The 144,179-nt window shown below is 41.3% G+C and overlaps 6 protein-coding genes across 10 annotated transcripts; 3 read left to right on the top strand and 3 right to left on the bottom strand.

Annotated features, from left to right (window-relative positions):
* Positions 1–49,500: 49,500 nt before the first annotated feature.
* Positions 49,501–69,023, bottom strand: cdca8 (cell division cycle associated 8). Of its 2 annotated transcripts, none has more exons than XM_034215138.1 (11): positions 68,775–69,023; positions 68,323–68,421; positions 67,537–67,665; positions 67,316–67,347; positions 67,132–67,207; positions 66,966–67,027; positions 66,743–66,804; positions 65,668–65,763; positions 62,716–62,848; positions 50,065–50,151; positions 49,501–49,958 (listed from the first exon to the last, which is right to left on the bottom strand). In XM_034215138.1, the coding sequence occupies exons 2-11, from the start codon at positions 68,417–68,419 to the stop codon at positions 49,926–49,928; spliced, it is 807 nt and encodes a 268-aa protein (XP_034071029.1). In that variant the 5' UTR covers positions 68,420–68,421; positions 68,775–69,023; the 3' UTR covers positions 49,501–49,925. The 2 variants fall into 2 exon arrangements, with proteins under 2 accessions (XP_034071029.1, XP_034071030.1); XM_034215139.1 differs by having other exon boundaries at positions 68,653–68,823.
* A 9-nt stretch (positions 69,024–69,032) lies between these two features.
* c19h1orf109 (c19h1orf109 homolog (H. sapiens)) lies at positions 69,033–80,422 on the top strand. The gene is made up of 4 exons (XM_034215141.1): positions 69,033–69,407; positions 79,160–79,339; positions 79,422–79,540; positions 79,967–80,422. The coding sequence occupies exons 1-4, from the start codon at positions 69,139–69,141 to the stop codon at positions 80,005–80,007; spliced, it is 609 nt and encodes a 202-aa protein (XP_034071032.1). The 5' UTR covers positions 69,033–69,138; the 3' UTR covers positions 80,008–80,422.
* Positions 80,423–80,589: 167 nt separating this feature from the next.
* Positions 80,590–82,720, bottom strand: LOC117545389 (claudin-4). The gene has a single exon (XM_034215140.1). The coding sequence runs from the start codon at positions 81,426–81,428 to the stop codon at positions 80,739–80,741; it is 690 nt and encodes a 229-aa protein (XP_034071031.1). The 5' UTR covers positions 81,429–82,720; the 3' UTR covers positions 80,590–80,738.
* Positions 82,721–84,855: 2,135 nt separating this feature from the next.
* Positions 84,856–113,829, bottom strand: ago4 (argonaute RISC component 4). Of its 2 annotated transcripts, none has more exons than XM_034215128.1 (19): positions 113,634–113,829; positions 106,604–106,778; positions 106,221–106,341; positions 105,308–105,486; positions 104,918–105,054; positions 98,597–98,731; positions 97,480–97,567; positions 97,188–97,335; positions 96,668–96,787; positions 96,380–96,541; positions 94,141–94,289; positions 93,604–93,788; positions 93,290–93,449; positions 92,457–92,637; positions 92,163–92,330; positions 91,670–91,804; positions 91,463–91,564; positions 90,302–90,501; positions 84,856–88,887 (listed from the first exon to the last, which is right to left on the bottom strand). In XM_034215128.1, the coding sequence occupies exons 1-19, from the start codon at positions 113,650–113,652 to the stop codon at positions 88,779–88,781; spliced, it is 2,673 nt and encodes an 890-aa protein (XP_034071019.1). In that variant the 5' UTR covers positions 113,653–113,829; the 3' UTR covers positions 84,856–88,778. The 2 variants fall into 2 exon arrangements, with proteins under 2 accessions (XP_034071019.1, XP_034071020.1); XM_034215129.1 differs by having other exon boundaries at positions 94,141–94,274; positions 113,634–113,652.
* A 3,079-nt stretch (positions 113,830–116,908) lies between these two features.
* LOC117545400 (claspin) lies at positions 116,909–129,821 on the top strand. 2 transcript variants are annotated; one of them, XM_034215154.1, is made up of 24 exons: positions 116,909–117,198; positions 118,057–118,174; positions 118,662–119,095; positions 119,293–119,439; positions 120,077–120,139; positions 120,222–120,294; positions 120,396–120,498; positions 120,679–121,241; positions 121,386–121,574; positions 121,707–121,873; positions 121,967–122,160; positions 123,107–123,162; positions 123,288–123,481; positions 123,591–124,089; positions 124,624–124,657; positions 124,843–124,930; positions 125,029–125,177; positions 125,291–125,452; positions 126,356–126,477; positions 126,581–126,711; positions 126,923–127,046; positions 127,309–127,388; positions 127,592–127,753; positions 129,254–129,821. In XM_034215154.1, the coding sequence occupies exons 1-24, from the start codon at positions 117,172–117,174 to the stop codon at positions 129,377–129,379; spliced, it is 4,005 nt and encodes a 1,334-aa protein (XP_034071045.1). In that variant the 5' UTR covers positions 116,909–117,171; the 3' UTR covers positions 129,380–129,821. The 2 variants fall into 2 exon arrangements, with proteins under 2 accessions (XP_034071045.1, XP_034071044.1); XM_034215153.1 differs by having other exon boundaries at positions 125,026–125,177.
* Positions 129,822–136,054: 6,233 nt separating this feature from the next.
* On the top strand, positions 136,055–139,395 carry LOC117545379 (UPF0500 protein C1orf216 homolog). 2 transcript variants are annotated; one of them, XM_034215124.1, is made up of 2 exons: positions 136,055–136,212; positions 137,824–139,395. In XM_034215124.1, exon 2 carries the CDS (start codon positions 137,846–137,848, stop codon positions 138,932–138,934), a length of 1,089 nt encoding a protein of 362 aa, XP_034071015.1. In that variant the 5' UTR covers positions 136,055–136,212; positions 137,824–137,845; the 3' UTR covers positions 138,935–139,395. The 2 variants fall into 2 exon arrangements, with proteins under 2 accessions (XP_034071015.1, XP_034071014.1); XM_034215123.1 differs by lacking the exon at positions 136,055–136,212 and adding an exon at positions 136,230–136,328.
* Positions 139,396–144,179: the final 4,784 nt, after the last annotated feature.

Genomic DNA, 144,179 nt, shown 5'->3' with positions numbered 1-144,179 from the left:
GATTGAAATCTCATAAATATGTCAAAGGGTTAGAGGGCAGTATGGAGAAGGTAGTTTGTAGACTTTACTTTCTAAACACGACTGATACACTCGACGCGGGGCTAAACATTTCCTCATGTGACTGAAAACCACATTTAGTTTGGTAAAAACATTTCTGAATATGTACAGCTGTATCTTGTTCTATTTCACTGTACATTGTCTCCATTTCCCTGCATACTTGCACAATTGTGTCACTTGCATTATACTTTTCTTTTATGTCTTGATTATATAGATTATACAGCACTGTTGGAAGAGCCCGGAACTTTCATTGCCAACAATTACGCTGTAGCTAAAGAGCATATGACAATAAAGCCTTTGAACCTTGATTAATTAAGGTCAAGGTACATGGATTTTAGATGAACAAAGGATTGCCTTGGCTGAAAATGAAATGTACAATCCTAACAGTCCCTGATTGACTTTGTAACATATGGAGTTGTGGCCTTGAACAATGAGATAAGTCAGCAATGCTTTCTTTTTCTAAATGCCTACAGACTTTGACATGAACATCACATCACATCCAGGACATGCAAGTCTTAGTTTCTGTGGATTTTTGTTGCATTTGTGTGCATTTAAAATGCCATGAATAAAAGGCAGATAACAGTCAAAGAACTATTCAAAGAGGCAATTATAGAATGCAAGTACATGGAATGGCTAAAAAAAGTGGGATGAAATATCACTGTAGGTTAAAAGCTACTGTACTTCTGAGAATACGTAATGAGCAATAATGACCACAGGAAAAAAAAATCACTTCCCGAGCATCAGGTTGTGAGAGAGAGAGAATATGGCCGCTTCGGAGCTCAGCGCAGCAGTGTGGAAAGATTGAAGCAAGTAACTACAATGGCCATTTGATTGGACCTCTCATTTGTTTAATGTGGTGCAGAGCAATAATGGACCATCATTGAAGTCCTAAGCGGGCGCACTTTAAGGAGATTCTTCCAGTTCATATTTCAGAGGTTCTTTGATTTCACGCCTTTTCCCATTACCTTCAATCATCTGCGTTATTAATACAAATAGGTGGTTTCTTTTGTTGCTAATCTATCTTATTTGCTATTCAGCCACTTAAGGCCATTCCAGCAGAGCTCGTATTAGAATACTGGGCCCAGTGGGCATTAATATTGAATGAAGTGGGAATATAATAATGTGCGCTCCCCTAACTGGAGGCAAAACCTCTCAGTGGCTTTCTCTCAGGCGCTGCGGGAATATCCATGGAGGAATATTAATTACTGTCGGAGCATTATGGTTATTATTATGATTTCGCATTATGCAGCTTCCAGGGGCAATCGGTGGTGGGATGCTAAACAGGTACGAGACACTTAGGAGGATGAGGTGTTTGGGAAGAGGGTAAAATAAGGAACATATTGTTCTCTTGTCTTTCCCTTTTAATAATATTCTTTGAATTTCTTCGCAATGGTAAAAAAAAATACATGTTATTACCATAATATCCTTTTCCCCCTCCCAACCATTGGCTCCACTTCTTCTTCTTCTCCTCCTCCATCACTTTTATTCCCCTGCTTTTTGGTAACTTTCTCTTTCCTCCTCAACCTCTGAGCCTCCCTTTCAGTCTACCTCTCTCCCCCCCCCTTCCTCCATCCCTCCCACAGGCCCAGTGGATCAGAGGGTTTTAGGTGATAAATACCCCGGACCAAGGGCTCGCCAGCCACCGATTCCTGCCACTTTACTGTGTCACATTGTGGCCGAGGCCTCATTAAAAAGGCATTAGCCTCCTCTTGGTCCCATGATGGAGGCTGTGTGAGGCTCAGCCACTGCCGCGGGGATCTATTTAAAAAGTGGCGGCAGGAATGGATAAGGAAGAGGGAGATAGGGGAAACAGAGGGAGATACAGAGAGGAAGAGAAGACCATGTAATGAAGGGGAACATTTGGCTTGAGAGAGGAAGTGAGAGGCATCAGTTTCATGTCTGAGGTCCAGGAGGAGGAGGAGGAGGTGGAGGAGGAGGAAGCAGAGATAACTAGCTCCAGCGAAGTCCACTTACTTGTCCCCCGTGAGTTCATGGACTCTCAGAATTTAATTGATGCCAGCCAATTAAAGCCACTCACCTTGAGGGGGTCAGGAGAGGTGGAGTCAGGGGTGGGGAACATGAGGGGGCGGCTGGGGGATGAGGACGTGGAGAGGGGCAAGGTGGAGAGTGTAGCATGAAAACACAAGAGTAAGCATTTGCAGCACATCATTAGTAAATAAGTAGTAGGAAAAGAGGAAGCAAGGAGGAAGGAAGGAAGGAGAGGATGATGAAGGAGTTGACATAACAGGAATGTTGTTTGGGGTTTGGGAGAAGAAAGTTTGAGCAACTGTTACAGCCACATTTGAGTCTTATAGAAGAGATGAAATGTGAAGAGTGTGGGTTGAATCTATACGACTTCCTGCATCGCAAGAAAAGGCTCCTACAGGGAAAATATTAGTATTGGAAAAGAGATCAATATTGGGCAATTTGTCAGCGCTCTTTAGTGTCAAGTAAAATTGATGGTGCATCAAAAAATACACATAGCAATAATCTAATGTTCCAGCTAAAGTTCAATAAACCACAGGAGGTGGCGTGCCCCTTGTGTAGGACAAGTGTGGTCCCACCTCATTAACATGGATTTACACTAGTACTTCGACTTGCCTTAACTTAACCATAAACTACGCCATTATTTTCATACCAGTACATTTGGGCAGGAACTGACTCCTTTTATAATACATATTATTTTCTATTACTATTTGTTTACATTTTATTTATTTTGATTGTTTATTTAGAATTGGCCATTTACGGTCCTAGACATAACACACAGAGTTGGCTAGAGTCTAGTGAAAATCCACAGCAAAAACTCAGGTTGGGGATGAAGCACAGAGAGGAAATATTCCTGTCGGTTTTGAACTTGTGACTACTCAGGTGTTACCAAATGCCCCAGACATTTAGCAAGAAAAAGGTATTCGCCGATGATCCCAAGAACCACTTTGGTCTGTAACGTTGGATGGCTGTATCACCAAGCTCTACAGTTGGGCTTTTACAGATTTCAACCCTTTTGCATCATTTTTGCAATGGATTTGATAATAAATTGGTTACTTTGACACCACATCATGACTCCAAGCTCTGTCATGCTACTAGCAATGCTGACACGCTTTACAAATCAGAGTAACTTTGTGGCTATTGTTCACATGGTGGTTCCAATTTATTTTCAGCTGTGTGAGACTGACCGTTGAGCGGCCCGACCAAGCAAGGAGGCAGAGGCAGAGAGTTCACATATATCCCGGTGTGGGCATTTATTTAAACATAGACACAGCCTCAATCTGACTTTCCATGTGAACACCATCACCAACCACAAGGATCTCACCCACACTGACAAAAAATAGACCCAGACCAATCAAACCAACAAGACACAGGGGGAAGGAGACAACACAGGGCACCAGGTGCACACAATCAGCAGCAACAGACATGGGGGAGTGATATGTCAACTTTACACAGTGGTAACTTGTACAATTAATGCAACTTAACGTCATCATTTATACACCCTCAACATATTATTTGCACCCTGATCATTCTCAACCGCTGTCATTCTTACACCAGCATATACTTTCTGCGCTCTCGCTAACTCCCCTATCTTTTCAGGCGGCGCCGAGGACCCGACCAGCACCTGCCAGACGACATTCCAATCAATACGGTTTAATCAGTTAAAAAATACTACCTCAATAATTAGTATAAATTATGTGCAAATATGTAATGCCAAACTGTACTGTGCAATCACGCTAATAAAGTGCAAACTGTTCACTAAAGTGCTGAGTTACAAGGCCCGAAGCCGTCAGTCCACAGTGACGAAGTTACCTTCGTCACAAGCTGGTTTTAGTGTACAGCACTCCTTGTCCTAAGACCATAGGCGGATTTTGCGGGGGGGCAGGGGGGGGGGCATTGCCTAAAACTGTTCCAATACAAATATTTCGTATATCAATATTTTAATAGATGTAATATAATGATTGTTACAATACAAATCTGAATAATATCATGTTTTGTTTGAAATAATTTCATTTTTGAGCAGTCGCATGTTGTGACGTGTGTGTGTGTGATGTGTGTGTAACGTATGAGGTTAAGAACACAAGTTCCCTCGCTTTTTTTTTTTACATACAAGTGATTCAGCTATTGTATTACAATAAGATATGCAGAGATTTTTACAACGTCCAATTTCTGGGACGTTTAAGGCGTCTACTTCTGCACTAAGTAGGACACTGGTTCATAATATTGTAGCGTGTTCAAGTAACCAAGGGATATAGTAGTTATCAAATAAGTATAAGATGTGCACAGTTATGATACGTTTTACAGTTATGTAATGCACTCTTGTTGGGGGGAGAGACCGCCCCTTCCATATGAGTGTGTGTGTACGGCGGGCATAAGGCGTGCATGACGAGACGAGTTGTGTTCGTATGTGGAAAAGTCATACTCAGTGCGGTGAACGCTGATTTTATTGCTTCTGTATCCGTAGCACCCCACGCAATAGTTGGGACTGTGTACTGACGTCAGTAAAAAAGGTTTGCCCCCCCAAGCGCAAATGTCAAACTCCGCCTATGCCTAAGACCCTTGCAGTGGACAAGGCAAAACTCCCAAAGAAACCGCACAATTAAAGAGGAAACCTCGGGGAGAGCAACAGAGAAAAGATCCCTCTCCCAGGACGGTCAGACGTGCAAAGTGTGCTGTGTTTAGATTTAAAGATACTGAAATTAAAACATAGACAATTCAAATGTTTGTTTTTGACAAACCACAATACTGAAAAATGGTGATCCAGGAGGATGTCAACAATCTTCCAAGTACTACTATGAATGTATGAAGCTTTTAACAGTCGATATACACAATTGAAAACAACGGCTGTATAGAAGATATAAAGTGAAGTGAAGAAAATCATTTAATATATTGACAGCCAGCTAAGTTACAAATATAAACTCAGGAGTGATTTGAAGGAGACTGACAGAAAGACAAGCAGACAGACAAATGCGATGCAGCTGCCCTCTGCCCTCCTTGCTGTGGTGGCAGGATGGAGAATAAACAAGTGGATAGCTGTCACCTCCACCTCCTGCGTGTCCGTCAAGCCTCTGACAGGCTCAGGAAGGAAGTGTGCAGACAGCTCGGTATAAGAGGACAGAGGTTGCGCAGGTAAGTGTTACTCAGGTGCAGAGGCAGATGTGTTAGCTAATAAAGATTTCTGGGTAAAATAGCTACTGACAGGTTTTTCAGTCAAGGCACTGCAGAGGAAAAGGGAAAGCTATCGCACGATGCAGATCAAAAGGTCAGACAGGCAGGACTCAGGTGGAAGGAAGTGGATTAGCTATTATGATTTGCTTTCACTACAGGTTCTCCTTTTTGGACAGACACAAAGAGATTGATACTGTCAGAGGTTATATCACAGGAAATAAAGTCTTTGTTCAGGTGAAGACGGAGAAGTATTTTGCCTGTGCTAGCTTAAGACCTGCAGTTTAACCGATGAGCGGTATGCTTTAAATATCTAAGAAGACAGACACGCAGCAGAGTGAAAGGAATCATAAAACACTGCAGTCAGACAGACAGATAGAGAGCTGTTTCGTAATGATGCAAATCAATACTTTGAGTAGACAGAACTTTTTTTTCCTCTAAGGCCTTTTTGTTCTGTTTGGCACTTTGTGTAGCTTTTTCTTATCCTGGTATATTTTATCTTGTGTTCGTGCCAATTAATTAGACTTCAAACATTTTGTTGCCTATTGTTTTTTCCTGATATGGGCATAAAAGAGGCAAAATCAGAGATGAGACACTTTCTTCTTCTGTGAACATTGGTAAACCCTAGAGAACACCTTTTCCAACAAATCGCTGCGAAAGACAAATGCAACTTTAGCTAGGAATGTTCACACTTAGGCTGCACATTTTCACACAACTCCCACAGTCCGTCATGGCTTCTGGAAGAAAGTTTACCCGTGTACATTGTGTCTCTAACTGACTCGTACTTTTATTTCTGACTCAAAAAATCAGGTTGTTCTGAAGGCTGAAGATTCGAGGCCACATGCAGTCTTTTGTTCATCAATTTAGTAAAAGGTTGCGGTTAAGTCTGTTGTGATGAAGTTTGCAGAGTTGTCTGCAAAATTACATTACAAAGAAGGGCAAGTGTCCAATTAAAACTCAGTGACGTAATGATCATTTAAACAAGTGTTAAACATTTGTTTATGAAAGTTGCACCATCTTAAATCAAATAAGCAGCAATGTTGTTGTTTTTATAGGTTAAAAGTGACTATTTGTAGTACTTTTTCACTCTACGGTAATACTACCCAAAAATCTTTATAAGTTGGTGTCAACTAAGCAAACTATTTACAGTATTTAAGATTCATTCTGTACACATAACAGGGTTGCCAACTCTCACGCATCTGGCGTGTGACACACGCTTTCACTCTCAATCTCACGCTGCCCAAACTATTCTCACGCCACAAACAAGATGAACCGGTGTTGTGCCGTAGATTGAAGCCTTGCCGTAGATTGAAGCCCTGTTTGCGGGGACGCGCAAACGTGACGTCATCACCTGTATTGAGCATTCGTCTAGTTTAATAAGCTTTTCTCTCTCTTTTGAATGATATATTTCCCATCAGATTAAACAGCAAACGGCTGAATAAATAATGTGCATACAATTGCGAGGAGGCTCGTTTTAAGGACACTTTTCAGATAGTCACAATCTTCGTATTGGAACAAACTTCCATTTTTGAGTGCAGTCCCACTCTGTTATATTCCTCCTTCCTACAGAACAGACAATGACAGGATAATATGTCATTTGTCAGTATAGTTCTATTTCTTAAAACCTTCTCTGTTGTTTAAGTGTCTGATAACCACGAATAGTAAGCAATTATATGACAGTAATGATATAACATATGTCAGACACTGTGTTATTTTCAAGCAAGCCTAAAAGATAATGTGTTCAAACTGGCTTCACTCACTTGAATTGCTCCTTTGAATGTAATTTTCCTCTGTGGTTTCCTACTCAACACATGTTTGTATTGTAATGCTACTCATATTTTATTTTGTATTGTATTTTAAGGTGACATTGAATGCTTTGAAAGGTGCCCTAAAATAAAGTGTATTATTGATCTTATATCTGTGCCTATATCACACTATTAATGTTCCTTATTTTAGATCTGCACTCTTCTCTATAACATGTTCAGCAGGGCAGGTATTTCTCCTGCCAGATATGGCACCCCCCCCCCCTACAACTTTGTCCAGAACAGTCACAACTTCACCACAATCACACTGGTGTTGCATGTTCCCCTCTAGTTTATGCTCACCAAAGCATTTTACTCTGGGCCCAGCAGTTGAAAAACTAAAGAGGAGGTTCCATATCCGGCAGTGCAGTTGTTAGAGCTGCCGGATTTTGAAGCGCCCCCTGTCATTTTGGCCAGGATAGTCACAATGTCACCAAAATCACACTGGTGTTTGCATGTTCCCCTCTAGTTTATGCTCACCAAAGAATTTCACTCTGGGCCCTGCAGGTGAAAAACTAAAGAGGGGCTTCAAAATCCGGCAGATCAGGTGTTGGTGCTGCCGGATTTGGAACCCCCCCTATATCTTTCTCCAGGATAGTCACAGACTCACCAAAATCACACTGGTGCTTGCTGTTCCCCTCTAGTTTGTGCTCACAAAAGCATTTTACTCTGGGCCCTGCAGGTGAAAAACTAAAGAGGGGCTTCAAAATCCGGCAGATCAGGTGTTGGTGCTGCCGGATTTGGAAGCCCCGCTTTAGTTTTGTACCTGCTCTTAACATGTTATGTAGAGAACAGTGCAGATCTTCCCTATTGACACCAGGATTAACCTAGTCTAAAATAAGGAACATTAATAGTGTGATAGAAAATGAAATGTAATGTAATAGAGGCACAGATATAAGATCAATAATACACTTTATTTTAGGGCACCTTTCAAAGCATTCAATATCACTTTAAAATACAATTTTAAAAAAATAGTGGCATTACAATACAAACATGTGTTGAGTAGGAATATATAAAAATGATATTCAAAGGAGCAATTCAAGTGAGTGAAGCCAGTTTAACACATTATCTTTTAGGCTTGATTGAAAATAACACAGTGTCTGACATGATCATATCATTGCTTACTATTCGTGGTTATCAGACACTTAAACAACAGAGAAGGTTTTAAGAAATATGACTATACTGACAAATCACATATTATCCTGTCATTGTCTGTTCTGTAGGAAGGAGGAATATAACAGAGTGGGACTATACACTCAAAAACGTAAGTTTATTCCAATACGAAGATTGTGATAGATCTGAAAAACGTGTCCTTAAAACGAGCCTCCTCGCAATGGTATGCACATTATTTATTCAGCCGTTTGCTGTTTAATCTGATATATCACTCAAAAAAGAGAAAAAAGCTTAGAAAAGGGTGAAAAAAGCTTAGAAAACGGCGAACGCTCAATACAGGCGATGACGTCACCTTTGCGCGTCCCCGCGAACAGGGCTTCAATCCACGGCATAACACCGGCGATCGTTTTTGGTTGGTTATTTACAATGTTGAGTTGACAGCTGCTCAAGCTGTCGATCCGCTCCCTCCCCGCCCCCACCAATCTTAACAACGTCAACAGACAGCAGAGCAGTGGGAGCCGACACGTATTGCGCATGCGCAGATCTAAGATCCAGTAGAAATGATAAAAAAAGTAAAAGTCTGCTGCTTATTGTTCTACTAGGCCAAAATAGAGTCAAAGACTATATGAGAGTGAGTGTGTTAATTAATATATTTGGCGGTTTGGAGTAAGTCTGTAGATTTGTTTGTGTGTGTGTTTCATGTGTAGGCCTCTCACGATAATTAATTTTGTTGGATACATTTTCCCGGAAATGATTGCGATAAACGATAATATTGTCGGCACTGTTGTATGACCATTTTAGACCACTGACATAATGATAATATATAATAATAATTCAAGTACATCCTTTCAAACTGCTAGTCACATCCTCATGTAAATGGCAATTTATCGAGGTCAGAAAAGTTATCGAGTTCATTTTTATGTATCGTACGATAATTGAATTAATTGCTTATCGCGACAGGCCTATGCACACAATAAAACAGTGGAAACAAACATGTGTTTGACTTTCATTACTGAATGAAAACGTTGTGCCCTTTATAGTCTGTGTCCAATATTGTGTATTTGTAGCCTATATATTGTATATTAGGGATCAGTATCGGCCGATACCGATCGCCGATCCGATCGAGTGGGCGGGGCCTAAATGGAAGATTTAAACATCACTTTAAATCTTCCATTTAAAGTGATGTTTAAAACTCAGTTAATGGGCTCATTCACTGGAGCTTCCACAAACAACAATCAACTTAATTATTACATTCAAATGATGTACATTATTCAAGTTTACATTCACTTTGGAGAATAACACGGGAGAAATGAGCGGAAGCGCTCTCTTTTCCTCTCTCTCTCCCCCTCTCTCTCCTGACAGCCTGTCAGTAGGCTTGTTTGAGACAAGCGAGACCTGCGCAGTTGCGATCAACGTCTTGCTAGTGCGTTGCATGATGGTTAGTCATTTTGTCCGACTTGCTCTGGAGGCTCGCCTACATGAGACGTTGAAATCTCGCGGGACAAAGACGCCCTTGAGAGCGAGGCGCGGCGAGGCGGCGCAGTTCCTCTCCATGGGCTGCCGAAGCGAAATGCTTGATGGGAAACGACTCGCTGGTATCTCGAGCTGAGCGCTCATTGGTGGTTTTTACCCCGTGCTGGTGATGAAACTCTCCAATTGGCTCGGCAAAAGTTTGTTGTTGTTTTGTGTCAGTTTTACGTCGCCACATGCATTCCCATTTTTCATCATTGTTCCACAATGTTTATCATCATGGAATTAATATCTATATATTTTATACTATACTTGCAATGCTTACCGTTTCATACTTTATATATCTTAGCATATTCATACACACTGTTCATACTGCTCACAGGCTGATATCTAGTGTATTCATACCCCTCACTGTTTATTCATCATTCAATTCATTCTATATGTTATTCTGTAGATTGTGTACATTACTTTTCACTTTACTGCTTTTTGCACACCTGGTTAGAAGCTAAACTGCATTTCGTTGTCTCAGTACCTGTAATATGTGCAATAACAATAAAGTTGAATCTAATCTTGAGCAGGAACAAATGTATTTACTTAGTACGTATCTGACATTAACGATTAAACACATGTGTGCATTCTTTATAAATGCAAACCGAGTCAAGCCGACTCCGGAGGTGGCGGTATGCACCTTAAAGTTGTTTGCAATCCGCCAAAAAACCGAGAGAAGAAGAGGACGAAGCCGACTCCGAGCTGTCCGACTTCAGGCGAGCTTTTTGAGACCTCCCCCGGCTGCGATCGGCTATTCTCGTCTACTTTCGAGGCGAGCCACAACGCGTCTCAAACAAGCCTACTGTTCATACTGCTCACAGGCTGATATCTAGTGTATTCATAGCCCTCACTGTTTATTCATCATTCAATTCATTCTATATTTTATTCTGTCTATTGTGTACATTACTTTTCACTTCACTGCTTGTTGCACTTGGTTAGAAGCTAAACTGCATTTTGTTGTCTCAGTACCTTTAATATGTGCAATAACAATAAAGTTGAATCTAATCTTGAGCAGGAACAAATGTATTTACTTAGTACATATCTGACATTAACGATTAAACACATGTGTGCATTCTTTATAAATGCAAACCGAGTCAAGCCGACTCCGGAGGTGGCGGTATGCACCTAAAGTTGTTTGCAATCCGCCAAAAAACCGAGAGAAGAAGAAGAAGACGAAGCCGACTCCGAGCTGTCCGACTTCAGGCGAGCTTTTTGAGACCTCCCCCGGCTGCGATCGGCTATTCTCGTCTACTTTCGAGGCGAGCCGCAACGCGTCTCAAACAAGCCTAGTATCTCATGCAGCTCACTGATCTAGTAATGAGTGACCCGACAGTGAAGAATACATATATTTATAATAACTAGTTTAGCTTGTTCCAGAGGTAGATAAAATAGCTAAGTGTGTTAGGTCTAACTCTTGTGTGTTACCGCTTACCGGTCCGGTGTTCCAGATTAACTTGTTTCCCGATCAACTTGTTTCCCAATCAACTCGTTTCCGTGGGGTGCGTGGCTTTCGACTGAAATACACATTTCGATCGCTTTCTTCTGTCGTTTACATACATCTTTTGGTATATTTGGCTTCTTAGGAACACATTGATGCACATCCAGTACCAGTGTGTGAGGTTGTGATTACGATGGCGATATCTGGACGCGAACAGCGAGGACTACAACAAGACAAACGAGTTGCTCGAATAAATCATTTAAACCAGCTATTGTTTCCAGACTTATTACGGAATATTGTTGTTAATGTCAAAGTCCATCTGTGTATACCTTCAGACAGCCTCCAAGTGAAGCACACGGTGTTTACTCACAGTTTGAAAGCAGCGTGGAGAAGTCTTCATCTGTGTTAAACTGTGATCCTCCCACGGAACTGGGACCCGCCCACGTTAAAATGTGACCCGCCCAGGTTAAATTCCATCCATCCATCCATCTTCTCCCGCTTATCCATGGTCTGGTCGCGGGGGTAGCAGTTCCAGCAGAGAGCCCCAAACTTTCTTTTCCCTGGCGACATCAACCAGCTCCCAGGCCAGCGAAGAGATATAATCCCTCTACCTGGTCCTAGGTCTACCCCTTGGTCTCTTCCCAGCTGGACGTGCCTGGAACACCTCCCTAGGGGGGCGCCCAGGTGGCATCCTAACTAGGTGCCCGAACCACCTCAACTGGCTCCTTTCGACGCGAAGGAGGAGCGGCTCAACTCCGAGTCCCTCCCTGATGACCGAACTTCTCACCTTATCCCTAAGGGAGACACCAGCCACCCTGCGGAGAAAACCCATCTCGGCCGCTTGTATCCGCGATCTCGTTCTTTCGGTCATGACCCATCCTTCATGACCATAGGTGAGGGTAGGAATGAAACTGGCCCGGTAGACAGAGAGCTTTGCCTTCTGGCTCAGCTCCCTTTTCGTCACAACGGTGCGGTAAATCGACTGCAGTACCGCTCCCGCTGCTCCGATTCTCCGGCCTATCTCACGCTCCATTGTTCTCTCACTCGAGAACAAGACCCCGAGATACTTGAACTCCTTCACTTGGGGTAAGGACTCATTCCCTACTTGGAGTGGACAGTCCATCGGTTTCCTGCTGAGAACCATGGCCTCAGATTTGGAGGTGCTGATCCTCATCCCAGCCGCTTCACACTCGGTTGCGAACCGATCCAGTAAGTGCTGAAGGTCGCAGACCGATGAAGCCATTAGAACCACATCATCTGCAAAAAGCAGTGGTGCAATCCTTAGTCCACCGAACTGCAGACCCCCTCCCCCATGACTACGCCTAGAAATCCGATCCATGTATATTACAAACAGGATTGGTGACAAAGCGCAGCCCTGGCGGAGGCCAACCCTCACCGGAAATGGGTCCGACTTACTGCCGAGGACCCGGACACAGCTCTCGCTTTGGTACAGTACAGAGATTGGATGGCCCTGAGTAGAGACCCCCTCACCCCATACTCCCGCAGCATCTCCCACAGTAACTCCCTGGGAACTCGGTCATACGCCTTCTCCAAGTCTACAAAACACATGTAGACCGGATAAGCGTACTCCTAGGCCCCCTCCAGGATCCTTGCGAGAGTAAAAAGATGATCCGTTGTTCCACGACCAGGACGGAATCCGCATTGTTCCTCCTCAATCTGAGGTTCGACAATCGGCCTGACCCTCCTTTCGAGTACCTTAGAGTAAACTTTCCCGGGGAGGCTGAGTAGTGTGATGCCTCTGTAATTGGCACACACCCTCTGATCCCCCTTTTTAAAAAGGGGAACCACCACCCCGGTCTGCCACTCCTTCGGTACTGTTTCCGACTTCCACGCAACGTTGATGAGACGTGTCAACCATGACAGTCCCTCAACACCCAGAGCCTTCAGCATTTCCGGGCGGATCACATCCACCCCCGGGGCTTTGCCACTGTGGAGTTGTTTGACGACCTCTGACCTCCCCCCGGGAGATTGGTGTTGATCCCCCGTCATACTCCAGCTCTGCCTCTAACATAGAGGGCGGAGTTGTCGGGTTCAGGAGTTCCTCAAAGTGTTCCTTCCAACGCCCTAACACTCCATCAGTTGAGGTCAACAACGTCCCATCCTTACTGTACAAAGCTTGGATGGTTCCCTGCTTCCCCCTCCTGAGGTGTCGGACAGTTTTCCAGAACAACTTTGGTGCCGCCCGAAAGTCCTTCTCCATGTCTTCTCCGAACTTCTCCCTCACCCGCTGCTTTGCCTCGGCCACGGATGAGGCTGCTGCTCTTCGGGCCTGTCGGTACCTTGCAACTGCCTCGGGAGTCCCCCGGGATAACAAATCCCTGAAGGCCTCCTTCTTCAGTCGGACGGCTTTCCTGACCACCGGTGTCCACCAGGAGGTTCGAGGGTTACCGCCCCTTGAGGCACCTAGGATCTTGAGACCACAGCTCCCCGCCGCGGCTTCGGCAATAGAGGCTTTGAACACCGACCACTCTGGTTCAATGTCCCCAACCTCCACAGGAATGCCCGAAAAGCTCCGCCGGAGGTGTGAGTTGAAGGCCTCCTGAACTTGGGCCTCCTCCAGACGTTCCCAGTTCACCCGAACTACACGTTTGGGCTTACCAGGTCTATCCAGAGGCTTCCCCCGCCACTCGACCCAACTCACCACCAGATGGTGATCAGTTGACAACTCTGCCCCTCTCTTTACCCGAGTGTCCAAAACATACGGCCTCAGGTCCGATGATACGATAACGAAATCGATCATGGACCTTCTGCCTAGGGTGCTCTGGTACCACGTACACTTATGAGCATCCTTATTTTCGAACATGGTGTTTGTTATGGCCAATCCATGACTAGCACAGAAGTCCAGTAACAAACCACCACTCCGGTTCAGATCAGGGGGGCCGTTCCTCCCAATCACGCCCCTCCAAGTGTCTCCATCATTGCCCACATGTGCGTTGAAGCCTCCCAGCAAGATTGAAGAGTCCCCGTCAGGAGCCCCATACAGGACTCTTTCCAGGGTCTCCAAGAAGGCCGTATACTCTGAACTGCTGTTGGGTGCATAAGCACACACAACAGTCAGAGTTTTCCCCCCCATAACCCGCAGGCGTAGGGAGGCGACCCTCTCGTCCACTGGGGTAAACTCCAACAACGAAGCACCTAACCGGGGACTTGTGAGTATCCCCACACCCGCCCGGCGCCTCACACCTTGAGCAACTCCGGAGAAGAATAGAGTCCAACCCCTATCCAGAAGTAAGATTCCAGAGCCGATGCTGTGCGTAGAGGTGAGCCCAACCAGATCCAACTGGTAATGCTCCTCCCGCACAAGCTCTGGCTCCTTCCCCCCCAGAGAGGTGACGTTCCACGTCCCCAAAGCCAGCTTCTGTCGCCCGGGTCTGGTCTGTCGAGACCCTCCGCTTTCACTGCCACCCTTCTGGCAGTGCACCCGACCCCATCGCTGTTTCCCGTAGGTGGTGGGCCCACGGGACGGAGAAGCGGAGGTGTTGCCCACGTTGCCTTTTCGGGCTGGGCCCGGCCGGGCTCCGTGGCAAGCCCGGCCACCAGACGCTCGCCGACGAGTCCTCCTTCTGGGCCTGGCTCCAGAAGGGGACCCCGGGCTTCCTCCGGGCCGGGTATCCTCACTTCTTGTGTCGTCTTTCATGAGGTCTTTTGAACCAATCTTAGTCTGGCCCCTTGCCTGAGACCAATTTGCCATGGGAGACCCTACCAGGAACACAAGGTTCCAGACAACACAGCCCCCAGGTTCATCAGGGCACACAAACCTCTCTACCACGGTAAGGTGCTGGTTCTTCAGAGAGGTTAAATTGTGAATACGAAAATTTAAATTGTGTTACGATTTCTGTGGCTATCTACCAGCGATCATGTTTAATAAGAAAGACTACCCACACATGTATCCCTTATAAAAACGGTATTGTGCAGCACTCATCCAGATAAGATGTGACTGTTACCTCGTTTTGCAAAGATAGCAGCAGAAATGTCATTGGGGATATTTAGACTTTAAAATGCTGCTTGGTCGTGAATGTTGTTGTCGGCAAACAATATTACGAATCCTCTATTCAAACAACATATTCAATGTGCATCGACATGAAAATGACAAAAAAGTTCATGCTGGACTCAAACCCGAGTCCCAACAGTAAAGATCAATCATGCCCTGCGCGTTATGAGTGCGCCACGAACCTTCACGTCCTAACAGATCACCACAGCTCATTTTGTTACATTAATATTGTCAACAAGTTCTAGAAAAATGCAATCCGACATCATATTGACAACAATAATAGTTAGTAAAGGATTTATTGATGTGAATGTTTTGAACAGTGAATACTTATTGTAAATCGCTTTGGATAAAAGCGTCAGCTAAATGCAATTTAATGTAATGTGATGTAACAGGCATCAACACAGCGACTTGATTTATTGTTCTCTGGTGATCTGTTAGGACGTGTTGAATGGAGAAGTCTTCATCTGTGTTAAACCGATCCTCCCAGGGAACTGGGACCCGCCCAGGTTAAAATGTGACCCGCCTAGATTAAACTGTGACCCGCCCAGGTTAAACTGTTACGATTTCTGTGTTCACTGTTCAAAACATTCACGTCAATAAATCCTTTACAAACTATTATTGTTGTCAGTCTTACATTTGTATCATATATTATTATCAATATGATGTCGGGTTGCATTTTTCTAGAACTTGTTGACAATATTAATGTAACAAAATGAGCTGTGGTGATCTGTTAGGACGTGAAGATTCGTGGCGCACTCATAATGCGCAGGGCATGATTGATTTTTACTGTTGGGACTCGGGTTTGAGTCCAGCATGAACTTTTTTGTTATTTTCATGTCGATGCACATTGAATATGTTGTTTGAATAGAGGATTCGTAATATTGTTTTGCCGACACCAACATTCACGACCAAGCAGCATTTTAAAGTCTAAATATCCCCAATGACATTTCTGCTGCTATCTTTGCAAAACGAGGTAACAGTCACATCTTATCTGGATGAGTGCTGCACAATACCGTTTTTATAAGGGATACGTGTGTGGGTAGTCTTTCATATTAAACATGATCGCTGGTAGATAGCCACAGAAATCGTAACACAATTTAACCTGGGCGGGTCACATTTTAACGTGGGCGGGTCCCAGTTCCGTGGGAGGATCACAGTTTAACACAGATGAAGACTTCTCCACGCTGCTTTCAAACTGTGAGTAAACACCGTGTATATGGAAGCAAACAAGAGACAGAAGTATTTGAATTGTATTAGACACCGAATTTATAGCATTGAAAATAATTACTTTGAAAATCATGTATCTAAATGTTTTTGCTCCGAATTTACCTATGTGAAATACAAATGTAAAAATTCAAGTGAAAAAAATTCGAATGTTCAAATTCATATCCCAAAAATTCGATGTCAAAAAATTCGATGTATAAAATTCGATGTCCAAAATTGCGATGAAGCATCATCCGGGCTACGCAGACAGGATAAGCAATCGAGCCCTAATGCAACTCCGACTTCTGGCCTATCAGAGCACGGCTTTGTCAGTCAGTTGAAAAATGACGGAGAACAGCGGGGCTCGCCGCTCGGGTAAGTAGTCAGTTTGTGCTCTTTATTTTACAAGCAGTGAGGGCTCGACAGCATTTGTATCTTACATTAGCTAGCTAAATGAGTGAAGTAGCCTTGTGCCTTGCTGTTAGCAAGATCCGTTACCATTAATTGAAGTGAATCACAACGTGTGTGTGTGTTTGGGTTGGTTGGTTGGGGGTGACGGTTTGCAAAGTAACGTAACGATCACTTCGGTTAGATAAGTCAAGTAGACCATGCTACACTATACGAAATACTCTCTTACAAAAGCCCTGCATTTAAACATGTTAATGTTACTTTAGTAAAAGTATGCTAGTATAATTAGGAAAGTGTTGTTAAAGTAGACACAAGTTATACTATTATATTATATCATTTGATTTATTGTTATTACCGATGCACAAGTTGACTTAACTGTTGTAGTTGGAGCTCATTTGAACAATGAGCTAACTAATTATTACTTTCATAATGGTGTAATGTGCCAACTATTTTCTACATTAATAGATGAAGGTCTGGTTTGTTCAAACTCTCAAAATAGTAGGACCAGAGCCCTAGAGACTCTAGGGCTGAGTAGGACATGCTGTCATTAGTCCGAAGTGACACCTTTACAATGTTAAAGCTGTTAGATAAATGTAGTGACGTAAAAACTAAAGTATTCAAGATAGTGTAGTGAAAAAGAGATGTTTTTTTTTTTTTAAATGTTACCAAAACAAAATCTCTTGTTTTGGACTGACAGTAATAATTCAAGAAATAGTAGATAAATAAATACACACACATCAATTTGTTGTGGATGGAACACAACAAATGGTGCTCTTACCTGTGATGCCTCCTCCACACATTATAACCAGACTGTATCATTCAAACTATAAGTAACAGTTCTAGCTACTTGACTTCAGACAAACAATTCAAAAGACAAAATCAACACAATTTATTGAAAGACCAATCTTTATTTCTCTCCTTTTGTTTGTGTTATTAAACCCTGTCAATCTAAAAAACTGAGCAACTCAACAGTTAACTTTATATTTCTTATTGTCCAAAGCATCTATTACACTATTTGTTCCCCTCTCATATTCACAGAATGGATGATTAGAGACTTTGGGGAAAACCTCAGCTTTATGAACGTCCTGTCTGTTGCGTCTTTCCCTGCGAGGAGTCCTCCTCGCAGGGAAAGACCCTGCAGGCCTGAGGGAGGAGGACCAGACCTGATGGAGGAGGACCTGCACCACCTACAGAACTTAGACCATGCTGGGCATAGCTGTTACCACCTGCACAGGCCTGTCAATTAACAGATTAACATTTAGTGTAACTTATGTATATTATTTCGTTTTCATTTTTTAAAAATGGTGATGGTTCATGCTTGATAACTTTTAGTTCACATTTCAATAAATTGTATTTGCACTCCTTTTGTCCATTATTCTTGCTGAAAATGTTAGATTACACATTCACATCTGAATGAAGATTGGCACCATTTATTTATGACGTTGCAAACTCTGCGGTACAAGGCACAAGTGATGTGAAGCTCATAAAGTGAGGCAAATGCATTTAATCAGCTGATTTTTTTTTTTTTGCCAAACTTTATAGGCCTGACAATAATCACACTGTCTCTGAGGTGCAACGTAAAACACAAAACAACACAAATGAAGTTCCTGTTAGACTACAAAACTATTCAGTGTGCAGGTCTTTGTGTTACAATACAAGTGTCTCTTAGTGAATGTCCTGTACTGCTCTTAAATCTCATAACATCAGCTTCTCCTTTCCCTCTTGGATGTTCTTCTGGACCCTCGGAGAAAGAGAACATGGTGAAGCAGTCCTGTCTCTCAGGCATGTCCTTTCCTAACAGAAATATCAAAAAACATATTATTGCAGAGCAAGTGTGTTATTTAAGAAAGAGGTGTGTTTGTTTGTTCATAAATATAATGATTTTTTTATTTGAATGTGTTTTTTTTAAATCCAACAGTGTACTGCAAAGATAATCAGATTATGAATAAACCGTTCTAAATTCCTCAACATTGAAATAAATGTATTATTAAAATAATATTTAACTGTTATCAAAACTTAGTGCAACTGTAGAAGCTTGCTCTGTCCGGTTGTCTCACTGAAAGACAAAGGATCGCAGCTCTCACTATGTTCAATAATATTTGCCTTAAATACATTGAAATGTGAAAGTTGAACAAAAAAGTGATGTTGCTTGGTAAAATGTAACCTTTTGCTAAGAAAGTCCACTCAACATCACTGATGTGTAGGTGATCTAGTATTCACTCAGTCATGTTTAATGGCATGTATATCAGTGTATTAGAGTCATTACTTTATGCATTCTTTGTAAAGCATGAAAAAGGTGTACCTTGGAATCCGTGCTGAAGTTCTCTGCTGCTAGGAGTCCAGGTCTGTCTCTCCTCCTCTGGTCCAGCCTGTCTGGATCACCTTAAGGACACTTTGAACAAACAGATGTAAAGTTACATGCGTGGGTTACAGACTTCTTTACATGCAAACTACTTTTTATCTTCTTTTAAAAACAGGTCATAATCTTATTGTTATACTTAAGAAATGGCTGGATATCACAGTCCTTATACTGTATCAGTTAGATTGAGTATTATTGTGTAGGTCCTTTTTATTTTACTGTTACTTTGGATGAGGTTTTCATGAGTCAGTCAAATGAATTTGTTTTCAAATGCCATATTTATATGTATCACACACATAGGGGTAAGACACAAACCTATTGAACAAATGCAATGCAATGGATAAGCTTAATTTCCACTGAAGTCACAGATAACGTCATATATAATATTTAAACAAATCATTTCCTTGTCACTAAAGCATTGACTACGCTATTCATCATCCTTAAATGCAGGAATTAAGTTACATGTTCCGTTGTACAGCCACGATAAGGCTGTTTCTCAAGTGTGATGATAATACAATTAAAAGAGGCATTGGTAATAATATTAAAAACAACAATGTTTGGGTCGTTCGTCGGATAGGCGGTTAGCTGCAATAAATAACTCCAGTTCAACAAACCATATTACAATATCTAAGGGAGCGTTATTATCTTGAAATGTGACGTTCATATTTTAAAGATACACATATTTCATTGTGAGGTTGATTTAATATACACTAAACCTCTCTTCAACAATACGTTGAAGTTAGCTAGTCTATTTTATGCTATAGTAGAGCAGGGTTTCCCACACATAGACTATACTTGGGCGGGCCGCCCAGGTATATTAACGGCCGCCCAAGTATATTTCGCGACCCATTTTTTTTTATTTTATTTTTTTTATAAGTTTTTTTTGTATTTTTTTTTTGTATTCGTCCGTGACCACGACGCCATCTGCGATCGATTAACTTGTGGACAATGATCCCTCGCTCCCTTGCTCTGATCTCGCCTCGTTAAGTGGCCTGCCTCACACAGGGTGACTGGCTGTCTACATGATGTGGCCTGCCAACATGGCCACTGTCATAGAGATCATAAATCAAAGCCCTTGATTGGTCTCTGTGTGTCATTCAAGCTCGGGATAACCTCAGCTCAGGTGAGGTAAAGGACTCTCTGAGTGTTTAGATAGTTAACTTAGTTTAAGTTCTCAGTGGGTCTCAAACAGTGTGGTCACCATTTATGTAAACACATATTTCCATTTGAGAGGGTAGTGATTGATCTAATGGATAGTGAGGTGGGCTGAAGATCGGAAGGCTGTGAGTTCAAATCCCGCCAGGAACACCACCACTAGTGTGCCCTTGAGTGCCATCTTTACGCAAAATGATTATACAAAATGAAAACTTTTTTTTTTTTTCGCGTCCGGATATCGCCATCGTAATCACAACCTCACACACTGGTACTGGATGTGCATCAACGTGTTCCTAAGAAGCCAAATATACCAAAATATGTATGTAAACGACAGAAGAACGCGATCGAAATGTGTATTTCAGTCGAAAGCCACGCACCCCACGGAAACGAGTTGATTGGGAAACAAGTTGATCGGGAAACAAGTTAATCCGGAACACCGGCGGGCGGACCTGCAGGATTTCTGCTTCACACACGTTGCATACCGCTATTTTACTGTCTTTTTCGGACACCTTAAAATAATGCCAGACCGGTGAAGCCATTTTGGCGAGCTTGTTTTGCCGCACACAGAGAAAAGTGTCATGTATCTTACGTCATGCGATCGGCTCTCGCGATCGGCATGTTTAGAGAGCACCGATCGATCGGTAGAGTGAGTATCGGCCGATATCGATCGGTGACCGATCGATCGGAGCATCCCTAATATATATCCTATATGCTAAGGTCCCGCTGCTGACACGATAGCAGTCATTTAGTGCGCATATGTGTAATTAAACCCATGATATCAAAATCTCACTCAGCCAGGTACCCAAAGTTGGCAACCCTGCACATAATCAGATGTTCTTTAGCAATAAACCCCAAACATGCATAGAGCACTGCAAAGCTTATACACTACACAACAGACAAGTCATAAATAAATAAAACAATGTTCACATCAAAAAGTATCACTGACCCATTACTTTTATGCAGAGCATACCATGATATCCAAACTGATCAAAGCTAACAACAAACAAACAAGGATGAAAAACTGCTCTCCAGAAATGTCAGCTGGTTACTTAACAACAAATAAAGGCAGACATTTAGATAAGATAATGTAAAACAACCTCAACAGGCCCCTGCTGACATCGTCACAACAATAGCACAACAGCTTCAGTGTTCAGGGAAAGAAGTCACAACATGTATCCTCAAATGCATGAAGCCAAAGAAGGACATTTAACCAGCGTGTAGACAGACATACAAACACAGAGACAGACAGGTGGTGCATTGCACTTACTTTGTTCGTCGTTGAAGGCAGCCCATTATCCTTTCCTTTACGAGGGTCCATGTCCATGTCGTAACCTTTATATACAGTATATGGTCGTAACTTGTCATTTGTAGCTTCATTTGTTGACAGCCCACTTCTTCAGTTGCTAGCTAGCTAATTAGCAGCAAGCACGTTAGCAGTACTGGAAAACGAATTAGCTAACTCTACAGGTGGGTACATTACATGATACTAAAATCACTTTTTATTTCAAAATAACTCTGCTGTCTCACATGTGACTTATATTATTTGTAAAGACAGTCGCCTTCACTAACTTTGTCGCATTGTAATGGCAGAAACCACATCTATTTTTTTAATCGACGTAGCTCCCCTCAATCAGGGCGAATGTGAGTGAAGAAGTGCGCAATATCGCTTTTGACCTCACAAGTTGCCGTACATGCACCTGACGTCCAGGGGGCGCTGTTACGATATTTTATTTTAAGTTTATCTCAAAAACACATATAAAAATAATAACCGTCATAGTCATTACGTTTGAACAGGACACATATGTAAGTATCAAAGTAAACATAGGCTACTTGATACATCATACTGTATCTAGATATATCACTGTTAAATATAATTAAATATCACTTCAATGTTACAGCTGGAAAAGGTGGATCTCTTTTTAGTTAGCCTACTTTATATTCTACCAGGTAGGCCTACCTTTTTCTAAAATGTTGCATCATATTGAATTAGTTGATTTAATATTGTATTCATTTTGAAAATGCAATGTAAATTACCTAATTTTATCAATTAAATGTACTAAAAGGTTAGCTGTTAAATTGTTGTAAGTAGAATAAAAAAGCATGACATGTAATTACTAGTAAGTAGAGTAAAGTAAATGTACTAAGTAATATTCCACTACGTTTGATTGAAACGTATGATTATTTCAAATGCTACAGTTTGTAGTACTTTTAGAACATTATGTACATTTTGTTACTTGTCTGAATGTTTTATATGATGACCGCAAAATATATTATTCTATAGAGTAGAAGGCTTATCAAGTGTATCATGTATTATTCAGCTTGAGGTCCCACAGGAACTGTATAAGTTTACTTGAAATAAAGTTAAAACAAGATCTTTAAAACTTTAGCATAACTTATTCCTGTTTATGTGAAACAACTTTTCAAACTTTGCACGGTAATAGAAGAGGATGGAAACTTCCCGCATCAGGAGGAAGCTGCTGAAATTGCTGGACAGTAATGAGTCGACAGGAACGCAGACATTCTGCTGACGCCCATACAATTCTCAAATCCAATTAATAATAAAATTCCCTCACATCCCTCCATATATCCCCTCTCCTTTTTATTGTGAACGTGCATTTAATTCATGCCTAGAGGGCGTTCAGTTCCCATGAGGACGCACTTACAACAACTCTCCACAAAAGGTCAAAGAAAGTTGAAAGGCCATCATTCCTCAGCCTAATTTCCTTACTGATGATTTACTTCCTGTGTTTTTATGCAGGCACTGCTCCAAGGATATGTGTGAGGGGAACTGGGACAGGAGAAAGGATGGTGACAGCAAGGTCGGGGTGGATGTTTATTAAAATAATAAATGACCTGGTGTTGGGGAAAAGGTCGCTCAAATATACATATACTTATTGGGGTTAATGATAGGAGGCATCGATATAAAATCTATATAGCAAGTGCATGCATGAATGTATGGATGTTGGCGTTTCTATACACTCCCTCATGTCGATTTTCTGAATGGGTTGATTAAATTGATTTCCTTTTATTTTAAGGGTATTAGGTGTCACTTATTTCCTACATTGTTGGTCATTGAAACGGTCTAGATGAATTCCTTTAAGGCACCCTTTGTTGGAAATAAATGCACACAAATATCTGCAATCTGTCTTTCATTTATAAGGGTGATATGGATTTTCTCATCTAATTATTAGCAAGAAAATGATATAAGTCCCTAAGTGTTGACATATTCCTTTCAAAATACATAACAAAAAGCTTGGAATGAATTTTAGTTGAATGTTTTTCAAGATTGTGCTCTTCCTTTGGCAACACCAAGAGGTTTTTCAGTTGATGGGTCTCAAAAAAGTTGTATCTACTGTATTTCTTTAATTGGCTCCTTCAATAGTTAATAAAAAAGACTTAGCTTCTGAAATAAAAGCAGTAGGGCAACCAGATCCAAATCTATTTTAAATACTAACATTTTAACACCCCAGATCAGAGGACATCCTTATTAGATGAACTCTTATTACATCATTTATTTACAATGTATAAAGACACTAAACTATAGTTGAGAGTGGTACAAAGCTATTATTTATAATTATTTGTTACTGTTTAAACAGCTGAAACTGGTATAAAAGATGCACCAGAAAGCCTTTCAAATGTTAGCCTATAAGTTCAAAAGTGGGTTTCTCCTTTTATATCTGAACATCTTACTTTGCAAGTATTCTCTGCTAACCCTATGTTGTTATTCATTCTGTTACAGACTGTCTGTAAAATTGTAAATTCATTGCCAATGTAATACTATGTTGGTTGAATAAGCAGTGAGTACATGTGTTAGTGGTTTAATGCAATTAGAAGGGCATATAGAAATAGCTGAGTGTGGCTGTAGCATCAGGGCTGAGCAGAGGTCATATAGCCTAGTGGGCAGTAGTTTTGAGTAATGTACTGTGAACTGGGTTAGGTCAAAGATCACTGGCCGTAGGCAGAGCCACCTCTAACCTGTTCTCTGACAGATGTGTGGGTTTGCAGAGCAGTAAAAAGCCCACCCCGATAAACCTTTAACACCTACTGCCTCGTAGAATCAGACGTATGATGGATTGGGACAGCGCTGAGGTGGTGACTGCCATCTGGGAATGTGTGATACAGAGGAGAGTGATTGACTGGGACTTAGTGGAAACGGCCTGGCTGTGTGGCCTGACAGGGACTGATAGCCTCGCCATCGCCATTCTGGGTCACAGACGGGCGGCCTGCACTCTGTCTAGGTAGGAGGTCAAAATGAAAGGACGGCAGCAGTGACAGCTGACTGAATACTTTTTATATACAGATTCACATCAGTTTATAGGGGAAAGCAAATTAAAATGTTGTACATCTTACTATTACTCTGTACAAAATGTATTTATATTAAGAACAACTCTTTACATGAAACGGTTAAAGCTGTTAAATCGAACATTCTTCTTTACTTAAAATAAAAAATGAAGAAGGAGGGGTTATCTTAAAATATGCTTAAAATGATATCAGTCAAGCTTTATACCTGAGCAAGCATGCAATGCTTTTACTGTTTCTGACATAAAAAAGGCCAAAGACAATGCAGTGATTCCACCTAATTATAATGATAACAAGGTTATTAAGAATATGATCCATCCTTTCCTTGATGCAACAGCATTTTAACAAACTCTTATATCCTGTTAGCATACCCTGAAAAAAAACCTGAAATGTAAACAGCCTTCTCATTAACACCTTATCTCTGACTGTGCTATCTAAACGGGGAAAAGAAACAGGCTGATAATGTTATTCATTATGACCCTATTAGTGCCTCCTAAACTAATGTGCAATTAAAACTTCAACTGTTGTTGAGAATATGACGTCCATATGGCGTTTCACCTGCAGCAATATTCGTTTACAGTTATGCCCTTTTCTTCAGTCTCAGATGATAATCATTTTACTAATAAAGCTCATCATCAACACAATAATGGATGAGTGTTTACTGTAGGGTGGATAAATACATCTAATTACCCCTCATAAGTATTTTATTTAACTATCTCTCACTAGTTGTTAGTCCCTAGTCTTTTATGACATCTTCTACGTTAATTCCTACTTTTTTCTCTATTTCTTACACACTCCTGCAAAGCCTATAAATCACCTGGTGATAGATTGGCCCCATTGGGAATGTCTCAACCCGAGGCTCGGAGCGAGGGTAGCTCTCTAGATACGGCTCCCCTTTGTTCTGAGACCCGTCACGGGGGGATATTTACATGGAGGGTGCATATCCCAGTCATCCTGGTTGGAGAAAAAAGGTAAAGAAAGTGCTATATTGACTGAAACAGTCCAAGGACAAGAAAAGGCTACAATAACGGATACTTTCAAGAGACCAAAATACCGGTTATACAGACCTCTGGTGGGACTGAATACTACGATTGTCTCTATTTATATTGCAGCTCTGTGACTCTAGAGAGGATGGGCCATCAAGGTGAAGTGTGCGTTGGAGATCAGGAGGCGTAACCCAGAAAGTGAAGCTGCAGTGAGGAAGACGCTAGAGGAACATCGGGCTTCCCGCAGCCTGACACTTTGATAAGCGGTTACATCATTGCTATGTTGACAAGAGTTCAGTTTAACTCGTGTTTCACACTAAATTAGACACTTCAAATGACCTTCATCCCAACATACTGCCTCGCCGCATCTTCCCCGCCAGTGAGCCACCATGGAAAGCCCGTGAAAAAAACACGCTGCGAGGGGCTCGCGCAATCAATCACACCTCGAAGCAAACACAGAGGTGGCTGTCGCAAACATCTAGTGGCTTTTTCACTTTTAATTTATTTATCCCTGTACAGGAATGCCAAAAGCAACAAGGTCACCTCGCATCATCACAATGTGCCAAAAGCTCCTTCTGCCGTAAATCACTCATCCCCGAATTTTAACCTCGGGCTTCTCTCACTGTAGGATTAAATATTTATGCAAAGCAGCGAGGATTCACAGTTAAAACGGCAGGAGGGGCACAGTTTATCACAATGCCAGGTGGAGTTATCACTTTATTGTTAATGACTTTAGACAGTGTACAGGCTGTAGACAGGTGCTACACACGTGTCGCCCCAGGGATATGTATACGGCCCACTTTCTTCACAAAGCTTCCAGTTTTTGTTAAAGATGTAGCCTACTTCCTGCTCTTGCTGGAGTTCATAACAGAATCAACAAATACAAAAAACAACTTTGTTGACTTTCAAAACATCACCAGTTGGAGATACTGTTAATAATTGTGTGGACCTTGAAAGTAACAACGTGTAGAATTTGAGTTGGTTCCCGCAAGTGGAAGTATCAGAAGCATCAGAACCAGGATTACCTTGCAATGTAGCTGGATTCTTGCAGTTACTTTAAGATGACGTAAGAATGGCTTGATCAAGACATCACACGGAATTCTATCTTACCCTGCTTGAAGTAATGTGAATCAGTATTCTCCTGTGAGGACCTACTGGCAGTAACATTGTGTTTTAACAGTGTGTGAGAAAACCTAAATAGGCCACTATCCTGCTCCTAAATAGACTGATGTAAAAGCTGCAACAGAATCAGTTATATGACAATAACAGAGTATTCTTTAGTGAAAGGCGATCAAAAAACGTTTCTTGATAGAAAATATCATTTGCTTTTCTCCCGACTGACTTTGTTGATTGGTTGAGGCTAGCCTGTGATTGATGGTTGTAGACAAATGGATCGTCCACTCACCTGCCAAATATTTTTGAAAAAAACCTTCCCTTTTCAGCTATTCAATTATCTGGCAATTCAAGTTAACTGCGAGGCAATGTTAGTTGATCACCACTTACAGATCAAAATGTCTCAACTATTGGATGAATTGGTCATCTCTGACCCAAACCATGTTCTGAACAGTGAATATGAACTTCTACCATCTAATCGGAAATACAGGGTCCCACGATTCAATAAGGTCAGACTGAAGCACTCCTTTGTGCATCAGTCAATCCTCACAGTAAATACGGAGCTACATTTCAGATCAAATGCACGCTAAAGGGTCATGAAAATGTTTTCTCTCAGTGATTGTGGTGTTATGTTCGTTGTTTGTGTTTCATGTATTGTGTCTGGATATATGTCTATGTTGGTGTTGGAAATGGAGCTGCTGTGATGCAAGACTTAATCTGACCAATAAAGTATTATCTATATTGTATCGTATTCTACAGACCTTCATGTTCCCCAGAGGAAGTCCACTGATTTGGGAGATTCCATGACTTTGCCGCTAACGCTACCATGGCTCTGAGGGACATACCACTTGGTATGGATTGTTATCACTTTTGGGATCCTCTGACTTTACCTTGTGCCATCATAAGGGCATAACATATCTTGGTCAATCACTACACACTTGCACAAATCAGCCTAAGCTTTACTTTGTGTTTTGTGCTAATGCAAACATGCTTTCATACTCACTATGATTGTGATTGACATAATACATGCATAACATAGCATAAAGGCATTGTGATTGGCAGCATTTTATGGTGCTAATGTTAGCATTTAGCTCAAAGGAAAAGGTTGTAAATTCAGTCTGAGAGATCTGCTAGCATTGCAATAATTGGTCTAGTCTATAATCACATTCAAAATCTGCACATAGTGGCTTTCATGTCAACATTAACAACATGTTATTATTCCCATTGCTACATTTATTAAATCAGAAAATGTAAACTAATCCGAGAGCCCAATATTACTGCATATAGAGTAGATGGTGCATATGAATGCCCTTAAACACATTACCGTCTTTGTGTTTCTCTATCTCAGAGGAAAAATCCACATCTTACAAAATCAGAAATATCATCTTTGCACAAAGATGTTTTTTGAAGACACCTAACAATGTCAGTTGAAGTGCAAAACAGAAAGCAGAGCTTAAAACTATTCTTGACAACGTGCATTAGACATCAAGGACGTTTGGGGTTCTTTGATAAATAAAAAGTAGAAAACAAACTCCCTCGCCGTGCCTGCCTGTAATTGCTTTTCATTATTAAGTGGTCAAAGGCAAGACCTGATTTAGCAACCTGAAGTTTCATTCCCCTCTTTCTCAATGCCTTCGCAGCATCCATTAGCTTCACGTGCTCATGGGAGATGATTCCTTCCAAGGAATCTGTGCGCAATAATGTACAATGCACAGTGACAAGAAATAATACTTTTTAATAAACGAAAATAAGAAGAAAATCCTACCAGGAGACAGGAGCAAGGACCTTTTGTGGGCTGCCGGTGGAAAGTGTCTCGGTCTGTATTATACGGTGCAGTTTTCTGCTTCAGATAAGGGTAAATAAAGCCTTTTATTGCTTTGATTCCTTCAAAGATAGACGCAGCTGTGTAATATAGCCACTAAGATAACAGGGGATTGGGGACAAATAAGGATAGCAGCAAAGTAAGGAATATAGCGTCAAGATTTTTATTTGTTATTATAAGCAAAGAATAGCTTATATATTCTATTTAATGGAGAAATTCAAAAATGCTTCTCCTCCTTTGACTTTCTCTTCAGGACAGAATTAAATATGAGACGTTGTATTTTTTTGTGTTTATCCCCAGGATGCTGTACTACTGTTAATGATTACACTTTAACTCATAACCTGCGGACATGTTGACCTATCTAAACTGGGCCTGGTAATAAGGTCATATCTGACAGCAAGCCGTTTCCTTTCATTACCTCCATCTGACACTTAATGTTGCCCGTTCACAGTAGGCCTGACACGTATCGATTGAGTATTAAAACTGCCATAGGGCTCAGCCTCAAATCAATACACAAATTCTTTCCCAGCTCTCAGAAAAAATCCCTTTCTGAAACATCAAGTCCTCAAGTGGTTTAAATCATTTGCGTCGGCACACATGGACGCCCCCCGAAATTACTTTCTTATTAGCAGTTATATGATAATATGGCAGTGATTTATTTTCACAACTTGGCCTTTATACTTGTTCACATTTTTCTGACGCAGTGCTTTCATGCAGCAAGTGGAACGACCTGTCATTCACGAGCAAAGTCACAGAGAAGTCAAACCCTTCAGAGATTTTTGTACTTTATTTTTCCCCCAACAACTTCTAGGACTTAGAGCTGGGGTCAGTCTTTCACACAAGAATATTAATATATATAATTTGTTTCTATGTTTAATTTAACCTTTGTTCCTTTTTGGGATTCCCTTTCTAATACATTTCTAGTGGATGATCTGATAATATACCCGATTGTCCGTATCATTGTTTTAGTAACACTGTTCCTTGCTTTTTGGACTAGAAAAGCTGCCATGTGGAACTCCAGGGGAGGCAGCTTTGATGTCAAGGTGATTTTACAAAAGCCCAAAATAAAAGGATCATGAATATCCAACCTGAAGAATATAGGACACAATGTAACCTTACACACTGCTTTGTATAAGTAAAGAAACATAGAGGAGACAGCCCTCTTCCAGATCCTACATACATGTTTTAAACAACAGTAACCTTAGAATATGGAAAAGCAGAAAGACAAGATTATGTAGACTACAAACATAAATTAAAAATATAGATTTGAGGAAAGGTCGAGTCACATCTTTGCACCTCAACTGTCTGGAGGCCTAAAGGGATTTTGCTTTGTTAAGGTAGAAATTAATTTCCCAGCACACATCAAACTTATTTTAATCTCCAATCTTGAACTCATCTGAGAAAAAAGCAAGCAGGCGGTAAGTCGCAGCTTTAATTACTGCAAAAAGCAGCTGCCCAATAAAGAATCAACATGTTTTAGAGAAGGGCGGACAGACAGAGAGGAGGGGTGTTGCACTGGGACTACTTTATTGGATAATATATCTGTGGACGGCCATATGACACTGCATATGGCTGCATCCCTCTCTTGCATTAGAGAGAAGTGAAACTGTGAGGGGGCTTTATTCGTAAAGTTTTAACCACAATGCATGAATTATATTAGATTTGAGAAACTATAAAGAATAGACAGAATGGATTCAGTATTAATTTACAGTGCTGGGGCAGGAGGAGTCTCAGAGCAGGAGACACCTGAGACTCCACACCATCCTCAGTCAATTTAAATCACATCAGTGTTCCACACATCCCGCCTTCCCAAAAGGTAAATTGAAATGAAGAAAATAAATTACTTTCACATTTTTTTCACAATGTTTTACTCTTTTGGGTACTGCAGCAAGAATAGACTATAAAACGTGTTTAACATGAAGCAGACCATGTCAACTGTCAGTTCTCGTATAAGGAGAAAAAACATGGAAAATAGAGAAAGGGTCTTTCAGCAGAATAGCAGCACTAATGTGTGTTAAACCTGCTGTAATACTGAAGCTGTTGGCAGGTGCAACCACACTGTAGCCTCGCTCAGTCAGTTCGAATAAGCCCTGCGTAGCTATGATTACCGTGAAAATTCAGATAAGCACGACTCGCACTCAGGCATGCCGGGGGAACGCTGAATCTGCTCTCTTGCCGCTGCGATGTCAAAAGAAAAACCAATCATGATGCAAATAATAAACTTGTTTTTGCAGTAGTGGAATTTGTAGCTGTATTGTTTGTGAAGCAACAGCAGGCACACGAGGGACAGGGATCTTGAAGACATAAACAAGAGCTACGCATAAATGTTTTTAGCAAATATAATAGGCTTAAAGCAGGTTTAGAATTGTTGCTTTAATTATAATCTGTACCATCAGCAGTGACTGTCCTTCTTCTTAAAGGCCACTAAACGAGAATCCTCAAATTAATGCAACAAGCCATCAGCATTAATGTGATGTAGTGATGATGCAGGAGGGAGGGGAAATCTGCAACTCAGCAAGTTACTGTAACAGGCATGATGTGTTTCTCAGGGTCCTAACTGTTTTTTCCAGGAAAACAATGGAGAAAAATGGGCACCTGCTACTAGAAGTGTTGAGGCCCGGGCACTTTTGAACACTTAGAACATTTTTGTGCCTGAGTGGACAGACACCGGGGGTCTGAAGGTCGCCAGCTCTGTGATGCATGACAGAGGAATAACGGCACCCCGGTGTTGCTTACAGCGAGGTCAGCGTTTTACTCACTTCGCTCTACACACACTGATTTCTGCTCGGAGACACATCAGGAGAGTGATGGGCCAGCAGACTGTCTTCACCTGGATGTGTTTGTGTGTTTGCATGCAGGCCTGTTATCTTTTGTGTGGCACCAGATGCATACAGTGTGCTTATGTTAACAGCATACCATGACTAAAGCTGCATTCACATGTAGCCTACTCCATTTGCTCATCGCGAGGTTAGGCACAGAGCCTTGCGGTTTAAACAGCTAGAAGTTTCACTTCTATGGTTTCCTCCCCTGCTAGCTTAAGGCGCTACATATAGCTGGCATCTGATTGGTTGCACGTCAAAGGGTCAGAAATAATTTGAACTTTTTGACGCAGTGAATGTATAGGTTAAATTGTTGCTTTTAGTGAGACACAACTACCATCCAACTCTTCAGCTCTACAAACCGTTTCAGGGTCTTTCAGCTCTTTGTTTTGGATTTCCAGCTGCAATTCCTCAATTTTTCTACCATGCGCTACACACCAACAAACTGAATAACAGTCAACAGACAGACACATTTGGTTACAAGCTGGTAAACATAGTCCTAATTTATTTTCATTTCTCTAGTGCAGGGCTCTCCAACACGTCGATCGCGAGCTACCGGTAGCTCGCGGGCAGCTTTTCAGTAGCTCTCCTATGGAGTCAGATTTGGGTCAATATTCTCGCGCGTAAAACAAGCTACTCACGAGCGGAAAATGTGCTTTTACACGCGCATAAAATGACCCTCGCGCGCAGATTAAACCCCCGCGAGCGGCTCTGCGCTCGCGAGCGGCTCTGCGCTCGCTCGCGAGAGAGACAGCCCTCTTGCTTGCTCGCGGGAGTGTCAGCCTCGCGGAGTCTGTCTACGTGCGCGTGAAAAGTTTCTGGCACTTTGGGGCGGAGCCAATGGACTTTAATTGACAGCTGCCAGGAAACCCAGGGTTGCCAGGTTTGATAAATGCCTGAACTGCCAAGAGCCGAGCAGTGACGGCAGCAAAATCAGTTGGACGAGATTGAATGGTAAAGTTGTCCATAAAAAAACATTATATTCGTAAAGTGTACAGTTAATATATATATATATATATATATATATATATATATATATATATATATATATATATATGATTCTGTTTTCTTCAAGGTTGTGTCTTCCTGGTCGAATGTACTTATTGTAAGTCGCTTTGGATACAAGCGTCAGCTAAATGCAATGTAATGTAATGTAATATACATTAATTTGATATAAAACAATATATTTTTCAGTGGGCTGTGTCCGTCGAAAACTGCTAGCGACTGTCTGCTGTACGCACCTAGATTTTGCTGCCGTCACTGCTCGGCTCTTGGTAGTTCAGGCATTTATCAAACCTGGCAACTCCGGGTTTCCTGGCAGCTGTCAATCAAAGTCCAGTGGCTCCGCCCCAAAGTGCCAGAAACTTTTCACGCGCGCGTAGACAGACTCCGCGAGGCTGACACTCCCGCGAGCAAGCAAGAGGGCTGTCTCTCTCTCTCGCCGCTCGCGGGGGGTTTTAATCTGCGCGTGAGGGTCATTTTATGCGCGTGTAAAAGCACATTTTCCGCTCGTGAGTAGCTTGTTTTAAGCGCTAGAATATTGACCCAAATCTGACTCCATACTCGCCGCTCGATTATCGATTGTCGCGTAGTAAGGTTGCTTCTTGATTTTTCGGCCAAGGCTGGACAATAACGTTTTTTGATTTTAGAATTTTTTCTGTCACACGAATATAAAATTGGTCGGTGACGCAGTGAGGAACAGACGTGACAGCGGCACGACCAGTCTGCTTTCTCCACCAACACCAGTCCAGAACCAACAGCAGAATGACCCGCTCTGAATCAGGCCGTGTCGCGGCGGCTCAGAGACACACAGGGAGGGATTTGTGTTTTTTGAAAAACACTCGTTATCATCATGTCAGGTTTTTGGTGGATTTAATCAAGTCTTGGATTGCAGAGTATGAATGTCCTCTTGCTATTTTCAGTTGATAAATACTTGTGTAAAGTTTGTGAAGGCAGGAGGAAAAAAGCTCCCGCGATCACTGTCTCCTCTCCGTTCCTCCAAACCCCGCCCCCTCCCTGAAAATAATGAGTGACAGGCTGATAGTGACCCGATAGAAACTTTATTATTCACTTAATCACTGATTGAGATATGATGAAGCTAACTTAATCTCATACATTCATTGGATTTATGTAACAATAAAACAGAGTAAGTGTGTTTTTATAATGCTGTTGTAAATACTCCCTTTTTCAACCGAAGACCGTTGCTAGAAGCTGCAGCTAGACTGCAGAAGTATTCGTTTTTGGTTTTTGAGGATGGAGCAATTTCACACACAGATATAGGGAGGTTAGACCTATACAATTAATTTATTATGGTTTATAATTTAATATCAAGACGAAGAAGAAGAAGAAAAAGATGGCTGAACTGTTCAGTGTCAATCCTGTGGAGATGGAGGTTATAAATCACCAAAATCATGTTCAGCTGAAGTCTCAGCAAAACTCACAACATTTCTGTAGCCTTGTAGACCCAGAAAACTATAAGAACATCAACAAGCAGCACTGAACATGTCTGCTTTATTTGGTTCTGTTCTACATACCTTTTTGACGCAGCTTTTTCTGACATGAATGTCATGAAATCTAAATACAGAACAAGACTGACTGATGAACATTTAAATGACTATTAGAGTGAACCTAGGTAGGTACACTTCAGCATACACCTATGGTGGACTCCATGCAGCGCCAGTCATCTCACTGACTGTAAAAAAGAGTGAATGCACTTATTTGACCATAAGTGCCATAAGATGCTTGTCAGGTGGTGATTAAGGACATTTATGTGAATTCTCAGTGATGTACTCACTATGTGGGCCATAATAATATGTGAGAAATTGTTGTTTTCTTGGACCTTGATGTGAAGTTAAGATTTGTGATAAGCTTTAGGTATTGCAATTTCACACATGTACAAAAGTATAGCTTAATTCAACTGATGAGGGCTATGTGAATAAATGTAAGCGATGTGATGCAAGTAGCTCTTGGCCACTTTCATTTTTTCAAAGTAGCTCTCAGATGAAGAAAGGTTGGAGACCCCTGCTCTAGTGTCTTCTCTCTAATAGAAAAATAACCTCCAAATAATTCAGATTTTTAGCTTGATCTGTTGGCGAAAAAGAAAATCAATTGATGCAGTTATATAGATTCAGTTAAATGAAATGATTTAGCCATTTTTTGAGCTACCTGTGTCTTGTAATATAAACCAACAGTTTAAAGGTAGCAGAAAGTGGTTGGGGAAAAAAGTATCTCTGTCTCTTTCTCTCACTCTCAGTAAAGCAACAACCGTTACGAAGGAACAGACTAAATCAATAAGTGCAGTATGTTCAGTTGAAAACTCCCAAAGTTAAAAGTCAAACATCTCCCTCTTTCATGGGGAGAGATTTATTTATTGACTTGTAGCACATATCTACTTTAGGAGTTTTTGAAGTTGCCTGATCCTTCAGCAGTACAACTGTTACAGCCACCCCTCCATCTCCTGGACTGTTAGTACACATGTGAAGTTTGAGCACTTTTTGAACATTTTCATAGGAGTTATAGCGACATCGTCTCTTATGGCGAGGGATGCGTTTCCATGGAAACAGCATATGATAAAACCCCATAATTAACGTAGAGCTGTTGAGGGCTGGACCGTTAACCATTATCTGAAGTGTGGTGCTGTTTTGCCCCTTTTCATAGGTGTTACGAAAACATCGTGTTTTATGGCGAGGGATGCGTTTCCATGGAAATGGCATATGGTGAGATGTCAGATTTGACGTAGAGTTGTTGGGGCATGGAGATGTGATATACAGGTGAAGATTGTGGGACGACCGGACCGTGTCCATTCGAGCTACAGCGACATCGTGTTTTATGGCGAGGGATGCGTTTCCATGGCAACAGCCTATGGTGAGATCTCAGATTTGGCGTAAAGCTGTTGAAGCATGGACCGGTGAGATACAAGCGAAGTTTGGGGGACGATCGGACCATGTCCATTGGAGTTACAGTGACATCGTGTTTTATGGTGAGGCATGCGTTTCCATGGAAACGGCATATGATGACACCCCATAATTGACGTAGAGCTGTTGAGGGCAGGACCATTAACCATTATCTGAAGTCTGCTGCTCTGAGCATGTCAGTTGGAGTTATGACATCATCGTGTTCCATGACACAGGTGTTTATATTTGAGCTAACGACGTGTCCAGAGATAAAAGGTTTCCATGGTGATCAAATAAATGTGGCAAAGGCTCAAATTTGTTGAACAACACATTTGTAACAGGTTTGTTAATTGACCAAAAAATATGAACAGTTGGAAGATTGAAAATGGGATTATTATTAGGATTATTTGTAGGTCATTGAAAAGTAGAATCATTTAGAAAGATGTGAACATTGAAGTTGCTATTTTAGAAAAGCTGACACTGTAGTGCATCGCTGGTTTTAAAAGTAATTTTTTAAGAGTCATGTTTAAAGATGTGCAATATTTAAAACGTTTATAAAGATCCTCTGAGTGTGTGTCATTAGTTAGCTGATAAAATGTTAGGGATAAATACCTTGACATATTGACTACAAGAGCTTGAATCAAACAAGCAACCTTGTATTTGAAAGATTAACTCACATAGTAACAGTCACACCTGGTATATAAGTGGTGTGGCTGAGTACTTTAAAGGGTTCATGAATAGAGGGGACTTGAATGTGAAATAAGAACAAAAAAATAAAAGTCTAAATGCATGAAAAGTTTGTATTTTGTTGGTCGAACGCACTTTGGATAAAAGCGTCAGCTAAATGCAATGTAATGTATGTAATGAAAAAGCAGCAGAATATTTGAACTGAAAACTTTAGAACTAAAAGCATACGTCACCAATAATGTCTCAAATATGTGGAACATGTTGAAGTCAGTATGAAGTCTCCATCAGACGGAAAAGAATAGGCTGAGACAGTCTGTTAAACTCCAGGGACCACGTCATTGGTCTGCTGCTCTAATTATGTCAATTGGAGTTATGACATCATCGTGTTCCATGACACAGGTGTTTATATTTGAGCTAACGACGTGTCCAGAGATCAAAGGTTTCCATGGTGATCAGTGAGAGGAGAGCATTTTCATTGTTCTGAATGAGAGATTAACCTGTTACATGTGAACGGTTTGTTGAAGAACCGTAACAGATATCGGTGAAATTTCAAAGCGTGAAGCATGTCAAGGAATTGAGCGTCTGAAGTGTACTTTTTGTGTACTTTCGGGTTCATAATGTGGCCTTTTTGGCAGATTAACTAAAGGTGTGGGGCTGCTGTGAGGCTGAACTTACAATGGGGTTTAATGGAGACATGTTGAAAGTTGTTGTCACTTCATGACCTCAAGAGGCATTTTGTTTAATTATTTTGCTTATTTTTTTTATCTTTCAAGCTACGAGATGTTTTCCTACATTTGTCATGAAAAATGATGTCTCAGGAATGTAGGGTTTGGGAATGATGGCAGGTTTAAAAGAAAATATGAAGGCAAAATTAAATCTGTCCTCCACTCTAACTGTGACATTACGCACTCTAAAATCTGAAGAAGGCCTCTTTACCAAGGTCTGAACAATGTTTAATATCTGTAAAAGTAAGAATCAGATTTAAAAGTTGTGTTACACGAATAATGTCAGAAAGATGTAACATTTTAATGTTGGAATGAGGTTTCTGAGTGAAAGTATGAAGGAGCAGTTAGCAGTTGAAGAAGGAGCAGTTAGTAGTTGAAGTCGCATGAAGATTGTTGAAGTCTGAAGAGTTTCTCTATTGACTTCCATGTTAAAAATGGGATGAATTATGTTATGGAATGTATCTCTGGAATTATGAAAGTTATGAATGATAAAAGTAATAGCCATAGATTCCCGACCGAGCTGAACGTTTTGATGTTTGAACGGAGTTTCTGCGATGTTCAATGTGGGAGAAGAAGTGGCGCAAAATAACCCGGCGGAATAATAAAGAATTTTGTGCGTAGCATAACAAATAGTTGGAATGCTGTGTCAGCATTCCAACTAAATACCATGAACCCTCAATTTGATGGAATTAGATCCCGGTTTATGTGGTATATGACATTAATTCCATAAAACTGGTGATTGAAGTAAGCCCAACCATCAGCAGACTATTCAAAAGCAAAGAGTTATTAGAAATGAGTCACTGCACATTCAAATGATAGGGAGGAGTATTAATTAACAACATTGTATTCAATTATTTTCTGATAAGAGAGACTATTGTTTTCTTTGCTGAAATGTGTGCATGTGTGCGTGTGTGTGTGTGTGTGTGTGTGTGTGTCTAAACGCAACCCTGTCTCCTAAAAATTACGTTCCCACAGAACTAAACTGCATTCTGAATTACGTTTAGCTTGAAACGTATTTACTCCCACGTTACGTTCGTTATGAACGTATCTCAAATACGTTTATTTTCTACATATCTTCTAGAAACATATTTTCTCCCACGTTACGTTCCTTATGAACGTATCTTAAATACGTTTATTTTCTACATATCTTTGCCATTTATTGCCTTGCTTATAATAATGATAATAGTCATTTATAAATATCATTTTAGAGCACACCTTTGAAATCGAGAATCAGGCTCGATATATGGTTAAATTAAAATCAGTAGGCGAGGCTGTAATTTCGCCAGCTGTTACTCTCATGAGCGAGGCAGAAAATAATAGTTTTAACATGACAAAAAGCTGCTGTGTCGTTTATTGCACCTCAAAGGTTAAAACAAATCCAGAGTTACTTGTTTCTGTACTTCCTCTAAGAAGAAAAGACAGTAAAAGAAGAGCTCTGTGGCTTCAGTCTCGATCGCCGTTCAAATGACAGCGTTGGTTTCCCCAAAAGTGGGCGGGGCTGTAAAGTGACGTAGATTTTACTATCATCTATTATTCAAAACCATTCTATTTATTCTAACGTAAATTACATGCCAGTGTTTTATCTTTTTATTTATTTGTTTTTATTTTAAATCGTATAAACGTCTGTGAGGAAAATAAATGGGGTTTAGAGCCTCAAAATACTGAAATCTGTATTTTTTTAAATCTTTTCCTTCTAATTTGTTATTCTTTTCTAAATAACACACTGTTATTTACTCAACAATAACACACAATTATCCTTGTTTTTAATTATTTGTTTAATTCTATAATCTTGGGCTTTTTAGCCGTAAATAAAGTCACCAGAAACAGACGGGACATTTCGAGATTTAGGATGGCCGAAGACACTACACTACCCATAATCCCCAGCTATCGTTTGGGACTACAGTCCCGTTGACTAACCCCGTGATGTTGGAGTGGCAGTGCGCCAAGGTTACGCCGAGCGTCAAGCTCTTTGAAATGGAACGAAACCACGGCAGACTATTCAAAACTGGACTCGAACGCCCCCCGAGAAATACACATGCTGGCTATTGTGTTTCGCAACATGTTCTCTATGGCACGTATCTACTGGGAATTGTAGTTTTAAAAGACGTTTTTCCCAAAATTAGAAGTTGCCAGTATTAAACTGTGTACAGCCCTGGAGGTTTAGGCGATAGGAAACACATTGGTGTGTACACATTTAAAACATGTAATTACTAAATGGGTGAAAATCGCTTATATCCATAATGGGCAGCATTAATATATACCCACACGACAGCTCATTGTTACTTTGTAATTCTACTCCACTACAATTCAGAGGTTAACCTGGTATTTTTACTCCACTACATTTAGTTTAGTTACTTTGCAGATTCTGATTAATAATGTGAAATATAAACAACCCTTAAAGCAGACTTTAGTTACACCTGAGTAAAATTCAGGGAAGGTGATTGTCAAGTGCCAACAATCAGGAGAGATATTTGATAGGTGGTGCTTGAGAAGACGAAACATTTATCTGCAGATCTCTATAAAGTATATTCATTACTCGTTATTCTCTACTAATAGTTCATTAAAAACTGTATAATGGCTATTTTGCACATCCCTTTCAAGATTTCAAGATTTTCTAAGGTTTCTTAATCATATACACAACTTGGGTCGCAGGTTCCTCAACAGCGCATTACAAGACATCTATCAATATGTGTGTACCTCCACCATTAAACTGTCATATTCTGCACATTTCTTATTCTATCTACATACATAAGAGTATAATTAATGTGTATAATATCAGTTAAAAGAAGTGCTTCAACATAGTTAACATTGCAGGAAAGCACTATATTAGACGTTAAGTACTTTGTCAGGCTTAATATTCATCGGTAGATAGATATGAGGAGGCGTGTGGCGCAGTGGATTAGTGCATTGGTGTTCGGATCAGGTGGTCACAGGTTCAAACCCCACTGCAGTCAGCATGTCGTTGTGTCCCTGGGCAAGACACTTTACCCCAAATTGCTCCTGTGGGGATTGCCCAGAGTATTGAGTATGTAAGTCGCTTTGGATAAAAGCGTCTAACAAGTAACATGTAATGTAATGTAATACCCCCAAAGCTTTTTTCTTGTTTAAAATAAGACCTAAAGTATTCTTTAATGTGTTAATAAAGGTTAATTCGTTTTTCTGTTTTGCACATCCTCCTATTAATATCTTTGTACATCCGGCACTAAACTGTTTTATTGTAGAGATCACTTATAGTATCTTCTTGACTTTTTATATTCTATATTTCTGTCATTGACCTTCTACTATCCCCCTATGAAAGTATGTACTCTTAATATTGTTTTCATCAAATAACATTATTCAACAAAAATAATTCAATAACGTGCTTTAACCACTAGGCGGTGCACACAAGGTACACACAGCATACTAATAATAACTTTGTATTATTAGTGTAGAACACTTATGTATGTATAACATCTGAAGATGTGTAGTTTTATTCATGTTTTTACATAATTTTACAGGATATTGCTATATTATTTCACATGTTTTACTTCTACACATTAATATCTGATTTGTAAAACATCACAGACAGAAAGGTATATCCGACATTTAATGGTAAGCTATTGAAATTCTGATTCCATAGATGTGTCTCCCATCACCCAAATCCCCTGACTATTCTCTCAACTCAGTATTTACATTCTTATATTCAAAGAAAATCAGTAATATCTTTAAAAACTACAAGTCCTTTTCTATCAGCTGTGCACCGTTATGGTGTAAATATAACCTATTATCTACCAATTGGATCAAATATAAAAGTCAGCCGAATTACTATTGATACTGCAAGGAGACGTATTTTGTGAAAAGAAATTGAAGATGTTGTTTAATTGTTGATATATTTATGATCCACATCAAGTATTCAGTTTTTGGCGGCAGTTCCTCATGTTTGTCTAGAAGTCTTCTCATCAGGGCTCTATAAATAAAGAACTACGGCAGATGTATAATATTTAATGCAGCCGAACCGTGTATTACAATGCCGTTATGTGATGACTTCCAAAGAGAAAAGCAAGAACACTCTGAATTAGGTATTATTTTATTTTTCGTTTTCGGATATCACAACTTATTAACACCATATACCAGCGTTTATTGCGGCTAAAATATCCAATCAACGAGCTTCAAGCTGAGGATCTTGGGTAATCAGTTCGGTGGATTTGTGGTGTGTATCGCTCGAAATGTCCCGCCTGTTTCCGGTGACTTTATTTACGGCTAAAAAGCCCAAGATTATAGAATTAAACGAATAAATAAAAACAAGGATAATTGTGTGTTATGGTTGAGTAAATAACAGTGTGTTATTTAGAAAATAATAACAAATTAGAAGGAAAAGATTTTAAAAAATACAGATTTCAGTATTTTGAGGCTCTAAACCCCATTTATTTTCCTCACAGACGGGAAAAGTCGCATTATACGATTTAAAATAAAAACAAATAAATAAAAGATAAAACACTGGCATGTAATTTACGTTAGAATAAATAGAATGGTTTTGAATAATAGATGATAGTAAAACGTCACTTTACAGCCCCGCCCACTTTTGGGGAAACCAACGCTGTCATTTTAACGGCGATCAAGCCTGAAGCCACAGAGCTCTTCTTTTACTGTCCTTTCTTCTTAGAGGAAGTACAGAAACAAGTAACTCTGGATTTGTTTTAACCTTTGAGGTGCAATAAACGACACAGCAGCTTTTTGTCATGTTAAAACTATTATTTTCTGCCTCGCTCATGAGAGTAACAGCTGCCGAAATTACAGCCTCGCCTACTGATTTTAATTTAACCATATATCGAGCCCGATTCTCGATTTCAAATGTGTGCTCTAAAATGATATTTATAAATGACTATTATCATTATTATAAGCAAGGCAATAAATGGCAAAGATATGTAGAAAATAAACGTATTTAAGATACGTTCATAACGAACGTAACGTGGGAGAAAATACGTTTCTAGAAGATATGTAGAAAATAAACGTATTTAAGATACGTTCATAACAAACGTAACGTGGGAGAAGATATGTTTCTAGAAGATATGTAGAAAATAAACGTATTTAAGATACGTTCATAACGAACGTAACGTGGGAGAAGATATGTTTCTAGAAGATATGTAGAAAATAAACGTATTTGAGATACGTTCATAACAAATGTAACGTGGGAGAAAATACGTTTCTAGCTAAACGTAATTGAGAATGCAGTTTAGTTCTGTGGGAACGTAATTTTTAGGAGACAGGGTTGCCGCTACAGGAACTGCCCAACCGAGCTATATGGCAACCCATTTTCTCATATTGTCATAGTCTTCTTTACATTTGAACTTCTTTCGCAACCAGTGAATCGCCTCCTGCTCGCCATCATAAACAATGCAGGATTATGGCACTTTAGCATTAGCCTTATTTTTCAGGCCCAGATATGTTCCCTTTGTATAAAGTTCACTATTTTCACAATCTTATGTCAGTGTTAACATGCTTACATTTACAAATGACTACAAAATTAACTAATAAAGTACAACTAAGGCTCATAAGAAAGCAGTTACTCTGGCAAATGTTGGTTCAAAACAAAAGTATTCAACTAATCTGAAATGATTACTGTATAATGGCGCCATACGAAAGGTATGAGAATCTAAGTGATTTGAATTCATCCTCTTGAGACCACCATGTCTGTAAAAAACCTCAAGGCACTCCAAACGTGTCCAGAGAGTTAACTAAACCACACGTTTCAACCTGCTTGTGGTTCTAGAGTTAAAAGTGAGAGGATCACCTTAGGCCAACTATCCAATGGGCAAGATATGTCACCCGGACCACAAAAATGTCAACATAATTGATAAAGGACATCCTCGTGGAACCATGAATATCTGTACATAATCTCCTCACAATCCAGTGGATGTTGAGCACAGGTTACTTTGACATTGAATAACTTTTTCTTGAGTTCTAACTTCTAATGAATATTTTACATTGCAGTAATGTGGTAATTTTCTGAGCCTTCAAAGCTGTCCTGTCAGCAAGGCAATATCAAGTAACTTCAGCAAAGCAGACACTCATCAGTATGGTGAACCTTACCCAGGTCATCCAGCAATTTGAGCAGCACATTGCTTTGAACTGTCCTGTGCTGACCAGCTTTTAGTGTTTGACAGAATCACATGCATTATCTGAAATGTGATATCATTTGGTAGTGTTATCCTCTTCTACTATTATGAGGATGTGTTATCATTAACAACAGAGACTCCATTAGCTTTTCTCCCATTAGTGCAACCTGTAATTCCATGCACTATTTATAACATGTGAGACATACTAAGTGCTAAAATCAGCATGCAAACACAACCTGTGGCAAGGTTAAAACTAAGGCATCTGAACTTAAAGTGGGATTTTCTCTTGGAGGACAGAAACGGAGTCTTTGTCTCCTTCCCGGTCTACTAATGAAATGGTTTTAGCCTGTTTTGGAACAAATTATCCTTCCCTCTCTTCCTAATTTTCCAATTTGCTGTGTCATTTATATCTAATTGAGGACCGCACTGGGCTGTATTACTCTCACAAATAGGGTGATATAGTTTATTGAAGGTCTGCTTTATACAGAGGGGCTGGTAAACCAAACATCAATTGTAGCCCATACAAAAGATGAGGATTTTTCCCAGAGGCTGGGGAGCATTGCAAAGAGGCTTTATTTATTTCTCAATGGCAATCCTGGCCATTGCTCCACCGCTCATTTTATGGTCACTTTGCTTTTTCTGTCTCTGATGGAGGTAATGAATGGGGTGATAATTCACTTAATTTTATTCCTGCTCTGTTGCCCTACCTGATATTTGCATCTCATATTCTTTAACCAAATAACAATAACTTGTTTCAGGCCTTCCTGGACCATGACCATGTCTGGTGTTAAATTACAGGCTGTTTTTAACATTATTCAGACTCAGCTCGCTGAGCTTAAGCTTCTTTTAAATGTTGATAAAACCAAGGTAATGCTCTTTTCTAAAGCTAAAAAGAATACAGACACTGCTTTGGATATTGTTACTATGCAAGGACAAGTACTCAAAGTGGTTACTAGTTATAAATACCTAGGTATCTGGCTTGATGATTGTCTTACTTTTAAACTTCATGTCAATAACCTGCTTAAAAAGCTGAGGGTTAGGCTAGGTTTCTTTTTCAGAAACAAGTCCTGTTTCTCTTTTGAAGCCAGGAAAAGGCTAGTCACTGTGACCTTTTTACCTGTGCTGGACTATGGTGATTTGATCTATATGAATGTACCTGCCCATTGCCTGGAAAAGTTAGATGCCGCCTATCACAGTGCCCTGAGATTTGTTACTAACTGTAAAGCACTTACTCATCACTGTACCCTGTATGCCAAGGCAGGTCTGCCTTCACTAACTGTACGGAGGCTCAGTCATTGGTACATTTTCATTTACAAAGCCATGTTGGGTAAACTACCTTTTTATATCTGCTCTCTGATCTCTCGACGAATTGAAAGTACATATTGCCTGAGATCTCATGATGTGGTTTTATTAAATGTGCCAAGTGCTAGGACTGTCTTAGGGAAGAAAGCTTTTAGTTGTGCAGCTCCACTAAATTGGAACAGTCTGCAAACATGTTTAAAACTGAGCACTTTGGTTCCCCTGCATCATTTTAAAACTCGGCTGGGTGACATGCTGTTTGATACTCATGGTACCTGTCTCTGTAAATAGAGTTTGTAAACTGTACCCTGTACATTATGTTGTATGTCATCCTTATTGTTGTTCTGTTGTTTTTATGTTACATGTGTAACTAATGTCCTGCAGGTCACCCTTGAAAAAGAGATCTTTTGATCTCAAGGGGCTTCACCTGGTTAAATAAAGGCTACAAATGTCTAGCATAGGAATGAATGACAGCACATAGATCAAATAAGTCCTTTCTACATTAAAACCCTCTGCATGCAGGCTCGTTCGCTTTGTTAAGAAAGTGTAAGTTTGTGCCCTTGACTTTCAAATAGTAAGTAAGTATATTCATTCACAAAAACAGAATGATGGAACACAAAGAGGAAACGACAGATCAATAAATCTGATGCTTGATCGTAATTCTTAATGTCCAATAAAGTTCAGGAAAACAACAATAAAGAATTTGATGAATTTGATACAAACCGACAGATTAACTGCTTTCGGTGCTTACACTTTAACCACAATTTCAACTGTTGTCAATTCTTATATTGGGCACCGACTGACACATCTGGGACTGTAAAGAGTCACCAAATGCCAACCCGTGATAACAGTGTGGTTATGGCGTAGTAGTACATCCCCTAGCTCAGAGGCAATTTATAACATAACACCACTTTAAGAGCATCGCATTTCCCCTCCTAAGGGCTCATTCTAATGTTACGAAAACACACCAGTCCTTCAGGTGATTATACACTGAAACATAGCTATGAATAATATATTCAATTTTTGCTCATGGGCCCCACAAACCCTACCCACTAAAGTAACTAGCCCTTTAAAGCTTTGATCATGTTTTAATCGTAAAACATTTTGTAACTTTGTTTTTGAAAGGTTATATAGAAAACAAATTATGATGGCACTCACATACAGACATTCCAAGAATAACCCTCATTGCACCTCCAATTTTCAGCATACGCAAGAGCTTTTTGCTAGATTTTCTAAAAAATAACTTTCTTGGACCAAAGGTTCGATTTCTGTCTTGCTTCTTGTGATTCCCAGTGCAAACAAAATCTGCCATAGACAAAGGTTTGAATTTCAGAGCCGACAAGGGGCCCTGCGAAGGAAAACTCTGTCTCTGTGCAATCAGCAAATGGCATTAAGTTTCTCCTCAGTGTAGTTTGTTCTTTTCTAGGACTACATTTCAAACGTTTTTTTTTTTGGCAGCAGATGTTCCTATCCGCCCGCCCATCGTCAGGGGTGCCTGAACGCCATCAGGACCCTGCTGGCCACCAGACGAAAACATGCCCAGAATGCATCATGTGGGGGCCGTTCAGTCCCATTTAACTGTTCCTCCCGTCTGCCACTTCCCTTTACCATCAGCTTGTGTCTTCCTTACTCTCCATCTCCAGAGCACACAGAACAAAGCATCCAGTGAGCTCTTTTCTAGTTTGCTCTGACAAACCAACTTAGTGCAAGATGAGTCTTGACCGTGGATGGCTCTGTGAGAATTGAGTGAGAGGCAGTGGCAGACGAAGGTGTGGGCACATGAATAAATCGATTAGTGGGGCACTTGACGGATGGGATTTATAGAAGGCATGGACGCACCAAAGAATTAATTTCGCTTGGAGAACATTCCTCTGCCAGGTTCATTCATCTTGGCAGCAAATTTGGCACTTCCCCCAAGTCTGGAGGCTCAATTAACCAACGGCTCCAGCAGTTAGGGGAGGGAACAGCTTTGTTGAGAAATACGCCACAATCATGTGTCAGACACATGTGTTAATGATAACAGATTTCAGGAATACAAAATGAGAGTCTGAGGTAGTATGAGGTTAGCACGGGTAATGGTGGGAGGAGTCGACTTATTGTGGAATAAGGGGACAATAAGGTTGGTAAAGAAAAGGTAAAAGGAACTTGAATGCAGCTTTAAGCAGTGTTATCTGATTGTTTTGGCATCATACTGTAAACAGAACTTCAGCCTTTTAACACTAGAACCGCCAACGGGTACATTTTACCCGCAGCTGTTTCTTGATTGTATGTAACTTTTTTTCAATAAAATATTCAAGTCTCCCAGTCCGTGACTTTTCCTGAAAGTGTGTTATGTAGCACCCTCTGTTGTTAAAAATGGTCAACATGAAGTTAAATTGAAAAAATTGCCAAATAAATGGCCATGTATAAGCGCTAGCGGGTAAAATGTAGGCTACCTTATAGAAAATGCAGTGATTTTCGCACTACTGATTTTGCGCGTAAACATAAACATGACGTGTTGATAGATAGAGAGATAGATAGATATGGATAGATGGATAGAGAGAGAGATATATATATATAGAGAGAGAGATATAGATAGATAGATAGATAGGTCGATAGATAGATAGTTATAGATAGATAGAGAGACACTTTGCACATTTCTCACGGTAGCGATATTTTATACTTCATGCTATCTGCACAAAGCACTAGATAGCATATGAAAGCTGAGAGTCCACAGATTATATTGGTATAAATGTCATCACTGTGCGATCAAAACTCACTGTCAACCCTGTGTTCTAATATGATAAATAAAAGAACATTGTACCTTGAAAATCAATGCATTCTAATAGCGGGTACATTTGACCCGTTGGCGGTTTTACGTATACAGTGACCCCTGGCGGTTCTAGTGTTAAACATATTATTGGAATATAAAGTTCACAATGTCATCTAGATACATACATGCCCCTTAAAGGTCACCTATTATGCAAAATCCACTTTCTCATGTGTTTTATACATAATTATGTGTGTGTCCCTGCGTTAAGAGATTCTGAAAGTTTCAGGACAAAATAATCCGCCTCTTTTGGTCCTGATCCATCTATATAAAAATCTGTCTGAAAATAAGCTGATCAGATTTTGGCCACTTAGTGATGTCACAATGTTTTTGGGGCTGTGCAACCATTAGCCACTAACCAACCAATGAAACACCATTTTATCACCTGAATCTCCTCCTAGAGCACCATTGTGGTTTTTAAAACCAAACACCTCGTAGAGGGGCGTGGCCAGCAGCAGCTCATTAGCATTTAAAGCTACAGAATCAGCACTTTTTAAACAGGGCTGAAACAAAGAGATATATGGCATGCTAGAATGCACGATCTGTTTGGTTTTTCGAGCCAAACACTTCAGAGACATGGTTTGAATATATATGAGACCTATTATATATTGTTGTAAAAGAGTATAATAGGGGACTTTAATTAGCTTCCCTTTTGTCTTGCCAAAGGATGCAAGAGACAAACTGACTTTAGGTTAGGGTTGGCTTGTTTAAATTAGCTATATAGATTTGGATTATATTTATAAATGGTTTGCCACCATTTTGACAGTGGTTAGTTGATACTGCTGTACCTCAGTTTAAAAAGGGATATATTACAGCAGTCAGAAATACAAAAATATTGATTAGTCACTTTAAAGACTGCTTAACGAAACCAATTTAACAAAATTGCTGCTTTAAAGTGTATTATTCCTTGAACTGGTTTAGACATACCTACACCGATACGGGTTGCTAAAACAGAGTTGCTTTTTATTGAAGCGTTGCTATTCTGTGTCTCCCTTCCACTATCAGCTTCCGGTCCCTCATCCTGAACATCTCAGCGGATGATTTATGTAGCAGTGTTGCTCTGTGACCTCAGAATCCGCCCCATCCATACCGCACCTGTCACTGCGCCACTGCCTGCGTGCTTACTGAAAACCGAGCCATCCGTGCAAAATGGCAATTTTCCACCCACCTAGAGAAAGGGAGAAAAAACAAGGATCCAATCCATTTAGAAGCAAAAGTAGGAAAATTCTATGATATGTAGAGCAGGTGCGCGAGGGCTCGCTGCTCCGCTAACGAGGGAGCTGAACTGCACGCACCGCTGACCACAACATCTGTCGTTTGTAGGGATGCAGAGTTTGGTTTGTACCTCTGCAACACAGTTTGCACAGCGAGAGACAGGCGATGATAGAGCGCCAAAGATGGACACATATGGAAGGGACCGGGGCCCGTTTTCAGCTGGGGGCACAGAGGTCCCATGCAGGGGCCCGGTAGCATATGATGCATGAGGATCCAGCGGGGATAGCAAAGAGTTATACTTGTCTGGTTTGGCCCAAGGTGAGGCCAGACTGACCCAGTTTATCCCAGGTGGAAACCCTAACGAGCTCATCAGGCCTAACGAAGCTAAACGGGATTCTAATTGGCTGCGGTATGATGTCCCGAAGGTCAGAGTGCAGGTACATGTGCCAAGCTGCCACTTCCTGCCAACAGCAGGTCACATGACCAAACTAAAGTCCCTCCGTGTAAACAAAGTAGTGAAAGGACAATAGGAACTTCTTGCATTAGCTAAGCCAGAGTTTGTTATGCTCAGAGGTGAGATGAAACTACCTTTTTACTCAGGACAGATGTGGAAGAAGTACTCTGATTTCCTAAAACCAACCAAAGAAGTAAAAGTAGAAATGTTTAATTGACGACAAATATCCGGTTACAAAAAACTCCAGCATTGAAAATCTTTAGTGTAAAAAAATTAATATTTTGCATCAAAATAGACCAACATTACAAGAAGTAATATGTTATGGGCAATGGTTCATTTTTGAGACAAATACATTATATTACTGGATTATTCATTTGTTACAAAGTGTCTATCAAAGCTGGTAAATTCTGAGCCTCTTTACTTTGTATGCTGTTGCTGGACATTTCAACCTATCAATATAAAAACAATGTTGTCAATGTTTATTTATGTGATGTATTAGCAAAATAATCTGAGTCCATAAAGGAATTGTAAAGGTGTCAAATAAATGTAGTAAAGGTCAAATATAAGTAGTTCAATCATAGATGTGAGGTTAAGTAAAGGTACCTCAAATGTTTACTTGTGTACAATACTTCTGTAACAATCTTAATGTTGGAAAGTTGTAGGCTCTATTCAGATTTTAAACTGGCTCCACATTGACAAGCTACATTGTATTTGTTTGTGATTGAAACTAAGTTATATTCTGTATTAATGTATGTGTTACAATAGCCATTCTGCCAAATGGGTTACTAACACTTGATAATAGTTCTGTACAATCCGAACGGCTGCTCTGTTTATTCAAGACTACACACTGGTGTGGTGATCTGCTGCCACCTCCCGGTCACCATGCAGCGGTACAGCTTGGTGAACAGAATTGTCGAAAAAACAAAACCTGTCCAGTAAATTCTACATAAACATAATTAAAGTATCTTTTGAAATGACAAATACAGAATTATTTGGAACAAGCTCCACATCCACACTCATCTCATCAACCAACACATTCTACCCTAAATAAAACACACCACACATCAGTTTTTGCAAACAATCTGTGATATGTACATGGAGGATTGTTTATTTCTCAATGACGGAATGAAACAACATGTAGGATTCAAATGTACTGACAATCAAAGAATGAATAGCTATTCATATTTGCAGTACATGAGTACAGACCTGTCAGGTCTTTCAAGGTTTATAATTAAAAGAACAAACCTTAATAGACTGCCAACATGAGTAAAAGTCTGGGGAAAGCACCAGAATGACAGACAGTTGTGCAGTATTCCACAAAGGCGGTTAAACCCAAATAAAAAGTCAAAGGCAACAGTATGATCCTTAGAATATCTATCAAAGGAAAACAATAAAATATAAATGGTAAAAACCCACGTATCTCCTCTATAAGAATAAAGATACTCATTGTTTTTTTTTTAAAGTAATGTACAAGACGAGAGCAGGCGGTAGCGTTACTCCGTTCCACACAGGACGGTGAGGCGATTCTGTCAAGAGGGGAAATAAACAATGATGAGAATCAAAAGCATGTGCATCCACTTCTCCCCTCATACATTGAATGTTGAGGTGAAATTACACAAGGGATGAATATACCTTCAGCTGACGAATGCTCCTCAGAGCAGTTTCATCCAGCAGAGACAGATCCACAGAGTCCATCTGGCTGGCCAATAGCTGAACACTCTGCAGAGACACATCACATTACAGATCAGAAGTCATATATACAAAGAAAAACATTGGGTTGTACGATTTGGAACAAATAACTGATTATGATTATTTAGTGGGAATGCTGACACAGCATTCCCACTAACTGTTCTTCTACGCACGAAATTTGTATTATTATTCCGCCGACTTATTTTGGCCCTCTTCTTCTCCCGCATTGAACATCGCAGAAACTCCGTTCAAACATCAAAACGTTCAGCTCGGTCGGGAATCGATGGCTATTACTTTTCTCATTCATAACCTTCATAATTCCAGAGATACATCCCATAATACATCACATTTTTAACATTGAAGTCAATGGAGAAATTCTTCAAACTTCAACAAATCTTCATGCGACTTCAACTGCTAACTGTTCATTCATACTTTCACTCAGAAACCTCATTCTAACTTTAAAATGTTACAAATCTTTCTGACATTATTCGTGTTAAACAACTTTTAAATCTGATTCTTACTTTTACAGATATTAACATTTGTTCAGACCTTGTTTTAGAGGTTTTCTTCACATTTTAACATTAACTAGAGTGCGTGATGTCACAGCTAGAGGGTAAGAAATCTTGAAATGTGCCTTCATATATTTTTTTAAAACTGCCATAATTCCCAAACCCTACATTCCTGAGACATAATTGTTCATGATAAACGTAGGAAAACATCTTGTAACTTGAAAAATTAAGCAAAAATAATTCAACAAAATGCCTCTTGAGGGCATGAAGTGACAAAAACGTTCAACATTCCTCCATTGAAGCCCATTGTAATTTCAGGCAGATATTTCCTCACGGTAGCAGCCACACACCTTTAGTTAAACTGCCAAAAAGGCCACATTATTAACCCGAAAGTACACAAAAATTACACTTCAGATACTCAACTTCCTTGACATGCTTCACGTTTTGAAATTTCACAGATATCTGTTACGGTTCTTCCACAAAACGTTCACATGTAAGAGGTTCATCTCTCATTCAGAACAAAAGGCGCATTCACACCGCAGTACTTTTCCCACAAAGGTTCATGAGAACTTAGTTCATGAGAACTCTTTTGTCGCGTTCACACCAAAAAGAGCCGGTACTAAAATTAGTTCATGAGAACCTTTTTACCCCCACGAAAGTCCCTGCTAGAGAGCAGGGACTTTCGTGCGGCTCTCTTGTGAGAAAAGAGCTATATTTCTGATTGGCTGGGCGGATTGCAAACCACGCCCCGTAAAACTCCCAAAAAGTTTTGTGAAGCCGCCATTTTATTATCCTCTCATTAGTATTATTAGCATTAGCATTGGCCCAGCGCAGAAACGCAGAGAGACTAACTTATGGCAACACAAAATAAAACATGGGAGCGGTGGAGATGAGGAGGTGTCGGCGTTCTGGCGATTTACTCGGAAGGCTTCAGTAGAAGCTGCTGGGACTCCCAGCAGCTTCTACTGAAGCCTTCCCCAACTCCGGGGACTTTGGGCGGCAGTATACGCCATGAAGTGGTTTGCGGCCTGCCAGTAAACCCAAAGCAGAAGAAGAAGAAGTGACGTCAGTGGCTTCATTTGCCTAATCCACCCCCAGGGACTTATTCCGGTGTGAACGCGATCTGTACTTAGTTCATGAGAACTAAAGAGTTCTCATGAACTAAGTTCTCATGAACCTTTGTGGGAAAAGTACTGCGGTGTGAATGCGCCTAATGAAGCCTTTGAAGTCTAGGCACCTCATTAGCTCAACTATAAACACCTGTGCAATGGAACACGATGATGTCATCACTCCAACTGACATGCTCAGAGCAGCAGACTTCAACAGTCCAGCCGTGAAGACATCTTTGGGACAGTTTTGAGATTTCTTCAAATGCCGTTGTCATGGCAACACAATGCTCGCCTTGAAACATGGTTTTCTCATAACTTCAGTGAAAATACTCCAAACAGCCCAGAACTTCACAGGTTTGATAACGATGCAGCCATCAATGCATCTAAGCGTAGTATGGAGTGTCATGAAATGCCGTTGCCATGGCGACAGACCACTCGCCATGAAACATGATGTGGCTGTAAGTCCAATGGACACGGTCCAATCGTCCCCCAATCTTCACTTGTATATCACCGGTCCATGCCTCAACAGCTCTACGCCAAATCTGAGATCTCACCATATGCCGTTTCCATGGAAACGCATCCCTCGCCATAAAACATGATGTCGTTATAGGTCCAATAGACACGGTCCAATCGTCCCCCAATCTTCACTTGTATATCACCGGTCCATGCCTCAACAGCTCTACGCCAAATCTGAAATCTCACCATATGCCGTTTCCATGGAAACACATCCTCGCCATAAAACATGATGTCGCTATAACTCCTATGAAAATGTTCAAAAAGTGCTCTCAAGTGTGCTAACAGTCCAGCCTTGAAGACATTTACGGGACAGTTTTGAGATTTCTTCAAATGACGTTGCCATGGCAACACAATGCTCGCCTTGAAACACAGTTTTCTCATAACTTCAGTGAAAATACTCCAAACAGCCCAAAACTTCACAGGTTTGGTAACGATGCAGCCATCAACGCATCTAAGTGTATTATGGGATGTCATCAAATGCCGTTGCCATGGCGACAGATCATTCGCCATCAAGTTAGTTCAGACATTTGCAGTTCAAATATTCTGCTGCTTTTCCAAGCCTTTTTACTTTCTTTTCTTCTCTCATCACACATTCAAGCCCCCTGTGTTCATGTATCATTTCAATCTAAATTCTTCACTTTCTTCTTACACATTTCATTTTAATCTAAATTCTTCACTTTCTTCTTACACATTTCATTTTAATCTAAATTCTTCACTTTCTTCTTACACATTTCATTTTAATCTAAATTCTTCACTTTCTTCTTACACATTTCATTTTAATCTAAATTCTTCACTTTCTTCTTACACATTACATTTCAGCATAGCAGTTTAGTGTCAGCTTTTCAACATAAAGCATTCCCACAAGCAATTTCTTCAGGAATTGCATTCTCTAGTTTTGACTGATATTGCAGTTATGATTCACGACAGAGAGGATTAATCATTTTCATCATTATTCTCATCAATCAGTGTTTCCGCCAGACCAGGGCTGAGAGGGCGTCCACCCCGAGAACGGGGGGATGTTTTGAATTTTGACTTGAGCCGTCCCTTATAGATACTGTCTTTTTACGTTAGTTAGCCGGATCATTTGGCTCGGCTCTCTTAAATCAGATTAATCACATCTTAAAAATGTATTAATCATGATTAATCACCATTCGAACTATGTCCAAAATATGCCATTTCTTTATGTATATTGTTGTGGGAATGGAAAGATAAATGAAAGAAGGCGGATATATCCATTTAACATACAGTATGTATGTTTATTATAAAAAATGTCTGTGTCAAAATGAAAGACAGCTCACACACCTATCAATCATCAAACCGTGGGGTCTTAATTCATTACGTGTTGATTTCTATCAACGGGGGAGTACTTCAGGAAAGTAGAAGGGGGGGGGGCTAGTGGAGTACTTCGTGACCAAAGAGTGTGAACGTTGTGATCAGCTGTTTTAGCGCAGTTCTCCAGTGAAGGTTGGCGTAGTTTTTTGGCACAATTCCGTTGTACAGACTGACGTTAACAGCCGCCCTGTCTGTGCACACGGAGACCAACTCTGTCGTCCGGTGATCTAACCGCCTTCTGGAAAAGCTTCACCTGTACGTCGGTACGCAAATGCGCTTTGTGACACAAGTGCTGGTACGCATTTCAGATTACGCACATAACCTGCGTACCAGTTATGTGCACCCCTGTACTACAGCAAAAGTATTCTCCGTCAGGACTTCCTGCAACAACACCACGCCGTTATCTTGATTCTGATTCTGATTCTTAGACACCCTCTAAGGATAGAGGGTGTTGTTTTTCTCATACTGATATTCTGAACAATCTGTGCTGTTGTATTTGCTGTAAAGTGTCTCTACTGTAGGCTATTTTTATTATATGTACAGTACTTTGGCTCGACCAAAAATCGTTTATAAATGTGCTATATAAATAAAACTTGATTTGATTTGATTGGCCAGAAGACATCAAAGATGTTCTATTGAGAAGACGATCACTACGTGACAAAAGTTTTCAAAACCGTTTCTGGTCTTCGGTATTTCCAGACAAGTGGCTGCTGAAATCAATCTTACTAACTGCCCTCTGTGCAATTCTCGGTGCGAGTTGGCGGACTTTATTTTGCTTACTTTAACATCATTTTTCATGGTGGGGCTAAGCCATTTCTTGATATGGGTGTAGCCAGTGGCGGCCGGCCCCCCACCTCTTCCCACATACAAAAACAAATATTAAAGTAAAATAAAAAAAAATAAAAAAGAATATTTAAAATATATATATATTTTATATTTTTATTTTTAATGAACAAGGTAAATATCATACAATTGGTATCAGTAAAATGTATAATCCACAATAAAATCTCGTTTAAAATTGTGTTACGATGTCTAAAGTTACTGATAAGTCACATGTTTCCTGCCTGGCCTTGCCCATGGCATTAGTTTATCATTACCGGGCGGAGCCCCCGAGACAAACAGCAGCAACCAGCACGTTGCAAAAGTCTCAATAGTAAACTGTGCCGCCGAAACATAATTTCAGCCAATCAGCGGCGTCAAATATTTATTAATAAATTGTATTTATTTATTTCACGTTGGCGCCCACGTTGCTTACGTGCGTTGACGTGAGTTGTTTTTTAGACTCGTGAGTGACCAAGGTGACGCAGTATTTGGATGAGAATGGTGTGCAGGTGGAGTCGCCGGACCTCGGTCCGCACCCAATTCCGTGCAAGAGCTACTCTCCAATCCTTTCGAAAGGAGAAGTTTGGGAGATAAATTGATACTTAAAGACCTTGGACCGGACCAACCCGATTTGTATATATCACAGCAAGCTCGTGAAAAAGACAAAACGTATCAACGAGGCTTCTCACGGAGCTGGTACACCAGAAAGGCTATCTTTTGTTTCCCATGCTTGCTCTTCAAACAGATACGATCTGTTCAGAAACTAGACAAAAGTTAAACAAGTACAAACCACAGACTGTCTGTGTCATGGAGAATACAGTCGCTGGTTTATTTATGTCTGTATAGGCCGTTGTTGTGAGTGTGGACGGTCGGAGCATATATAACGTTAGCTTAGCCAAGCTCCATTCAGAAAACAAGCATTCTAAAAGGTTTTTCGCCTGCCGTCTGTCTGCAGACTTGTCAAAGCGATAGGCGCATTCACACTGCGGTACTTTTCCCACAAAGGTTCATGTGAACTTAGTTCATGTGAACTCTTTAGTTCGCATGAACTAAGTACAGATCGCGTTCACACTGGAAAAAGTCCCTGGGGGTGGATTAGGCAAATGAAGCCGCTGACGTCACTTGTTCTTCTTCTGCTTTGGGCTTACTGGCAGGCCGCAAACCACTTCACGGCGTATACTGCCGCCCAAAGTCCCCGGCCGGAAGTCGCCGGAGTTGGGGACTGGCTTCAGTAGAAGCTGCTGGGACTCCCAGCAGCTTCTACTGAAGCCTTCCGAGTAAATCGCCAGAACGCCGACACCTCCTCATCTCCACCGCTCCCATGTTTTATTTTGTGTTGCCATAAGTTAGTCTCTCTGCGTTTCTGCGCTGGGCTAATGCTAATAATGCTAATGCGAGGATAATAAAATGGCGGCTTCACAAAACTTTTTGGGAGTTTTACGGGGCGTGGTTTGCAATCCGCCCAGCCAATCAGAAATATAGCTCTTTTCTCACAAGAGAGCCGCACGAAAGTCCCTGCTCTCTAGCAGGGACTTTCGTGGGGGTAAAAAGGTTCACATGAACTAATTTTAGTACTGGCTCTTTTTGGTGTGAACCAAGCGGCAAACTGTGGGGTAGAGCCGGGAAGCCAATACGGAAGTGCCACACACTGCAGTTCATATATTGGCCGATAGGCAATGGCTGCAGAAAGGAGCAATTTCCATAGACCCCCATGTTAAAATGCCCGATTTTACAGCAGAAAAAAACATGTTTCTACCCCTGGCTCCATACATTTTATTATCGATATAGTTAGATTCCACCTTCATGATTATGGATCTGTGAGTGAATTGTTTTCTAACGCGACCCTTTATATTTATATTAGGTCTTAAAGTTTGTGCATACATTAGGGCGTGGTCAATTTGATTGACAGATACGTGCCTCACTGTCAGCTAACAGCAACTTGTCCAATCTGCTAGGCTACAACCATAGAGGCTACAACGTTAGTTAGTTGTAGTTACTGTACTTGATCCTTTAGCTGTGTTCGTGGTGATCGTGCCTGTTAGGGAATATTGTTACAAATACCAGATAATTAAAATGTCGTGCTGTGCTTCCAAGAAGTCTACTTTCAGCTTTTTTCGGTGAGTAAAATGATAATATTATACATGTTAACCCCGTTAGCAGGTGTTTGTGTGCTTGTTAGCTTAGCCTGTTATGTAGCTTATTAGCCAGCTAAGGACGTAACCCTTTATACATATATACAGTTTAGTTTATGATTCAGCCTTGGGTAAGACTTTTATATTATATGGCTATGACGCCCATAATGCTAAACGGGAGCAAATGTTAAAAGGGGTGGGCCGCCGGAGTCCACGCCGCCGAAGCTAACGGGGCTGCAGGGTGCTAGCTCGCTAGCGCGTCCCGGCGGCCGTAGCTAGCACCCTGGGGCTCCGTTAGCTTCGGCCAGCGGCGGAGTCCGGCGTTATAACTGGAGATCAAGGAATGCATCGTAACGCGGACTTGGTTCGCCTGCAGCCCGCTGTAGTATTAGCTAAATAAATGATGTTGAGCAAGGTTTATTAAGCTGAGCACCGCCACAATTATTCTGCTATGTATCAGTACTTATTTTATTTTATTAACGTGTGAATGACAAGCATTAAGAATAATACCAAATAGCTAATTATCTTGCAGATTGTCTCGTTTGATTATGAATGTAACGTTTATATAGTGGAACTACACTGTTTTATCAAAACCAAAGTGCCACGCAGTGACTTGGTATGCATGTATTTCAGCAGGAAATGTGCAACCTAGATGACATTTACCAACACAGACTATATAGAAATATTTGTAAAAGTTGTTCATGCGTTACTAAGTGAATATGGCATTAACCCTCCTGTTGTCTTCGGGTCAAATCTGACCGATTTACTACTTTCATCAATCATGTTTTACATTCGATTGATACTGAGAGCATGTTAGCTTAGCTTCTTAGCCTGAGCTAGGACTTGAACGTCACGCTCGTTGGCAGCAGGTCCCGCCCTGTCCCGCCTCAGCTCCGCCTCTTTGCCCTTATTTGGAGAAGGCGGGAGTTAGACTCTGACGACACCGTCGAGCCGTTAGTGGCCGACTCCGCCTACTAAGGGCTTCACGGCAACTCTGCAGAATCCTATGGGTGACGTCACGGACCCTACGTCCATTTATATATAGAGTCTATGGTGTGAACGCGATAAAAGAGTTCACATGAACTAAGTTCACATGAACCTTTGTGGGAAAAGTACCGCAGTGTGAATGCGCCTATTAATTCATGGTTTTTACTAACCGGTATCAGTATGTTGTTACGTCGGCATCATTTAGAAACATGTATTACAATTTAATCACGGTAAAATATGTTCATTTTGTTGTAGTTGTAGCTCCCGAGCCAGCGCGTCTTGTTTGAATGATGCGAGTAAACACAGCTGGCAGCCGCGGTGAAACTCGAGCGACTAGAGCGATGCGATAGGAGCGTTTAGAGCGAAGCGAATATTCGCATCGCGTCCGGTCTGAACACAGCATTAAAGCGAGCTCCGCGCTGCACTGGAAACGTGCCATTACATCACCAGAAGTCCTAATTAAAGGGGTCATTTCTCCACAAAAAATTTGTTTTACTCACTATATCAACAGCCCCACCAAAAATATTTTCCACCAGCCGCCACTGGGTGTAGCCTACCCCAGCCATACCCTGGCGCTGCCACTGGTGGGATGTATGGGGCGGGCCATTCTGCACATGCGTTAAATGCGTTAAATATTTTAACGTAATTAATTCAAAAAATTAATTACTGCCGTTAACGCGATAATTTTGACAGCATTACTAAAAATACATGTTGTTCCTCAGTGTTGTATTGTCATGGAGTGTGTCATTTCCTTGTAATTATGACTGCGAAAGACAAAATAAACTAATATTTTCGACAAGTTTGATTATTATATATAAATAAACATTAACAAACTTTAATCGACAATGTTAACCCTCCGGTATCATTCGATTGGACTACGCAAATTCGTCATTCGAGACAAAAATGTCCACTGCAAAAGACTTTGATAAAAACATTATATTAAAAGGTTTTTTTCACAACTTTTTTGGGTTCAATCTTTAAAGCAACTTCCGCCCTAATAGAAAATACCAAAAATGTAATCATTTTCAGGATTTTAACCCTTTAAATGCCATTTTGAATACATGAAACCGCTGGGTCTTTTCATGATGAAAACAGAGAAAATTAGTTATTTTCCAAAAAAATACATATCTGGGGACTGGCTCATTTTTTTTTATAACAGTCTTGGATATGTCAAAGATTAGCATCAACATTTATTTTTTTGCATTATTAGTTTTTGCACAAAATCAGATTGAACAAAAAAGTCACACATTAGTCATTCGGGACAAAAATGTCCACTTCCAAAAACTGCTCTAAAATGACAACAGATTAATATTTTTTTTCAACTTCAGTCCTGATCAAAAATACCAAATGTTAACTTATGTTCAGGATTCAAACCCTTGAACTGCCAGTTTGAAAACATGAATTTGTGTTTTCTATGAAAAACATGCACAAAAAGGCAGTTATTTTCCATATAATGAATGTTGGAGGGGGGGAATACATGTATGCAACTAATATGATGTAGGTGTGTTGGTATGGATGTGGAAGAGTGGTATCAGCTGAGAAATGTGTGTGTCTGGATGTACAGTGTGTGTACAGAGACAACAATATACAGTAGATTTGGTTTACAGCAAGTCGCAGTTTACACCTCATCTTTCTTTCTCTCTCTTTTTCTCTCACTCCCTCATTCCCAAACTCATACACACTCTTACATATTAAACCTCCTTATACCTTGTATGTGTGTGAGTGATTGTGTGTGAGAATGAGACAGGACTAAGTGTGCTCTCATGGCGTTTTGTTTTTCATTTGTGCCGTTTCATGTGTCTTTGAGGTAAACAGATGTATGATCTTGACCCAGCTTGACCTCGATGTTTTGAATTGTTTGGAACTTCAAAGTCCTTTGATAATGTCAAACAGACATACACAGCGATACATACACTCCTTGAAGTAAATACAAACACCTGGCTGCAAAGCCAAAGCTTCAAATATGTGTAGTTTGGCTGGCTGGTCATTTCATTCCTGTGATACGCAACAAGCAGTAAGATGAAGAGGAGCTTCTCTGTGGGACAAGAGGTATCATGCAGCCCGTAACTTCAGCTGCAGGACTCATCCTCTGAAACAGAAACACCCTGAGAAGGAGAATCTGGTGTGGATCTGAACTGTGCTTGAAAGGAGTCAGCACAAAGATAAAACACTTTTTTGCCAAACAGTTTGACGAACAGTTCATTTATCGGATGGGGGCAGAGAAGAAGGAACAATTCTGCCCCGAATCCCACGTTGATACAGAGGAATCGATGAGGTCCTTTGCTGAGGAGGTTGAGGAGCTGCAGAGGAGCTGCTGAGGAACAACACGATGGTGATGAGGTTGAGATGTATGAAGGACTACAAAACCATTTAGATGGAAAAAGCTTGATGTTCACTAAAGTGCTTAGTGATCTCCTCCTCAATCACACCACAAAGGGGATAATAGCACCAGAGATTACCCCAGGAGTAACAAGAATATTTGTTGCGCCACCACGTGAAGCCATGCTTAGAGAAATGATCAGATGTTTGTGGTGGAGTCTGATCGTTCTTCGTCTGACCCTTCCCCTGAAAGTGGAGAAGACACAGAGGATCCCATCCCGTAGTTGCGCTACATTCCTCTGCACTATCCTATCCGGAGGATCGTGTCCATCGTGGCAGACATAAAAAAAAAATTAAAATCTGGTTTCCCTCTCACGAGGAAACGCCGCGCTACATTCCTGCTGCCAGAGGTTTGGTTTCAGGGCCCACGCGTTATGCCATTACGAGTGGCATAAATAACAATTCATGACGTGGAATCCTTCTTTGATTTATTCTTTACCCCTGAGATCATCAGCAGTATTGTCGACATGACACACCTGCATGGGGGACGTTCGATGGCAAACTGGAGGGATGTTGATGCCACAGATGTTTGAGCAAACATTGGATAGGATAGTGCAGAGGAATGTAGCGCAGCTACGGGATGGGATCCTCTGTGTCCTCTCCACTTTCAGGGGAAGGGTCAGACGAAGAACGATCAGACTCCACCACAAATATCTGATCATTTCTCTAAGCATGGCTTCACGTGGTGGCGCAACAAATATTCTTGTTACTCCTGGGGTAATCTCTGGTGCTATCATCCCCTTTGTGGTGTGATTGAGGAGGAGATCACTAAGCACTTTAGTGAACATCAGGCTTTTTCCATCTAAATGGTTTTGTAGTCCTTCATACATCTCAACCTCATCACCATCGTGTTGTGATGACAGGCAAAGAAACCAAGAAATGACAAGCATGTAATTTAATGGTAAAATGTCACATCTGGTGATATACAATAAAAAGGACAAATTGAACTATTTTCCTCCAATATAAAACCCTGACATTACAAAATACATGATTTTATACCAGTATGGCGGAGAGATCAAAAGATGTGGTTATAATGGGAGTGGATGGGACATTTTTGTCCGCGAGTGGCTAATGTGTGAGTTTTTTGTTTAATCTGATTCTGTGCAAAAACTAATAATCCACCAAAAATAAATGTTGTTGCTAATCTTTGACATATCCAAGACTGTGATAATTTAAAAAAAAGCCGACCCCCCCCCCAACATTCATTATATGGAAAATAACTGCCTTTTTGTGCATGTTTTTCATAGAAAACGCAAATTCATGTTTTCAAACTGGCAGTTCAAGGGTTAAAATCCTGAACATAAATTAACATTTGGTATTTTTGATCAGGACTGAAGTTGATTGTTTTTAAAAATATTAATCTGTTGTCATTTTAGAGCAGTTTTTGGAAGTAGACATTTTTGTTCAATCTGATTTTGTGCAAAAAGTAATAATGCAAAAAAATTAATTTTGTTGCTAATCTTTGACAGCGGTTTCACGTATTCAAATTGGCATTTAAAGGGTTAAAATCCTGAAAATGATTACATTTTTGGTATTTTCTATTACGGTGTGTCCACACAGCAGCTTTGATCAAATCTTGAAAATCCTGGAGCTGGGCGTGTCTGACAGCTTGGGGATTTCGCGACCAACAACCAATCACATGAATATCACATGAATATCCCGCCCCCGACATACAAAGCAAAAAAAAACGGTTCTTCTACACTATTGTCAAATAGGAAGGGCTATGATGAACATTTATTTTTTTAACATTTTGAACATTTATGAGATTAATGTTTATGGTGCTATTTTATGCTACATTCCATGCTGGCTAATGATACTGTCTATGCTTGCTAGCAACGAAGTAAACTAGCAACGAAGTAAACTGGATATAAAATCCCCAAACAAGCGAAAACCTACCAGTTTCACCCACTGCCTCTGCCACCTCCCCCCATGCCTGGTTCCTCCGGTTTGTATCCCGGTAAGTAAATAGGGACTGGTCATAAAGAACCGGGTGATTTGCTACCGCAATAACTAACTTCTCCTCCATTTTTGTGGAATATAGAAATGAACTGCGGGTCTCGTTCTCCCAGCTTGCACGCGGTTTGATTGGCTAGCGCTTGAACTGTCAGATTTGCATAAACGGATCTGATTGGCTGTCACTTCCAGCTCAGCCTCAAAAGTTGAACATTGTTCAACTTTGGAATCCTCAACATCCTGGAAATCCTGGAAATCTTCGCCTCGCCCCCCCACAATGCAATTCGGCGACAAGCGAGGGAAAGTGACGTCATCCCCATTCAAAGTCAATGGGCGGAGACGCGCTGGAAGCGGTGGACAAATCGCCAAAAGCTGCTGTGTGGACGGGCCGTTAGGGCGGAAGTTGCTTTAAAGATTGAACCCAAAAAAGTTGTGAAAAAAACCTTTTAATATAATGTTTTTATCAAAGTATTTTGCAGTGGACATTTTTTTTTGTCTCGAATGACTAATTTGCGTAGTCAATTTGTTACACAGTGAATTAAAGACCGATTTTAGATCGAGAAAATAGCCTTGTTACAAAAAATCAGGCCATTTGCACCAACACAACCAAAGTTATTGCAAAATGAAAAGTGAAAAATGACCCATATGGACAAAAACGTCCACAGTGATACCGGAGGGTTAAAGTTCTGACAACTGTTAGTAAGCAGTTGTCTTGATGCCTGAACATCTAGACCGTATGGACCCAGTGAGAGAGGAGAAAGGCTTCCCTCTGTTCTTCACAGCAGGTGGCCAGGGATTAGACAGCACACTTGGAAGTATAATAATGTCCTTTAGTATCCAAAAGTCTAAGCTCACCTCTCCGTTGCCGATGGGGACGTTGATGACGATGTCTTCATTAATTCCTGCTGCGATGGGAGAGCCGTTGACTGAGATGCTGTAAACCCTCTCTTTGTGGTGGGGATTCCTCACAGCGGGGGTCTTGGGAAGTCTGAGCAAATAAGGAATTAATGGTGAGCATTTTGGAAGCCTGTGTGTAATCTCTCCGAGTTAAAAGTAGATCCTAGAGAGTAAAAATTGCACTAGTTGCACCATTACAGCGGCAAATTATGAGAAATTAGTCTAATAAAGTCCATAGTATCGAGAACCGTTTAAACTAGTAATTTTGTTCTACGTTTAAGTGTGCAGAATCTGTATGAAAGTGGGGTGTTTTTGAGCTCTGTTCAAATGGATTTCCCATGCATTCCTATGGGGCAAATTATCGCAGTTTTCTGCGATTTGTGTGTTTCGTGTCAACGCTGCCGGACGAGTAGCATGACAATATTTGTGGCGGAAGAAGGAGAATAAGATGAGATAAGTATGTCGAATACTATACTGTGTGTGGCTTCACCAGTCAAACAGAATTAGCAACATTGCTAGGAGAACAAGTCTCTCATGCCCACATAATGTAACACATCGAAAGATGCTTAATCTACCTGCAGATAAGAACTACAGGGTATATGCAGGAATCCTGAAGTCAAATTTAATACCTTTTAAGACCTTTTTTAAGACCCTTCCCATACATTTTAAAGGGCCCATTGCATGCTTTTCCGGTTATTACCCGTCTCCTTGTGTGTTATGAAGGTGTCCATGCATGTAAACAGTCTGCAAAGTCAAAACCCCTCAAAGTACACCCTGTAGGGAGTAAAACTCTAACACAGAAAAGACCTCCCCCAAAAGCCTCGTTGGAGATTTCTCAGTTTCCATTGTTTACTTCCTGCCCCGCGTGACGTAGCTGCACCGCGTGACGTCACTTCCTCTGCCAGCCGACCATATTAAGTGTCGTAAAACCTGCTTCTTTTCAAAGCTCTATCCAGTCATGTCGCGGAGGGTCTGTTACTTTACAGATCAGGATGAATGATGTGAAATCTAATCAAGTGTTAAATCTTTAGTTCCACCTGGAGTAAATCCACAAGCTACCCTGCAGTATACAAAGTCATTCAAACTAGCTGCACCTTTACCAGCTTTGAGAACACTTTCATGATCAATCATTATAAAACATATCCTATATATTATTCTGAAATGGACCAATCTGCACAACGACTACTTTTACTGTTGCTACTTTAACTATATTTGGATGAAAATACTTTTCTACTTTCACTTGAGGAATATTTTTGAATGCAGGACTTTTACTGTGACAGAGTATTCCTACACTCTGGTACTTCTACTTTTGCTAAGTACAAGATCTGAGTACTTATAATTTCACTACAAGATCTGAGTACTTATACTGTTACTCAAGTACAATACCTGAGTACTTATTCCACCTCTAGTAGCGTATTAGTCTGAATTGTAGCCACAAAATCACACAGAGCTGCATAAAAATAGACTCACAATGGTAACAAGTGGAAAATAATATTTACAAATGTGTACAATGATTTGTAGGTAATGCTACTCAAGACACCTGACTTATACATCTTCAAAGGAAGACTGTGTTCATTCTACAATTACATGGGATTAAAGCAACATGTAGTTTTACTTGTATAATACTTCAATTTTATATAAAGACAGTTTGTTTTCATCTGTTTTCAAATAAACAAAGTCTTGGCTTTCAGAATATTAAACTTGTTTCGGCAAATTCAGATGATAAATACAACTTTGAAGCTTCGGCATAATTACAAGCGGAGAACTGAGTAACTTAACGTCACAGCAAGCATAACAACAGCTGGTGTTTCTTGTGAGTGTTTTCCCCGGGAAACAAACACAATACACAAAAATACACAAACACACTCGCGAGCTTCCCCCAGACCAGTAATACAAACGAAAATGTGTCTTCGGGTCAATGTGACTGATTTCGATAGAGCAAGTCACATTTGGTTTTAGGCACGAAACATACTACCAGTAGAAATACATTGCTTTCAAAATCGCTCGGTGTCGAATCAATAGATTATATTTCGTGACTATAACACGAAATGCCGTGAGTGCTTCATCCTCTGAACACCACGATGGCGACTGTAACGCACATAACATAGGTACGCTCCTCTGAAATGATTGTCCCCTGCAATTAATATTATCCGTCAATCGAGTTCGCTATTCAGCTAGCTAACGTTAGCTTAAACAAACATAACATGCAACGTTAGCCTGATCTAAAATGCTCTACTACGGCGTACCTTTCATGTGGCTCGTTAGCGCAGACTCTCGCATCGTTATTTGTTGCAAACTTTGCAGGAGGCTACTTGTGGGCTTGACCCTCGTCTTAGCCATGGCTTGTATTTGTCTTCTGCTAGCCAACGCTCGTTGAAACTGCAACTTCCTGGCACACAGTCATCTATCACTCATCAGAATGCCCAGGTCACACGTAACACAAACACTTGCAGGTCGCGCGCATAGCGCGGGAAGGCCGCAGCGGAGCTGTTTTATGTAGAAGTGAAGCAATTATTTTCTTTTAATCTAAAAAGCGAACTATTCAGTCAGACAGCAATTTATTGTAAAAGTAAAGCATTTACATTTTCAAGCACTTTATCTCAATTTCAAGCACCATTCCCAAAATTCAAGCACTTTCCCAACCTTGAAAACACCACGTCAAATTTCAAGCATTTTCAAGGATTTCAAGCACCCGTACGAACCCTGAGTAATATAGAAAATTGAGGATGCAACACATTGGTATGAATCGTGATATCGAATTGAATCGAATCGTTGACAGGATAATCGAATCGAATCGTGAGACCAGTGAAGATGCACAGCCCTAGTAACGAGACAGCCTTTAATGCAGAAACAGGGACAACATTATTATGCATTTTTAAAAATGCAGCTTTAACTATGAAGCCTGCTTACCTGGGATCAAAGCGTGGGGTAATGAGGGGAGTGGCTCCCATCATCAGAGAATAGTCCATATTCCTTGCAGGAGTGACAATTGGCTTCCTGCTCAATCTGAAACCAGACAGAGACAACTTAGTATGACATAATTGCCAACCAGATGTGCAAAAGGTTAAAGAGATAAGGGCTGGACCATATGTGAAAATAATCAGAGGTTTTTTGAGACCAATATTGCTATTCAGTATAAAAGAAATTCAGATAATCTGTATTATTCACTACACACAAGCATTACATACTTATATATTTTGACCAACACAAAGATGATGAACATATACATTTGTTTAAAATATTTTACGAAACAATTTGGGGGGGAAAGAAAAAAAATTGCGTTCTTTACAAAGCACTGTATTTTTAAATGATATTAGCCGCTTTCACACCAAGTACTTTGCCGTACTTAGTGTCAGTACTTATAACCCCAGGGCACTGAATACCAATCGCGTTCACACCGGAGTACTTTTCCCTGAGGGAAGATTATGCAAATGAGCCGCTGACGTCACTTCGTCTTCTGCTTTGGGTTTACTGGCAGGCCGCAAACCACTTCACGGCGTATACTGCCACCCGAAGTCCCCGGCCGGAAGTCCCCGGAGTTGGGGACTGGCTTCAGTAGAAGCTGCTGGGACTCCCAGCAGCTTCTACTGAAGCCTTCCGAGTAAATCGCCAGAATGCCGACACCTCCTCATCTCCACCGCTCCCATGTTTTTTTTTGTGTTGCCATAAGTTAGTCTCTCTCCGTTGGTGCGCGGGGCTAATGCTAATAATGCTAATGCCAGCAAATACAATGGCGGCTTAGAGTTTTACGGGGCGTGGTTTGCAATTCGCCCAGCCAATAGAAATTGGTACTTTTTTTGTACCACCTCTCTAGCAGGCACTAAAAATGGGGGTAAAAGTTCCCGGCACTAAGTACTCTTTTTGGTGTGAACGCGACATAAGGGGTACTAACGGAACTAAACGGGAAAAGTACGGGGTAAAAGTACTCCGGTGTGAACGCACCCATTGATCATTTTGCCCTAAAAGAGATTATGAACCACTTTACCGTCTGGCCGACAGGGCCTTTGCTCTCTTTGATGTGGTTGGAGGTTTCCTTGTTGCTTTCTCCTGAATTAGGAACAAGCCGTTAAACACCAGTGACTGAACATTGCACACAAAGGACATTCCATAGCAACCACCCACTCTCCATATTTATATTAATGATGTTCTCAAACACTTAGCTGGGTTTTCCTCTTTGTATGCTTGCTTAAATCAAAATCATCCATTACCTTCCGTGTTGTGCCCGAGGTGTTTTCATCTTCCGAAGTGGATTTAGTTGATTTCTTTGTTGCTGTGGGTTGAAGACAAAATAGATGGGATCAAATCAACTTCATACATTTATTTATTGAATTAGAAATACTTCAAATGTAAACCAAACTTTTTTTTTTTACATGCCTTTTTTGACTGATTTGAAAAGGGCTGGATTGTTCTCGGCCACAATGCTCTCAACAATAGCAGCTTCCTCTTCTCTCTGTTGGAGACATTTATTAAGAACTGAATGAGTGTTTAATAGAGACAGAGGTGAGTCTAAACATGCCAAAGAGAATATATGATATAATAAGTAAAACAATCAACTTACACTAACATTCGCCACTTCTGGTTTCTCAGATTCTGCAGAGGAGGAAACATGTATTTAATAAAGTTGCAATGATAAAACAATTAAATGTAACACCAGTGCATATCATACGATCGTTTAACATGTTCAAGGAGTGAAAAACACCAGATCAGCAGTATTCCACATTTCGTGAATTGGGATTTTGGTTTGGTTGGACTAAAATCCAACTGTTTTTGTAAACTCACTGAATTGTTCCATCCAGGGCATTTGGCGGAGAGTCTTTGGGAGCTTAATGAGTGCCATGTTGTAGCCGTTGTCCACATCTTTCAGTAGATGGTTGAGCTTCTCTTTCATCTGTTCCACTCTGGTCTTCACTGTGAAAAATATCAAAATAGTTTTAGCTTACTCCACTAGTTTATAAAGAAGCTAACATTGTCTCAACATTGACAAACTACAACTTTAAAATGCACAGTCTTAAATGAAAATTAACCAGTAAAGATAGTCTTATACTATCCTGATTGATCAATAATATAAGCAGATTTCATTTATATTTATATATATATATTTTATATTTCATTCATTTCATTTATATGTTAACCAAAGATTTAAAAAGGTATTGCTTTACAGCAAGGTCTGAGGTATAGATAAGAAAGGAGAGAAGACTACTGCTTTCTTTATTTTTCAACTTTGCAGTGTCAGGGCAAGTACAAAGCATGACCTACATTTTTTGTAATGACTTAATAATAACATTGGTATTTTTTGTATATAGATTCAGAAAATAATTATTATCCAATATTCATCCATTGTTTCGTGTCAATATTTGAGTCTCCCTCTTAATGGAAAAGGGGGGTTCAAACACATGTACAAAAGCATTTAACGAATCTTAGTATTAGGAGCATTTAAATCTGCGAGGTTAAAATATAAAATAACATTTTGAAAGTAGATGTACTCCGCAACATACAGCAAGCCTGTCAGGGATTGCCATGAAACACTATTGAAATTGCAGTGTAAAATACGTGAAATATAATCACCCTCGCTGTCGAAGTCCTCCAGGAAGGCTTCTAGCTTAGCCGTCTTGGGGCTATTTTTCTTTGCCTTGGCCGTCGTTCTTGTTTTCCTGGGAGCCATGTCTGCATCGATAGGTAGCGGAAACAAAGTAAATGAAACCACGCTTGACAACACGAGACAGTACTAAATATTACTGAGTAAAAAAGTGTGGCTTTACTATATCAGTCACGTCAAATTATTATAACTACAACGAGCGTTTTGCAAAGAAACCGCCGACATGACGCTAACATTAGCAAGCTAACAGTACATGCTAACGTTACTTGTTGTGTTAGTTAGCGAGGTTACTCGTTTACCTTGCAATTTGGCTGACTTCCTTAATTGTCAGCTTCTTTCCCACGCACAAACATTTAATAACACCCCTCTTAATAATCCGTTTTGGTTATGGCGACCTCGTTTTTTAATTATTTTCTCTCACCTTCTTCGTCTCTCTTCTTCCTTCTTTACAAAGCCGTTTTCAAATGTCCGCGCGAGGAGGGGCCAGGCGTCAAGTCAGCCAATTAAAATTCGTGTATGCTTTGCGTCATGAAAAATGGTTATCGACCAATCACAGCAGCATACGTCAGTGTTTACATCAGCAGGACGGAAATGGATACAGGCATGGTAGAAACATGGGTGGAAATGTGATTTGACCTAGCAGCTAATATTGCCTTCATTTTTAAGGGTTATACATATCATATTCAAGGAGCACGTCAATCCGAAACGGACTAACATCATTTTAGGATCTGTTCATTTTACATTTAAATGTTGTGGTCAACTGTCGTCTTAAATCAACACCTGACATGTCCAAACCTGCGCTACTTTCACTCCATCAAGCCTTGAGGAAATGCTTCCAGAATCTTGAAAACAACCAGAAAGTATGGGAGAGTATGTTGACCGAATGCAGCCCCCTGATGGTGTCTCTAGGTAACTTGGCGGAGCAGTCTCGAGCGCTTTCAAACATCCAAATCTCCAACACACCGCTCAAAGACTTTCCTGATCTGGAGGAGCGGCTGCGTTTCAAGCTCCAACTATCCACGGATACAGTGCTGGGAAAACTCAACGAGAATATGTAAGTGACTGGGTAAATTGTGCAACACAAATAAAGACTGTAAGACCGTAGTCAGCAAGGACCTCCAAGTCAGAGATGCTGAAACGTAGCTTATGGCAATGCATGCCACTCATTTTATGTGATGCTTACCTATTCTGAGGGATGTCACTCATAGTACAGGTTATCTATTGGTACCTGTAGGTAGATTTATGTTGCAGATATAAAGACAACAGGTCCATCCTGACTAGGGATGGGTATCGTTATGATTTGATCGATACCGATACCGGTACTGCTTATCGGTATCGGTATTTTTCGATACTCTTATCGATACTTTTCAATAATTTGGTGCTCAAAATTATAGACATGAATATAAGATGTGAAGATTAAACAGTCATTTTATAGTAATTTTCTTGCAGAAATAACTGTATAACTTATACTTTAGCTTCTCAGAAGCAGACAAAAATAAATAAAATAACTTAAAGGGGCCTGGCTCGCCCAATCATGCTTTTTGGGGTTTTCCCTCAGAGGATGAAAAGAGGCATTTTTTAACATTTGTAGATCAGTTACATCTTCATCCAGACATTTCAAACTGACAACCAAGCTCGACAAGATATCCTTAAAACCTTGTCCTACAGAGACATCATGCAAAACTGTGATATGAAGAAATTGGTAAAAAAGGCTAAGATGGCAAAAAGATAAAGGCGAGTATGTATTATTATTCTGGATTGTACTTTTAAATCATCACAAAATAAATGATTTGCTGAACTGAAACACGTCAAAATGTGTCTGAAGGTTTAAACATAGAACAAAGTATTTGAGCTTAAAATATGTCAATTCCTAGTAAACGACCAACAATTGCTGAACCATACATTGAAACGTTGACCTTTAACAACATTTAAATTCAGTTTTCCAATTCACAATGACATCTGTACGTTTAACTGGTTTATAAAGCATTCAATGAAAGGCCAAATTATTATAGGTGTAGGAGCTCACATTAATACACTGTCAGTGTTAATAAACAAAAAAAAGACAAGGCGATGTGCCTGCAAGACTTCACTCAGGTAAACAAAACATATTACCCGTGCGCAGCAGCTAACCTGCCTGCGAGCCTTCGCTCAGGTCACCTTTACACACGGCGCGGCAGCCACATTCTTTAGTTTAGGCTATCAAATACATAGGGCCCTTCTCACTTCTCTTATTTTTCATTTCCTCGCTCCTCGGTCTCGGTCTCACCGGAAGTTGATTTGTCTGCGCCATCTTGAGTAGCGTCCCAATGTATGGAGTCAGATTTGGGTCAATATTCTAGCGCGTAAAACAAGCTACTCACGAGCGGAAAATGTGCTTTTACACGCGCATAAAATGACCCTCGCGCGCAGATTAAACCCCCGCGAGCGGCTCTGCGCCCGCGAGCGGCTCTACGCTCGCTCGCGAGAGAGACAGCCCTCTTGCTTATGGCGTTATATTTGTGCCTCTATCCTGAGCACGCAATGAAACATGTTGAGCATAGAAATGCTATTGAGCGCGCACTTGAACATTTTTGAGCACAGAGAAATATATTTTCTCTCATAAAACTCCTGCTCCGTGCGCAAGCAGACCGCTGCACGCGCTCTCTCTCCCCCGCTCGCTCGACCTCTCCAGCCTGTGCGCGCTCAGCTTTGCCTGCGCTCGCTCAAGTTGTCACAGCGTTACAAATGTGCCACAAAACCAACCAATCGGTGAACTCGAGAAGGTCAATTCTGATTGGCTGGTCCAGCGCCATGGAGAGAGAAGAGTTGCGACAGCGGAAGTCCAAAATGCTTGATCGTCACGTGGTTCCGAGAGACTCAGAAAGTTCCCGGAAATTCGTGGCGGGCCATTTGAATCACGATTTGAATGCATTAATAATAGGATAGAAATGCAATTTTTGCTAATTAGTGGTCAATAAAGGTTTTGATTTGCAATATTTATACAACATATCGATATGTGTATGTAGTTACATCAATGTGTTTTTTTTTTTTTTTAAAGTAAAATGTGCTAATATTTGAGGATTAAGATAAAATAAGAAGTACTTTATTGATACCAATTGGGGAAATGTTTACGCTGCAGCAGCAAAAGACAAGGCATTGTACATTAGACAGTTAAAAGACTAGAATTAAACAATCGAAAATGTAAACATCTTAAATAGAAATAACATAGCATTACAAAAAGTAGAACATATACATAGTGTGAACAGCTATCTTACCTGTTAACATATACATGTTAGGCTAACGTTGCCTTTGTTACAGAGCCTGTTGCTGTTGTTTATTGCTTTGAATTCTTTAAAACAAATATTATCTTCTTAAACTTATATGGTAGTCAGGAGCATCACATCCTAATGTGTATTGATATATTTAGAGGGAGGGGATGGGAAGGAAGGTTTCAAAATTCAGATTAGAATAATTTCTACCATTTCTTTAATTCATGGTGGTTTCAGTAATCCCCTGGTAATTGAGGACATAAGTAATCTAAATGAGTAATGTAATCTTTATGACTTTCAGAAAGGACAGGAGACCCACAGGTGCCTATCAATGATTGTCAACTGACAGCACAATGAGTCAAAGGACTAGCAGCAGCAGCATGATGATGATGTTACATGTGTTGTTTTAGGAACATCCATTGTAAATAAATGGAATTCAATACACATTGAATAGCATATCATGCCGTTTGTCTGTGCCTTTTCCTCTGTTGTCTTGGCATATAGTCTCCCCCATGGTTTGCTGTGCTGCCTGGGGATGCTCCAAGCGCTCAGAGAAAGGAGTATGAATGTAAGGTTTCCCAACTGACAGAGAGGAGGAAAGAATGTCTGGCTCAAGTCAGCAGGAGCAATTTAACTATCACAAAAGACAACAACAGCAACAACATGTGAGGTAATCATATTTTTCACTAAACAAAGACCACACCATTGGGAAGCTTAATGTCTGTTTAATCAAAAATAAGGAACAGGGAGAGGCTTGCAAAGCTCTGAGAGCTGAGACTCAGGGTCAGGGTGAGGGTCTCGGTGGGTATTCAGGCTCCATTGAATCCCCCTGGGGTTCTTGTGCTGAAAGAGGGAGACAAAGACAGGAGAAAGGGTTATATACATCTAGCAACCTATAGGATGGGAAATTGCTGACCTATTTTAAACTTACCTTGTGTTTTCACTCTCACTTAAGTCCCTCTCCCTTTGCCATCAATCCAAAATCAGCTGAGCTTCAACATAATACAGACAGGTAATAATCAACAGAATCACAAGGACAATATGGCTGTGATAAAAACACTCACCCATAAGTTACGTTGTTGTTTACTGTTTAGAAGTCTCAAATATCCACTCTAAATCCATATCAATCACACGCCCCAATGTTATATTTAACTAATATGTAACTCCCTCCACCCCGGATAAAAGCACGTTAAGAAGCCCCTTTTCTCTAATTCCACAACGTTGGATTAATAGGCTGTTCATGGATAACGTGTGTTGCTAACTTTTCCGGTATTCTAGCCTAATCTGTTTAGTTGTCCGGTTGAAAATTAACGCAAGCTCTATGCCCATTGTAGAACAGGAAACACAAGTTGGTCCAGGTTCTGGTCAACCCAAAATTGTGATAGAGAGAAAAACATGTTTTGTCATTCTGCCACCTCTAATGCTTACAGCAAGTAATCAATACCTCAGAAGGGTTCATGTACATGTAGGCTACGGTTTGTTAGCTGTTTGTTTAAACTACCCCTATAGCTATGTTGCCGGCTAGCAAACTCAGGCATTGCAAACAATAACGTGATATCAGAAAACTAGAAATGTATAACTCACCTGACACTGTGGCGTACTATTCTCTTCATTCGAGTCTGTCATGTCCTGTAAATCTTCTTCTTATCGTGTCCACAAGGCAGTCAGTTACAGGGCTTGATTAGATGTGGTTCAGCCACAGCTGATCTCCAGGCATGGTGTTTTCTCTTGGTGTTCTGTGGCTTACTTACAGCTTTCAGCGTAGCTTGTAGCGTAGCTTGTGCAGACTAGCTTGCGGCTAGCGTAGCTTGTGGCTTGTAGCGTAGCTTGTAACTGTTGCTTGTAGTGGTGATAGGATTAGCAGTATCTAGTCGATCTAGTTCAGGGGTGGCCAACCAGTCAGAGGTTAAGAGCCACATTTTTTCTATGTTACTGCAAAGAGCCACATCAAACACACAGTCACTGATACCGCTTGTTTCAGTTTTTTGTTTTCTGGAGACAAGATTTCAACCACGTCACTGATGCATTTTTGTGGCATTGGGATATATATTTTTTAAATCCTCTGGAGCAGAGAGAGGAGCTGTGGATTATTGTTATTGATTATTGCATCAGTGTTTCTTAGGGTCAAAAACACTAAACTCACAACTTCAAATGAAAGCGTTTAGTTTATTTAATAAAAGAGCACATGTTCAATGTGAAAAGTGACAGTAGTTATAGATTATTTGGTACTATATATATATTTAAAAAAAAAAAAATTATATATATTTTTTAAACACCTTGAATTTCAGGGGGGGGGGCGCGGGACTCCGTTGGCGGGGCGCAGCGCCCCTCCAACACAATGGTAGGGGTAACACTGGATAGTGTTTAATCAACTATAGGTTTCCCCCCCCCCTCAAAGGTGATTGGTTCACTGCATCGCAGGTATTATTGTGATTGGCTCTTGGGCCACATACAAATTAGAAGCGCTGTCATCCTCTCATACTGACGCCTGACACCACACATACACACGTAGGGAGAGCCGGGACGAAAGTAACGGAGCGATTTTATCCGAGCCCAAACAACTTTGACCGGCCAAATTACGTCAGAATTATCAGCATTCAATACTTAACCGACCTACTAAATATCAGGTTTAACTGTCAGGAGTAGCTGGTGTTGTCACGGTACCAACATTTTGGTTTCGATACCAAGTCAAGAATTGCGATTCCGATTATTTTTCAATACTTTTCTTAAAAAAAGGGAAACAGTCTTAAATGTAATTATTGTGCTTTATTTCACACCAGAACCATAACACAAACTTTTAAACAATGAGAACAATAAATAAAATAAATGACAATAATTCGTATTCAATAAAATTAATACATTTCTCACAGACAGGCCTCGTGGTGTCCGTAGGCTTGCCCTCACTGTCAGAGATATAGCTCAAATACTTCCAAATTTAGCTTCTGGCGTCTTTTTTGTCAACAAGCCGAGGCTCAGCGGCAGTTGCACTCCCACTTGCAGCCATGCTTCTCGTTTTCTCACATGCTCTGGCAGCTAGCGCGTGCACGAGAGAGGGGAGGCACTTAGAGCGTGCTTGAGAGGGGAGGGACTTAGAGCGTGCTTGAGAGGGAGGGACTGCAGGCACGGCTGCAGTGCAGGGAGTGGAAGCAGAGCGCTGAACACACACGGCTCTTATTAAAACGGCGCTTTCTCACCGGAGTACTTTTCCCCGTCATTCTTAAAGTACCGATACTAATGAAACGGAGGAATCGTAACGTTTTTAACGGCAGGGTATCGCTGTACCTTTCAAGTATCGGTACACCGTGGTACACCGTGCAACACTAGTCGTGCAACACTCTCTCCCCCAAACTCACACATATACAATTCGATATGAACTGAAGAGCCGCATGAAACTAGGCAAAGAGCCGCATGCGGCTCGAGAGCCGCAGGTTGGCCACCCCTGATCTAGTTGATCTTGTCGATCTTATCGATCTCGTCAATACTCCTGTAAATGTCAACGATGGATGTGTAATAAGAACGTCTCATCTCAGATAGAAGATATGATTGGAGACGACCAGCCAATCAGAATTGACCTTCTCGAGTTCTCCGATTGGTTGGTTTTGTGGCACATTTGTAACGCTGTGACAACTTGAGCGAGCGCAGGCAAAGCTGAGCGCGCACAGGCTGAAGAGATCGAGCGAGCGGGGGAGAGAGAGCGCGTGCAGCGGTCTGCTTGCGCACGGAGCAGGAGTTTTATGAGAGAAAATATATTTCTCTGTGCTCAAAAATGTTCAAGTGCGCGCTCAATAGCATTTTCTATGCTCAACATGTTTCATTGCGTGCTCAGGATAGAGGCACAAATATAACGCCATACTTGCTCGCTCGCGGGAGTATCAGCCTCGCGGAGTCTGTCTACGCGCGCGTGAAAAGTTTCTGGCACTTTGGGGCGGAGCCACTGGACTTTGATTGACAGCTGCCAGGAAACCCGGAGTTGCCAGGTTTGATAAATGCCTGAACTACCAAGAGCCGAGGAGTGACGGCAGCAAAATCAGTTGGACGAGATTGAATGGTAAAGTTGTCCATAAAAAACTATTATATTCGTAAAGTGTACAGCTAATATATATATATATATAAATTAATTTTATATAAAACAATATATTTTTGAGTGGGCTGTATCTGTCGAAAATTGCATATATATATATATATATATATAAATTAATTTTTATATAAAACAATATATCTTTGAGTGGGCTGTATCTGTCGAAAATTGCTAGCTACTGTCTGCTATACACTCTTAGAAGGGATGTGTCAAAAATGACACAACACGTGTTGAATTTCAACACACCTACAGAGTGTGCTCAGGGACAACACGTGTTGTGTTTATTTATGTGTAAATCATTTGTACACACAAAATGTGTTACATGCCCCTAACACACAATGTGCACATTTTACACATTGTGTGTCATAAATGTGTAACCAAGATGAACACACTCATTTGTTATATCTGCACATTGTGTGTCAATGACGATTACTGGAAATACCAGGTGGTGGATATGGTTTTTATTCAAAAAATCGAATGCAAGAATACATTCATTGGACATTTATTTACAAGGATTTCATTAGCACAATATGTCATTAAGAAAATAATTGTTAACATTTAAAAATATTAATATTTTTCTAATTCATCAAATGTTGACAGAATAGATAATTCATAAAATCACACCTAAAAAAACCTTATACCTTGGTTAAAACAAACTTAATCTTCAGCAAACTATTGTTGTAAATGACTTTCAGCTGAGGGAATATAGTGATGAGATTCTTCACAAGGACCACCTTTTCAGTGTTGGATGGATAATTAAGGATACAAATGAATGACAAGTGAGCTATTTATTTATTTTTTTTCAAAAAGAATACAACAGTTCTAGCATACAAATATTACAAATGCGTGATAATAAAGCAATTGGTTATAAAGAATGTCCTTTTTGTATCAAGCAAATAAAAAAACAATTTTTACAACCAATTATATTTATATATATATATATATATATATATGCAATTTTCGACAGATACATCCCACTCAAAAATATATTGTTTTATATAAAATTAATTTATATATATATATATATAGGTATATATAAAGCTGTACACTTTACGAATATAATAGTTTTTTATGGACAACTTTACCATTCAATCTCGTCCAACTGATTTTGCTGCCGTCACTCCTCGGCTCTTGGTAGTTCAGGCATTTATCAAACCTGGCAACTCCGGGTTTCCTGGCAGCTGTCAATCAAAGTCCAGTGGCTCCGCCCCAAAGTGCCAGAAACTTTTCACGCGCGCGTAGACAGACCCGCGAGGCTACTCCCGCGAGCGAGCAAGAGGGCTGTCTCTCTCGCGAGCGAGCGCAGAGCCGCTCGCGGGGGTTTAATCTGCGCGCAAGGGTCATTTTATGCGCGTGTAAAAGCACATTTTCCGCTCGTGAGTAGCTTGTTTTACGCGCTAGAATATTGACCCAAATCTGACTCCATACAATGGCCTTATTTTTGCCGGAGGAGCGAGGAGCGATAATAGAGGAGATATAATCGAGGAACCACCAGACCATCCTTCGATGAAATCCTCAGCCACTCGCCCCGCCCCCTTACTGTGTATCGCTCACTGATTGGACGATGCAGTGCATGCACTGATCTGATGCTTCTTGACATGAGAGCAGTTTCCCAGCGGAGTGAAGAAAATACATGAACCTCACGGGAGTCACTCCTCAGTTTATACCGTGTTTTGTTTCAATTAATATATCATTTAGTTACAAATATGTGATATATCTGAACAACAAAGTGGTCAAAAATCATTTAATTTGCTACATATCCACACAAACAAACAAAGTGTGCAAGCCAATGAATGTTAATCTAACTGGGTTTTGATAGATAATATATCTCTTTTTCGTCTCTCAATTATTTTATTTCTATTGTACACTCTAATCAATATTAATCCAACTAATGTTCGTTTATACATTTTAAGAATGGCGTTTATCTTTTTTGAGAATTAGTTCTTACTTTATTTTATTTATTTGGGTCTACAACAGATGATACAAATGTTTGTGTCAGTAAATGTGTACTAACAGAGGCGGGGGTGTGTGTGGAAATAACGGGGACAGAGCTGCTGTCAGACGATCAGCTGTGCAGCATCATCACAAACGGACGTCGCTTCACGTGACGCTCCGGAGGAAAGGACGTCCCATTGCTCTTAAAACTAATTTCCCTGCTTCTCGTGGTTTCCTTGCCTCTCTCCATGCTTCCCTGGTGGGAGGGACTAGTCGCAGGGAAACGACGCAAGTGAGGGACGCAAGGAATCCATTTAACCGAAGTGAGAAGGGCCCATGTTTACAGTGGCCAATCAGAGGGGTCTCAAACCGGATACATCACACGGGATGAGGGTTCCCAACCAACCAGAATGGTTTAAAGTTAAACTAAGGAAGTAGACGTAACACATATACCGATAGCAGCACCGTTTGTCCAGCGGCTTAACGGTATACCGATACTGTCCAATCAGGTACCGGTATTGACTTAGTACCGGTTCTCGATACCCATCCCTAATCCTGACACATATTCTAAAAACAACACAGAAAACAGACATATCTCTAGTAAAAGTACACCCTGTTCTGTCACGTCTAAAAACAAAGATCAGTAGTAAAAACATTGGCATTATAAGTTAATAAATTAATAAATAGGCATCTGTGTGACACTGCTACGACTTATTCCTTTGTGCGATGGCTGCCGGAATAAAGCTGTTTTATACCGATTTGTTCTACACTTTGGGACAACTAACCTCTGACCCGAAGGAGGAAGCTTAAATTCTGAGTGCAGAGGGTGGGAGTCATCATTCAATATAGAGCTGGACCACCGCCAGAGGGGTAGAAGTACTACTCAGATCTTGTACTTGAGTAAAAGTAGAAGTACCAGAGTGTAGTAGCCTGTTACAAGTAAAAGTCCTACATTCAAAATGTTACTCAAGTTAAAGTACAAAAGTACAGCATCTAAATATACGTAAAGTACCAAAGGTAAAAGTACTCATTATGCAGATCTGCCTCTTTCAGAATAGTATGTATTATATGTTTTGATTATAATGATTGATCATTAAAGTGTTATCAAAGCTGGTAAAGGAGCAGCTAGTTGTAATGACTTTGTATACTGCAGGGTAGCTTGTGGATTTACTCCAGGTGGAACTAAAGTCTGATTTAAGTGTTGATTATATTTCACATCATTAATCCAAATCTGTAAAGTAAGGTATTAAATAAATGTAGTGGTGTCAAAGTATACGATTCACCTTAGAATTGTAGTGGAGTAGAATTAATGTTACACAAGTACAGTACTTGAGTTAATCTACTAGTTACTTTACACCACTGACTTTAAAGGCAGGTATTCCTCCCAGATTCCCATAAAAACACAGTACTACTGTTGCATATTTACTTATAATAAAAGATGAAATGCAGTATAACACCTAAAAAGTAATAAGGGGTTTAAAACCAGGTTTGGGGTTGTGACACATGTAACCCGAGAATAATAATGATCCATCCCTTTTCTCACAGGTCTTCTCTACAGTCTGTCAGAGATTCCATCAGTAACCAGGTCTCCGCGGTGGTCCATCTTTACGAGCAGAACGCAGACATTCTGGATCTGCTCACTGTGACGGAGCGATCTGCCACCGGACCCTCAGTGTCCGACATGATGGGGTGGCTGCACGATGCTGAGCGTCACTTTCGGCAACAGTATCCTTTATGTTATTGTTCATTGTTTGAATTGGATTTGCAATATGTTTTGGGGTCTTTTTTCTCCTTAACTCTTGTTCAGATTTCTGAGGAGGAAGACTGTGCTGCAGTCTCTGAGGCCAGATGATCTCTCCCTTTTAGAATCTGCCCCCAAAAGATGGAAATCTTTGGAGTCTCCCAGTGCAGGAGATCATATCAGAGGTAAATTGCTTTATATTGAATGTTGCTCTGTTCGGATAATAACTAATAGTTAGTTTATGATTGCATTCTCATAAAAATAAACAGTTAATCCAAATGTAATTTACTACTTAAATGTAATTTACTTTTGTACCCTAGATAAAAGGCCAAACTATGTGAAGTACTGTTAAGATTTTAGAGCTTAAAAAGTTTGACAGCAATATCATTTAATAGAATCCTCTTTCTTAAAAGGCTGATTTTAACTATATCACTTACCCTATTTGAAACTATTTGCTGTAATGTCAGTGTATATAACTTGTGTTTTAATGCAAGCTGACCAGAGAGCAACACAAAGCCAAAAAGTGGCTGTTGTTTAATTAGCTGTTTGTATTAGCAGTGTGTGTGACAAAGATTGCGATGTGAACTCACTACTTGTCTGATTTCTTGCAGATACACTTTGCAAAGTGCACTTCTTTATTGAGTCCCAATGAGGAGAGGAAAAGCGACAGAAGTGCAACTCTGACCAGATTTAAATATGACTGCATTTCTATGAAGAAGAGAAGAGCATCAATTGTAAAGATGGACGATTTTTCTGGCGATGAAATGGAAAATACTCTTTGAAATAAATGTCCCTGCACACGTTCATAGATTGGAATTTTGCGCATGGACCAGACATTTTATGGTAATTGAAGATGAAGAGGAAATTATAAAAATGTTCTAAAGAAATAACCCAGTTGCGAAATGTCATACTTGACAACATTGTTGACTGTGATGTGTTTTTGTCAAACAACTAGCAACAATAACAATTGTAAGTGAGACACGCTCTAACAAACTTATTTTATTTCACACTTTCAATGTAGGCACACGCAGTCAAGGCTTTATGTGACAAATAAAGAGGTAATGACATTGTGAGAGAATACCTGCTCAAGAAATCACTGCAATCTTCACAAAACGAGCCCTCATTAAAGCCATCATAACAGTCACAAACTGACAATTTCGGCAATAGGCTTTCTTCAGGCACTACTTTAAATCACAGTGCAGTAAAATTCAAACAAACGTCAGGTCTCAACAATTTCAGACAGGTTCAACATTACAAAGAGTTATACAAAATATAGGATGAATATATTAATAAATATATGTACTTCGATGTATAGTTTGAGACATTTAGGAAAGAGGCACACTAACTTCCTCCCTCTTCACTTGCTGTTCCCTCCTCCCCCACCTATACATACTCCTTCAATGGTACACTATTAGACGTGATGGGTTTCGGAGGATCTAGTGCTGAAGCTGGTGAATTAGCGAAGCTTCGTCCGATGTAGCCCCTCCGGTACCTGCCACTCCTCTCCATGAGGGGGCAGGTGCTGCTCAACACAGCTCCACTGATCATGAGGATAACGGCAGACGCCCATCCCAGATAAATGGCCTGGCCCAGCTCCCTTTTGTGCATCAGAGGCACGTTGGGATTGTAGAAATCCTGGATGACGGTGTTGGCGGTCCAGGAGACGGGAATCAGCACACAGAGGCCGGTGAGGATGAAGAGAACCCCGCCTGCGAGCGCGATGCCCGCCTTGGCCCTGCGGTCGTCCCCGGCGCAGGTGGTGCACTTCATGCCGCAGCAGGACACGGTGCAGGAGAGCCATCCCATAAAGATGGCCAGACACATGAGGGCCCGGGCCGCCTGGATGTCGGGGGGCAGGGCCAGCATGGAGTCGTACGTCTTGCACTGCATGTGGCCCGTGGTCTGGTAGATGCAGTTCATCCAGATGCCCTCCCACTTGATCTCCGAGGTCAGGATGTTGCTGCCGATAAAGGCTGAGACCTTCCACTGAGGCAGGGCCGTGACGGCGATGGCCATGATCCAGCCGGTCACCGCGCACGTGAAGCTGATCAGCTGCATGCCAGTGTTCACCATGACGACAAATGTTTGTTAGACCAGTCTCTGAAGAATCACAAGTTTCCCTTTAGTCTACTACAGTTTCCTCTTATTTGTTTATCCTCTTTTGTGGTCCTTAAAGTAAAGTACTCCCTTTTTTTTTTTTACTGTTCCTGTTGACGTTGCCAAGTGTTTTTACGGTCTTTGCCCCAATGCTACTTTGTCAGCAGCCATTTTCTTCCCTTTTTCTTTTCCTCTTCAACATCTGCTCCCTTTTTTAACTGAGTCCTGAATTCACTGTGAAGTTATCGTTTGCTTTCTCTCTACAATCAACCACCTTTTTCAGTATGAGTAGCACTTTCTCCTCCTTTTCATTCCTCAATACATTATTGAGTAGCCAATAGCTGTGCAGCCATCTGTGGCAGTCCTCCGTAGCGGGATCGATTGGGCTTCACGGTCCAGGTCTTGTGGATGAAATTGATCCCAGCCAGGCTTTTTTTTGTGGAAGTGTTTCTTTGCCTTCAGCTCTGGTTCAAATCCAGGAGGCCAATTGTTGAGCTGCAGTATGTTTCAGTGTCACACTCCTGGTACGGTGTAGCCTTACCTAGATGGATCACATTGATATAACCTGATACTCGGATTGAAAGGCCACTGATGCCACTGTGCGTGTATCCTGTCACAGCGAGGTCTCGAAGGGTGATGTCTAATTATACAGAATAAAAATCGGCGTTGCCTTTTTTACCTCTTCTTCAAAAGTAATCCAATGTTAAGTCCATGCGGAATAAATGAAACAAACATCCTGTCAAGATGAACCAAGAGTCAATCCAAAGAGTCAGGTTTCTCCAAGAATCCGTCTCAAATTTCTCAAGAAAAAAGGCTTTAAAATCTGTGTCTGATTTTAAAATAAAGCCCAGGTTTCCAGAGAAAAAGGTTTTGTCCTTAGACGCTGCTGCTGTTGCCCGTTGAAGTATCTCCTTGTTGACAATAAACAGCGCGGAGGTCCAAGCCTGGACGATGCCACTTCACTGTTCCGCTTCACCCTGCCCCCAACGGCTTCTTCCGGTAGAAACGTAGCCCAAATGGGTCCGTCTGGTTCCTAACAAGGATATAAATAACAAATCAGGGCCAAACAGTGAGACTTCTGGGTACGTAGACCATCTGTTCGCTTCTTCCAACCTTCACTGTTGACAGTCAAACCTTGCGGGAGCAACACTGAACCCTAGGAAAAGAGATGGGAGGGAGGGGGCAAAAGAGGGTGAGACAACAAAAGGAGGGAGGGATGGACGAGGATGGAGAGCAGTCTGTAGGTGGATCAGTTAACACAAAGACAACACAGGTGGGGGGGGGGGCTCTTCAATGAGGATTACATACTTTGTATTGCTTTGTATCTCACAAACTCATACGTATTCTAGGGGAGCTTTCACAAATATGAGCTGCTATTTGTCCGCAATAAGAGGGAGAAACCACTTTACAAAAGGAGGCATAGGTTTTTTTTCTTTTAACAATAACTAGGGTTGAAATGCCAGAGGAGAAATACACAGGTCAAAGGTTAAAAACAAAAAGTATTGTATGATTGTTATACCAATACAAAAGAAAAAATAACAAAACCCTGAATTTCTGAGACTTTACTTGATTTTTTGGGGGTTTCATTTACATTTAGCAAAATTGTGGCTGAAATGTCAACAGGTTATCAGTATATTTTTAAATAAACTGCTCAAGGTGGGAAAAGTAGACCCTGGCTGTAACAGAAGGATCTGACAGCACCTTTTTGTCTTATATATTTAGAAATGTCCCTTCTCTTGCTCCCTCAGCGTTACACCAAACCTTGGTGTGCCGGCGTGTCGATGAATTAAATATCATGGCATCAAGATCTGTGGTTCAGGTTTCCTTTCTTGTGTAGCCTCCACTCTCCTTGGTAACAGTGGTCATGACAACCAGCCAGGACACAGGAAACGGGATGATACACAAATGGAAGCAGAGGAAGGTGACACATACCAATGATGGCTACCCGGCTGAATGAATAAACACAGATAAGGTGCGTGCCTGTTGTAGTGAAATCACACTAAAGCCATGCAGCCTCATTTTCATCGTAATTAGGAGAAATAACTAGATTATGTACGTTCTTGTTTTACATACAGTAAAACGATACTGATAATGGAAAGTATTGTAATTTGTATGAATGCCCTTGTTCCAAAGTTCATACCAGCTGACTGTGTGACCTCTTTTAACTGAGGCCCTAGGAGCAGAGGGGGTGCAGGGGGTTGGAACATAACGGGGCTAAATTGAAAACTGAGTAAGAAATAGGTTTTTTGAATAACTTGGTAACTTGACATTAACATCGTTAACTAATTAGGATAAAAATAATAGCGACACATATTTGTCAACCAAGGCAAGATGAAAGATTGGCTTTTTTATTTTGTTTTGATCCATTGCTTTAATAAATTGAGCCACCAACCAATAAATGTTCCCAACCTTAGAATAAATAATGTTGACAATTAATCAAAACTATGTTTGAAAGGTTATTTTAAGTTGATTGCTTCTTTTAATTTACCTGAAAATAATTGTTATCTCTGATTTATTTAATTTGTGTTTGAACCACTGCTTCTCTTTCATCATATTATAGTAGTAAAAGCACTTCAACTTATCATGCTTTATAAATGTTACTGGACTTCTTGTAATGAGCTAATAAAAAGAAAATTTAGTATGATAATATGTGAGGTCTGTAAGGAAATAAGAGATCTTCATGTCACTTCATCTCTAAGATGACCATCGAGCTGAGGAAATGGATAGATCATTAATGTTTTACTGTTCCCAGTAATCATGGGAACCTGTTTACGGGTAAAGACTGCCATCTAGTGACAAAGTACATGCACAGAGAGACATTGTGTATATAGTCAACTACTGGACTCAAACAGTTGCCTTATTGCTGCTTTTTTTTTTGGGCGATGTTTTAACATAAGGAAAATTAACATATTAGGGGGAACACATGTCTATAAATGTAATCCATTGTACCCCGAATTGGACACATAAGCGTTACCTTTTTCGTTGATATTTACTTTGAGAGGTGTTTGTGTTGTCAAACATACACTTCAAATTCCGTTGAGTTGTGCTTGATATCATTCTTATCAAAAAACAGTATTAGCTTTATCCATCGGTCCTTTAATATGGTTCATTTCAATTACATTTTCTAAGGAAAGTACCATTTGTAATGATGACGGAATATATTTTGAGGTGGTGAAGACATTTCTATTGGAACTAAGCATGCAAGAGAAATGTATCCCAACAGGGTTGTAAATTAGGAGATGGTTTTGTTTGGCCTGAGTCTTTTAATATTTCAAACTGCATTTTGCTGAGTGTGTCTGGGGTTTTCCAGAGCATTTTCAATGGAACGCCACTAAGATCGGATGTTGGGAATCCCACAGTGGCATAATATATGCATCTGTCATCAATCACGAGAACACACCAGCTCTGTTATAGGCATAAAATACCAATTTATTACTTTGCACATTAACACAAGAACTCCCTGCAGGCTAAAAAAACAAAAAACAAGGTAATTGAACATGTCACAAAATAGCAATAACAGCGATGAATGGCCCTTTGCTCGGGAGGGCGGAGCTAGAACATGCCCCGCCCTCTTACTATCGGTCAGAAAGGGATCCGTTCATTCACAAAATCGGCGCGTTCCATTCACTGAATTGGAATGATCCAATTCTATTGCCATCAGACAATCACACACAGCTTCAGAAGACCACTAGCCAAAAAAAAAAGTAAAAGAGCAGAGCTATAACAAACCCCCCCAAAAAAGGAACCGATAAGGGAAAACAAAATAAAATTTTAATATACAATACACAATGTCAAATTACAAATCCTTTAAGATATAACAATATATCAAAGTGAGAGGAATTTCAAAATAATTCATGCTCTCTATCAGGGGACAGAAAGAATTATGGATCTTTTTTAAAAAAGGTTAAAAAGAGGTATTCCTGCTCCCTTGATGCCATGGGGACCCCTTCACAAAAAGGAAGTGCATTTGTGAGGGGTCAACAGAGTTGCCATGGAGACAGGAGAGCCCCCACCAAAGAGGCGTGGCCAAAAGGTACAAACCAGGAACGAGGAGACAAAATGGATGCTCGCTACGAAAAACCTGGTAAAGAGGAGAGGGGTTCAGTCTTTAACGGGCTCACGTTTGAAGAAAGTACCTCGTTTTAATTCGAACACGACGCAAAGAGCTGGGCCCCCTCCCCTCAGAAAACAGCTTGTACCTCCCAAATTACTGACATTTGTGTAGGAATCTTTAAAATGCATCTCAGAGACTGGACAAATATTGCTAGCCTAAAACAGTCCCACTAAAATTGATAAACATCTACCCAAAAAAAAGCATTTATATTTTTTTCCTTTCTCATAATAAATATGATTTTAAAAAAAGATTTTTTTCTTTTTATAAAAAGGACAATACTCTGGCATGCAGATGAGCAAAGTCTACATTTTAGTTACTTTAAAGAAAATGTCTACATAACTATTTCACCAAATGCACATTCCCACTGATTGATACAAGCAAATAAAATAAACAAAAAAGTAAAAAAATTATAATAAAAGTACAGATACACAATAGCGAGAGACAGACAACCACAATGAGTGAATTATAGCTTTGTTTTTCCACATTTGAAAACTTGGTTAATATTGCTTTGCAATGTCATGTTACAAACAGGGAGTGATCATTGATCCGACTGCAGTTTAACAATCAAATATTGGTAAGGATTAAAAACATCGAATCATTCCCCATTACAGATGCCAGATGAATATTTAATCACAGCCCGCTTGGCTTGATAAAACTGGCTTGATAAAACTGCACGTTTTAAAAACTGATCCGCCCCCTTTGAACGAAGAGTAAAACTTATTGCATGCAATGCCTGGACAACACCCTCCACATCCCCCCCCACTGGCCTCCTCATGTCCCGCCCATCTGCGCCCGGCCGATGCCCACGCCTTCAACAGAAAGGTGCTCAAACTCATTCATAGTAAACCTGCTGCTTTACGGGTGGTTTATTACAAAAGGGTTTTCTCTGAGCGTCCCCTCCTGATGAGGCGTGCACGTCGACTGTCTCTCTATCCAATCGCAACACCAACCGTCACCACAGCGCCTCACAGTTCCCATGGTAACAGTCTGCCATACGGGAGGGGGTCCAAGGGCAGTGCTTATGCTTATCGTCAATTTATTCAATCCAGTGTTAAAAATGCATAAAAGTATGAAACAAACACCGTCAAATAGCAGAGACGTTAAAGGTGGGTATACTTCAAATACACACAGCAATAGAAACCGGTTTTTAAAAAAAGTCTAAAAATTCAACTCATTGCCAATCGCAAACCGCTTTATAAACAAATCCCTTAATCTAGGTTTCACTCCGATTACGATCCCTGATTGTCTCCATCCGTCTGATCCAACACGACTGAAACCAGTGGAGTGAAACAGGCAGCGGCTGATCTTCATTACCAGTCGGAGTGCTACACAATACCTCAAATCCGCCGCTAAAATGTCACTCCTTTACCTTCAGAGGAAGCATGAAATCACCTGTTCTGGGGTCCTACTTCTTCCCACCGTTAGCCAGAGTGCTACAAATTAATCCCACCCTATTTACCCCCCTAACCTGCAGCTCAACAGCTGAAGTCTATTCCTGAAGTCGCACTAGTAACTATATAACTGGCTTTCACTGCAGACCATAACATTTCATCACGATAGTAACAACATTGACAACAACGATAACAACAACATCAATGGTAAACTACTAATTCTAAACAACAGGGTTTTTTTTAAGGATAACAACAAAACATCTTATATTAAACTTTTACAAATCTGCTTTGTTGATTCGTATGTATAAATGCATAAAGGTAAGAGAGATTGAGAGTGCCCTCTGTTGCCTAGCGTCCCGGGTCAGTGCAATGAATTGGCCAATATTAGCAAAGGAGACCTAAAAAAAACTACGTTGGTTTTCCGGCCCTTGAAACTACATCTACAAACAAAAAGAAAAGAAAAGCAATGTCCAGCAGTGTCATCATATAATCTTTCAGGTCCAAAGAAAAATAAGACCCTGCTCTTCACACAAACTGCGGGACTGATAAAGACCCTACTCTGCCTTAAATGCCTTCAGCCATTCAACAGGACTCAATGCTGAGCCAGACCACGGTTACCACTGCTACAGTCAGACCTGACTTCACTTACTACTTGAAATGAAATAAGTTGCTTTTTTTTTCTGGGATTCAACAATGTTTTGAGGCACAAAAGGAACATCTGGCTCCCAAAACATGCGTAATCCAGATCGAGCTATGTTAAAAAAAGGTGATCCAAAGCATTTCAATTAATAAGTGACCCAGGACTGCTACAAAAAAACCCACACCCGCCTCTATGAGGCCTGATTAAGTCATATGTCTCAAAGTTGCTCTATAGATGTAAATATATGCTTATATGTACTGTATGTGTGAATATAAAAACAACAAATCTGAGGCATTTACAGCAGTTATCTCCTTGATTTCCCTTTACAATTCAGTGGCCTGCCATGAAACACACATGCACACACTCTCATACAGCAGTACATGTATATACAGATGCACACACAAACAAACACACTCACACATACAGACTGGCGTATTCTTCGCTATGATGGGAGGAAAATAGTAATGGGCATGGACACCCAGGTCACCTCGCTTGTTAAAAACCGTTAAAACAAAAAAAAGGAGAAAAAGTTAAAACACACGCTCATAAAAAGGAAAAAAAAAAATATATAATTCTCAAAAAGGTCGACTCCGTCTCTGTTTCATGTAGAGTTTCCCTCCCGACCAACCACTAAAACCAAGACCTTGTGACAGATTTTTGCCCAAAGGGACTTTGAGGTAAAAGTAGATAAGAGTCCTGCTTAGCTGGGAGAGCTAAAGAGCTGCGCTGACACACACTGTGCCATCCACTCCCTCGCTCAGTGTATCTTACAAACGCAAGAGAGCAGACATTCAAATAGAAAAAACAAAAACAAACTCAAAAGAAATGGCTCAACGTGTAGTATGTGCGTGTGTATGGTTTGTTTTTGTGCATTGGAAACCCTCGGGGTTCGCAGTGCTTGATTGCTGGTTTTTGAGGCGGCTCGATTTGGGAACGCTGGTTGGAAATTGTTCCGTGTAATAAAAAAAACCTGCTGGACTTTGGGACACAGCAGATTCCCCCCCGTCCAAGAGCCGCTTTGGTGCAGATTCAGAAAAAGTGGGAAGAGAATGAGATAGATTACAAAGAGATGTGGGAGAGGAAAAGAGAAGGACTGGCAAATAAGAGATTAAAAGACGAAGAAAAAAGAAGAAGAAAAAGAAAGGGAATCCGCGGGTGGACTGGCTGACATGCTCGCTAGCTCAGGCGAAGTACATGGTGTGCTGGGTGTCATAGTGGATCTGGACCGCCTTGGCCAGCGCCTGCGGGTCCCGGCCGTTACTCTGGCCTGACACGTGGCTCCCTTCAGCGCTGTGAGACAGAGAGAGGCAGAGGTTACTTTGACTGTCAGGGAGGATCAAATCACAGAAATGCAGGGGGTACAGGGCACAGGGAAGAAAGCAGGGATCAGAAGCTGAGTTCTGGTAGGCAAAGGGTTCAGTGTCTTACCTCTGGAAACACATGGGCTTTGATTCTGAGTGCTTTCCCTCTCCTCTTCATTAATAATGCAGATCCTTTTAATTTTATTTACACTTTAAAACAAATATTATTAATGGCGCCGCAGACACAAAATGATAGATGTCATAGAGATACATCCAACATGCACATCCAAAGGAGACTGGTCAACTAAACTAGTCATTTAGGTCCGAGTCGACTAATATTATTGTTGTGTAGTTTTTTTAATGCTTCTGCCATGCTGAATGACATATTTAAGAAACTAATGTACCACTTTTTGTTAAACAAGTGTGTGTATTGCATGATTCTTTGAGAGAAAAAATAAATAAAATGATTTTCTTGTGCCTTGTTAATGTTGTCCAAAATGTTGTTTTTCTTAAACATGAATCTATTCAAAAATATTGAAACTGTTTCAATACAAATGTTGACAATATCATTTATAGCCACTGCATTTTCTCACCCTATACCAGAGTCCTGCATCGGGTCGGGTACCCGCGGGTAGTTTAATGTTTAAATCCTCAGACCTCTCCCCCGCGGGACCGCGCATAATCATAACCTCTGCAGCGCATCAATCTGCTGCTGAGCGCGCCACATTCGAAATGGCTGAGGTGAAGCTCTCTAGCGGAGAATACAGCATTTTCAATAACACTTCCTCAAGAGCGAAATCCAACGTCTGGGAAGCTTTTGGTGTCATCCTAGATGGAGGAAATAACCAACATCCCACGCTTTTTGAGACAAATATGCAACTGCGTGTGTCTCAAAGTTAAGTTTTCACCGCTCATATATATGCGGGTTCGGGTCGGGTTGCGGATCTTGTGCCGACGGGTCGGGTAGCGGAACTAATTGGCAATATGTGCGGGTAGCGGGGCGGGTTCGGTATTGCACAGCGTGGGTGCGGGGTGGGAGCGGGTCTTGAAAATCAGACCCGTGCAGGACTCTGCCCTATACCCTCCAAAAGTGAGTTTACAAAATGTTTAAATGATTGGTTGTCCCCTACAGTCGTTCTGCATTCTTCTGCTACTACCTAAGAAAAGGCACCGTCGTGTTATAGCCTTGTCATATTCATATTACAATAAAAAATTAAATGATTAGCCCCTCAATGTTGTCAATTCAGCCATATCGTATGAAAAGGGTTGAGAATATCACTATTTTTAAAAGGTTAGAAGTTATCATGAAAACACTATTCCATCGTCTATGATTGGACACAAAGCTTGAGCCGTGATGAAGCATCTTTCTTGCTCTGGAAACACAGAAACCCCTGGTGGCTCACCTGTCATGGTCTTTGTCCACCAGGTGATAGCGGGCTCGGAAAGCCACCAGCCTGGCGTAGTAGGCAGGAGCGGGGATGGAGACGGAGCGGGTGCAGCGGACGTAGGTGTGGCACAGCTGGTAGGTGAGGAGCTGCAGCTCGTCAGCAGTGAAGCAGTTGTCATCCCACAGGACGTGGTAGTGGGAGGGACGACTGGTTCCCTGAAGGAAGACGGGGAAAAACGTTTAATTAAGTACTGATCATTTAATCTGGTGTAATAATAAGCACCTTTACTTTATGACACAAAAAATAAATCATATTTATAGTAAGAAAACCGCATAGTGGCTCCTCTTAACTACACTATGAGATTCAACGTTTTAATTCACCCGTATCAGAAAAACACAGGTCAGCGTGAAATAGTTTGCACACTCTATATTGATCATGTTTTATCAAATTTAAAAATAGTTAAAAGTAAATGTATCTCTAGCTGACCACAAAAGACTCAAACTGTGCTACACAAATAGTTGTAATATTATCATGACTCTTATTATATTGGATAAACTGACCAGCTGTTATGTGCACAAAACTCTGTTTGCAAATGTCTGTGTGCAGGCACATTTCTTTCATTTAAAGTTGACAAGTCATTTACACAAAATGTATGTTTTAGGGGAAGTATTCATTCAAAAAAACATCAACCATTCTGAGTGAAGAGAGGACTCTATACCAGGCTGTTTATTCTCACAAACCATAATCACCGTGGTAGAACTATTAACGAAGCACTTATATACTAATAAAGGACTGGCTTATCTAAAGCCAGTTGAGTAGCACTTGAAATGTTTGGCTCTATGAAACCTGATGTACTTATATGATTCTGTTTTCTTCAAGGTTGTGTCTTCCTGGTCGAATGTACTTATTGTAAGTCGCTTTGGATAAAAGCGTCAGCTAAATGCAATGTAATGTTATGTAACCACAGAGGACAATGGCCGTCTCTTGAAGAACATTTAAACTAATAAGAACTTTGCAACATTTCTATTTTCCTTTGTTGTGTGTATATGTACCATTACAAAACTGCAAAAGTGACATGGAGATCTGGAGCTAGACATAATGCACAGTTGCATTTTTAGTTCTGATAATAAAATGCACCACAAAGAACTTCTGTTTAAAGTGTGCAAGTGTGTTTACCTGAATCCCAGCATGGCTGCACAGGTAGAAGTCGAACTCGGACGGGTGTGTGATGGTGCTGTCCACCGTGGTGCCTGCTGGGACGTTACCGCTCTTCCCCACCTGCAGCAGAGGATCAATCAGATTACATTCAAGATTTTACAAAACAATAGTTGTACAATAGGAAAAACAATTTAAAACCACACATGTAAGTAAACTCCTACTGACCCTCTCAGCTTTGTCAGAGCAGAAGAGACGGGTGTGGTGACGTTTCTGAACAACGATGTATGTGATGCCCGGCCTGTAGTCCTCCTCCAGACTGATGCAGGCCTTCCTGATGGCTATCAGCTCCGGCCACGCCACCTAGAATAGAAAAAAGTCACACAATTGAAAATTATCCAATGCCACATGTGTTGCAAGATTAGTATTGCATATCATTTTTCTGTGGCATTTTGTTTGTTTAATTTGAACTCAAGCAGGGTGTCAGATGGGATACACTTTATTTACCCTATGACCAAGTGAGTGGGTAGGGTGCAAATATAAGAAATATGATAAAAATACAAAAAAAACTAAAAAGGTTAAAATCCAAAATACATGGTTTTGACAGCCCCCTCTAACAATGACTCACAGCTGCTATTTCTGCCTTGAACACACTTTGGACTACAAAAATATGGTTGAAAACATCTGGAGAAGCTTAAAGTAAATACTGCAAAGCTCTCACCTGTTTCATCTGTCCCTCAGACACACCGCCCCGGTAATAGATGATGCGTGTGGGCTTGAAGCGTGTGGACTTGTAGAACTGGATGAGCAGCTCTCGCACCATGTTGGTCAGATCCTGGATCACTTCCTGACTGAAGAGCTGCTCCTGATGAGTCGGAGGCGGAGGGCACTGTAGGAGTTAACGTTTGGGAAATGTTACTGACTGAAGAGAGTTTGGACCATGCCAAAGTGAGGCATTCAAACTTGGATACAGTGGAAGGATTGAGAAAGAGTTAATAAGAGCACCGATACGCACCGCTGATACTTGGGATATGTCTTGTCTCGACGTCTGGACTCGCACCGTGGCGCAGTATCGGCTGGGGTGGCCGTCCATGCTGCCCACCACCGCCGCGATGGACGGCTTCTTCCCGTCGCCTGCTGGAGGATGTGTGACGTCTGCGCCAAGGAAGATGACCGGCTGCTGGAACACAGAGGGCCTGACCGAGGACAGGACACAAGAGAACAGTTACAGAGCTGTACATTGTATTTTTTATTTAATTTCTGAACCATGGACATTAAGAACGTGGAGAATAGTGTGAGAAAATGGATAAAAATATCATAATTAAAGTTACAAATATTATATTTATTCAGTCAGACTAAATAAAAGCAAGAACTTCTACATCTTTATGAAATGTTATTACTACTTGGATTCCCCTTCACCACATGATTACCAGAAGACTGTAGACATCTGACCAAACTACAATTCATATTACTGGCTGCTGTTAGACAGTTCAACTTCTGTAATACATCTGTAAATAACAGTGCAATATATACTACCATTTTTAAATAATATCACCTGGCTGCTATCACACTGTTTTATACATGCTACACTTCTTGTTGGTGTTTTTTAAAAATACCACCACTGGTATCGGATGTTTATTTCTGTAACTTCTATTTTCTTTCTTTAATATTTTATGCATGATTCTTAATTAATATTAAGTTATTTTTGGGTCTTTACTTTCGCTGTAACAATTCCCCTTTGTTGGCCAGATAAAGGTATTCTGATTCTGAACATTCAAAGCCAAGAAGCATGGCAGATTCCAATTTGGACTGCATCAAAGAATCTATAATAATAAAATCTGTTCTGACCTCTGGTGAGGCACCAGGACGTTGTTGATGCCCCCCAGCTTGGCGTTGATCTTGAGGCAGAGGTTGGAGAGGGTCTGAGGGGAGGTCTTCACCACGTTCTTCACCTGCACACACTGGGTCGCCATTCCAAGCAGAGTGTCACCCACCCGCTTTACCTCAGCTGGAGACAAAAACAGAGATAATCCATATCACACTTTTTGTTCAAAAATTGAATCATTTCTTGTAGAATCAAAAATTGCATTTCAACATACGAGACCCTCTTAATATCTGAAATTGCTTTTACTTTTCCTCCTTTACTAAAGTTAAAAGCTCACCATAGACTGGTGTTTTGCCGGGCAGGATGACCACAATCAGCTGCAAACCAACGTAAGACATCTTGAGGTGTTTGAACATGGGCTCCACGCTGTCAGCTCCTTGGGCGTATTTACAGAAACACGGCTGGCCTTGAATGGGCATCCCAGCATCCTTTGAGATCTTTCGCAGCTGGTCAGTGAAGCTCCTGTTGAAAGGTGTAATATACTCATCAAAAATCAGCAGAATATGAGAGAGAACATCTAATCACATTCAATATAGCGGGTATAAATGTGTTAATTAATGTCATAGTCAATGTCACACAACATCCGTCATCAGTGTTTGCCAATAGTTGATGAAAATATTTAAGTCTGGACCAAAGTGGTGAACCATGTAACCAAAAGACATTCATAAAGCCATGCCGCTCGCGTGGATTAAAAGGAAATCATGTATGGTACAAAGACCCTGCTGGCATTTACTTTCTTCTGTGACTTAACCCCCTCCATCCCTTCTTAAGTACATCTGCACAAGCCTCATGATAACATGTAAAGTTGACTTACTTTAGCAGGTCCTCTCGACACTGTTTCTGCGGCGCGAAGCAGGCCACCGCCCAGACCTTGATCTCAATGCCGGCGTAGAACTGCTTCCCCCTCATGTCCCACACGCCCTGGTTGGGCGTGGCCACAGTTTTGTTCTGCGGAGAGAGTCCCTACTCTCTTAGTCAATCTACCGGGTATTTGAGCCGATAAAACGGGTAGTACAGCCACTACTGTTTATGTTCAATCCCATAAACAGACAAACATAATGCATTAAAGCCCACCCAGCAGAAATAGACAGTATTAGCTTGACCAAACTATTACACCCCATTTAAAGGCTTCAAACTGCTTTTACTGTATAATGATTTTGTGTGTTGCCAGGTTTATAGAGTCTAGGTTGGACACTGATATTATAGCATCGAGAAATGCTGTTTGTATTGCGTCCAGTTGTTAGAGCTTCAGGAGTCCTGACATGAGCAGCAAACAGAGTAGTGCATCTCTTGGAAGACGCGTCATTAGGTGAGTGCTCCTGCTTGCACTGTGGTTGTGAATACAAATTGAGCGCAGTGGATTTCAATTTAGTTAACAAGATTTGCCAAAGGCCATTAAGGGCTTTTATTCTCTGAAACAAGGCAACATAATGAACTACTTGAGTTGTGTGCCAAGAAAAGTTAAGAGCTTCTCCATGTCATTACAAGATAGTCTTCAGAAGATCTTCGGCAGCATTAAAGTTGCAGGATGTCTAACTACCTAACAAATTACAGACTGTCAAAAAAAGAACATACTTCTTCTCAGTGTACAGGATGTTGCACATCCAGTCACTTCAGGCAGTACTCTTTTTTTTGAGAATACTTTGATGGAACTGTTTGTCTGCCAACATCAGCAAGCCATTTTAAAATGAAAGATGCATTTCATTCATACCGAGTGATCACAGGAATGGAAAAGGCTCTCAGTCTGCATTTAAAGGCATTTCACTGGAAGCCGATTAGACTCCATATCCCAGCAGGCAAGTCGCCAAGAGAGAGCGTTGTGATAGGATCTTGGGTAAATTAACCAATAGCCGGATTTGAGCTTGGCACTGGAACATAGGAGCTTTTATATTTTACCAAAGCAAAGTTATTCTGTAATTCTGAGAAATTAGATTTGATAATAAACTGGAAAGAAAAAAAGGGAAAAGCCTGGACCATTTTTCCCCACAGGGGGCAATAAAGTTTCATCTCATCTCAGCATCATCTACCGCTGCCTCTCAATGGGGGGTTATATTCCAGCACTTTTAGTATTTTATTTGACTTTTCAGATAGGATATTAAGTCAAACAGGCTTTTGACACGAGTCTTTTGGACAGGTTTTAAATTTAATAGTGGACAGCTACAAGTCTCTGTTCAACACACCCATTCTTTTGTCTAGATAAAATGCTCGGTTATGTCTTTTGTTTACATGAAAGACGGATTTCACATTCAGTGAGTAAACCTCAGCATTTTGCAGTGACTTGCTCCTCATCTCTATTCCTTCACTTGCAGACAGACACTACCGAATGCTAAAAAAGTTCAAGGTTTTACAGGTCTGCAAACATTTAAGTTGAATATTGTATCTAGTCAACATCTGAAGTCATACACTGTATTTAGAGTTGTGGATGAGAAGTCAGAGGAGAAGAGGGTCCTGTAGGTGTTTTTCCTTATTCTATATCCTTTAATGACATCCTCAAATTTGACTTCACGTAGGAAAAAAGGACTCAAGAAAGGTTTATGTCATGGCCCCCTATTCGAAATATAACAACTTCCTTTCTGAAAAACGAAAATCATGTTTTGTCCAACAAATTGGCATGGTGGGCGACTAAATAGTACAATACCCATGAGCCTCCACTGCTGTTGCTATGGAGAAGGAGCCAATCAGCAAAATTCATCTCAAATTCAGTTGGCATATAAAGCAAGTCAATTAACAGTAGGATTCATAGTTCAAATCTCACATTTCATTTATGAACACTTCTCTCGCTTTGCAACGCTACTGTTTGAGGTTATATTATTGAGGTTATATTATTTAGTAAATGGTATAGCCAAAGTATTTTAATATGAATTAAAGTATTTTAATATGAATCTTTCTCCATTTTGTTCAGTAATGCGCTGCTGAATTGTGTACATCATAAATGATCCACTATTTCTGCAAGCTTGGACCCACACCCATTTTCCCAGCATTCACCCTGATGCCCCCTGTCCAATCCCAGTCAGTCGAGCTCCCCAACAGTGCCGCCCCACCCCGGTACTCACCCTGCCGCAGTCTCTCCCTGTGTCTGTACTGACGCGGCCCCCGTACTGCAGCATGGGTGCAGGAAGGACCCTCCCCGTCACCTCCGTCATGTCATTGTGAACCACGATGCCAAATTCCTTCAGGTAAGGGTCTGGGCCCCCAACCATGCTGTTACTTTTGACCTGGAAAACGAGAAGAGGTAAGGAAAAGAATGACACCAAAATGGGAATGACAAATGAGTAAGGACAAATGCAAAACAAGTTGATTTGTCCCTTTATTCAGTATAAAGAGCTTCAAATCCCACTCACCAGTCGGCTGATCTCTTCTTGTCTGTCGGGGGCGGAGCGAGCTGTAGCTTTGATCATGGTGGACGTCTGGTTGTCTGTCAGTTTCTTGATACATCGCTGGCCTGCTACTATGTTACAGACCTAGAGAGCAGGAAGACACATTTCATTAATCCACCTAATATCAATTATTTTAAATGTCTTAAATCAACTTTAATTAGATACCATACAAGCAATAAGATTTTATATAAACTTGCTCTGTGGATTTATTGAATTACTGATAAACCACAACTCAATAACTCATTTCTATATCTCCGTAAAGGACCTTTATCTTTGAGATCTTGGAGCTACACCCGGTGTTGTTTTATTGTGTTTTGTATCTGGTTGTGAGACTTGTATGAATGCATGTGTAAAATGGAATAATAGCCGTTCCTTCGACTCCTCATAAAATAAATGAACAAATCAATTTGCCAACAAACAAGTGTTAGTCGACTAAAAATGTCTTAAGTGGAGGACAGCCCTTTAAGAGCGGCCTGTTTCTCACCTCCAGGGGAAGGTAGGTGTGCTTCTGTTCCTGTCCTACTTGCAGACAGGGTAAATGTGGATATTTGAGCTGCAGATTGTACTTCTGCTTGAAATACTGAGCTACGGTACACTCCATGGCTTGGCCGTTCTCAAGTTGTAAGGGGAACCTGTGAAGGAAAGGAAAAAATTATTAAAGTTGCATAATTTGTAAATATTGTACAATTCTGCGACTTTTTAATTGATAAAAGTACACACACAATGTGTCCTGTGCTGACACATGAAGGTGAATAAAGTGATGAGAAAGCTCTTACGTTTGGTGGCTGGCAGGTCGTCTTGTCACGTTGCACACACGGTACTTCCTCTTCATTTGACCACAGTGTGTGACCTCAACTTTCAAACCTGTGTAAAATCAAACAACAACGGTTACAGAGGCATGGGGAGAGGTGCTGCCATGTGACGACTAGCTACAATTCGAAATGTTAAGATGGTGTAACTGTGATCTTTTAAATTGAGCAGGCTGGAATCGCACTCGTGTTTCTTTACTGTTGCTTTCAGGCCATGATAAAGACAAATGCTGACAAGACAGCCCTTAGTGTAACGTACAACGTGTATAAGCAGATCTTTATTTTCCCTTTACACATTTGTTTCAACTTGGCTAAAAACAGAAACCAGAGGAGAATTTAGAGAGCTTACAAGTGTCTGCCGTAGAACATGTGGTATTGAAATGTCACCCTCTCAAGCATATATGGTGCTTCTGTGTATTTGCAATAACAGAAGTAAATACCAAAGAGAGACTGAAGTTTTCAGAACAACTTGGAACGCGAGTATTTTCTTGTTTTAAAATCAATTGTGAGTTAAAAGCCTTATTCAGGAGATTCGCTATGAATACTTGTGTTAATCGCATGTATTTGTGATTTGAGAAATACCGTCCTTTGTCACCGAGGTTAAAATCAATGATTTAGAGGCTTTATTATTATTTTAGCTACAGCGTCGTTTTGGCAATGAAAGTCTTAAGTCTCAGGCTCCTCCAGCAATGCAACAATAGACATAAAAGTGCAGGCAAGTTGCAGGAATAAGAGAAACACATACAAATAAGAGATTAAGATGAAGAAAATGTTAAATTAAATATTGTACAGTAGAGTAAATACTGTATATGGATATGAAATACAAATGTTTAGCATTGGTAAAGGCTTAGCTGTGTGTATTGTGGTGGGTATACAGTATTATTATGTATGTGTGCAGGTTTACACACTGCATCAAAACAAACACCTATCTGTGAGGAATCTAGTGAGGAATGTGATGCAGAGTGAGTCACACAAGTTGTGTTTATAATGTCTGGAAACCTTGGCCTTTTTTCTATTTTTGGTAAAGATGTTGCATAATGTGTGTGTGTGTGTGTGTGTGTGTGTGCTGGTATTGAATGCTCACCTCTTATTTCCTTGGTGAATTTGACCCGCTGCGAGTCAGTGAGAGGTTTGGTCTGTTCGTTGATGTTCTGAATATCTAGCACCTCGCACATGAACTCTATCACAGGCTGAGCGCGGTAGAAAGCTGTTGCTGACACTGAGGGGAAGAACAGATATGAAAATGATTCAGCAAATTAGGTACAAATGAAATAGTACAAGCAGCAGGGTGGGAATTTCACAACGGCCACGGCCGTCGTTGCCCCGCACTTTGGCCGTGATGCCCTGTGAAAAAAAAAATGCAATTCACGGCCAAAGTGGCCTTTGTGCCCCTGTCAAAAGTTCCAGTGTAAACAACGCTAGTGAAGTCATACTAGAGCGCGCAGTAGGATAGTCCCGTGCCTGTGGATCAGAGCGATTGCTCTGCTGTGATTGTTCCGTCAGAAATGCCTGTAGGGGCCCGACAGCCTCCTCCTCAGCCGCGGGAGCAAGACAAGCACAGGTAAGCAAGCGGACCAAGCTGTTTTGATATGATTTAACTGAAGTATGTGGTAGTATTTGAAAGGACTTAACATTTACGTGTTTATAGAAAGTACTATTGATAGGTAATTACCATTGTATTAGCCTATTTAAAGTCGACTCGTTACATTTTGTTATGAAAACTAGCGATAGCTAGCTAGTTTGGATAGCGCTAACGTCTTCCCTTCAAGGGGTCTACATCTAGTGTTGCTTCTACAAGCTAGCAGATAGCTGTCACCTTTGAATCTAGTATTTTTCTTGCTAAGCGGTTTTGATATAATACATGACTGACTTATGTGGTTTATGGCTGAACTTAACGTATACGTTAAAGAAACACTATTGCTATTCAGCCATTTGTAAAACGACTGGTGTTGACGTTAGTGCTACACTTTTCAGTCATGTTGATTGACCAGCGTAATTTAACCAAACGGCCTTTGTGCCCTGTCATGTGGCCTTTGTGCCCTTAAAAAAAAAATGTGAACGGGAAGGCCAAATGGCCTTGCCCCTAAAATGACGAAATTCCAAGCCTGACAAGCAGACAACATGAATAAATAGAAGTGTAAACCAGTGCTTGAATTGGAATGAAAAAGGTGCCAGTACTCTAAAATCAGCAACTTTTTCAAGTCAATTTTATATATACAGCCCACAAACAAGAATTTGGCTACTATAATGCTGGTGGGTTTGTCTCTTTACTACTGTATATTTTAGAAAGGTTCACTGTACTTAACATTTTTTATGATAGGCAGCGGATATGGCTAAAGCTCAGTAAGGTCAATATTAACTGAAAATATAGCAATCAAAGTCTAGATCTTCTGCTGAAGACACATGAAGCAGAGACCTTTCAGGTGAGAGCCCCTCTGGTGGTGTTCAACATTAATGACAAGGAAACAAAGCTCTGGTCAGAAGCATTTTTTATAAAAAGCTTTAACAAAATTAAGTATTTCTGTACATTTTGAATGCAATCGAACTTTCCAACTCAGAAAACGAAAAACGAAAAAGTGCCAAAAGTCTTCTCACATGGCTGAGCTGCTTTGCAATATACTTCACCACTGAAGAATACAAATATGTATAAAGTAAACTATGATGCAATCTAACTTTCCAACTCAGAAATATGATAAAGAGCATGAACAAAGAACATGTAAAAACAAATGCAAAATTTGCACAATCTAAAATGAGAAACTGTAACTGCAAGTAACAAAGTCTGAGCCATGGTAAAGAGTTACATTGAACACCAAGCTGATCAGATAACTCCCTGGTTGGTCTGAAGTCCTTCTATCTCCAGGATCTGTACAAATCGGCACATTATGCCAAAAGTCTTCTCACTGGGTGAGCTGCTTTGCAATATACTTCACATTGTTAGAAAAGGCTCCAGAAGGCCTTGGGGACATCAGTATCAGGGGCTGGAGCTGGACAGGCTCTTTCATCAGCACTTCTCCTTCCCTTTGCCAGCCAGGACCTCACATACTGTTCCGGATTGAACTGTCCTAGTGATGGTCCATTACATTTAATGAAAACCAGGCTGGACAGTCGGCTGACAGAGAGAGCATTCCTTTTTGCAGTAAGGATATCGTTCATGCAGCTGAATGCCCGCTCACACTCACTAGTGGAGACAGTGATGGTTCGGACTGCTTTCAGTAGAGGCTCCATGGCAGCAGGTGTACGGGATGCCCTGGTTTCCTTGTATTCGCGAAAGCCCTGAACAGTCTCTCTTCTGTCCACTTTCAGCACTTCGCACAAACGTAGCACCTCTACGTCCCCATACTGTACGTCTAACTCCTCTTCAGGCCAACTTCCAGGATGGATAACTTTCATGTCCTGGATTAGCTGATTGTCCCGGGCCTCCCGGCCATGTAATGGGATTTCTCTTGTGCTGACATGAGAGGAGGTTGTGGAAGTCATTCTGTGTCTCAGATTCTCTACCATACTGCGGAAAAACTGACCTGCATGAATCTGTACAAGCCTGCCATTCTCACGCAGGGCAACACCCTTGAAAGACTTCTCAGCTAGAGCTGTATGAACTGTAGTCATGTGTGGGCCAGGCATGGTGACCATGGATTCAAAAACTCGTATTTCTCGAGTTAAGAGCCTATCTGCTGTAGGCAGTGTCATCTCTCTTTTTTGGAGTTGCCGAGAGAGGTCGCTGAGCTCTGTGAGCGCATCGTACATCAGTCCCAGATTGCTGACAAACGTTGCAGATGTGAGCACATCATCCAGGCCCTTGTACTTTGCTCTATCTCTGGAATCCCTGCTCGTGTCGTTTGCAGCATTTGTGAAGTGATCATGAAGCACTCGGTAGTTTTCCCAGACTGCTCTGACGCTCCTTTCACTTGAAGCCACCCAGCGGATGGACAAAACACGCCCTATCACCAGGAGACGCTGTCCGACTGCTTGCGCACACTGCGCTAACTGCCTCTGATTTTTGGGGGAGGCATGGAACAAGGAATAGAGTTTGTCAAAAAAGATCTGGAAATGATTGAGCCCTGAGACCTCCTTGACCACATCCCCAACTGCCAGCTCTAGACGATGATTGGAGCAGTGCCACACAAACAGGCTTGGGAATTTACTACACAACTGGGTAGCAACGCCTGTTCTCTTCCCTAGCATGACTGAAGCCCCATCACATGCAAAATAAACGAAACACCGACCTAAAAAGTCCTCGTTAAAATCTCTTCCAAGACACTCCATTAACGCCTTTGTGATGTCATCAGCCGTTGTTCCATCCAACTCGATCAGCTCCCAAAAAAACGTTTCGGGCTCAGCATCAGCTAATGCTGAGCGTAGACACACAACAAGCACCGTTTTACCACTAATAGTGGTAGATTCATCGACCAAAACACAGAGTTTTCTTTGGTTTTCTGTAATGTCTTTTGCCATTTTTTTCTTCAGCTCATGAGCTATGTGGTCGATGATTTCGCCACAGGTTTTATTGGAGTGCAAAACCCTACCCACGTCCAGCCCATTCAGTTTCTGTACATTCAAATCAATTGGCATGTCTGTGAATGGCCGGCTATGTTTGCCAATTTTATATGCCTTTCGAAAAACTCTGATAGTGGTGTCTAATTCAGATTTATGCATAGACTGCACTTGATGTTGAATAGTTTCACGTGAAGCAGATGTAAGGATGTCAGCAGCTTTTACATGGGCTTGTGATTCTTTATGTTCTTTGATTTTTTTTCTCAGGCTAGCTTGTTGTTTGCCCTTGTCAACACCGAAATGAGACACTGCACACTCACCCCATTCAGTTGACAGTTTCAGTCCTTGTCCAGTGTGTATTCCCAAAGATTTGACATCTCTGCATATCCGACATCCTAGCTTCTTATCTTTAAGAAGGAGCCATGCATTGGTCTTGCAAAAATATTGCACCTGGTCCGTTGTCCAGCAGTCAGGTGCATCGCTTTGCCCGGTGTTGGTGGTGGCAGTTGCGCCAGCAGCAGCTAACCTTAGAGGCTCTGGAGGAGGCGGCGGAGCTAGTGCTAATGCTAATGCACTAGAACTTGGAGCAGGAGGATCAACCAAAGAAAGCTCCCCATCAGACACAATTTCCAACACAGGCACAGCATTCTCTGTATTTGAAGTTTCTTCCGGCGACAACCGCTGTCTTTTTGCACTTTTATTAATCCGCGCTAACATTTTAGAAATGCTAATTTGTGACGTGACTTGCTTTCCTTCTCTCGGGGGCGTGCCTGCTCTGTTCTATCACTCTACATAGCCACCCACTGGGTGGGAGTTGCACTGCATAAACACAACACACGTGCATCTAGGTATGTAAATTGTAAAGCATTAAAACATGGTTTTACTAACAGTTTTCAGTATGTTGTTACTTCGGCATTATTATTATTATTATTATTTTGAAACGTGTATTACTATTAAATCACGGTCAAATAGGTTAATTTTGACATAGTCGTTTCCACCACAGTATTTACATGGAGAAGATAAGCCCCGCCCCCTCTCCAGCACGTTCTGTTTGAATGACAGGAAACAGCTGACAGCCGCTGTGAAACTCCAGCGGTTAGAGCGATGAGAATGTCCGTTCGGCACCTCATGACCATCTACTGAGTACCGGGCGGCTGTATATATATATATGGATGTATAATAAGAACGGCGGGAGAGTGTTGAGTACTGGCACGGTGCATGAGTACCGGAGTACCGCCAGCATGCCGGTACTGAGCAAGAAGTGCCGGTACTCCATGGGTCAGAACCAGAAGTGCCGGTACTGCGTACCGGTGAGTACCGGCCCAATTCCAGCACTGGTGTAAACCACAGAGAAAGGCTGGCCAAACAAAAAATGGGGAATGAGGATGTAGCGGCAAAAAAGAGCTTTATAAAATGTCTTGTAGCCGTAATGAATGGGCCAAATTAACACATTAATAACATCCACTGACTGCTAATCTTCTTTCCACAATATAATTAAGTAGATACCAGAAAAATAAATCACACATCAGGAGCTTTGTTTGTAAAGTATTCACAGTAGACAGTTTGTCTCACACCTATAAACTACACCTTCAATCTCAATTAAAAAGAATCTTAAAGGTCCCATATCATGGCCATTTCTACTGATCATAATTCCATTGTTGAGGTCTACTAGAATAGATTTATATTCTGAAATGTTCCAAACTCACATTGGTTTCTCATACAGCATCTCTGTATAGTATGTGTATTCACTCTCTGTCCTACACGGCTTGTTGGAGCTCCTGACCCCTCCCCCCTCCCTGTGAACCCACTGTGCTCTGATTGGTCAGCTCGCCCACTCTGTTCTGATGAGTCCACCACCGTTACAGCGGAACATCAGTGATTATGTGTTACAATGGCGTTAGCAACCAGGAAATGACACCAGTAAGGACAAACAGATGAGAATGCTGCGTGGGGTCTGGGTGCCGTGTTGGCGGGATGCTGCGGGGCTCTCTGCTGTGAGGAGGGGACAGTGTGAGCTGTATTACTGGTGTCGTTTCCTGGTTGCTGCGTGGGGTCTGCGAGACAGCGAGACATTGCGAAACTCAGACTGAACTCAGCCTGAGCACCATGGACGCGGGAAGGGGGGGTGCTGAGGGGGCTGCAGCACCTCCATCTGCGAGGCTCCACTAGCACCCGCACCCCCAAACGCGGCGCACCTACAGTGTAAGCTCGCCACATTTTCGTCGCTGCGAGGCTCCAATAGCGCGTGACAGTTTCAGGGCTGAGTGTGTGTGTGTGTGTGTGTGTGTGTGTGTGTGTGTGCGTGTGTGTGTGTGTGAGGAGCTCCACAGATTGGTCCATTTGGGTATGGTCACGTCACTGTACCCAGGAAGAAAAAGAGAAATCTCCAACGAGGCGTTCTGGGGCAGCACAGACAGGTCTTTTCTGTGTTAGAGTTTTACTCGCTACAGGGTGTACTTTGAGGGTTTGTGACTCTGCAAACCGTTTACATGCAGAACAAGCTACATAACACAATGGGACGGGTAATAACCGGAAAAGCATGACATGGGACCTTTAAAACACCAAAAAGCATGATAGGGCAACTTAAATGAGTGTTCAGACCAATAACACTCCTGTGGTAAAGAAAAGGACAAAGTAATGCTGCTGCGACTTGGAATAAGTTACAGATTGATTCCGGTCTATCGGAGCTAGTCTCTTCAAGTGTTTGAAAGAAAATGTCTAGTTTTATTTTTGTCATGCTATGATCTGAAAGTTCTCTCTGTAACTGTAATTTGTTTTTATATCTGAAACTTTGTTTAATGTGCTGCTGCTTGTCTCGGCCTAGGAAACTTTTAAAAAGAAGATTTAATTTATCTCAAAGAGGTTAAATAAATCTAAAATTAAATCACATCTGAAGCCCATCCGCTCCACTTACCATCGATGTTGAGCATCATGTTCCACATGGCAGGACGGACAGACTGATGGAAACCAAACCACACCTCCCTGCCTCCACCCAGAGGATGATAGTAGCCCTCCGGAGGGGAGAAGAACGAACGCCCCACAGGAGTATACCTGAGCGCACAAAGACAGCAGTTTGAATAATGAACCAATCCACAGAAACTCAAATATCTCTGGAAAGCAGTGCCCCTGTAATCAATCAATCAATCGCAGGAAAATGCAATTTCATCGTAATATAATTAGATCTCGGAGACGCAAGACAGCAGGAAATTAAGTAATACAGACAAATAAGAGATAAAAAGCAATAACTCTGCCAACAAATGTGGAAAATGTGATGTGTTGTGGGAAATGTTATGAGTGTCGGTACCTCATGGAAGGCAGGTGCCGCGTGATGACATCTAGAGCCTGGACCGAATCTTCAGGGACCTCGTTGTGACCAGACAAAGCTTCCAGCAGATTCTGAAGACTGACCACCGACACCCACTGCAGAGACACCTTGAACGTCTGATCTTTCCCCTCACCCGGCAGAGTCACCTCCAGATCCACCTGAAGAGGGAGAGGAAAGGGAGGGAAAGAAGACAAAGTGAGAGACCAATAATTAATGTTTGGAAATGGATTGGAGAGCAGGTGACAGGGAGAGATTGAAGACAAAGTAGATAAGGAGATCAACACAGAAGGAGTCCTTAAATAAGTTTGCCTTATTAACATAGATGTCCAAACCTTACATTATCTTAGCCCCACAGCTTTCAACAAATAGAAAGAAAATGGGGAAAGTGGACCTAATGTAAAAGTGGTACAATAGGAGGCAGATTTTACATTTGACTCTGCTGTAACTAAAAAAAGGTTAAGATGTTATGGTTAATGTCACTTTCTATCTATATTGCAATGCAAGTATTTGAATAAAAACAAACCATTAAAAAGCCTGACAAAGCTGCTGTAAATGGAACAAGTACGAAAACGTAAGACCATTTAGATTAGAGCTCAGTCTAGTAATAGTCCAAATAAATCAGTACTGCAGCTCGTGGTCCAGCCTTTCTAAGCTGATGCAGCAGCAAACTTCAAATCAACCTGTTAACTCTCAACGTAATCCACTGAAGCCTGCCGCCTTGTGCTCAAAATATGGACATTTATACGGTGCTTAAGTTCAATTAAACCATTTCTTTCATTTTACTTTTAGAGACAATTGCGTGTAAACGTCTTTCTAGTCTGTCTTTTAAAGACACACAAGTTCATCTTTGTAAATGCTTGTGACACGAGAGTCGTGTGTTTGAAATACCAACCCTGTCTCTCCCGATCGGCAGAGGATGTGCCGTGTACATGTTCCTCTTCCCATCGTAGCCCGGCTGTCGGTCTCCAAAGATCTGCATCTTGAAGTGCCGGACCATGGTGTCCACCACCTCCCTGGAAGACAGGTACAACAGGACGGTGAGACAAAAATACATTTCTGGAGACAACATTTATAAGAAATGATCATCGAGTTTTATAATGCAATAAAACAAGAAGCTTATTTATCTTAATTTTTAGCATATAGAGCTTCTGGCACTTACGAGACAAGTTTCATCATGTGCAGTCTGTTATGATAGCTAAAGATGCTATTTGGATTTAAACATTTTTATATATTTAAGACATCATGTGCATTTTGCTGTTGTTGGTGGGTATTTACCTGTTAACCCTTCGAGGCCGTTTCTCAGGCTTAATGTCGATATCATAGTGATAGACATCAATCTTGGGAATCTGCACCTGGAAGTGGTTTGCCAGGAGCCGGATGGGTTTCCCCACCGTGCCGAGGCCGGGACGCCGCGGAGGCTGGAACAGAGAGGGAGGAGGGGCCGGCGGCCCTGGAGGAGGCATAGGGAGAAAGAAAAGAAGATTGTGAATCACCACAGTCTTAGAGGTAAATAAGGACTTTAAGTGACATGCCACTGCTTTGCATAAGAATACCTGAAACAACTCTTAAATGTTAAATGAATTCCACATTAGTCATTACCTCCTCTTAGTGAACACTAAACTTTAGAAATGCATGGATTCCTCCCCACAAAAGAAAGCTTCACATAAAGCACTTTTGGCATTTATTCTGAAAGTGAACAAAGGTGGCGACACAGAGTGTGTGACCTTATCCCAGCAAGAAAACGTCATCAGAGAAAGCATAATGTGTGTGACGCAACGCAAATATCATTGCAAACCATCTCATCAGTGACACCTGCTTGAATGCACTGAAATGGTCTCACAGACCCGGAGGCGCAGATACACGTCTTGATTGATCCAGGACTCTGGCCTCTGACCTACATGGGTCAACAAGGGGGATGGCGAAACAATGACCTCCAATTATCATTTGGGCACCGCCCCCGCCAGCCCCACCCAGACACACAGGGCACCCACCCCCTCACGCCGAGACAAAGACGGAGCTCCTCTCAGACAGACAGCAGCAGGGACATATGGAGGGGTGACACACAGGGTCTGGGATTACCGTTACACACACACGCACATATCACACATTACATAGTGAATACACAGGTACCTAATGGCGCGTTTCCACTGCAGTGGGTAGCTCGCTTTAAGCGTGCCGAGCGGGGCCCGTTTTTGGTTGCGTTTCCACTTGGCCTAGTTTTGGCCCGGGGCTACTTTTTCACCTTTTTTCTGGCCCGACTAAATCGTGGTTCTAGGGCCAGGAACAACCAGGCTGAGTCGGGCTGAGTATGCTAAACTAGAGAGAGAATCACTGGCAAGGGGGCTACAACTACAACAAGATGAACTTATTTGACCGTGATTTAATTGTAATACACGTTTCAAAATGATGCCGAAGTAACAACATACTGATACCGGTTAGTAAAAACCATGAATTAATGCTTTGACAAGTCTGCAGACAGACGGCAGGCGAAAAACCTTTTAAAATGCGTGTTTTCTGAATGGAGCTTGGCTAAGCTAACGTTATATATGCTCCGACCGTCCACACTCACAACAACGGCCTATACAGACATAAATAAGCCAGCGACTGTATTCGCCATGACACAGGCAGTCTGTGGTTTGTACTTGTTTAACTTTTGTCTAGTTTCTGAACAGATATGAAGAGCTGTGAGCTCTGAGTGCTAACAGCTAACGGCTGTGTTGTTTTTCTGGGGCTCTCATTGAAGATGACGTCACGGCTCCGCCTACACTGCGTTACTATAGTAACTACCCCAGTTCCTAAACTGTAATGGAAGCGCAGCATTAAAGTGAGCCGGGCCTAATAAGGCCTAACCAACCGAGCGAGGCCGAGCGAGGCCTGCAGTGGAAACGCGCCATAAGACAGGTGTGGGGCTTATGAGGATTGTGTTGTAGCACAAAGTAAGAGCTGCAGGCTATGGGGAACAAAACACCTTGAATGCAGCCTTCAGTTTAAATCATGACATATATTCACTCAAGATCTCAGCTTTGACTAGAATCAGAAACAGGTCTGTTGCCAAGTAGGCATACGAGGAATTTGCATTCTGTATGGTGCATACATAAACACACAAGAAAAGGACCAAAAAATGTAAACATAAGAAACTCTTTTACACATAAACCCTACTTGTTTGCAATGACATGGATGTAAAGGAGGCAGCGTGATGCCATCTGTTTAATTTATTTTAGCAGAGCATCCTTCAGAGGTATCTTTCAAAGAGGAAACGTACGGAGTTAATCTTTGCTTTGAATTTTGGGACTTAATATATATATATATATATATATACAGACAACATTAAAACAACATTGTGATGGTGGTATTGAAGGAGGTTGGAGGAGGCCGCTCACAGCTTTTGTTAACTGACAGCTCCTCCAGAACTCTACGCTCCCACGCGCTCCAGTTAGCAAGTGAAGCGCGAGAGCACGGACAATCGGGACCCTCCCCATCGCTTCCTGAGAACACGCTTCCTAACATGCCCTGTTCTAGCGTGGGCCCCAAATCACCTCCCCTTGCCCTCAACCACCCACTCCTCCATCACCCATCAGCTTGATTGTATTATACTACCATTCGGCTTTTCTACATCATTATTTTGCTCACGATACCAAATAAGAATACATTCGTGGCATTTTTCTTTTCTTCATCACGACTTGGATTAAAACCCATTTTATGATTCACTCCACTTTGTCCTACTGGCCTTACCGATGGAAACAAAAGGTGCACAGAGAGCGCCGTTTGTATAGTTCTACATTATGCATCACAAGCACACTAAAGCATTTCAAGTGCATTGCAAGCCAATAGTATTTCAAGTGCATAGCATAGTGACTAAAGGGAGCTATACAAGCGTAACACAATATTCTGTTTTCGGTTGAATGTACGTAGAGTGGAGAATTTTTTTTTTAAATAAGTGCAGTTTGATAAAATATCACAACCTCAAGCTCCACAAAAAGGACCATAGAGTTGAGACTAAAGCTCCTTTATAGTCTGACCTTTCAAAAGCTCATGCAAATTGCAGAACTGCTGTGCTCAGGGTTTCTAGAGGGATTTTTATCTTTTTAATGCGACAGAAAACGTAAATGATGACCTTTTCTGTTATTTTGTAATTTCTACTTTTATCTTTAAAATAAATGTATCCATGCTACTGAACTAATACTAAGCTATCTTTGGGTCTTTACTTGCTGTAACACATGTACATTTCCCCTCTGTGGGACGAATAGAGGTATTCTGATACAGATTTTTATCATCGCTTCATTTGACATGCTCGACAACATGTCAGAAAATATTGAACATTTGCTTGACCAAGAGGCTAAATGCCCAAAATAATATATATATATATACACACAAGGATCTATTCACAAGCAGAAAATAATATATATTTAGCAAAGCAACAAACAACACATCTTCTAATGGTTACAGCTCTGGATCATACCATTCAAAGTATGAAAGTATGGTGGAACGAGTGGACAGGGGTTTCCCTTTATCTCTGCTGGCGTACATTTTGCTGTGTGTGAGCAGCAGAGAGAGTTGGAGGTCTTCCTCTTCCACTTCCACCAAAAGCAGAGCTGTACCTAAATATAGCCTCCTCAGCTGCCACACTACTACACTTGGATATGCATGTGTCTCAACATAAAATGTCTGAACTCATCCTTCCTCCACTTCCTGTCTGCTCACCACAGCCAACACCGCCTAACCAGACTGAGGAGGGAATGATTCAAATGCCAATTATTTAAGTTAATAACTTGTTCAGTTTATAAAATGTATTTATGTCCTCAAGCCAAAGGTAATGTCTTCAAACTGTTAGTCAGACAGACCGTCCAAAACCCACACATAATCAGTTTGCTATCCTTTAAACTGAAGAGAAGCAATCTATTCACATCATCCTGCAGCCAGAGACAACATTTGTCGAGTTTGCTTTAAAGATAACAAATGAAATAATTGCCTAAAATATCAACAACAACAAATCTATATATCAAAAGACTTCTTCAGCTGTCTTTCTTGTATCCTATATAACAAGAGTATCAAATCATCTCACTTGAGAAGCTGAAACCGGAACATGTTTGGCTCTTTTCTTTAAATGATCATTCTATCCATTGACTAACCAATTACAAATGAATCTTTTCAGCTCTAACTAAACATAAAAACTAAAGATCAAGATTGCAAAAACCAACCAGCATGGGTATGTAGATCCAAATAAGGTAGTGTTTGGGGTAAACGTTGGGTCACTTCAGTATTTTGGAAGAGAAAAAAGCACTTGTCCTACATTCATGTGACAGAGAATATTTCAGCAGACCAAACTGTCAGGGGGGGAAAGATGCGCCCAGGCAAGCAGACATCAAAAGATTCACCAACAGCCCCTAATATGACAAAATTCATGAGGAACGTCACATTAAGATTGAGGCCATGCAATATCACCGAGTGAAACTTAATCAGAAATGTAATTAAAGCTACAAACATTTTGTCCAGAAGACGCCAGCTCCTAAGTGATTTATTCCCTGAATACTCACTTCTTTCTTTGTCACAAGCATATTTTGATAAGAATGTATGATCTTTATGCCAAGTGTGTTTATACATTACTTAAGCATTGAAGCATATTGAGTTGATTTGTGAACCATTTTTCTAAATAAACATTTGAATAAGATCTAGGTATCTAATTTGGAATCCTGCACACTTGTCAAAAGTCACATTTGAACAACTCATGAAGAAAAAGAAAGCTGCCAACATGGAATGATACTTCTTCTCTAAGTGACACAGAGCTGCAGCTACTTTGAGACAAAGAGGAAGTGAAATGAGCTTTTCTTGGCGCGGAAGATGACAGAGCCAAGCAAGTGTTTCTGCTCCTTATGTAATCCAAGAGAATCTTTTAGCTCAAATAGACCAACAGATTCAATAAGCAACACAACATTACAAACAAAATTCAAGATGATTTGTTACTTTCCACTGAGTGAATGTATACAAAGATGAAATTGTGTGTGGTGTACTAACATTAGAGGAGAGAGGTGTTACTACTCGTGCACTGTAGGGCTTGTAATGCTATGTGTGTCCAAGGTAACCACAGTGAGATCAAGCAGAGTCGGCTGGGCTTAAACTAAGCAGGAGGAGGATGATGATGATGATGATGATGATGGCCTGGTGATGAGTCAGAGACTAACAGCAGGGGAGTGTGCTGACGCCTACACCTGCAGCCACCTGATCACAATACTACGCTAGAGGAGGCAAAAAGGACCATTCACAAGAAGGGAATATCTGCCACTCAGTGAAGAGAAGCTTAATGTATAGCTGTAGCTACAGGTGCCACTCATTTCAACTGATAGACCAGAAAAGATATATTCTGTAATCAAATAAATGTCACCTCTTCAGTTCATTTTCACGTGAATGCATTCCTTGACTGGCAGTGGATCAGCTAAATAACACGCATATCCAGTCTATGTGTAATAGCTCATGATGGGATTAACGTTAAACATACCTACATTTGAGCAGTTATAGTCTTCATTCATTAACCTACGGGCTTTTGCCTTTTGCCACCAATCGATGCGTGTGTGTATTCATGCAATGGAGTCACACTTTTCCTAATAATTGTGAATTTCTTGGTCATGTGTAACATTTTCAGCGTCAGCGGGCTCATCTTCGCATCAGTTCACGCCCCCTTGAGTTAACTGTTGCCTCTATTTACGAATTTCCCGTGACAATATGCGTCAGCTGCATTAAGTTTGGATTTTAACATCACTTCAACTAAACAGAACAAAATAACAGGTTCAATGAGCTGCTCTGCGAAGACACCCCAGACCTACATCACTCACTGTGACACACTACATGATGGGGAGCTTTCTAAAGAACTCCAGCCACAAGTGTGTCATTCTAACAGGGTTTGACATTATCTTCAGTTTGTCGATGCACATTTAAAAAGCACTACAGCATCCTTTCTTGTAATGCTTTGCTAGACGTACAATTAAAAGTGTGATCGTATTTTGATCTTGTCAAAGTGTAATGCATCCTAGTCAAGGCAATGACTGTCTGAGAATAGTACTGCTGTATCCCTGCTTATCATTACAAATGTGAGTAAATAGTGTGTACTATAGCAAGCCTAAATCCACACCTTGTAAGGTAAGAAATTATGAATGACTAAAAACTATAACACCAGTCCGCCCTGAAATATCATAGATGATAATTGATGGCTTGCACTGATTATGGTGGCACTTACACCTGTGGGTGGTTGTACACTATTGTTGTCTCCTTATAGTCCAGTGTGGTGTTGGCATCTAGCTTATACTACCACCTCTCTTACAGAGCATGTGGACAATGTGTGTGGACATGCAAGCGGTTCAATAGCTGATAGCTGCACTTAATTCGTTGTGTGATAAGGGCTAGTTTCACCATCAAAATGAGGAAACGGTTTGTCCATGTTGAAAAAAACAGTCATTTTGCAATAAGAATGCATTGTATCACTGGGTGTTCAGGTGTATGGCTGCCATATCTCCGCAAGCTTTATCATTTGGTTACTGCATCGCTGCAAAATAAGTGCCTTTGTTATCATATAGGGGAATATTATGGAGCTGGCCTGCAGATCTGATCGATAAAAGCGCCATCCATCCCTGCTGGGCTCTCATACGCATGGCACTTTAACCAATGACAGCCTCGCATAAAACCAGTAAATTATGAGTCACAAAACATGCTCCTTCAACGCTTGTAACGTGCGTTTATTTTGTTTCCCACCCATCGCTGTCATCTAGTACGGAGGGCAGCCCGAAGAGACGTACTGTTCCTGATGGCGATGGTACAAATGTAGATGGTTTCGCAGCAATAATTTGATACAGGTAGCATATTTCGACGTTATTGTGTGGTCTTAGTGTAGGAATTAAGTCGTATTGTGTGAGCAAAGACAAACACGTCGAAAACAAACAACGTAAACACACTACGACGCGGAAGGGAAGGAAGGAAGGTCCTGGTTAAATCCCCACTCACACAATGCCAGCTTCGACACGACGGGCAGAGTGCTTCAGAGAAATATAACCGCGCAGACATTACTGAATAACCGTTTTTAAACACCAGCCCTCCTCGTACATACACAAAACGTGGCTCCCGCTCGGTGTAAATAAAGCCCGACACACATATACAGCGCAAACACACACACGGGCTGGGCCTCGGTTTGTTTTCCCGTCAGAGCGTCAAGGCCTCGCTGCAACCGGGGCCCCCAGTGATGCGACGCATTTGCGCAACACGCTCCCCACACACGGCCATCTCTCCCCGCTGCCTGCTGTGTGTCTCTCGTATTTCTTACCCGGTCCGAGCGCTTCCATTTCGGAGGCCTCGTCTCCTTCCGTCTCTGTCCCGGCCTGGCGGCTCCGTACCGAGGCTGAAATTGGGGGCGGTATCGCGAAGCTTAATGTGGCTAATTTAAGAAAAGGGAATATAGATAGATGCGTGGATGACTGCTGAGTGAACTAACCGACCCAAGCCACCGCCGCTGCTGCTGCTTCTGGGGATTTGTGAGTGCGCATGCGCTAGTTAGAAGCCTTTGAGTACGCTGTGCGCATGCGTAATTTGCTGTACGGCACTAGGGGCACGACGCTGAAGTTGGCTTCCGATTCAGAGCATCCGATTCGGCAGTTAACGGGAAAGTTAAGGGACATTTAATTTACAGCGCTGAGCGAACAATCCTCCGTGTTTGAACCTCTTAAATCGCTGCATAGCCGATTTATTTGGACTGGATTATCCCAGAGAGTCTAAAGATTATTTATAACCCAGTTTGAGATTTGTGAAACCTTTATTCTATTTGTGAAAATACAAACAAGGGAGATTTCAGTGCTTTTTTTACATGTAGACCACATTAGACCAAGTCCGGATCTGAAACCCGCTATACCTAGACTCATCAAATCTGGACTGGATTATCCCAGAGAGGCTAAAGATTCATTATAACACAGTTTGAGATTTGTGAAACCTTTATTCTATTTGTGAAAATACAAGAAGGCATAAAGGCTTGCCCAGCTGGGTTCACTCTCTGATTCTGATCCTGGCCTGCTGCAGCAACCTCAGCCTTCCACCTGTGTTTGTATTTTCACAAATAGAATAAAGATTTCACAAATCTGAAACTGTGTTATAAAGAATCTTTAGAGTCTCTGGGATAATCCAGTCCAGATTTGATGAGTGTAGGTCTAGTGGTTTCAGATCAGAACCTGGTCTAATGTGGTCTACATGTAAAAAAGCACTGAAATCTCCCTTGTTTGTATTTTCACAAATAGAATAAAGATTTCACAAATCTGAAACTGTGTTATAAAGAATCTTTAGAGTCTCTGGGATAATCCAGTCCAGATTTGATGAGTGTAGGTCTAGTGGTTTCAGATCAGAACCTGGTCTAATGTGGTCTACATGTAAAAAAGCACTGAAATCTCCCTTGTTTGTATTTTCACAAATAGAATAAAGATTTCACAAATCTGAAACTGTGTTATAAAGAATCTTTAGAGTCTCTGGGATAATCCAGTCCAGATTTGATGAGTGTAGGTCTAGTGGTTTCAGATCAGAACCTGGTCTAATGTGGTCTACATGTAAAAAAGCACTGAAATCTCCCTTGTTTGTATTTTCACAAATAGAATAAAGGTTTCACAAATCTGAAACTGGGTTATAAAGAATCTTTAGACTCTCTGGGATAATCCAGTCCAGATAAATCGGCAATGCAGCGATTTAAGAGGTTCAAACACGGAGGATTGTTCGCTCAGCGCTGTAAATTAAATGTCCCTTAACTTTCCCCTTAACTGCCGAATCGGATGCTCTGAATCGGAAGCCAACTTCAGCGTCGTACTAGGGGCGGGGGTGCATCATGGATGTATAATAAGAAGGGGTGCATGTATTTAAATGTTTACTTGTATAAATTATATTCATGGATTAAAATCATTAATGCATTTTTGTGTTTCACTTATGTCAACATTGTAATTAATAAAAGTCATTGGTTAAATGTTGTTAGTAACTTCACACCATTGACTAGAATACAGTCACACAATATTAGACAGAAATTAGGGAAAAGTTATCAAATTAGGTTTAAAAAGTTAATTGGTTCTCAATTTGTTACTAAATTAAGGGAATACTGAATTTCTTGTTTAAGAGTAACTACTTAATTGCAGGGCTATACTTGAGTATTTGTTTTGTAAAGGATATTGGAATAAGCCCATACTTCAAGGTTAAAGGTTCAAGGCTTTTATTAGTCATACGTCACGTGTAGTTACGACGATGAAAATCTTAGGTCACAGGCTCCTCCAACAGTGCAACACAATAAAACAGATAAACAGAAAAAAATAGTGCAAGTAAATAGTAAATACAAAAGGTAAAATAGTGAAATAGTGCAAGTGATTGGAATGATATATTAGATAAATATATAGATACCTCGACTCAACTGGCTGTAACTTTAAAGTAATACGGATTGATTAATTGATTCATATTATCCAATTATCGCCTATAGGCTAAATACGATTCTTAATTGTGCTGTTTGCATAATGATTTATTTTTCGTTTGGTGTCTTAGCCTTTGTGATACAGTTTATGATATATATTGTGATATTTGCTTATATCTAAGTACATTTCTAATTCAGGAATGTTGCATTAATCGGTTAAAAATGTGTTACTGTTATGATGGTCGAAATTGAGTTATCTTAGCAACTGTGTACTCTTGGAGTAAAATATAACAAAACATGTAGGAAATACAAGAACTATTTTGTATGTAAAATGTTTATCCAAAAAAAGAACTAATAAGTATTTTGCATAAATTCAGTAAACAGAAATAATAATTGTCCTCCAGCCCATGGTCCTGTCTTTATTTACTTTGAAGATAACACTGACTAAGAACAATGTTCTAATATTACATTACATGTCACTTGTTAGACGCTTTTATCCAAAGTGAGTTACATACTCAATACTGTGAGCAATCCCCACAGGACCAATTTGGGGTGAAGTGTCTTGCCCAGGGACATGACATGCTGACTGCAGTGGGGTTTGAACCTGTGACCCCCCGACCCATCACCAACGCACAACCCACTGCACCACACGCCTCCATATTGACTTAAAATAGAGAACCTGTGTTACAGATTTTATTTACATTTTGAAAGTAGGCCTACAGTGTATATATTCGCTAAATCGGTATCTGAAGAAACTCACTCAATACATTGAAGTCAAAGATATCAGTGATTGTAACGAATACCAAGTTATCACAAGTTTCTCAGTTTGTGCTTTGTTTCCCCAGTAAATTAATATATGGCAAAAAACCTTAAGTAATTAACTTTTCAGCCATTGTGTCAATCTGGGTTTTGCACCTACCTAATCATTACAACTCAAATGTGTTCCTATATTCAAATATTGTAGGCCTAATACTACTGCACAACAATTTCACTCGTCATGGGATAATATTAATAAAGATTAATATTTTAAGACCTTCCCTTTTGTTAACCCCCCTCAACCCCGCCTGCCTGAGGACTCCCGGCATTAAAAGTCAGCTCTCAGCAAGCCGTGTCGTCACACTGGGCGGTAACAAATCGGGACGGACGGACCAATAGGAAAGCGAGAACGAGACGATTGACACTCGATGACGAAAAACTGCGGCCCAGCTGTCACGGCGCGCGAAATATCAAATTGTCTAATCGATGTGTAACGTTAGGGAAGAGGCGGGAGGAAGAGAAACAGCCCGGTTAAAGTCTTTATAAATGTGCTTTACAAGTCTAAAATAGCCTTTGTCACACAGACATTTGCTTCTCCGAGTGGCTGCCGGGAATCGACGAAGCGTCTGTTTCCGCTGGTTTATTTCACAAAAGAGCGAAAACTAGACGGCGGACAAAGATGAGCCTGGTCGTCTCTCAACAACAGGTGAGGAAATGTAACTTTCGATATCGATTTACCGTTAAAGTATCAGACTGACATATATGCCATCCTAGCTATGAGTTAGGATAAAAGACAGGGAAGATCACACGCATTCAAGAAAGACAGACATGTGCTAATAGTAGCTGTAGTTAGCTTTAGCCACATAGCTAACGTTGGCTGGCTAGTTTAGGTTTAGCCAGTTGGAATGGTGGTTGTCCTCTTGGCCTGGTCACAACGATCAAATGCATGCTAGTTAGGCGTTTTATATTGTTGACCACTGTTCAAATCCTACATCTAGGAATATTATATTATCTGTAGTGAAATACAATTCTGATTTGTCCCTGAAACACTTATAATGTATGGTACGCTGAAACGACTCAATGTCGCCAGCTAACGCACTGCTCATTGTTTGGTGTATTTCAAGGCGCCACTAAGGTATTATAACACCAATCCGGCTGCTTTAACTCACACAATCGAAAACAATACATACATACATATGCAAAGATAACAAATATTGTATCTGAAACTGGATATTGACCTAGTGCCCCCGATTCTAGGTTATAGGTTACTCAAGCAGATAATATAATGTATACTGACCTATTTTGCAATGGATTTAAAAGGAGCAACTATTTAAGCTTCTTAGAGAGTGCTGTTTTATTTAGTGCCAATATTATTATCTCTGTTAATTCAGAAACAGACCAAAAAGTGACATTGAGTTTTGGAATATATCAACAGCTGCAAGCTCCACTTTAATCATGCAAGTTATACATAGCAACTTTTTGATTTATTTTAACTATTGTAATAGTATACAGAGCAATAATACAGAAGGGGCACTTTATCTTTATTCTGTGTTTTTGTTCCCAGACCGAGGGTCTCCCGGCTGTGGACCCAACGGCCCCAGAGAGTGATTCAGACAGCGGGATGGGCTCTCCAGAGGAGGAGATGGTGTTGGAGGCAGCCAACAAAAGAGTGGAGCTTCCAGGTAAGGGAACACAACAAAAGATGACAATTCAGCCTGAGAGAGATGGGGCAGGAGCCACTTTGGCTGTGTAAATGAGGACATTCATGTTCATTTCCATACAATAACAAACATTTGGTACATTTACATGGACACAAAGCTTACAATAAATGCAGTACTCAAATTACTATTCAAATCGAATACAAGGATCCACTTAACTCACGCAAAGTCAAATCTATCTGTACAACATGTCTAAAGATTTGAATAATTAAATGTGTTTTTATTCTGCATTGACTGCACGTGCAGAATAAAAATGGTATTCATTTGTCTTATTTTGAAGAATGACAATTCCATAATATGCAATTTAAAAACAAATAAGCATATGCATTATTGAGATATACTAGAACATATAAAAGCACAACACACCGGACACCAATATCAGAAAAATTACAATTAATCTGTATTTTGTGCCATATATTTGATTGGTTCTAAATTGGTATTTTGTTTTCAGATTCCGAAGACGATGAAGACATCACTGTTCACAGAAAGCCTCATCGTAATGCCATAAGAGACAGTGAGAGTGAGGAAGAGGAGGCTGCTGGGGACAACGGTGTAAACATGGCCGAAGCCTTAGTCTTATCTGCTTCCAGCGGAGAGGAGATGGAGACTGAAAAGGCAGAAAAGAAGGGTGATAGGAAAGAGAAAGGGGCCCAGAAGAGCAAGAGAATCATCCGTGCTCCCATTGACAGCGAAGACAGTGAGCCCGAGCAAGAGAAAGGTGGAGAAATGGAGGAGGAACAAAAGAAGGAGGTGAGGAAGGAAACAAAATCGATGAAGGAACATAAGAAGAGAGAGAAGAGTCAGAGGCACAGGGAGAAAAAGGAAAAGGGCAGCAAGGCGAAGGAAAAACTGAAGAAGAAGGAGCGGTGCTCTGAAATAAATGAGGTTTGTGAAGCTTTTTTCTCTCTGGTGTTTTTAATTTCTTATGCAGAGACTCTAGTATTCAGATTCTTAATATAATGAGCTCTACCACAGTGTGCATTTGTCTCCATTAAAAGCATAAACCTCTACACAAAGTACCAGTAGGTTACATGATGAATTATTTTGTGTAATTTTAAAGACAACTTGCACTCATTTCCCAGAACGCACCTCTCCCTCGGGGTCTGAACGATAGTGGCTGTCTGCTGGGCGACACGGATCTGTTTGACACGGGGCTGGACGATGATGAGGAGGAAGAGTCTCTGGAGGCCATCAGAGCTGCTGTCAAGCAAAAAATGAAAAAACAAAAGGTACAAATATGACTATCGGCAATTCAAATTGTTCATCACTGTGTGTATATTTCAAAAGGTGTTGGCAGGATTGTAAGCACTTGTTCAGCTTATTGGTACGCATAATAATAGTAACAGATTTAGTTAAAAGTTAATGAATTTGAGTTAAATGTTGTTAAAGGGGTACATTAGTTGGCAGTTTAGTCTGACGCAGAGCAGTTGTGATTAAACATCACAGGTGCATTAAATTGTAAAGCTGCCGTGTGGGCGGGGCTGCTCGATTATAGCAAAAATCATAATCACGATTAATTTTGGTCAATATTGATATCACGATTATTAAAAATGATTATTCATTGACTTTGAAAACATCCATTTATTGAACTTTTGGAAAAAAATTATAATTTGAACAGTATGTTTTTAACAGTTGATTACCCTGAACTTTAAGTATAATTCAACTGAAAAACCAATACAAAAATAAATAATACATTTAAATAAATACCGATAAAGAAGATCAACAAATATTTAAGATTAAAATACGATTAATTGCACAGCCCTACGCGTGGGAGCTATTTATTTATGAATTACAATGGTTTGCATGACATTTTGCAGAGGTTGTCTACACAGGCCTTTGTGTAATCAGTGTTTGATATTTCTGCAGGATCCTCTCCTGGGTGACGAAGAGGAGGAAGATGAAGATGAAATGGAGAAACCTCAGCGTGTGGTATGCATAGGCAACATTCTTGACTTTTCTTCTTAATCCTGTTAAAAAGCGGCTTCATTCTCAACATGTGTGATGCTCTCAGGAGAGGAAAGCCGCACGTGCCAGCAGAGATGCGATGAAGCAGCTCCACAGCGAGTCCCAGAGGCTGGTCCGAGGTCAGTTCACAGGAAACACTTCTATTCACTTGTATCTATTGTGGCAATTCAGTTTTCATGATGTGTGTTTGCATCTTTGACATGTTGTTCTGTCTCTGTAGAGTCCACGCTTGGCCTCCCCTATCACATCCCTGAGCCCAAGACCATCGACCAGTTCTTCAAGAAGAGGGCCAGGCCAGAGGGTCCCGCCATGAGACTGTTAAAGTAAGGATTAATGTAACGGATAACACGCATGTAGGGCAACAGCTGGCCATACGGGAACAAAATGACTGTCCGTCGTAACGATTTCTAAGACATCTGATTTTATAATAGGAAGTGCATTTCCTTCATACACACACAATGAACATTTACTCACACTCATTTTTACATTTTTCTTCTCATCAGATCTACCAAATTTTCAGCCAGGATGTTGGAGACGCCATCAGCTCCTCCTCCTCCCCCCATCATCGCACCCAGTGAGCAGCCACCCACAGAGCAGGACTCTCCTCCGTCTCTCGATATGTCGTCCACTCAGATCCAGTCCATCCCTCATCCTGCCGCCACCTCGTCCCTGCTGCAGGAGAGCCTCAGCCCAGCCAGAGAGGCAGCAGCGAGCCTCGACCAGGGCTCTGGACCCATGCTGTACCTCTCTGAGAGTCTGCAGGAGTCAGAGGGAACATATGCACAGAGATGTGCCTCTGATTCTGGGGAAGCTTGTCCTGCAGAGCAAAGCCAGAATGCGGTGATGTCCGACGCCCCTCAGAGAGAGTCTGGGGCTGTGTTGGAGCCTTTAAACGCTCAGTGTGCTGATTCTGCTGTTAAAGAGCCTTCAGTACAGCAACCCACCAAACCCAAGAAGGACAAATTTGCCTTACTGAAGAAGTTCGGACTGAACCCTCCACCCGTCGCTAAGCTGTGTGCAGATGAAGGAGCCTTTGTTCAGCTCGAGCCTCCACAGCTCAACTCTGGTGAGTGGTGATTTATTTTTAGGATCGACATAAAGTAAGAAAAGAGAAAGTGCGAGAATGAGTGCATTTGATCTATATATTGTATTTAAGGGGAGAGAAAGTTGTTGACAAATGACCTTGGTTTCACCTCTCTCCTTCAACTAGGGGTTGAGGCACTGAAGGAGCGTTACTTTCGTCACTCCAAAAAGCACGTACGGCCTCAAGGAGAACGAACGATGCAGCTCACCATCGTCCGCAAAGACAGCGCCCCCTCTGGACAGGAGGAGCTGCACACTGAGTCGCTCACTGTCACTGTTAAAGAGGGAGCAGAGGAGCCTCCGACCACCAAACCAGGTATGGATCCACATGTGAAGTCCATTTAGAGGCCGTGGACCAGATCGTTTATGTACGTTTCAGCATCAATACCAAAGAACGGAGAAATAAAACTTGGAGGTGTAACAATATTCCTCTGTTCCTTTTCTTTAGGCGAGAAGCTGCTGACTCTGAAGCAGCGCCTGCAGCTCGCCATGGCCCAGAGGAGACAGGAGGACAGGGAACGCAAGGCTGAGCTGAATCGCCTCGACAATGAGGACTGTGGAGAGGATGAAGAGGAGGAGGAGGAAGACATGACGGATGAGTCTGAGGCAGAAGAGGTAAGAGAAGTGTGTTTGTTGTTGCTTTTGAAATGACCAACATGCTTTATATATTTTTGTACTCACGGAAAACCTGATCTTCTCCTTTAACAGAATGTAGATGATTTACTGGGGGGGGATGATGGTGAGGAAGAAGAGAAGGAACATGAAGACGAGGAAGGCAGTGTGACCCGGAGTATTAGAAGTCTGTCTCCTATGGTTCTGAATGGACCATCGCCGGTTCCTGACATGATGAACAGGGACTGCACACTCCTGCTGTTCCCCGGGAACTCCTGCTCTCGCACAGGGTCAGTGCGTGTAGGGAGTGTCTAGTTGTGTGTCTTGGTATGTTTTTACCATTGTAACTAGGGATGCTCTGATCGAGATCGGCCGATACTCACTCTCTACCGATCGATCGGTGCTCTCTAAACATGCCGATCGCGAGATTCGATCGCATGACGTAAAATACATGACACTTTTCTCTGTGTGCGGCAATACAAGCTCGCCAAAATGGCTTCACCGGCCTGGCAGTATTTGAAGGTGTCTGAAAAAGACAGTAAAATAGCGGTATGCAACGTGTGTGAAGCAGAAATCCTGCAGCTCCGCCCGCTGTGACGGACCGGTGAGCGGAACGAAACACACAAGAGTTAGACCTAACACACTTAGCTATTTGATCTACCTCTGGAACAAGCTAAACTAGTTGTAAATATATTTATTCTTCACTGTCGGGTCACTCATTACTGGATCAGTGAGCTGCATGAGGCTGTCAGGAGAGGAAAGGAGAGCGCTTCCGCTCATTTCTCCCGTGTTATTCTCCAAAGTGAATGTAAACTTGAATAATGTACTTCATTTGAATGTAATAATTAAGTTGATTGTTGTTTGTGGAAGCTCCAGTGAATGAGCCCCATTAACTGAGTTTTAAACATCACTTTAAATGGAAGATTTAAAGTGATGTTTAAATCTTCCATTTAGGCCCCGCCCGCTCGATCGGATCGGCGATCGGTATCGGCCGATACTGATTCCGGCGATCGGCCCCAAAATTGGCGATCGGAGCATCCCTAATTGTAACTTAAATGAATCGGCGAATTGTAAGCACGTTTCTGTTACTTAACCATAACCTGGTTGTCCTATTAATGAAAACAAAACTTGTCAAATAGCTATGCATTCGCACAACCATTTTTTTTCCTTGTCGTTGTTGTTCATTTAAAATTTGTTTGCGCAGTATATTGACATATGATCTGCTTTACTTTTTAGCGATGGTTTAAGAAGGTCTGGTCCTTTTGGGCAGAACAGCTGCAGCAATAAGATGGGTGAGTAAAAAGAAAGACCTTTGTTTTATTTTACATTATTTCACTTTAAGAGCTTTTATTTGGTGAATCCTTTTGTGCAAAATGTGTGTATTATCTTCTCACTCTCTGGTCCTTCCTGTCTTCAGAGGACGAAGACTCTCTGTCCCTGGTGAAGGACAACAGCAACAACAGCAGCTTTGAGCTGGCTGGCTCCATGATCACCTCGTACCAGCCTATCAGCTATCAGCGCTCTGCAGGGAAAAGCATCTCCAACTCCTCCATTTTCCGCTCCCCCTCTCGATGCTCCTTCAGGCCCAGCTTCCTCGGCTCTGCCTCTAGGGTAAGATATCATATTTTTCATTATGTTTAAGACACCAACAAATCTAAATAACATCATCAGTGGTTTGAAATCTCCCAAACATATGTCCACCTTTTTTTTCCTCCACCAGAGTTCAGGCAAACTCTCTGAGCCCTCCCTCTCCCTCCCGGTTGAGGACTCCCAGGACTCGTATGCCCCTCCGTCCCCAGGAGCCGACTCGGGGCCCCACGGCAGAGCGGCTTCGGGCCCCGGAGGAGACTCCCAGGGTCGCTTCTCCCTGGAGGAGGACCCCCACTCGCAGTTACTGGATGCAGACGGCTTCCTGAACGTGGGGCCGCGGCCCGGTGCCCCCCGCTCCCACAAGAGACAGTTGATCCTGGACAGCCTGGATGAAAACGCCATGGACGCTAACATGGGGGAGCTGATGGGCATGTGCTCTGGAGTTTTCGGCTCCGGCAGGGCTGAGGGCCTCGGAGCCACGCAGGAGGGAGAGCTGCTCGGGATGTGCTCCGGAGCGTTCCCACCAACACAGGCAGGAGAGGACAGAAGGGCACGTGACCACGATGAAGAGTCTGATAACACCATGGATCAGCTGCTGGGGCTCTGCTCAGGGAAATTCCCCAGTCAAGGTAAAGGTTTGCTGACTTTTTTTAATATGGTGTATTTTATGTTCAATCACCGACAGTGTGCAAAAAAGGTTTGACAGACAGGCTCACACTAGACAAGACATTCAGGTCTTAATCATTTAACTAACATTCAAATGTATTTATTGTGAAGGGGAAATACATGGTTAGCTTGAGGCAGATAAACTGCCGTTGAGATGACTGTCCTGTTCAAATTCATACTTTTTTGTGTTTTTGGTTTGAATTTCTTTTGTTATGATTAAACTTTATCAACATATTTTCTAAAACGATGATATTCTGTCTTTTCTAATGTACGCTGTTTCACATGTATACAAAGACACCCAAAGCAATATTTTTACCAGACGCCTGAACGTAAATCACATCAGACATTACAAAAAATGTATGTACTTTCCTTTATGTACATTTCCTGTTGCCTTGGGTCTTTAACATTTTTAATTTCAATGTTTAAGAAATGTTTTGAATTATTGTTTTTCCAGCTACGCAACATTTACATTTGTTTCCCTTTGCTGCCAATTTCAGGTTCTGCTCGCATGGCTTCGCCAGCACAAGACAGGTACAGTACCAAAAGAAAGACCTGGAATAATCCAAATCATCATACATATTATTCCATCTATTCCCTCTTTTTCTACTACTCATTATTTCAAACCCTTTAACAGCGTACATCGAAGGTAACATTAATTGGAATATCTATATTCAGTGTAAGATTCTCATGCTCATTTCTTATTTCTTAATCTAAAGTAAAAAGAAGCCAGATGAAGAAGAGGAGGATGAGGATGAGGACTGCGAGTTCCGGCTTCTGTCAGATGTGGAAAGTCACAGCGAACAGGTGAGAACACGTGCCTCCATTTTGATTTAGTCAAATTCAACATACTGGATTTACGTCTATTGGATGCAAATGACAAGTGAATTGTGCGTTCATAGGAGGATGATGATGATGATGATGATGATGGTGGTTTGGCGGAAAAAGATGGAGAGGAGGCCGATGAAGACGCTGGTGAGGATGATGATGCTGTAGAAGAGGAGGAGATGCAAGCTGTCTTCGCACCACACAGAGTCAAGAAAAAGAAGAAAATGTAAGTGAAGAATCAAATGGAACTGTTTAGGTAGCACCATGGACATACACGCGTCGTATACTATGATCACGCTGTAGCCCTCGTGTTGATAGTCTCTCACATGCTGTTCTCAGGCATATGGCCGACTACCTGGAGGCAGAGGCCGAGCTGTCCGGCAGCGACATGGACAGTGACGATGAGGACGGCGACGGAGGAAGCGAATACGAGGAAGAGGAGCTTCTCGAGGATCTTCCCTCTGATGAAGAGCTGCAGGACCAGGTCAACAAGATCCACATGTGAGTAATGTCCCAAGATAAGGCTGCCTTAAGGAGTTTCCTCCAATTGCTGCTCCGCTCATAATAGAGTGGTGCTGGGATACGGGAGTTTGCATCACAAGGGCTCCCTTGACAAAATTGAATGGGATTTTTCCATTGGATTTGAGTATAGCAGAAATAAGCTCTGAATCAAACGCATGCTTATGATGCATGTTTTGTTCAGCAGTATACTCTCAATATATTAAGCACAACTTGAATGACTTTTGATGTGTAAATGCAATCACCAGAAGTACATAGCTAACGTTATAAAGGAACGACACTAGTTCACCGACACATGGCAGCGCATTACCACCGCTAAGCTAAAGGCTGCTAATGTTTAGTCAATTGTTAGCAACCACTTCAGACACTCACTGTTGGTATTAACTGCAGAGTAAGCAGTGAGCTTGTGTTAACCACAGACATTATTTAAAGCATCTCACTGAAAACATATTCACAAAACCTCAGACTTTGAAAGGAAGGAACCTGGAATGGCTAAAAGCTGACTTATATTTGGGTTGGAAGCCTTATGACTGCGCCGCTCTTTAGGATGAACTCTTAGAAGTAGGTGTGTAACTGTGCTCAAACTTTACTGTTTTGATCAATCTTACGTATTTAGGTCACGGTTCCGTAAAACATTTTTTATCTTTTATTTAGAAAATTCTTAACATTTAACAAAAGTTTATAACACTCTTCATTATTTAGTTATTGACTGGGTCACAGGGAATATCAAGCTGAGGGAGTTGCATAACGAACCAATGATTCTGAACCAAACAACTTGTGAGATATACATGTCCCTTTCACCCCCATAAACAATGCAATGAGGACGTCTTCTTAAGTTTAGGCGTTTAAACGTGAAATCTCACCCATCTGGGATTGTTCCTACAGGAAGCAGATCATGGATGATGACAAGCGCCAGCTGAGGATCTACCAGGAGCGTTACCTCGCTGACGGCGACCTTCACTCCGACGCCCCCGGACGAGCTCGCCAGTTCCGCTGGAAAAACATGGGTGAGTTTATAGATTGAGGGAATCAATACCATATATTGTATACTATGTACACTGGTATTTAGAAATGAGTTGTTAAACCCAACTTTTTGAATTCTCTTTCCAGACGATGGTTTCAACATGGACAGGACGGGAGCAGAGGGGGAGGAAGGGGAGGATGATGAGGATGAGGTGGACCCAGCTGAGCTCCAAAGGAGGAAGGACAGGCTGGAGAAAGAACAGTGGCTCAGAGAACAGGTACGTTGCTGTTTTTGCAAGTAATAAGAGTTATACCTAGATAATATTCAGGAGACATCATTACAAATAAATGTGCAGTATTTACGGTAATAATAATACTACAGTCTTCAAAGAAACATTTGGTTGATTCTTCCCTCTCTTCTGCATGGGGGGGGGGGGGGGGGGGCTGTTGTTATGTTGTCTTAATTCCTTTCTCTGTCTCTTCTCACAGTCTGAGCAGAAAGCCAAGAAAGGGGAGGATTTGGATGCAGACGATGAGAAGGTTGGAGAACAAGAAGACAGTCAGTTTATGAAGCTGGCCAAGAAAGTGACTGCCAAGACTCTGCAGAGGAAAGGTCAGTTTGAGACGAGGCCTCGCAAACAGAATCCCTTGGATTTAAAAACACCCAGGCATGCTTCTGTTCTGTAACAATCACACTGATAGATGGTCTCTAAATTCATTTTGATAAGCTTATAGGTCTCCAGATAAAGTGTAATCTTACTTTCAGTTCTCAAAGAATAATAATGATTATAATAAAACGTTTCATACATTATGATACAGTTGTTAGATTGGAGTATAGAGTATTTCACTTTCTAACTTTTAAACTTTCAAACCAGAGCCCAGTGCGGCATCACAACCAACGAAGAAGACGACATCAGCTCTGAACCCCTTCCAGAGGCTCTCGCAGCCCTCACAGGTACCTCACCGTCAAGTAAAGAAATGTGGATTTTCTCACTTTTCAATCCTTCATTATAATTTTGTTGCACCATTTAGATTTGATATCAAAATATTGCCCAACCATTGTGATCTCAGAGATTAGCATTGGACATATTACCAACAAGGTTTGTTATATTTAGCTTTTAAAAGTTCAATCTAAGATGTTCTTTACATGTCTTCCAGGTAAAGAGAGGGTCCCTGCTGAGTCAGCCCCAGTCCGTCCTCCAGAAGCTGGCATGCATCTCAGACGGGAATCCTCTGGCTCCCAGAAACAGCAGAGGATTCCTGTTCCAAACTGTGTCTCCTGAGAAGGACAAGTCCACCTCCAACGCTGCCAACAAACAGGTGAGCTGTGCACCATGGTGTCCCTTTGCTCAAACGAGTAAACCATTCATTCCTCGAAAACTCATAAAATATTTCTTAATTTAAAAACTCCTTGATATGCTCAGGGCTTGATTGGGAGGATTTATTTTACCATTACATCAGATGATGAAAATTGAATGATTATTATCTTTATATACTTAACTCCAGGATAAAAAAATAAACCTATAACGGCAACAGTTTAGAAATCCATCAAATCCAATGACTGTGTTTTGGATCTGCTCCGAAATGTTATGCATTCTTCATTCACCGCTGCTATGACCTTTCACAAAGTTCATTAAAAAATATATATATATTGTTTAAAAAGTGTTTTTGTAGTCCTGCTCACAATCAACAAACCGCATTTTTTTTAAAAACTAAAAAAAAACCTCATTAATGTTATAGCAAAAAGGTAGTGATTGCATTTAGTTTACACATCTGTGAGAAGCTGATGGTAATAAGTTGTGCTTATTAGATAATATTCAATAAGTGGTAGCCTTTAAGAATGTGAATGCATCACACAGAGGAGCATTTGAGTCATTCAGAGATCTGACCTCCTCTGCACTATTGATTATTCATTCTGCTACCTTACTTCAAAAAATGGAATTATGTAATTCCGGGTGCACACATTGCAATAAAGCCCCTAATGGCTCATTAATTCGTTATGAAACCATGTAGTTAAATGGTAACCAGCATCTACCGTGACCCTTCACACTTTTATCCCAGTGCCCGGTTTCACAAAGCTAGTAGAAAGCACTGCCTTCACACAGGTTGCACAAGGTGGAAGGGTCAAAAGTACCAAAATCATTTGTTAGTCCTGTGGATCTGGCGTGCCCGCGCATTGATAATGATGAGTGTTTGTTTTGATTATATCAATGTTTCAAAAGGAGTGAAAAAGGGAGAAATGATCTCATGTTAAAAACATCACAGCTTGCGTGTTCAAAATCTAAGAGGACCTTTTGCAACAAGTGGCCAAGAGGCTGCATAGATGTAGAAAAAGTCACGTCTGATCTTAAAATAAATAGGCTCATGGTGCTTCTTTCTTTACTGCATGATACTAGAGTAGCCATATTGGTGCCTAATCCTTGACCTAAAAAAATGGTCTGTCATGTTTGTCCAGCCCTTTTGAAAAACACGGGGTTTTATCTCTGCTCTGGCCTTCACCAGTTACATTTACATCATGTTTGTCTGTGTTTTTGACCAGAACTCACTGTTCTAAAAGAAGCACCAAAACAAATCACTTTGCAAAGATCGCTCGGTGTGATTATCATGTCTACTTACTCTGATGTCTTCTATATTTATGACACTAGGGGGAGCCAGAGCCCACTTCTCAGAATGAATGTCTTTATTTACCAAGCATGTTTTAGCACAAGATTCACCATTGCATTTTTGTTTGTTGGCAGCAGTTGATTAGTTATATCACCACAAAAACATTGCTTTATGTATTCTTAGTCAATGTTTATATTTATTGTGTTTGATCATCAGGTGACGAAGAAGAGGGGGCCGGTGGAAGCGGTGACCCCCACAGCCAAGAGGCCCTGCAGAGAGAACAGACCTGCAGCACAGACCAAAGCCCCCCAGAGGAGCATCTTCAGCTTCCTGGACCACTGAGGGAGCAACACTAACTAAAGACCAGAACTGACCAGCCACATCCAGTATTTCACAAGCCATTAAGATTTTAAAAAATGAACAATGGTTAAATTATGGTTGCGTGCAAAGCTGGTGGACATCCTCTTAATGAAACACAAATACAGATGATTGTGTTTCACATGTTTACATTGCTTTAAAACGGCAAACTAAAGCACACCACTGAGGCATCTCTTGATGTTTTACTTCTTACACACACACACTTGCTGTCAGGTTTGTGTGTGTGAATTTTAAATCCATTATCAGAAGCGTCCATCGGTCACACCTTTCTTGACTTGGTCTTTCTGATGGAGGTCCGATATGAATTGTTTTATCATGTAAATAGGATTGATTTTTTTTTTTAGAGAGCTTTTGTATGATGGTTTAAATGTATTTGTTTTACATTGTAAATAAAATTGTATTTTAAGATATTGTCCTTTGTCTCTTAGAACAGATGCAAGCTATCAGAGCTTCTGCAGGTGCTCGTGTGTGTGTGTGTGACCAACAGATGGACTCATTTCTGATCTATTTACAAATCGGAAGATACAGTGGGGCAAAAAAGTATTTAGTCAGCCACCAATTGTGCAAGTTCTCCCACTTAAAAAGATGAGGCCTGTAATTTTCATCCTAGGTACACTTCAACTATGAGAGGCAGAATGGGGGGAAAGAATCCAGGAAATCACATTGTAGGATTTTTAATGAATTAATTGGTAAATTCCTCTGTAAAATAAGTATTTGGTCACCTACAAACAAACAAGATTTCTGGCTCTCACAGACCTGTAACTTCTTCTTTAAGAGCCTCCTCTGTCCTCCACTTGTTAACTGTATTAATGGCACCTGTTTGAACTCGTTATCAGTATAAAAGACACCTGTCCACAACCTCAAACAGTCACACTGTCAAAGGACACCAGAAACAAAATTGTAGACCTGCACCAGGCTGGGAAGACTGAGTCTGCAATAGGTAAGCAGCTTGGTGTGAAGAAATCAACTGTGGGAGCAATTATTAGAAAATGGAAGACATACAAGACCACTGATAATCTTCCTCGATCTGGGGCTCCACGCGAGATCTCACCCCGTGGGGTCAAAATGATCACAAGAACGGTGAGCAAAAATCCCAGAACCACACAGGGGGACCGAGTCAATGACCTGCAGAGAGCTGGGACCAAAGTAACAAAGGCTACCATCAGTAACGCACTACGCCGCCAGGGACTCAAATCCTGCAGTGCCAGACGTGTCCCCCTGCTTAAGCCAGTACATGTCCAGGCCCATCTGAAGTTTACTAGAGAGCATTTAGAGGATCCAGAAGAGGATTGGGAGAATGTCATATGCAGGGGCGGCGGGTACTGTAGGCTAGGGAAGGCTAAGCCTTCCCAAATATTTGTGTCACTGCATCCTGGTAAAATAAAAATATAATGTATAATGTTTGTGTCTTTGACATTAGCACTGCTATGCAGCCACCAGTAAACTGTACTACGAAGCCAGTTCAACAGACCCTGGATATGTTTGAGTTATCTTAACTAACCCTAACAAACGAGTTCTCGCTAAGCGGTCCTACGACGCTGGTTATCAACTCGGTAAATCAAACCAGGGTTTCTCTCTCCAGCTGGTCCGGCTGGTCGAACCTCCTCTCCGGCACCGGAAAAAATATGTATCTATATGGCGCTGAGTTGATCTCTTTCCTATAGACGCCGGGGGCGGGCAGCGTCGGGTAAAAAAAAAGTTATTTAGCCTTCCCAAACCAGAGCCTCAAGCGCCGCCTATGGTCAGATGAAACCAAAATAGAACTTTTTGGTAAAAACTCAACTAGACGTGTTTGGAGGAGAAAGAATGCTGAGTTGCATCCAAAGAACACCATACCTACTGTGAAACATGGGGGTGGAAACATCATGCTTTGGGGCTGTTTTTCTGCAAAGGGACCAGGACGACTAATCCGTGTAAAGGAAAGAATGAATGGGGCCATGTATCGTGAGATTTTGAGTGACAACCTCCTTCCATCGGCAAGGGCATTGAAGATGAAACGTGGCTGGGTCTTTCAGCATGACAATGATCCCAAACACACCGCCCGGGCAACGAAGGAGTGGCTTCGTAAGAAGCATTTCAAGGTCCTGGAGTGGCCTAGCCAGTCTCCAGATCTCAACCCCATAGAAAATCATACAGAAAAAGTTTGAGAACCACTGCTGTAGACTCTAACAGTGTCTTGGAGGCTCAGTTTTCTCTGTAGCTGCCCATACAAAGTACACACTGATGCATTCAGTAGAACTGCAATTGGGACATACTGTACATCTTCATTATTGTGCTTTAAAGCTTTTACCCTGGCTTGTATCCTGCAAAATGTGAACATATGCAACAGGACATCCTGGTATTACTTGCATACATGTATGTATTGGCACGTACTAAATATTTTGAGTAGTTTGGGTATTGAAACATACTAATAAGGCAAGGCAAGGCCTAGTCTTGTTTTCATTCTCTCCTGTATTGACGTCAAATGTTTTACTGACTACTGTTTTGCGCCACTTCATTTGCTTTTTATTTGACTATTGGTACTTTTCAGTAAAAATCCAATCTATTTGTCAAGGAAATTAGTAAAGCATGGATAATTTAATAACCCAAGTGAGACCTTTTCTATCAGTGTTACCTCTCTGTGCCTTTTGCAGATTTCGCATTTCAAAGTAGAATCTGTTTCCCATTTCGCTCTTTCACACAACCATACCTCTAACACTATAGATCAGGCCTCAGATAAGAGGGTGTATCTTCATTCCCTGCTCTGACTTATGGTCACCACTTGACTTAAGATGAGACGAGTATCTTTTACAATACTCTCAGGAGGACTGCACACCAAAGGAAAGCAATACAAAAGACAAATGGAGATCATAACATAGTCCAACCAGCTTTACTTCCTGGTTGTTTTTTGGAGAGCATTGAGAGTTCCGCTTCACCTGTCCTTCGCTGTAAATCTTCAAAACTCCTTTCATTTCACTTTTTCTTCGAGCTTTAAAGCGTAATCGCAGTTTAGAGACTAATGATTTGCTAAGTGGCTAATAATAGGCCGGCATTAAAGGCTAGGGTCTTCTTTCTAACGAGCGCTTTCATGTCTCTCCATCTCATTAGTAGCCACGGTGATTAGGAGAAGGTCCCGGGGTTAGGAGCGGGCGCAGGAGGCCCCATTACACATCATTAGGGGCCAACGCCAGGAGGGTCTGGAATGAACCCCATGGTGGGCCCCTCCCATAGCGAGCTGCCGTACCTGCAGGCCGTCCAGCTTAATCCTGGTGTTGTTAAAGCAGCGATTACATTTCTACCTTTGTCAAAGCCTCAGTTTTCTCTGTTTATCTAAGACTCTGGATTTCTGTGAGATTTTAAGAGCCAAGAGGCTTCGGGCAAAGGGAATAACGTGATAGATTTTCACTGTGGAGCTTCCTCTGTCATTATTTTTGAGCCATTACAACGCAATTAATCGAGATAAAGACTTAATTCTGAATCCTACGGGTCTGTTTGCCGGGTCAAGAAATCAACTCTAATGAGAATTTAATAACGTCTGCAAGTTGTTGGCTAATTCAAGCATAATTCTCTTCCCCGTCGTACTCCCAAACTGAATTTCACAACTTTGTTTAACCCCCAGAGGGAATTGCGAGGTCAACCCAGTAAAGCCAACCTCCCCCCCCCCCCCCCTTGAACCCAACTCCCACCACACTTGAAAGAGGAGGAAGGTTACATGTTTTGGCACCGAGGCCCGGCTTCTAAATATCTAGAGGACACGGATCTGGTTTTATTCAGATTATGAGGAGGAGAGAGGACAGAGGGTGGAATAATTGAAGAGAAACATGAGCTGCAGCACCCAGGGGTGGTGTGCAGCTTGTGTCATGACGTCTGCATTGTACGTCTACTCGCATCTATGCTCTAAAATAAAAGTGTATAATTAGTGCAGAAAACAAACCCCCGCGCTGGATTAGTGGTTCAATTTAGCACGTCTTGGCTGATTTGGGTGATTTTTTTAAGAGCGCTGGCTGTGAACTGGAGGTCCGGCAGGCCTCTCTTTACAGTCTCAGCACCGGGGATCTGACAGTGGGGCCCATGGGTGCTGCCGGATGCCCTCGGCCACTGTCACAGCCGAGACTGGTGCTGCAGCAGATGTGGAAGCTGAACTGAGGGAAGTGGGTCAGGGGGCTGCAGGCTGTGTACAATCCAAACAAGGTCTTATTATGCACAAGGTAAGTCATGCTTCTTTTTTTGTGTGTGGGAAAGGGCGGAGGTTAGTGTTAACATTACAATAATCTCCCCCCCCCCCCCCCTCCCCCCCCCAGGAGGCCTCACAGACGACCCTCAGTCCACCAGGGTTCAGCCTATCTCTCCTATCAGTGTCCTCAGCGGTCGTCTTTTGTAACTTGGATTTTCCTTTTTTGAGAGAGAGAGATGGAGGGAGAGATGATTTTGCGTGTGACGAGGCCTTGGGCGGGCGGCTGTGTTTGATGTATTTTTTATGTGCTTAGGCTACTGGTGAACGAGGGGGAGGCAGAGGGGAAGGGGGTGGGAGGAAGGACGCCTGGAGCTGATGCACTTGAATGGGGATGTTGTTGAAGGAGAAAGGGGGGGTGAGGGCCTAGATAGGGATAGAAATGTGTGTTTGTTAGTATGTGTGTGTGTGTGTGTGTGTGTAGAAAGAGGAGGAGGAGGACGCAAGTTTTATTTTTTCTTCTGCCGCCAGCGACGACATGTCAGGGGGATGAGAATAGGCTGGAGAGAGACAGGGAACACTTGTTAAGTCTGTCTGATGTAGCCTCTCTATACCGCACACACACCTCTAGAAAGCACACTTGCACACTTGCACACACACACACACACACACACACACACACACACACACACACACACACACCACACACACACACACACACACACACACACACACACACACACACACACACACACACATACACAATTTCTCAACTGCCATGCTCTTAGATCTGAGATTGACAATCACAAAAGCAGTCCGTCACCAGTTTTGAGAAATATCACACTGCAACAAATTCTGCAGTTCTCAATTTGAGCGGACTGGAGATATGACGTTGCCTGTCAGTATTGCATTGTGGGTAACAGTTTGATGCCTCAAACACCTCTTTACTTGTATATGTTATGATAACATTTCTAAAATATCCGTCCTTCAACACTCAGCTTGATATGTTCAATGCCTGCCAGGAAATGTGTGATTTTTCTACTCCGTATTTACTGTTTTATTTCCTCCATTTCCCAGAATGCTTTCTGACTACCATTAGAGGAAAGGCCTGATGACCTTGCTTCTTGAGTTAAGTAAGAAGAACAAGGAGAGAAAAATCTGGTTTAAAAACCGATGATGTTTTGTTTCTAGTAAGTGAAAACAATGTTTGTCCTTACATGTCTTGATTTCTTGTCATTGACTCATGACTTGCACATATTCTTCTATTTTAGGCTTAATACTGTGAACTCTTGCAAAACCCCATGTCAATATTTTGCACATTCATGCATGAAACAGGAAAGCTCTTCCACCTTTTAAAGCATATTTTTAAACTTGTTTTTTCTCTTCTTCTAATGTTTATTTTTATATTATGGCTCTTGACTTTTGCATTGTATTTATAGTTGCACAAAAACATCAAGGAATATTCCTAGTATGTGGAAATCCACTAATTAAACAGTGTCTGATTCCAACTGTAGACTTTGTGCCATATAATTTCATGTGAAAGAATGATTAAACAATAAAATAAGCTGTTAATGCTGAATGTATATTTTTTTTAACAAAAAAAGTAAATAACTAAATTGGAAATGCTTGAAGTTACATCTACTGTCAACAAAAACGTTTTTTATTTGAACAAAATCCTAGTAAGCATGATTTTGGTAATGATTTTAGCTTTGACACTAGAAAGCTGGTTTCATTTTTGAATTTTTGTTGACAGTAGATGTCACTTCAAGCATTTCCAATTTAGTTATTTACTTTTTTTGTTAAAAGAAACCCCACAAACGATTTATTGAAATGTGTGGGAAGTAACTAAGTACATTTACACAAGTACTGTAGACTTAAGTAAAGTTTTAAGATTCTTGTGCTTTACTTAAGTATTTCAATCTGATGCTTATTTGTACTTGCAACACACTGCAATTCAGATGTAAATCATGTACTTTTACTTCACCACATTTATTGAAAATATTTTATTACTTTGCAGATTTGGATTCATGATGGGAAATATAATCAACACTTAAATAAGACTTTAGTTACACCTGGAGTAAATTCACCATCTACCATGCAGTATATAAAGTAATTCAAACTAGCTGCACCTTTACCAGCTTTGATAACACTTTAATGCATCAATAATTATAATCAAAACATTTAATATCATTAAGAAATGGACCAATCTGCAGAATTATTACTTTTACTTTGGTACTTAAAATACATTTTGATGCCAATACTTTTTTGTACATTTACTTGAGTAACATTTTGAATGCAGGACTTTTACTTGTAACAGAGTATTCCTACACTCTTTTACTAAAAGTATGTAGGCCTGCTGCTGCAGTGCACAGTCATACCGTTATTCCAGCAGATGACTCAGAGTACCATGACAGCCCATTGTTCCCATTCATTCTCCACGGTTTCCATCTTCCTGCAGTCCCAGCCCAGTTTAGGAAGTGCTGGAATTATTCCCCTCAGAACCACAGTAGCAGTGAGAGGAGGAGGAGGGGGAGGAGGAGGAGGAGAGAGGAAGAGGGAAATAAACATCACATAGGAGGGATCGGAGGAGGAGGAGAACAAATTGGGAGGGAATTCAGCGTCTCTGCCGAACAGACTAGGAAATAAGGTAAGAACATTCAAAAATAATAATATTCACACGGCTCAGTGTCGGTCATTTGCACGCAGGGGATGAGAGGAAGCTGAGGTTGTTTTTGCCGACAGAGGACACAGCACTGATATGGGGTGAGCGTTACATAACGCCCAACGCACATTCAATATTCCCTTTTTTCCTGCATTTCATCACTAACAGTAAATATCGAGTCATTTTTTAACCATTCCGGTTCGCTGTAGATGGATTAAGAGCTAAATCAGTCGTGTTTTTTCCACATTATAGCCTATTCAACACTAATCCGGAAACATGCAGCCGCTGAACGCCATTGGTCGCCTTTTTTCTGATTTCTGCCGTAGTCCGAGCAAAAACAAGCATCTTTTTGTACAGATAAGAAACCTCCACCCTGCAGCAGGACTATTTCGGTATAATGTTTATTTAATTTTTATCGCGTGCTGGTGTTTTTACATGTGTTAAACGCAGATGTAGCCTACTCATTTAAATCAGACTGCGGTTTTTTTCGGTTGCACCCTGTTGATTGTTTCACATGTCAAATTCAGCTCTGACACGAAAAATGTGTCGATGTTTACACGGAGAATTATATTGTTTTCCTCGTGATCGTCAAGCATCTGTCTGTGCCTGCTATGCGCGTTCCCGACAAAGCCACCGTCTCTGTCCTTCAGCACCACGTGAACGCGCGTGAGAGGAGAGAAGGGGATAGGAGAGGAGAGGGATTGACTGACAGCAGCCTGAAGTCAGGATTAGAGAAATTTCCATTCTGAGGAGACATGTACATATTTGATGCTAATAGAAGTGGAGTGTGCAGACCAGCCTTCTAGACGTTATAAACAAGGAGTGTTGTGTGTGTGTGTGTGTGTGTGTGTGTGTGTGTGTGTGTGTGTGTGTGTGTGTGTGTGTGTGTGCGTGCGTGCGTGCGCTGGGTGGCAACAAGATTATAATTTTCTTTTTCATTCGTTTTATAGTTGCTCCTCATCCATATCAATTAAATTGTTCTCGCATTGTGTTGTTTTTAAGGCAGATACTCAACATTTCTGATGAACATTTTCCAAAAAGTACCATCGCTTTTAAGGCTGCTGGTGACTTTTGTGTATCTTCTATGCAGTTTCTAGTTTTGAATCATGCTTGTGCACAACAACTTGCAGAAATGTTTTGTCGAGGTCACTTTATCGTTGGCTACTAATGCAGTTGAAAGCTTGTTTTGACTACTCTCAAACTTGAGGGAAGTGCCATTAACCAAGATAAGAAAGTTTAACAGCAATAGATGAGATGTGTTTTGTAAGGAATTGAAACTTGTGAAAGAAACAGAGCCACTGTGAAGAAGAACGTTCAACTTCAATACATCAACACAGAGGAGCTTTTGTGCTTCTGATTGCAAGACCTGCTGATTTGCTTTCTGGGTAGCATTTGAAATGTTTGGATGCTAGCACCTATACAACTTGGTACAGATACCAAATTGATACTTAACTGATATGTACTCAAGGTAAACATTATAACAACATAAGCCAAATATGTTTTTTCTTTGAAACACAAGTAAGAACTTAATTAAGAGTGTGAATCTGAGGTTGAGGTTCTTCGGGTCTTTTAACGTTCTGTCCCTTGTCGTTTCAGTGAGGCTCAGTCGAGGTCAGTGATGCTGCACCATCAGGACCAGCATCTGAACTCGGCCTACGCCGGGCAAGGAGTCTCCAACAATGGCTCCTCTTCCTCGCTGCAAAACAGGAAGTGTGACAAAGACGGCAACTTCAACTTCCTGTCGGGCAAAGATAACGATGGCTCCACGGGTCATGGAGGCGGAGACGAGAACCGAAACCAGGTCCGCCCCCGCAGCTTGGATCCGGTTGGTCGTGACCCTCCGTACTCCTCCTCCTCTTCTGGGTACCACAACAACTCAGGCGTCCTGTCCCCTCGCTCCCGCATGCCCTGCTGGAGCCCCCTGGAGCCCCTGCCCGAAATCGAGTGTGGGGATGACGGTTATGGTCGAGTGCCCCCTGACGGAGCGGAGGAAGGTAGGATGCAGGAAGAGGAGAGGAAGGAGCTGATATACCGGCATGAGGAGAAGCAAAGAGAGAAAAGGGAGCAGCAGAGGAGGAAAAGCAGCTCGGGTTTCAGAGGAAAGGAGGAAGATGAAAACGAGGCGGCGCTGGAAGACGGTGACGAATGGGGCGACAGCGACTCTGAGTCTGAGTTCAGCCAACGGTCTGGCGGAAGCATGTCCTCCCTCAACATGGACATTGGAGGCGAAGGGACGCTCATGGGAGGCTGGGACCGCATCGGCGTTGGGGAACCGAGGTCCAACCACAATGAAAGTGACGCGAACCGAAACGGTGACGGAGACTCGGTCGGGCGACGCAGAAGCTTCGCCCGCAAGTCTCTGACAGGAAGCAACCTAGGAAATCTTCTGGAGGAAGGAGCGGAAGAGAAAGAAGACGACAACTGCTCCTCTGACTCAGACGGGGAGATCCCTGAGCTGATGGATGCGGTGTGGACGCTGCGAGACCGCGAGCGCTTCAAGGCCCAGGAGATGGAGAAGCACCAGGTGCAGCTGACCATGTACCGCCGCCTGGCGCTGATCCGCTGGGTCCGCACCCTGCAGAGCCGCATCCAGGAGCAGCAGAACCGCCTGCAGAGCAGCTTCGACGTCATCCTCACGCAGAGGAAGGAACTGCTGCGTATGGGCGCTGCTAACGCCGCCCCCGCTGCAGCCGTCAGCCAGTCGTGAGGAGAGAGAACTATTGGAGGAAACAGGAAGTGGTCTGATTGCTTCGGTCCTGAAAAAAACAAACAATCTCCCATCATTCAGTCTGATGTTCTTAAGTTCCAGTCTCATGTTGCTGATTGTAATGACTCAATACTTGTTTGAATTTCTTTACTGGTGCACCACCCAGAGCATCAATAAACCCTAACCCTAACTGTATGTACGTCAAATCCAATCCTGGTCAAAGTATCGAAATGATTTCACTTTGTTGTGGGAATAATATGATGTTTGTATCGAAAATAATCTGTGTCTGTGCAATGTCTTGGTTTGTCTTGACCTGTGAGTAGAAAGAAAAACCCTGCTGTACCAAAAAAAGAATTGAAAAATATAATGTAGATGTAAAAGATTATTTATACCCTGAGATAATGCTGTATAGAGAGATATTAAGAACATTTAAAGAATAAATAAAAGTATCTTCTATCTGATTTTTTTGTGTCGTCTGTTTGTATTTCAGCTGATCTAATGAAAAGGAGTTATTGTAGTGAGTCATAATAGATACATCTTAAGGGGAAGTCCAAGGACTTTTCTGACAATGGGAGCACAAAGTCTTCATTTCATTCCACATCATCATGTTGATCTCTTAAAGCTGGTTTATCAAAGCCCCCTCAGTGCAGATAGGACATTTTTGTTTATCTTCTCGAGCTGTACTTGCTGTTGTGGAGCCTAAGGACGAATGACCTTTCAGCCAACAATTGCCTCTTTGTCAGCCGAACAAAGTTGGTTTGTATCTGCTCATCACACGGGGCTGGGGAGTGTGTGTTCTGCGGGGTGTGTGATAGCCGTGTGAGGCTCAGGCTTCAATCTCCATGGGCATGGCTGCTGCCGCGGGCACTCCACCATCATCTCACCTCCTTCCATGTGCATGTGTGTGTGTGTGTGCGTGTGTGTGTGTGTGTGTTCACAGAGATACCAGCCGCGTTGCCACCCTATAATCTCCATCCTGAGCGGGTCGTGGTGGTGGGGGCCCCCGGGGAGCCTGTCAGTCTGCGCCCCGGGGCCCTGCAGGTCCTATCCGGCCGCGGTGAACAGACGCCGGTCCGGTTGCGCTCAGGAGAGCCAGAACCCCGGGGCAAGTTTGGGATAATAATCCCTATGCCTCTTAACTAACTCCAGTCTATTTTTTCCCAAGCTTATCGCCTCCCATGGACGCAGGCGTCGCAGAGAAAGTCTGAGTCGATTTACATATTGATCCCTTGTTCGCTGGCTGAAGCTCGGAGGTTTGGGAGGCATCAAAGCGCGAGGATAACATGTTTACACCGGAATGGTGACTTGTAAGTAACGTGCAAACAGACACTTCTGAAAAAAGGACATTTAGGAGGAACAAACACGCCTTTGATGCTGATTTTCTAAACCACCGAGACGTGATTTCAGGGTTAGGACAGGTTATAAATGTATCCAAACAAAGCGCACGAAACACGGAGATAAGTGAGCCTAAAAGCTGCTGTAACTCACAGGGAAAATGAACTGATCTGTTTCCCTCAGAAACATGTGCTTCAGTATTTTTAGAACAATGACAGTATTGTTATATCTCTTTGTGGTTCAGGTATATTTCTTCCAGGGAAAATATAAAACACATTTAGATGTTATTTTCAATAAGGCACTCTTTATAAAGAGTCCATTATTGGTTAGCATCATTTACAAGAAGAGATAGCTGTGAGCCATGAATTATAACAGCTTTTTATCTCCAATAAAGGCTTTCTAGTCATAAATCTGTATAGCTTGTAATGTCAATGAGGTCATTAATACTAAGGTTCACATGTTTTTCCATTTTTTACAACCCAGAATCATGAGTTGTAAAGTCATTATGTAACTTGTAGTTCATCACTTCAATAAATTGCAAATGTTTAGTTACATAAATGAATGGATTGTTATCCAGATGCCCTTTTAAACCCTTTAAAAAAAAGGTCAGAGGTCATGTGGTCCCATGAGTAGATCTCCCTGATGAACTAAAAAGGAAGTGACCACATCAGAGGAGGTTAAAGACCATGCAGAAAGATAAACCAACATTTGTACTGATGGATTCATGAAGACCTTTTTAGCTGATGAATCAACAATAAAGTCATTAGTGAAGTCAAACTGCCTTATCATACTGACATTTGCAAAAAGACAACATGATAGTTATATATCCATGTGCCATTTAGAACAGAATGTTTGTGAGATTTGTACTCTATACTCACCCGGAACACTTTCCTCGAGACGGCATGGACTCCTGCTGTGTCTTTCTACTCTCTACACCTTTTAATTCAGGCAGTAATAAAAAAGGAAGGAAAACAATATATACAAAAAGGCCAGGTGGATATTTTGTTTAAAGCAGAACTTCCTGGAGAGCAGAGCGATGCGCACAGCGTGGCCTAGTGGCTCCCCCATGGCGACATACAGGGGCAGGAGGAGGATCTGTATTTTCATTATATTTTTAAATGAACTTTTCTTCAAAACAGTGTGAGCATGACAGGCCTGCATTTCAATCTCTGATAAAGATTTTTAAAATGTTTTTCCTGGCAGGAATAAAAACTTCTAGCCCATAGGCCAACATTAGTTCTATAATGTATTCACAAGTATTAATAGTACACAAATCATGTGATTCTTTATAAGAACAGGTACCTTTCCTCCACAAAGTCTGAATTATTATAATTCTGCCATAATAGATCTTATTCTACCAACATTTAAAGAAAGATGAAGCCTAAAGTATCTATTTAAAACAATTAAAATCTTGATTGATTGTAGGCCATTTAAATACACAATCATTCTGCCCATCAGTGGTTGCAATAATACACAATAATAAAAGCCCCTCCACACACACACACACACACACACACACACACACACACACACACACACACACACACACACACACACACACACACACACACACACACACACACACACACACACACACACACACACACACACACACACACACACACACACACACACCAAACAACCAGAACCACACCATGAAAACACTTAATTCATTCTTGATTTCTAATTCCTTTCAGTTAATTTGACACAAAACAAACCCTGCCCTTTTAACCCAAAGAAAGAAAACAGTAAATAAAGCGTGGCAACGCTTACATGATCCAGGTTTCCTTTCAAATATAAACCAGGCTACAAAGGACTGCATTTTTCAGTTATGATTTAAAGAAGCAGGGACAATAAAGGGTCAATAAACAAGACTTCAGTGGAGTATTTAAAGACTGAATGTAATTTGCCTGAATTTCCCTCAGATTGCTATTTCACATTTAAAAAACATCCATTAGAATCTCTTTCTCACTCTCTCTCTGACTCAGAGGACACACAGGAGTGTCCAGTAGGGGGAGACACTCCATCACAGACCCTCATATCAGACCCCCACCTGCTGATGTTCCTACATGTGTTCAGACTCCAGGGGGCAGCTGTGTGCACCTGGGGAGGGGGAGGGGGAGGGTGGGGGGGAGGGGGGAGGTGGGGGGGGGGGGATCATCCAGCAGTAGTGCACTCACAGGGGGACCACCTGGGAACTATGGGAGGGTTCCCACTGGGAGGCAGTGGATTGTTTTTCACTGCCTGTTGGATGATATAACGCAGCGGTTCCTGACCTGCAGATCAGGACACAAGAGGACAGCAAAGCAGAAAAGAACACCTTTCTATTGTACATCATTTTGTTTTATTTTAGATGTACCTCTAATTGTTTACCTAATTTTTTTTGTGAACACATTTTCAGATGAAACAAAGCAAAAATAAATAAGAAATTGTTTTTGTTGAACTGGTTGCAACCTGTAGGCTTAATATGCAATCATTTGAGGTGGCGAGGCGACATAGCTTTGTTTTAAAGGGATCGCAAGCAAATGTTTTAGAATCGCTGATTTAATATCTAAGGATGTTTTTGTTAATAGTTCTGTTATTTTAAGTTCTGGAAGCCTATCCATTATGAATTCCCTTTTCCTCAGAGATTTTTTTTTTAAAAGTGGATTTCTTTGGCGAGAGTTTTTTTGTCAAATGTGCTTACATTGAAAAGTTATCTGTGACATTCTCCTGTTATTGTATTTCTGCCTCTCTGTGAACCATTTTAATTCCCTATGAGTGACCTTATCTTCTTCTATCCAATCTTCTGACAGTGTAACAAAAAAATCTTTATTTCATTATTCCGGCACTTGAAAAATAATAAAAATATGATGTACATTTCCCTGAAATTCACACTGGCATATTTAGTACTGATTGAAACATTGTGATTAAGAATTGAATTAAAGCTATGTGATCTGGGGAAACTGCCACAAAACTATAACTCAGAGGGTTGTTTTTAGTAGTTTATTGTCATTTTTTCTGATTGTTAATAATTTGTGTATTATTTCCATTTTTCAAATGTCATTTTCACATTATTTTACAACTTGCAATACATTTGAGACAGTTTAACGCAACATTTGATCCATGAGTAACATAAAACAAACTCTATGACTAGCTCAGAATTACTCATGGTTGCTGGGTTTACGTTAAACATGTTTTCCTACATCAGTTTATTCTCATTTCTTCATTATTGTCTGCACACACTGTTTAAAAATAAGCAAAACTTAACGTCCTTTGCCTAAGTTCACCTCATTCTGCCCTGTAATGAAAGCAGATAGGGGCTATTTAATGGATTTATAAACCTTTAATCTCAAACAGTTTTATCTTTCTGTCCCGCTTCACATTAGGATTCCTCAGGAGCCAATCGGAGGCCTGTCTTGTATTTGGATGCCCTTGACATGGAAAAGTTTGGGACTCCCTGCTGAAAGCCGGGGCTTTAGCTGTTGTGGAGCTTTTTGAACACAGATATACATATATACCCTATCATGCTCTCTCTCTCCCCTTCTTGCCTCTGCCTGATGTAGTGTGACAGTGTGTTTGCCCGCAGCACTCTGCTGGCGTGGAAACAATCAGCTTTGACAGAAAGGGGGTGGTGGGGTGGGGAGGATAGAGGGAGGTAGAGGAGTTGGGAGGGATGAAGGGAGGGTGGAGGGGTGGAAGGGGGGAGGCTGCGGCCCGGGGCCTGTGTATGATGAACTGGATAGAAAGACCTGTCGTCAGAGGAGAAACACAACACATAGAGGGGGATATATAGACACATATACATATACAGACACACAGATAGATGGATAGATATATAGATAGATAGATAGATAGATAGACAGATAGACAGATAGATGGATAGATATATAGACGGATAGACAGATAGATGGATAGATAGATAGATAGA

This window comes from Gymnodraco acuticeps, unplaced genomic scaffold (assembly GCF_902827175.1).
Source record: "Gymnodraco acuticeps unplaced genomic scaffold, fGymAcu1.1, whole genome shotgun sequence".
Classification (NCBI taxonomy): domain Eukaryota; kingdom Metazoa; phylum Chordata; class Actinopteri; order Perciformes; family Bathydraconidae; genus Gymnodraco; species Gymnodraco acuticeps.
Note: the sequence above shows the minus strand (reverse complement) of the source record. Positions and strands in the feature narration are given on the sequence as shown.

Bases quoted from the DNA above. Each gene is read 5' to 3' on its own strand.
- LOC117545389 (XM_034215140.1), bottom strand. From the start codon at position 81,428: ATGGTGAACACTGGCATGCAGCTGATCAGCTTCACGTGCGCGGTGACC.
- LOC117545400 (XM_034215153.1), top strand. From the start codon at position 117,172: ATGAGCCTGGTCGTCTCTCAACAACAG. The intron at 121,874-121,966 runs GTAAGAGAAGTG...CTCCTTTAACAG, and splicing joins ATGAGTCTGAGGCAGAAGAG to AATGTAGATGATTTACTGGG. The intron at 123,482-123,590 runs GTAAGATATCAT...TTCCTCCACCAG, and splicing joins TCCTCGGCTCTGCCTCTAGG to AGTTCAGGCAAACTCTCTGA.
- c19h1orf109 (XM_034215141.1), top strand. From the start codon at position 69,139: ATGTCCAAACCTGCGCTACTTTCACTCCATCAAGCCTTGAGGAAATGC. The intron at 79,340-79,421 runs GTATCCTTTATG...ACTCTTGTTCAG, and splicing joins GAGCGTCACTTTCGGCAACA to ATTTCTGAGGAGGAAGACTG. The intron at 79,541-79,966 runs GTAAATTGCTTT...GATTTCTTGCAG, and splicing joins TGCAGGAGATCATATCAGAG to ATACACTTTGCAAAGTGCAC.
- ago4 (XM_034215128.1), bottom strand. The intron at 93,450-93,603 runs GTGAGCTTTTAA...TTTTGTCTCCAG, and splicing joins CGGCAAAACACCAGTCTATG to CTGAGGTAAAGCGGGTGGGT. The intron at 92,638-93,289 runs GTCAGAACAGAT...GTCCTCGGTCAG, and splicing joins GTCCTGGTGCCTCACCAGAG to GCCCTCTGTGTTCCAGCAGC.
- cdca8 (XM_034215138.1), bottom strand. From the start codon at position 68,419: ATGGCTCCCAGGAAAACAAGAACGACGGCCAAGGCAAAGAAAAATAGC. The intron at 67,348-67,536 runs GTGAGTTTACAA...CCTCCTCTGCAG, and splicing joins GCCCTGGATGGAACAATTCA to AATCTGAGAAACCAGAAGTG. The intron at 67,028-67,131 runs GCATGTAAAAAA...TTCAACCCACAG, and splicing joins TTTCAAATCAGTCAAAAAAG to CAACAAAGAAATCAACTAAA.